Source organism: Rattus norvegicus, chromosome 14, assembly GCF_036323735.1.
Source record: "Rattus norvegicus strain BN/NHsdMcwi chromosome 14, GRCr8, whole genome shotgun sequence".
NCBI classification, from domain to species: domain Eukaryota; kingdom Metazoa; phylum Chordata; class Mammalia; order Rodentia; family Muridae; genus Rattus; species Rattus norvegicus.
The window spans coordinates 25,063,796-25,207,974 of record NC_086032.1 but is presented as its reverse complement, the minus strand read 5'-3'; the positions used below and the strand labels follow the sequence as shown (position 1 = coordinate 25,207,974).

Sequence of the window (144,179 nt, the reverse complement as noted above, 5' to 3'; positions counted from 1 at the left end):
GAGACAAGGAGCTGTAGATACAAGCTTCACCAACAGAATACAAGAGATGGAAGAGAGAATCTCAGAAGCAGAAGATTCCATAGAAATCATTGACTCAACTGTCAAAGATAATGTAAAGCAGAAAAAGCTACTGGTCCAAAACATACAGGAAATCCAGGACTCAATGAGAAGATCAAACCTAAGGATAATAGGTATAGAAGAGAGTGAAGACTCCCAGCTCAAAGGACCAGTAAATATCTTCAACAAAATCATAGAAGAAAACTTCCCTAACCTAAAAAAAGAGATACCCATAGACATCCAAGAAGCCTACAGAACTCCAAATAGATTGGACCAGAAAAGAAACACCTCCCGTCACATAATAGTCAAAACACCAAACGCACAAAATAAAGAAAGAATATTAAAAGCAGTAAGGGAAAAAGGTCAAGTAACATATAAAGCCAGACCTATCAGAATCACACCAGACTTCTCGCCAGAAACTATGAAGGCCAGAAGATCCTGGACTGATGTCATACAGACCCTAAGAGAACACAAATGCCAGCCCAGGTTACTGTATCGTGCAAAACTCTCAATTAACATTGATAGAGAAACCAAGATATTCCATGACAAAACCAAATTTACACAATATCTTTCTACAAATCCATCACTACAAAGGATAATAAATGGTAAAGCCCAACATAAGGAGGCAAGCTATACCCTAGAAGAAGCAAGAAACTAATCGTCTTGGCAACAAAACAAAGAGAATGAAAGCACACAAACATAACCTCACATCCAAATATGAATATAAAGGGAAGCAATAATCACTATTCCTTAATATCTCTCAATATCAATGGCCTCAACTCCCCAATATAAAGACATAGATTAACAAACTGGATACGCAACGAGGACCCTGCATTCTGCTGCCTACAGGAAACACACCTCAGAGACAAAGACAGACACTACCTCAGAGTGAAAGGCTGGAAAACAACTTTCCAAGCAAATGGTCAGAAGAAACAAGCTGGAGTAGCCATTCTAATATCAAATAAAATCAATTTCCAACTGAAAGTCATCAAAAAAGATAAGGAAGGACACTTCATACTCATCAAAGGAAAAATCCACCAAGATGAACTCTCAATCCTAAATATCTATGCCCCAAATACAAGGGCACCTACATACGTAAAAGAAACCTTACTAAAGCTCAAAACACACATTGCACCTCACACAATAATAGTGGGAGATTTCAACACCCCACTCTCATCAATGGACAGATCATGGAAACAGAAATTAAACAGAGACGTAGACAGACTAAGAGAAGTCATGAGCCAAATGGACTTAACAGATATTTATAGAACATTCTATCCTAAAGCAAAAGGATATACCTTCTTCTCAGCTCCTCATGGTACTTTCTCCAAAATTGACCATATAATTGGTCAAAAAACGGGCCTCAACAGGTACAGAAAGATAGAAATAATCCCATGCGTGCTATCGGACCACCACGGCCTAAAACTGGTCTTCAATAACAATAAGGGAAGAATGCCCACATATACGTGGAAATTGAACAATGCTCTACTCAATGATAACCTGGTCAAGGAAGAAATAAAGAAAGAAATTAAAAACTTTTTAGAATTTAATGAAAATGAAGATACAACATACCCAAACATATGGGATACAATGAAAGCTGTGCTAAGAGGAAAACTCATAGCGCTGAGTGCCTGCAGAAAGAAACAGGAAAGAGCATATGTCAGCAGCTTGACAGCACACCTAAAAGCTCTAGAACAAAAAGAAGCAAATACACTCAGGAGGAGTAGAAGGCAGGAAAAAATCAAACTCAGAGCTGAAATCAACCAAGTAGAAACAAAAAGGACAATAGAAAGAATCAACAGAACCAAAAGTTGGTTCTTTGAGAAAATCAACAAGATAGATAAACCCTTAGCCAGACTAACGAGAGGACACAGAGAGTGTGTCCAAATTAACAAAATCAGAAATGAAAATTGGAGACATAACTACAGATTCAGAGGAAATTCAAAAAATCATCAGATCTTACTATAAAAACCTATATTCAACAAAATTTGAAAATCTTCAGGAAATGGACAATTTCCTAGACAGATACCAGGTATCGAAGTTAAATCAGGAACAGATAAACCAGTTAAACAACCCCATAACTCCTAAGGAAATAGAAGCAGTCATTAAAGGTCTCCCAACCAAAAAGGGCCCAGGTCCAGACAGGTTTACTACAGAATTCTATCAGACCTTCATAGAAGACCTCATACCAATATTATCCAAACTATTCCACAAAATTGAAACAGATGGAGCACTACTGAATTCCTTCTATGAAGCCACAATTACTCTTATACCTAAACCACACAAAGACACAACAAAGAAAGAGAACTTCAGACCAATTTCCCTTATGAATATCGACGCAAAACTACTCAATAAAATTCTGGCAAACCGAATTCAAGAGCACATCAAAACAATCATCCACCATGATCAAGTAGGCTTCATCCCAGGCATGCAGGGATGGTTTAATATACGGAAAACCATCAACGTGATCCATTATATAAACAAATTGAAAGAACAAAACCACATGATCATTTCATTAGATGCTGAGAAAGCATTTGACAAAATTCAACACCCCTTCATGATAAAAGTCCTGGAAAGAATAGGAATTCAAGGCCCATACCTAAACATAGTAAAAGCCATATACAGCAAACCAGTTGCTAACATTAAAGTAAATGGAGAGAAACTTGAAGCAATCCCACTAAAATCAGGGACTAGACAAGGCTGCCCACTCTCTCCCTACTTATTCAATATAGTTCTTGAAGTTCTAGCCAGAGCAATCAGACAACAAAAGGAGATCAAGGGGATACAGATCGGAAAAGAAGAGGTCAAAATATCACTATTTGCAGATGACATGATAGTATATTTAAGTGATCCCAAAAGTTCCACCAGAGAACTACTAAAGCTGATAAACAACTTCAGCAAAGTGGCTGGGTATAAAATTAACTCAAATAAATCAGTTGCCTTCCTCTATACAAAAGAGAAACAAGCCGAGAAAGAAATTAGGGAAACGACACCCTTCATAATAGACCCAAATAATATAAAGTACCTCGGTGTGACTTTAACCAAGCAAGTAAAAGGTCTGTACAATAAGAACTTCAAGACACTGAGGAAAGAAATTGAAGAAGACCTCAGAAGATGGAAAGATCTCCCATGCTCATGGATTGGCAGGATTAATATAGTAAAAATGGCCATTTTACCAAAAGCAATCTACAGATTCAATGCAATCCCCATCAAAATACCAATCCAATTCTTCAAAGAGTTAGACAGAACAATTTGCAAATTCATCTGGAATAACAAAAAACCCAGGATAGCTAAAGCTATCCTCAACAATAAAAGGACTTCAGGGGGAATCACTATCCCTGAACTCAAGCAGTATTACAGAGCAATAGTGATAAAAACTGCATGGTATTGGTACAGAGACAGACAGATAGACCAATGGAATAGAATTGAACACCCAGAAATGAACCCACACACCTATGGTCACTTGATTTTTGACAAAGGAGCCAAAACGATCCAATGGAGAAAAGATAGCATTTTCAGCAAATGGTGCTGGTTCAACTGGAGGGCAACATGTAGAAGAATGCAGATCGATCCGTGCTTATCACCTTGTACAAAGCTTAAGTCCAAGTGGATCAAGGACCTCCACATCAAAAGAGACACACTCAAACTAATAGAAGAAAAACTAGGGAAGCATCTGGAACACATAGGCACTGGAAAAAATTTCTTAAACAGAACACCAATGGCTTATGCTCTAAGATCAAGAATCGACAAATGGGATCTCATAAAACTGCAAAGCTTCTGTAAGGCAAAGGACACTGTGGTTAGGACAAAAAGGCAACCAACAGATTGGGAAAAGATCTTTACCAATCCTACAACAGATAGAGGCCTTATATCCAAAATATACAAAGAACTCAAGAAGTTAGACCGCAGGGAAACAAATAACCCTATTAAAAAATGGGGTTCTGAGCTAAACAAAGAATTCACAGCTGAGGAATGCCGAATGGCTGAGAAACACCTAAAGAAATGTTCAACATTTTTAGTCATAAGGGAAATGCAAATCAAAACAACCCTGAGATTTCACCTCACACCAGTGAGAATGGCTAAGATCAAAAACTCAGGTGACAGCAGATGCTGGCGAGGATGTGGAGAAAGAGGAACTCCTCCAGTGTTGGTGGGATTGCAGACTGGTAAAACCATTCTGGAAATCAGTCTGGAGGTTGCTCAGAAAATTGGACATTGAACTGCCTGAGGATCCAGCTATACCTCTCTTGGGCATATACCCAAAAGATGCCTCAACATATAAAAGAGACACGTGCTCCACTATGTTCATCGCAGCCTTATTTATAATAGCCAGAAGCTGGAAAGAACCCAGATGCCCTTCAACAGAGGAATGGATACAGAAAATGTGCTACATCTACACAATGGAATATTACTCAGCTATCAAAAACAACGAGTTTATGAAATTCGTAGGCAAATGGTTGGAACTGGAAAATATCATCCTGAGTGAGCTAACCCAATCACAGAAAGACATACATGGTATGCACTCATTGATAAGTGGCTATTAGCCCAAATGCTTGAATTACCCTAGATCCCTAGAACAAACGAAACTCAAGACGGATGATCAAAATGTGAATGCTTCACTCCTTCTTTAAATGAGGAAAAAGAATACCCTTGGCAGGGAAGGGAGAGGCAAAGATTAAAACAGAGACTGAAGGAACACCCATTCAGAGCCTGCCCCACATGTGGCCCATACATATACAGCCACCCAATTAGACAAGATGGATGAAGCAAAGAAGTGCAGACCGACAGGAGCCGGATGTAGATCGCTCCTGAGAGACACAGCCAGAATACAGCAAATACAGAGGCGAATGCCAGCAGCAAACCACTGAACTGAGAATAGGTCCCCTGTTGAAGGAATCAGAGAAAGAACTGGAAGAGCTTGAAGGGGCTCGAGACCCCAAAAGTACAACAATGCCAAGCAACCAGAGCTTCCAGGGACTAAGCCACTACCTAAAGACTATACATGGACTGACCCTGGACTCTGACCCCATAGGTAGCAATGAACATCCTAGTAAGAGCACCAGTGGAAGGGGAAGCCCTGGGTCCTGCTAAGACTGAACCCCCAGTGAACTAGTCTATGGGGGGAGGGCGGCAATGTGGGGAGGGTTGGGAGGGGAACACATATAAGGAAGGGGAGGGGGGAGGGGGATGTTTGCCTTGAAACCGGGAAAGGGAATAACACTCGAAATGTATATAAGAAATACTCAAGTTAATAAAAAAAAAAAAAAAACCAAGGATGTACAACTTTCTCTGAGGTAAAATGCACAATCTTTTATGCACATGTCTTGGAGTAGAACAGTTGAGTATGTGATAGTTCTATTATTAGTTTAAAAAAATATCCACACTGATTCCCACAGTGGCTACATTTTATGATTTTACACTTTAGAGTTAAGGAAGACTAAAATTATGGTTATAGATATGTGCAACTATTACACAATAATATTTATAATTGCTTAAGTTCTATTTTATAAAAATTCCAATTATTTCTCTATCTTTACTTACATATACGTAATATAAAATGTAACTAGGAATAAGTAAATGGACCAAATATGGAAAAATATAAAAATTAAAAGCTTTACCTATTATCAATATGAAAGTCATTTTCCAATGGCTAAAATCATGTTTTTGGAAGTCAGTGTGGATAATAACGAAACTGATTAATCGTAAATATGATATGCTTGAAGGATGGTTATTCAAGAAAAAATAACAGAAGAACTACTAACATTTCTTTTGACATAAAATAGTTAATTTTTAATACTATGTTAAATGAATTTTAGTAATACTAAATTATTAAATTTTTTTATTAACTTGAGTATTTCTTATATACATTTCGAGTGTTATTCCCTTTCCCGGTTTACTTATGGGTGTTCCCCTCCCCACCCTCCCCCCATTGCCGCCCTCCCCCCAACAATCTAGTTCACTGGGGGTTCAGTCTTAGCAGGACCAAGGGCTTCCCCTTCCACTGGTGCTCTTACTGGAATATGCATTGCTACCTATGAGGTCAGAGTCCAGGGTCATTCCATGTATAGTCTTTAGGTAGTGGCTTAGTCCCTGGAAGCTCTGGTGGCTTGGCATTGTTGTACATATGGGGTCTCGGGCCCCTTCAAGCTCTTCCAGTTCTTTCTCTGATTCCTTCAACGGGGGTCCTATTCTCAGTTCAGTGGTTTGCTGCTGGCATTCGCCTCTGTATTTGCTGTATTCTGGCTGTGTCTCTCAGGAGCGATCTACATCTGGCTCCTGTTGGTCTGCACTTCTTTGCTTCATCCATCTTGTCTAATTGGATGGCTGTATATGTATGGGCCACATGTGGGGCAGGCTCTGAATGGGTGTTCCTTCAGTCTCTGTTTTAATCTTTGCCTCTCTATTCCCTGCCAAGGGTATTCTTGTTCCCCTTTTAAAGAAGGAGTGAAGCATTCACATTTTGATCATCCGTCTTAAGTTTCATGTGTTCTGTGCATCAAGGGTAATTCAAGCATTTGGGCTAATAGCCACTTATCAATGAGTGCATACCATGCATGTCTTTCTGTGATTGGGTTAGCTCACTCAGGATGATATTTTCCAGTTCAAACCATTTGCCCATGAATTTCATAAAATATCAAAAATATGTCATTGTTTTTGATAGCTGAGTAATATTCCATTGTGTAGATGTACCACACTTTCTGTATCCATTCCTCTGTTGAAGGGCATCTGGGTTCTTTCCAGCTTCTGGCTATTATAAATAAGGCTGCGATGAACATAGTGGAGCACATGTCTTTTTTATATGTTGGGGCATCTTTTGGGTATATACCCAAGAGAGGTATAGCTGGATGCTCAGGCAGTTAAATGTCCAATTTTCTGAGGAACCTCCAGACTGATTTCCAGATTGGTTTTACCAGTCTGCAATCCCACCAACAATGGAGGAGTGTTCCTCTTTCTCCGCATCCTCGCCAGCATTTGCTGTCACCTGAGCTTTTTATCTTAGCCATTCTCACTGGCATGAGGTGAAATCTCAGGGTTGTTTTGATTTGCATTTCCCTTATGACTAAAGATGCTGAACATTTCTTTAGGTGTTTCTCAGCCATTCGGCATACCTCAGCTGTGAATTCTTTGTTTAGCTCTGAACCCCATTTTTTAATAGGCTTATTAGTCTCCCTGCGGTCTAACTTCTTGAGTTCTTTGTATATTTTGGATATAAGGCCTCTATCTGTTGTAGGATTGGTAAAGATCTTTTCCCAATCTGTTGGTTGCCGTTTTGTCCTAACCACAGTGTCCTTTGCCTTACAGAAGCTTTGCAGTTTTATGAGATCCCATTTGTTGATTCTTGATCTTAGAGCATAAGCCATTGGTGTTTTGTTCAGGAAATTTTTTCCAGTGCCCATGTGTTCCAGATGCTTCCCTAGTTTTTCTTCTATTAGTTTGAGTGTGTCTGGTTTGATGTGGAGGTCCTTGATCCACTTGGACTTAAGCTTTGTACAGGGTGATAAGCATGGATTGATCTGCGTTCTTCTACATGTTGCCCTCCAGTTGAACCAGCACCATTTGCTGAAAATGCTATCTTTTCTCCATTGGATCGTTTTGGCTCCTTTGTCAAAAATCAAGTGACCATAGGTGTGTGGGTTCATTTCTGGGTCTTCAATTCTATCCCATTGGTCTATCTGTCTGTCTCTGTACCAATACCATGCAGTTTTTATCACTATTGCTCTGTAATACTGCTTGAGTTCAGGGATAGTCATTCCCCCTGAATTCCTTTTATTGTTGAGGATAGTTTTAGCTGTCCTGGGTTTTTTGTTATTCCAGATGAATTTGCAAATAATCTGTCTAACTCTTTGAAGAATTGGATTGGTATTTTGATGGGGATTACATTGAATCTGTAGATCGCTTTTGGTAAAATGTCCATTTTTACTATATTAATCCTGCCAATCCATGAGCATGGGAGATCTTTCCATCTTCTAAGGTCTTCTTCAATTTCTTTCTTCAGTGTCTTGAAGTTCTTATTGTACATATCTTTTACTTGCTTGGTTAAAGTCACACCGAGGTACTTTATATTATTTGGGTCTATTATGAAGGGTGTCGCTTCCCTAATTTCTTTCTCAGCTAGTTTTTCTTTTGTGTAGAGGAAAGCTACTGATTTATTTGAGTTAATTTTACACCCAGCCACTTTGCTGAAGTTGTTTATCAGCTTTAGTAGTTCTCTGGTGGAACTTTTGGGATCACTTAAATATACTATCATATCATCTGCAAATAGTGATATTTTGACTTCTTCTTTTCTGATCTGTTTCCCCTTGACCTCCTTTTGTTGTCTGATTGCTCTGGCTAGATCTTCAAGAACGATATTGAATAAGTAGGGAGAGAGTGGGCAGCCTTGTCTAGTCCCTGATTTTAGTGGGATTGCTTCAAGTTTCTCTCCATTTACTTTAATGTTAGCAACTGGTTTGCTGTATATGGCTTTTACTATGTTTAGGTACGGGCCTTGAATTCCTATTCTTTCCAGGACTTTTATCATGAAGGGGTATTGAATTTTGTCAAATGCTTTCTCAGCATCTAATGAAATGATCATGTGGTTTTGTTCTTTCAGTTTGTTTATACAATGGATCATGTTGATTGTTTTCCGTATATTAAACCATCCCTGCATGCCTGGGATGAAGCCTACTTGATCATGGTGGATGATTGTTTTGATGTGCCCTTGGATTCGGTTTGCCAAAATTTTATTGTGTATTTTTGCGTCGATATTCATAAGGGAAATTGGTTTGAAGTTCTCTTTCTTTGTTGTGTCTTTGTGTGGTTTAGGTATAAGAGTAATTGTGGCTTCATAGAAGGAATTCAGTAGTGCTCCATCTGTTTCAATTTTGTGGAATAGTTTGGATAATATTGGTATGAGGTCTTCTATGAAGGTCTGATAGAATTCTGCAGTAAACCTGTCTGGACCTGGGCCCTTTTTGGTTGGGAGACCTTTAATGACTGCTTCTATTTCCTTAGGAGTTATGGGGTTGTTTAACTGGTTTATCTATTTCTGATTTAACTTCGGTACCTGGTGTCTTTCTAGGAAATTGTCCATTTCCTGCAGATTTTCAAGTTTTGTTGAATATAGGCTTTTATAATAAGATCTGATGATTTTTTGAATTTCCTATGAATCTGTAGTTATGTCTCCCTTTTCATTTCTGATTTTGTTAATTTGGACGCACTCTCTGTTGTCCTCTTGTTAGTCTGGCTAAGGGTTTATCTATCTTGTTGATTTTCTCAAAAAAAAAACAACTTTTGGTTCTGTTGATTCTTTCTATGGTCCTTTTTGTTTCTACTTGGTTGATTTCAGCTCTGAGTTTGATTATTTCCTGCCTTCTACTCCTCCTGGGTGTATTTGCTTCTTTTTGTTCTAGAGCTTTTAGGTGTGCTGTCAAGCTGCTGACATATGCTCTTTCCTGTTTCTTTCTGCAGGCACTCAGCACTATGAGTTTTCCTCTTAGCACAGCTTTCATTGTGTCCCATAATTTTGGGTATTTTGTACCTTCATTTTCATTAAATTATAAAAAGTTTTTAATTTCTTTCTTTATTTCTTCCTTGACCAGGTTATCATTGAGAAGAGCATTGTTCAATTTCCACATATATGTGGGCATTCTTCCCTTATTGTTATTGAAGACCAGTTTTAGGCCGTGGTGGTCCGATAGCACGCATGGGATTATTTCTATCTTTCTGTACCTGCTGAGGCCCGTTTTTTGACCAATTATATGGTCAATTTTGGAGAAAGTACCATGAGGAGCTGAGAAGAAGGTATATCCTTTTGCTTTAGGATAGAATGTTCTATAAATATCTGTTAAGTCCATTTGGCTCATGACTTCTCTTAGTCTGTCTACGTCTCTGTTTAATTTCTGTTTCCATGATCTGTCCATTGATGAGAGTGGGGTGTTGAAATCTCCTACTATTATTGTGTGAGGTGCAATGTGTGTTTTGAGCTTTAGTAAGGTTTCTTTTACGTATGTAGGTGCCCTTGTATTTGGGGCATAGATATTTAGGATTGAGAGTTCATCTTGGTGGATTTTTCCTTTGATGAATATGAAGTGTCCTTCCTTATCTTTTTTGATGACTTTTAGTTGAAAATTGATTTTATTTGATATTAGAATGGCTACTCCAGCTTGCTTCTTCCAACCATTTGCTTGGAAAGTTTTTTTCCAGCCTTTCACTCTGAGGTAGTGTCTGTCTTTGACTCTGAGGTGTGTTTCCTGTAGGCAGCAGAATGCAGGGTCCTCGTTGCGTATCCAGTTTGTTAATCTATGTCTTTTTATTGGGGAGTTGAAGCCATTGGTGTTGAGAGATATTAAGGAATAGTGATTATTGCTTCCTGTTATATTCATATTTGGATGTGAGGTTATGTTTGTGTGCTTTTCTTCTCTTTGTTTTGTTGCCAAGACGATTAGTTTCTTGCTTCTTCTAGGGTATAGCTTGCCTCCTTATGTTGGGCTTTACCATTTATTATCCTTTATAGTGCTGGATTTGTAGAAAGATATTGTGTAAATTTGGTTTTGTCATGGAATATCTTGGTTTCTCCATCTATGTTAATTGAGAGTTTTGCAGGATACAGTAACCTGGGCTGGCATTTGTGTTCTCTTAGGGTCTGTATGACATCAGTCCAGGATCTTCTGGCTTTCATAGTTTCTGGCGAAAAGTCTGGTGTGATTCTGATAGGTCTGCCTTTATATGTTACTTGACCTTTTTCCCTTACTGCTTTTAATATTCTTTCTTTATTTTGTGCGTTTGGTGTTTTGACTATTATGTGACGGGAGGTGTTTCTTTTCTGGTCCAATCTATTTGGAGTTCTGTAGGCTTCTTGTATGCCTATCGGTATCTCTTTTTTTAGGTTAGGGAAGTTTTCTTCTATGATTTTGTTGAAGATATTTATCCTTAGGTTTGATCTTCTCATTGAGTCCTGTATTTCCTGTATGTTTTGGACCAGTAGCTTTTTCCGCTTTACATTATCTTTGACAGTTGAGTCAATGATTTCTATGGAATCTTCTGCTCCTGAGATTCTCTCTTCCATCTCTTGTATTCTGTTGGTGAAGCTTGTATCTACAGCTCCTTGTCTCTTCTTTTGGTTTTCTATATCCAGGGTTGTTTCCATGTGTTCTTTCTTGATTGCTTCTATTTCCTTTTTAATTCCTTCAACTGTTTGATTGTGTTTTCCTGGAATTCTTTCAGGCATTTTTGTGATTCCTCTCTGTAGGCTTCTGCTTGTTTATTAATGTTTTCCTGTGTTTCTCTAAGGGAGTTCTTCACGTCTTTCTTGAAGTCCTCCAGCATCATGATCAAATATGATTTTGAAACTAGATCTTGCTTTTCTGGTGTGTTTGGATGTTCCGTGTTTGTTTTGATGGGAGAATTGGGCTCCGATGGTGCCATGTAGTATTGGTTTCTGTTGCTTGGGTTCCTGCGCTTGCCTCTCGCCATCAGATTATCTCTAGTGTTGCTTTGTTCTGCTATTTCTGATAGTGGCTAGAGTGTGTCAGGAGTGCTGTAGACCTGTTTTCCTGTTTTCTTTCAGCCTGTTATGGGGACAGAGTGTTCTGCTTTCGGGTGTGTAGTTTTTCCTCTCTACAGGTCTTCAGCTGTTCCTGTGGGCCTGTGTCTTGAGTTCACCAGGCAGGTCACTTGCAGCAGAAAAGTTGGTCTTACCTGTGGTCCCAAGGCTCAAGTTTGCTCGCGGGGTGCTGCCCACGAGCTCTCTGTGGTGGCAGCAACCAGGAAGATCTGCGCCGCCATTTCCGGGAGCTTCAGTGCACCAGGGTTCCAGATGGTGTTTGGTGTTTTCCTCTGGAATCAGTAATGTGCGCAGCATGCAGTCTCTTCTGGTTTCCCAGGCATGTCTGCCTCTCTGAAGGTTTAGCTCTCCCTCCCACGGGATTTGTTTGCAGAGAACTGTTTATCCGGTCTCTATTAAATATTTTTAATGGCAATGAAATGTACTAAATTTCTCAAATGAGAGGAAGTACTAATATTGAATTTTGATTTTTCACATTTCTTAATAAAATATTCCAGTTTCTAATTTAGTTAATCAATACTATATTTAGTAGTTTACAGGAAAACTATTTTATCTAAAACTTAATTTTTTATTTTTTACAGACTCATACTGAACTATTCAACTAAAACAGGCTCCTAGAAGCATATGGTACTAAAATAGATATTTAAAGAGCAGAGGAGGGCTGGGGATTTAGCTCAGTGGTAGAGCGCTTATCTAGGAAGCGCAAGGCCCTGGGTTCGGTCCCCAGCTCCGAAAAAAAGAACCAAAAAAAAAAATAAAATAAAGAGCAGAGGAGTATTTTTAATTCTGCAATGTACTAAACAATTAAAATGGAATATAATGTTATCATGTCCTTAAATGCTCATATATAAAATGTGTAGAAGTGAATGTCCACACATGAGATACAATTTTATATTTTATTATGTATTTTTATATATATTTAAAAATAGAAGTCTTTTATTACTTATATTGCCAATATAAATATGTATCATTTACATGTCTTGTGTCCACAGTGGCCAATCACCTCACCCTCTGCAGAATAATAAGTGTCCTTACTCTTTGAGCCATCTCCTCATCCTCCAAGCCCTTAATTATATACAGCAAAAGGACAGGAAGTCTAGTCATATTTCTTTTTGAAATATTGAACTCATTGCATCTAAATTTTAATTAGGATGTGAAAAGTGAATGTAATTGTTTGTAGATCAATATTTTGAGGAAATTTACAGAGAGTGTCAATATATAGTCCAGTGAGGATCATTCAATTAAAAACATATTTTTATTCATACATAAGATAACTGAGCAAATTCTGATTTTCAGTATAACAGTTGCCTGGAAACCAATGCATAGGAAGCTCATGAAATTGCCACATCACAAAAATTAAATAAAGTAAATAAAAATTAAATTAAATAAATAAAAATAAAATAAAGAAATTGTCACATCACAATTTGATAAATGCTATTAGTTTCCCATAATAGAGGCTGACTTTATTACCAATGATATTTATTCATATGACTGAGGAAAGGCATATTTGTATTGTTACTAAGGAGTTTACCAGTGAAGAGGGGGGAATAGTGAAGGACTGGCTCAGCAGATAGCTGGACTAGAGTGTCACATGTAACAAACAGAACTAGGACCAACATACCAGGCTAAGTTCTCCAAAAGAATGAAACAAGGTGTTCCTTATACACATCTACACCTATTTGTATCTATTTTTATATCTATGCCTATCCATACATCTGACTTTATATCAATGACTCAGAAGATGAGTTTATATGACCAGGAATTAAATAACCTAAAAATGACCATCTGCTATCTGGAGCACTAAAGGAACATCTTAGAATAGGAAGCTAGAAGCCTTAGAGCAATACATACCGATAAGTCATTTCAGGCTTAATTTAAGGCCTGGTGACTGAAATCTGTGCCACCTTACTACACCTACTGATGAATGCACAATATAAAATGTCAGGAACCCCCAGTCCCAGGAACAATAGTATTAGCAAGTATCCCTGTTGCTACAGAAGAGTTGAGCACTTAGGAGGTTCTAGCTTTTTGGTTGCTTCATCTGTATCATCGAACTAATCATATTGTCCCACTCACTGCACTGAATTATGGGAATCAAATATTCCCTAACACTTCGGTACTAGGCTTAGTTGTGTCTTATCGGCAAGCCTCTGTGTAGAAGACTCATCACAGTTTCACTGAGGGCTTACTTCTCACTCAGGAGGACACAAGTGCACTCAGTTCCTAACCCAGTCATACTTAGATTTAGTTCATGCCTCTGAGCAGCTGAAACTTTCCACACTTACATAAACCTGAGCGAGTTGTGATAAGGAATTTTAAAAGACATGAAAACAACATGATTTATTTTGTACAGTACTAAGTTTTATGGTTGTTATGTGGTAAAAGCTGTCTGATACCGAAATGACATATGAATTCAACTCAGCCTATGACTACAGAGTAGCTACCTTAAGAGTTAGATGCATGGCTATAAACTTTAGCTCCAGCGAACTTGTCTATAAATATCATTTCTCAGTAAAGGACCCATTATACATTATAGATCACAGTAGGTCATCAAATATATGTTACTAGTAACTACATTTTAGTTATAACCGTCTGAATTAGCAATTGTAGACCTTGGTGAATGAGCCTTGCTCTCCAAAGTCGTGAGTCATCAAATAGTGGTATCCATATTGTTTTCAAGCATCAAAATCACCAGAACTTCAGAAAACTAGCATCATCCTATCAAGTCCTATCCATTGACTGTAACCAGAGAGGTATTCTCTGGTTTTGGATGAGAACTGAATGCTTTAACGGAAGAGTTTAGCTGATCCCTACAAACATGTTCTTTGGATTTGATTATTTGACAATAGAAAATGCATTGCTTAGAACATTATTCGTAGAGTCATACTGCTGGAACCATATCTAAATTGCTGCTTTGCTGAGCGAAATTTTCCCTTCCATATTTTCTTGGATATTAGAGATGTAATAGTTCAGTGAGCAGAAGAAGCAGCGAAGTCCCCCTACTTCAGTATGTAGCTATGCTTAGAGTCTTTGTAAATGAGACTTGGATGGGAAAGAGGTGCGTCCTCTATTTGCTTCTGCTAAATCGAGGACAAACCAATTTCCTTCCAGCAAACTATTCCACAATCAGTAAAATAGACATTAACTGTTTGGATTTGTTTTTAGTATTTTGCATCATGTGTCTTAAAGTACTCTAACCATCAATTCTTAATTTTAAGCTGAGATTCACCACCTGATTATCGCTTTCATTTCGGATTTTCTTCACAGTAAGTAGAGCAGCTACTAAAGTACAGACGATATATTCTGCTGGGTCTTAACATTCCTTCCAAGTATTCCATTTTATTCCAAACATACATCAGAGAAATGCATTGTTACCAGTCAAAGGTACTTAAAAGAATAAAAGCATTATACAGAAATATATTTTAACATTAAATTCTACACTTATTGTATAATGTGCATATTTCTGTTATTATACACAGTACTGAAGTTGTACACAATCTGTGGTAAGTTCCCTTCAATTGTAGCAGGTATCAAAGTATAACATAATAAGTAGAGTAAATTTCAGTAAACTATCAAATCTGAGAGGAGCTAAAGAAGAAGCACCAAATGAAAATAATGTGTTTTTCTGAATGGGATCCTGGAACTGAGAAAGAAAAAAGAAGTACCAGCCAATGATTTCTGGGTAAATTACAGGCTTTCATTAACAATAATGTTTAAGAAAGAGTCTTCCACTGTGCTATTCAAAAGGCTAATTAAGAAACACTGGGTGCAGAATATACAGGAAATATAAGTCATTGTAACAAAAATCTTATAATTATAACTTCTTTTCTAAATACTTTTAAATGAACAAGTTAGTTATTAATTATTATATTCCTGTAAAGGAAAAAAGTTAGGTTGATGTTACATTTGTCTGTGCTCCAACGAATTCCCTAACGCTGGAAGTTATCAACAAAGGTCACAACGTCATTCACTATTCTGGAAAAAGGTAAATGTAGCTGGAATGGTTGATATTGTCCACTTCATGGCATGTAGAGTCACTTAGAACATGTAATTATGACCATGCCTGTCAGGAAGATTCTGAATTATATTAATTGAGATATCAGAATTTATCCTGACTGTAAAAAACCATTCCATGGACTGGGTCTCAAACTGAATAAAAAGGGAGAAATGTCCAGCTGGCAGATCTGATTGCCCAGATGGGACTGCACCTTCAAACGGTGATTTAACACAAACCACTCTTTCTATACATTACTTCTTGTCAAATATTTGGGGACAGCAATAAAACAGTTGGTCTATTGGTATGGATATAAAGGGGCATTATGAAGGAGATAAGAGACTTCATATAGGCTTCTATTGTTTTGGTAAATAGTGGTGGTGGCAACATCATGGAAATTTAGTATGTAGAAATAAAACCAGTAAAGAAAAAAGATGAAAAATTTACTTTTCCACAGCTTCTCATTTTGCATACTCACACACAAGTTTATGTGTGTATTAGAAATATTAAACTAAACCATAGATGAATGCACTTGGCCAAGATCTTTACATGATTACAAGAGACCTACTATGAACAGAATCTCATATTATGCATGATTTTCAAAACTATTTTCTATTGTGGAAATGATTAATACAATTGTTCATTTTCCTAATAAAAATAACTTTTGACAGATGTAATTGTGATAATGCATGATGATGAAAGTGTATCTCCTAAATTCTATGAGTCTGGAAGTGTGGCTGGAAATTCAGCCAGAGTTAATAATAGACCCATGCAGCCAATGATGGCTTAAGACTGCTGCTGTCCTATTATGCACTTAGTCTGTTTAACCTGCCTTTAGGAGAGTCATGAAACCAACCCCCTTACTTGCCTTGAATTCCTATGGAATCATCTTTGACAACCTTGGCTAAAGCATACATATAATTATAACCATTCAATTCTTCAGGCTTACTGCAATTTTTCATGAATCCTTGAGACTCTGAATAACTTTTCTTGAGTCTATATGAAGCTAAGTCACAGGAATGAAATATTAAATGGTTTCTAACTTCCATCAGGTGCAGGGTTAGGTGCATAAAACTGAATAGAAAGGAAACAAACCCTTGGGCCAACTGCTAAAACAAGCTATGATATTGGCTACACAGTAAATTATCTGAGTGATTATTTTAGTTAACCTTATGATAAAAAAGACTAAAATCTCTTGAGATTTAAAATTATTTTCAAATAATACAGAGTCTATTTAATGATTTAAAATACTAATGAAAGATTATTGTGTTATGAAAACAAAGAATGGCAGTCAAACCTTAAATCTGAGTGAATTCTAACAACTTACCCTTCACCTAAAGTGGTGGAATATATTAAAACTAGGCCAAGGGGGGATCATAATATATTGACATCACATTAGAAAAGATATCAAGGACTTCCTATTAGCATAGCTCAAACAAACCCAAGAGTGAATACTCTACTTTTCATCCAATGTCTTATGTCTCAGTGTAACTCATGGTCTTGGGTTCGTCTGTAGCTGTCTGTTGTATACTTCTCTATGTGACTGCCTGAGGTCTCATTCTCTGTCCCGGATTCTACATTCCTAACAAAGGGCTTTTTCTGTTTATTTTTGACAACATAAAAGATAACACATGGAGTGGAAATGCACAATAGATTATACAATTATTGAACAGTATCTTACAGAATGTGGAATTTCATTGACTCCAATTTTCTGGGCGCTTTTGTGAAGCCCTCGAAAAAGTAAACATGACAAGAAAACCAGTGCATCAACCTTTGTTGATAGGAACTGCTATTAACAGTAGTTCCTACCATGTAGGATGGATATTTATTCAGATCCACTCCTTACCTGTTTGTGGCTTTCAGAAAATGAGTGCTGTAGCACACGAAACATACATACAGCTGTCTCGATAGATCATGAAAGAGTGGTAACTTAAGATGACAACTATACATTAACGTACATTGTAAAGTGGAATTTCATCAGATATCCAGGCAAGCAAGTCAAGCTGCTTATAATATTGTTCTCTACTAAAGGTTGGTTGAAAAATAGGCTGAGAATATGGGGGGGGTGGCGTAGGGAGGGGTAGAACATATGACCCTTAAATTTTAATGGCCATAAGATATATCATTAAATTCGTTCTGAAGTCCATCAAGCACTCCAGCGTCTTAGAGTATAAGATATTTTCACAGCAATGCATTACTATATTTGCCCTTAGGTATGCTGGCTTAGAAATTGTGAAAATGCGTTCCGCACTCTAAAGTAAAAGAAAAAAAAATACTCCAATTACAAAGTGTCATAAAACTGATGATACCGTTGAAAACACGTTTCTCATTTTCTGGGCTTTAAACTATTTTTTTTTAACTCTCTTAGTAAAATGGGGTAATCACCAACTATGCCACAGCCGTAATTTACATACCGCCTGGACAATAGCTGCACTTGCAGATGTGTTTCTTGGTAATATTACACTTTCCCTTTAGGAAGCTGCAAGTGCTCGGTTGTGAAGCTGATGTCAGCAGATTCCTCCATTTTGATCTTCATAAGGTTATGCCTTGAAAATTAATGGGACAGCTCTATTTGAAATCAAAATCAATTTACTGTTTTCTACAGTGGAGAATGAATGAATTATCCAATACAATATGGGAGCCTATAACGACTCCATCTCATCTCACTGCTCTGCTTTTTAATAAACTGTTCGTGCTTTTCTCTTGCCTTTTATGACATCAAAGGGACTCTTCTGTAAAATTACAGCAATAAATTCCACCTTATGCTGGACAGTTTTTAGTTCTTCTTTTCTGTCTGTCATCTTGTTTTGCAAATAATCAAGACATGACAAAATTGATTAAAGATTTATCTTCTCTCCGTGAAATACTATAACTGCTTTACTTAGCAAAAATGAGCCATTGGAAAGCATAGCTAAGTTCAGAGCGAGCCTCGGCTATTTAACACACATAGAGAGAGCAGGCAATACTATAGTGAACCAAAATATTGCCTATATTACTGCAGAATATTAATTTTTTGGTATTTTTAGATAAGGTGAATTTAATTATTACCATCTCTCATTTGATTAAGGTACCAAACAGTTATAAAAAAGCATTGCCTACTACCATCTGCTGTCATATCTTTTAGAAATATGCAGAAGCAAAGAGACTAGTTGTAGTTTCGATACATAGTATATAATTCCTGACATAACCATAAATGCTAAAGGCAGACCCATCTCACAACTGTCACTACCTGAAGGTTAACATTGTCACCACAACACCAGCCACATTTATTTCTGAAATGACAAACTCTACAAGGTTTTAAAATTAAGAATCAACATTGCCATTAAGTAATTCAAGATGATCCACTATTTGAAAAAGATTTCCTATAAAAATGGAGATTCATTCAAAATTAGATGTTAATTGTTCTGATTTATTTCCATTATAACGGTCATCAGGTAACCGAAGACTTTGGAATGCATATTCCTCATCCTGTGCTCTCAAATAGCCTTCACATCTTCCCTGTAAACAGCTGACATTTCTAAAACAAGCACATAGGTGTGAATGTATCAACACCATCTAGATTCAGTTTCGTTTCTGCCTTGCATTTTTTTAATTTGTATTAGTTTATCAACACTTGTTCAGCAAACTTAGACTAAAATTAAAAGGTGACCCAGCAGGACTGGGTGGTCAGCAGGTCTGTGGGGATGTTGTGCTCTCACTTAGGGCTTTTCATTGGCACTTGGGTTGCTGTCCTTTCCTTACAAGTTGGTCTGCTGCTATACAAGGCTATGTCTCCTTTTCAAGTGCTCTGAGACAGTGAGTACTGTGTGGTAATGTGTCCTGGTCTGCAACTTCTGCTTCAAAATGTTCCATAAAGAACCTGCCTTGCTTATTTAATGGGAGCTCTTGATTTCCAAGGGACTTCTCAATCTATCACCAAGGTAATAAACAACAAATGTATGCAGCAATGCAGCATAAACAGTCTCTCTCTCTCTCTCTCTCTCTCTCTCTCTCTCTCTCTCTCTCTGTGTGTGTGTGTGTGTGTGTGTGTGTGTGACTGCCTGTCTCTGTCCCTGTCTGTCTCTGTCTCTGTCTCTGTCTGTCTATGTCTCTGTCTCTATCTGTCTCGGTCTCTCTCTGTCTCTGTCTCTGTCTCACTCTCTTTCTCTCTCTCTCTCACACACACACACACACACACACACACACTCATACACACACATACATACTCACGGACATATATATACACACACACACACACACCTGTGTGTGTTTGGTAATTTTTCTTTTTCATAACAGCATTTAACTCTTTATAAATATGCCCACATTTTTGCACTCACTGCTACATTATCTCAAAAGTTACTTCACTGTAAATTTCCTACCACGTTTTACAATGTAGAACTAAATGACATGGAAATTTAGTCAGACAATCCCTATGTAATAATACCTATGTAAGTGTGTGTGATAGGAACCAGACATTTTCTTTAAAAAATAATAATTAAATAAAATTAAAATTACAAAAAAAGTGGCATTTGCCGCCATAGATAAAATGACACCACGCAAGCCATATATGTATTTTTATGATGAGACAGAGTGCCCACTGTAATTTTCTTGGCCATGAAAACAAGGATACTTATAAAGATAACTGATTTAAAAATTTACTATGCTGCCATTCATTTAATAAGACTTACTTTTTTAAAAAAATTTGTATTGTTGTCTTCTCACAATTTTCCTCCCTTTGAGACTTGGAATTGATATTAAACACTTAATTTACTTAAGTGCTTATTGTGAGATTCCTGTAAATTCTATAATTTTTGTGCTCAACCTTTTGGATTATGAGGCTCTAACCTTCTTTCTCAGTCACTTCACTCAATTTTGACAAATATAGAAATATTTGTCTCATAACTAATATTTGTCTAATGCCTACTACCATGCATGCCCTGTAGATTGCTGTCTGTAAGTAGGTGAGGCCAGGTGAAAAACAAGGCCAGAGCCTGTGATTGGACAGTGGGAAAGGAAGGATGGGCAGAGAGTTTTTGAGAGATGAAGAGATAGGAAAGAGAGGGATGGAGGAAGGAATATGGAGGAAGAGAAAGACGATCCAAATTCTGCGTGGCTTTAAATAGCCACAGGTAGTTATGAATATCTTATTTGGGATGGATAATTACGGGACAATTTGTTTTATCTAGGTGGGCAGTTGATACCAATATCAACTGGCTCTGAATTCTTTTTGTGGACATTTTGTGGGGTGAGAACTTACTGACATAAATCTGATAAAGAAAAAAAAACAAGCCTCTAGAGTTGTTTTCTTTTTTAATTTTATTTTTCTTGGGTATTTTATGTATTTACATATCAAATGCTATCCCCTTTCCCCTCTCTCATCTCCCCTCCCCCTCTCCCTACTTCTATGAAGATGCTCCCACTCCCATCCATCCACTCCCCCCTCAATGCCCTGGCATTCTCCTACACTGGGGAAATGAGCCTTCACAGGACCAAGGGCTAGGAGGCTATTGATACTGAACAATGACATCCTTTGCTTCATATGCAGCTGGAGCCATGGACCCCTCCATGTGTGTACTCATTGGTTGGATGTTTAGTCCCTAGGAGTTGTTTGGGTCTGGTTGGTTGATATTGTTGTTCTTCCTATGGGGTTGCCAATTTTACTTGGATTATGGAGATCTGTGACTATAATCACAGGGGAAGGATGGCTGGCAATATGACCAGAGGCCACAGCAACAAAGCCATGAAATGGGCGGTTGATATATGGGGCTAGCCACGAAGACGGTGAGATGGCCGGGGCTAAAGTAGCCAGCTCTGGCATAGGATACTGCATTTTTAAAATAGTTAATGCAGCAATCCCCACCCAAACAAACCTTTTACTTATTGCTCTTCTGGCTTCTCCTCTCTGCTGTCTCTCCTGTGAACACTCCTTTCTCGCTCAGAAGCTTCCAATATTGGATGCTTCTCTATGGCTCCCTATATAACAATTATATTTTGAATTTCAATAGATGCCATCTTTCCTACTCACTGCTCATTCCAACATCTTTCAGGCAAGGACTGATAGAAAGAAAAGAACAGTGTGCTGGCCTAAGCTTTCTTTTAAACATTGTATGAATGTCTCTGTGTTTTCAATTGTTAATTCTGTAGTGACAGAGAGTTAAGTGCTAGGGGGATGGTATTGTCCTTTCCATGGGCCGACACTGGGTTTTCTATTTTGTGAATATCCATCCTTCCTCAACTGCCTAAAGGTGCCTGGAATTGAATCAGAGTTTATCACATTGGTAATCGGTTGTAATATAGGCCTCCAGCGGAGCAGAGAAGTATAGAGGTATAGAAGCAGATATAGAGGCAGACATAGAGGTATAGAAATAGTCATGTGGCAACAAGGCAGGTCATTGGTTAGATAACCATGTTAAATTAGATGAGTTAGCTGGGGACTTCCTAAAAAGAAGACATAGCTTTAAACTGTACAGAAGACTCTGTGTAATTATTTATACTCCTGGCAGGTCTGAAAAAGCCCTGTTACTTGAATGTTTGAGATTTAAATATTAACATATAGTGTAAATTTTACGGTGGCACTGTCAATAAGTATTGTGTAAAATTATGTACAAATTATTATAAATTGGCTTTAACAAACTCTCATTTTCTTGTTTTCTTCTTTTATCTTCCTTTTTATGACAAAGTGTTGTGTATTTCAGATGGACCTGGAACTTGCTGTCCCTCTGCCTTAGGATTCTTGCCACAGATTAGAAGAGTGTTTCACCATGCTAGCCCTTATGGATATTGTTCAAGTAAAGCCAGGCATTCAGCCATATCATTCAGACACTCAACTAACAGAACTATAACTCAAGCCCCAGCAAATAGCCTTAAGAGTAAAAACAAGACCTTTGATTCTATAAGTCTACATACTGAGACAATTATATGTATTGGGACCTTCAATGTCTTAAGGATTATTGAAATTAGTTATTATGGACCTTAGTGACATTTGTGAATAGGTAATAATTATGGTAGAATCATGCTGTCTCCTCAAAATAAATACCAGATAATTTAAAATTCTAAAATCTCAAATCTCTAAAAATTAAAACAACTTCAAAATAGCTAGTTCTCTTGAAGACTGAGTAGTAAGCAGTTCTGATAAAATGCAGAATGTGAATTGTGACATAATAAATCAGATTTACATGTTTGTAAAAACTCATTAAAGCAATAGGCTTATAGCATTCCATTAAGACGCAGCACCTGCTTTTGTTCAAGTTTGAGTTTGCAAGACAGTAAATTTAATCTTTTGCAACTCTAATCTCGTATCACACAGTTGTATGAAATATAAAATACATAAAAAGTAATCATGAAAACTGTTGACTCTGAAATATTTTTCTCTATATAAGGCTTTGTTTTAACTTTAAATGGGTGTTTCCTCAGTATTAAAGCTATCAAAAATACTTATGTTTTATGTTTCATTTTAGATCTAGGTAAATTTTACATATATTATCTTTTCATTTTATTTTGAACAAAAATTACATTTCAAAGATAATGCTTTTCTGAAAAAAAAAGCTTGTGGCAAAATTATATCGTACAGTGAAGACACAGAGAGGAAAATGAACAAAATGGCAAGCCAGCATAGAATCTATCGTTCTTCCTGAGCTGAGGTAAGCATTCCTAGCCAAATATTCAGAAGCAGGACAGTACTGAAGTGGATTACTTTCATTTATTTTTATTTTTTTATTAATCCTTTTATTTGTTTACATTTCAAATGATATGCCTCATTCCAGCCGTTGACAATAATAGGACAGTAATGGAATTCCAGGAGATGCCAAGCCAGATGGGCTGGCCTTTTGAATGGAATTGCTGGCTCTTTAAAGAGAACTGGGAGAATAGTCTTTCTGTCCCCTGTAACTTCTGTTTTTGCCAGGAAAGAACTCAGCATGCCTTCTCTCCAGAGGGTTTAACACTAAATATGCCATTTGGGATAGGCAGACTTTATTCAAACTAATCATCCTTGTGGACATAATAGCTTCCAGATCCTTGAGAAATAAAACCAGAATATTATAAATCATTTAACATATAATATTTGAGGAGAGCAGCTGCAAATAAACTAAGACTTGGGTTTAGAAATTTTTCATCTAATACAACTCCATACCAGAAGATGAGTTCATAAAAGACAGAAATTGTAATAGAGTTTGGAACAGAATCAGAGCCAATGCAACGAACATATATTAAATGGGGATTATTCGAATGGCTAGTCCAGCAGTAACTGTCTGTTAAATGCTCCAGAATTCACTATCTTGCGATGAAGGTCGAGAAATTGCCCACCAAGCGTGGTCTACAGTTTAATTTGAGTGTCCGGAGGCTATGGATTCTGATGTCAGAAAAGTCTTCACCAACAGCAACCAAAGGGTAAGTGGACTCTTGAACAGAGTGGGTGAATTTGCTAAGACATGAAAGCAATCAGATAAAAAGTAGAGTTTTCCCCGGATCTGCTGTCACTGGAAGACGCTAACACATATTTGCACTGACTCTTACTACTGCAACTAACCTAATCTAGGAAATCTCTCACAGGTACATACAGAGACATGTTTTTTAGTTGACTCCAGACCCAGTCAAGTTAACAACACACAGACCATATTAATCATGTGGCATTTAGCACTTAAATATTTATGATTAATTAATTTTTAATTTTATTAATCTTTTTTTTATACTCTAGATTTTATCCCCCTCCCGACCCACCCTCTGACTGTTCCACATTCCATACCTCCTCACACACACCCCTGCTCCATATCCAGGAGGATGTTCCCACCTCTTCGCCCCCCACCCCACCAGACCTTCTCACTCCCTGGGGCCTCCAGTCTCTTGAGGGTTAGGGGGTTAGGTGCGTCTTCTTGATTGGGTCCATACCCAGCAGTCCTCTGCTCTCTATGTATTGTGGGCCTCCTATCAGCTGGCCTTTGCAGGCTAGTTGGTGGCCCAGTGTCTTTGAGATCTTGAGGTCCAGGTTAGTTGAGACTGCTGGTCCTCCAACAGGGTCGCCCTGTCCCTCATGAAAAGGTGTATCTTATACATTCTACTGAAACAATCATCTACGAAAAAGTGATGGCTGTTCAGTGCAAACTGGTTGCTTTCATTCATCAAAACCCTCCATCAAAATCATGGTAAAGTGGAGGTGTCTTGTTATTATGGTTGTGTGAGTATGCATTTATATTTGTTTTTCAAACTCAATAATTCTCTGATATCTAATTGCCTTACAATTGCCTCTCACATATGAACCTAATGGGTGAAAGAGATTGTATGATATAAGAGATGCTTTTGCAATTTCTATTAGAACTTTATTTAGAACGTTCAATGCTGACGACGATAAGAAAAGCTGTAAGTATGCATCATCACAAAAGACAGAAAGAAAAACAATCCCTTCTTATCTGAATATAAATAATGGCTGAGCCACTGTAGCCTACTATTGCTGATAACAGGAGAGGTCATTTGAGACATATTTTCTGACAGAATGAGGACATTCATTTTATCCATGATTAGGTGAATAATGTCCCATGGCATTTTCTCCATTGATGCGACTTAGCAGTGACAGCCTCATTTGCTGTTCATCCTGACCTTCCCTTCATCCTCTCAGGATATCCCTCTCATATCAGAAATATACTTACCTTCTCCTTTCAGAAGCATATTTAAAATTATAGGTATCTTTGTATCTGTAAAGATAAACCGTGATTGTTTTCTAACTTACAATACACAAAGTTAACTCTTAGGTATATGATGAATTTCATTTTCTACTCTCTTGTCACAAGCATTTATATTTAAAACAATTTCAAACATTCTTTTTTTATATCCTAGAGAGGTGACTCAGTTTGGGGGGGGGCTTGCGACACAAGAATGAGTAACTAAGTTTAGATTAGCATCTCCAAGTCAAAAGGACAATGCGTAACTGTAATCTCACTGTGGTATTGTTGGGACTGGGCAGGAGAATCTTCTGACCTCATTGACCAGCCATAATAGAGACAGTGTTAAAACTGACACTCAAGGTTAAATAAAGAAGCATAAGATAGGGGTTGAGAAACATCCAAATTTAATCTCTAGCCTCCACATGAAAACATACACAAGTTCATACAGATGTAAATACATCACAGACACACGCACAGAAACAGACACACACATGCACACACACTCCCTCACACACAAGGTCATGCTCGTCAACAGTATTCAGTAAAAGGTAAGGTTCTTAATGGGTGTGAGTTTGACTTCTGAATGTTAAAAAAGATACACAAGGGTTGTCTTCAGCAATATGGCCTTATCATTTAGGGAGAAAAGGCAATGGTCTTAACAATATTGCAAGTTATTTGGGATTTTCTATTGGGATTTTTAGCTGAAATGACACAATTAGATGAATGTTCACTAGGGTAAGGAAGATGTTTAGCTGGGGCTCTGTGTCTATATTTGATTGTCTATATGTCTTTCATAGATTTACTTGTTTTAAGAAATGTCCATACTGGTATGTTTCCATAGACCTCTTCACTAGCATTAAGTTCTGTGTATAGCCTACCTTATCACTTTCCTCAACACATCTTCCTACTCCTTCTTTTCCTTAGTCTTCTTCATGTCTCTTCATAACTTGATATTCAATTTTTCCTTCCTTGGGACATTCTTCTCATTCATTGTCCCTTAATTTGAACCTAACCTCTGTGGTTATACTGATTGTACTCACTGTGGTCATTGAATGTAGACTCAAAATTAGTTTGCATTGTATTTATGCAATTTAATACACATTAAAATCTTGAATTTGTGTTGATAAAAATCTATGTCAATATGAAACATATATCTTGATATTTGAATTTGTACCATTTAAAATTAATTATAACTAGAAGAGAAAACAAAGCAAATTTACAAATGCATTACAAAAGCAAATGCTTTCTAATTTCCAAAACACACACACACCTACACACACACATACACACACACACCTACACACCTACACACGCACACACACACAGAGAGAGAGAGAGAGAGAGAGAGAGAGAGAGAAAATCAACAATGTAAATAGTTTTAGTGTCCCTAATGTTAGCATGAATAGTAGGATAAATCTTCCATTTATGACTGCAAAACAGATCTTAGAATACCTATGCATCAAGCATAAGGAAAAACATGGGGTAAACTGTAGAGGTTATGTACAATGAGTGTCCAGTTAGCATGCATGTAGATATTCAGACCCAGAAACTCAAGTTTCCCTACGTAACAAACTAGTAAAAACTTTAGCAAATTCTGGGTAAGAGAATTTCAAAACTTTTAACATAATGTAATTAAATTGTACAAATTAAGTAGAAATATATAGAATATGGTGAAAATTCCTTCCTTTCTAATAGCATTGTGAGCTAAAAACATGGTGGTAATGGAGGTGTTTTGGGTTTTGGCTTCATTATATCCCCAGTGACCAGTCTCTGGTGACTTAAGTTGTTTCCTAAATCTTCAAGAGAAGATTTTTTTTCTAAAGTCAATTGTGTCTGTTCCTAGACCTGGCAAAGAACGGTAACAAATAACCACTCTTAAAACTATAGTTTTTAAAGGTAATTCTCTTTGAAAAATGAGTATGCTCATTTGGGAAGTTTTAAACTGGCAAATTTTAACATTTTAAACATTGTTGATGTTTTTATACATTATGTCTTAGTTAGAGTTTTATTGCTGTGAAGAGACAACACGACTACAGGAACTCTGTGAAAGGAAAGCAATAATGTGACGCTTGCTTACAGTTCAAAAGTTTATTTAGTCCATGATCATGCCAGGACTCAAGGTAGCATCTAGGCAGACATGCTCCTGAACAATTAACTAAGAGTTCTACATCTTGAGCCAAAGGCAGTCAGGAGGAGGCTGGTATTCCACACTGGGCTGAGCATGAGCTCAAGGAGACCTCAAAGCCCACAGAATGATATACTTCTTCCAACAAAACCATACCTATTCCAATATGGCGACACCTTTTAATAGTTCTGCTCCCCATGGGCTAATCATTGAAACATAGGAGTCTCAGGTAGTCAAACCTATTTAAACCATGAGAATTTCCTAGTTTCATTATTATTTATTTTAACCAGTCTTAAATAGATAAAAAGCACATATTATTCTATTAATTTTTTCCATACCAAATTTATGGCTGTTACAGAATTTATTTATTTATTTATTTATTTGATTCCATTTAGATATTTTCAATTGTACTTAATTGTGTCCTTAAAATATGTTTTATGCACATTTAAGCAAGTTGGGAATGTCCCTATATTGAGATCCCTTTTAAATCCATGGAGCACATAAATATTGATGATGACACTTATATGCATTTATCAATTGACATTTATTATGCAAGTTTCAAAGATTTATATTAAAATCTCAAAGCCAATATTGAACTTAACATTTCCCTAAATACCTCTTTCCATTTTTGTTATTTCGTATATATACTTTATGATTACTGAGGTTTTTATTGATTTAATCTTATCATATTTATATATAATTTTTAAACTGCTTGAAATATTTTTCTTAGTAAATTATTTGTTATTAACAAAGACACGCTCGTAGTTACAGCTTTCATAGTACATCACCTTAAGAATTTTACTTTATTTTTTCTTAAAATAATTGAGAATATGATACATCTCATTAGACTAAATTTCATATTTCATCTAGAATCTTCTTTTAAAATTGTTTTAAAAATTAAAGTTAAAATTTAAAAACTTTGAAATTGATTCATTTAAAATGATTTTCTCACTTTTATTTCAAAGAATAACCATCCATAGTAGTTTTACCTACAGCATATAAATCATTCCTTGTTTGTTGATTTCATGTATACTGATATGTAAATCTTAACAGCTTAATTTTGACTGCTCCTATTAAGATCTTACAGATATAATGAGTCTGGAGCAATAAAAAATCCCACTTTTTAATACACACGAAAAAATCACTAAAATGTTGTTCCAGTGAAGTGGGCTGCTGTTCTCCTTGTATATTTCAGACACAAATCTGCCAGATCTTTTGCTTACAAAACTGTTTTCCCAGTTTGTATGCTGCGTGTTCAAACTGCTAACATTTGCTCTGCAGAAGTATCTCATTTTATGTGGTCCAACCCGGTGGTATTTGGTATCTATTCCTGTACAAACTGAGTCCTATTCAAAAGGTCTTACGTATGTACCTTAATGTGTACTCTGTACTTTTCCCTTCTAAAAGTTTCAGAGTTTTGGATCTAACATTGAGATCAAAGATTCATACGAAACTAATCTGTGTGTGGCCTCGCCATCTTCTAACACCATCTCACTGACGCTAGATCTCCTCAGAAGACATGTATTGTGGGGTACACAAATAGTTGGTCTACAGCAAAAGTGGATTGTCTGATTTTATGCAGCACTGTATTGTGGGAAGATCAAGTGAATAAATATTCCTTATCTGTTATTATAAATAAAATATTTGAAATTCTGCAATCTTTTGAATGTGGCATGTGTAATTCATTGTTATTGATAAGGGTTATGCTACCAAATATGGTCTTCCATCTAATTGGAAAACATTCAACAGACATTTATCACTCATACACTCCGTTCTAACACTGATAACATGAAATTAATTTTATAAAAACTTATGTATGAGTATAATAGTACCTTGTCTATTTTATTTTGCTTAATGTCTTTTAGGTTTCTTGTCACAAATGATGTTCTCAATGTTTTAAAACCAAATAATAATCTTCTGCATATATTTCTTTAATCCACTAATCAGTGTTAGACATTGTAATGGCTATTCCTGGTTGTCAACTTGACTGTATTTGGAAAGAAATACAATCCAGAATCGGAGGGCTCACCTGGGATCCAGATCTTTAGTCTGGAAGACACAAGTTTCTGACCTGGATCTTGGCATGGAGATCTCGAGGCAGAGTGGCTATGAAAAGCATAGGCCCAGGCAGGGTAGCACAAGCCTTTAATCCTCAGTACAAAGTCAGCCTGGGACAAGTCCCAGATCCAGGCATGGTGGTTCATACCTTTAATCTGGGCCATACCTTCTGCTAGAAACCTACATGAGGACATTAGAAGAAGAAAGATTTTCTCTTCTTCACTGCTTGCACTTATTGCCAGCACATCCATTGGAATCTACTTCTGCAGAAGACCAGCTGAAATGACTATCCTTGTGGGACTAAGCAACTGCTGGATTCTTGGGCTTCCGGTTCACAACTGACCACTGTTGGGGAGTTGGGGATGACTATAGACTGTAACTCATCATAATAAATTCCCTCAGTATAGAGAGACATTCCAGATGTTCTGTGATGCTAGAGAACCCTGACTAATACAGAAGTTGGTACCGAGAATGAGATATGATGGCTAGTATATGCTTGACCCAAGGACTGGCACTATTAGAAGATATGGCATTGTTGGAGTAGGTGTGTCACTGTGGGTGTGGGGTTTAAGAGTCCACACCAAGCTGCCTGGAAGTGAGTCTTCTACTAGCAGCCTTCAGATGAAGATGTAGAACTCTCAGCTCCTCCTGCACCATGCCTGCCTAGATGCTGCCATGCTCCTGCTTTGATGATAATGGACTGAACCTCTGAACCTGTAAACCAGCTCCAATTAAATGTTGTCCATGTAAGAGTTGCCATGGTCATGGTGTCTGTTCACAACAGTAAAACGCTAACTAAGACAAAAGTTGGTACTGGGAGTGGTTCTAGAACAGCAGAAGTATAAGCATAAATGTTTTAAGACTCTGAAGTCAGTTTAAAAATTTGCTAGAACTGTCTATTTCATTAGCACCTCTAACTACTAAAACCTCTCCAGATAATCTCTCCTGAGAGCTCTGAGAATATTGAAGGCCCATGGTGGAAACTATATTTCAAACTTAAAGAAGCTAATGCCTTTGATTATCTTGATCCATCCATTGTAACTGGCAATGAATTAGGTGACCCAGTATACCAAATTTTCTACAACTTGGGGGAAAATTTAGAAAATTATTTGCTGGCTTATTAGTCTTAGTATCTCTGGAAAAGAAAGAGCTTATGATAATATTGAATGGTTCCAGTTGCAAATAAACAATATAAAGATTTCTAAATGTGACTGAAGAGAATCTTGTCTCCAAGAGCCATAGAGATCAAGTTGCAGAAAATCAAACTGAAGTTCTCATTATAAGGTTGGCTGAATTACAGTGAAAGTTCAAGTCTCAGCCTCAGAGGGTGTCAGCAATTAAAGTAAGGGCACTAATTGGCAAAGAATGGTATTCCCTAACTTGGGATGGCGATGTGTGGGAGGACTCTTTCGAAGCTGAGAACTTTGAAACTTCAGATTCTCAAGGATTTACCTTATCTGGTACCGTCAGCCCCACCTTTTGAAATAATGCCTTTTTTCCTATGAGGAAATTCATCCCTCAGAGTCTGATAAACCAGCAGTGACTTTTTCTAGTTTTTTTCTAGACCTATAATCAGACTCAAGGCAAAGCAGGCCCCTAGAGGGGAGATAGAAAGTATAGGCCATGAGGAAATGCACTACACCACTAAGGAACCTAATGAGTTCACTAATTCATTCAAGAAGAAGTCTGGAAAATATATGTGGGAATGGATTATAAGGGTGTGGGATAATGGTGGAACGAACATAAAATTAGTTCAGGCTGAGTTTATTGACATGGATCCTCTGAGTGGAAATGTTAGGTTTAATAAAGAAGCTCTCACAGTTTAAAAAAAAGTGTCAAAAGTTGGTTTGAATGACTGACTGAAGTGTTTATCAAAAGATGACCTACTGAAAGGAGTTGGAGATGCCTGATATCCCTTGGCTTAGTGTTGACAAAAAAAATTTAAGGCTCGGAGAAGTTGGAATGCTAGAGTGGATAAGTTGTGTAATAAAATCTAATCCTCTATGGTGGGAAGGCTAAGAAGATTGGCCCATCACGAATCCTGTAAGACACAAATTGGTATGAAGGGCACTAACACCTTTGAAGTGTTTTGCTTTTGCCCTTTTCCTGGTGTCAGATATTAGGGTTGGAGATGCTGCTACTCAATTGGATGAATTAGATGCAATGGGTTTAATTGGACCCTGAGGTAACAAGGGCCAGGTGGCAGCACTGAATCACTGAGACAAGGTGTTCGTAGTTATTGTAATGGGCAGATAGACAAAACAATGTTTATAATGACCTAGCCCATAATGGTCAGCACAGGAGAGGTGAAATTTATAAAGGCATGTCTCGTTTGGACCTTTAGTACTCGCTATAATCAATTGTAGTGTTTCCAGACATGAAATAGATAGGAACCCTACTGTATGTCTGTTTGATCTACACAAGCAGAAAATTTCTCAAACAAATGAAAGAAAGGCTACATTGGATGGTGGCAAAAGGCAATCTTGGCCTGTGAATCAATTTCAAGAAATGAGCCAGTTTGCAAACCCATAACCCCTTGAATGAAGGGATGGTCAGGTTTCTCTAAGGAAGGAACTTCGTAAGACACCCAAAAGTTTTGCTGTTAGCCTCTTTCCAGTTCTTCCTCAGAGGGACCTACAGTCTTTTGCAAGGGTAACTATACTGTGAGAAAGATATAATCAGTATCTATTGGATACTGGTTCTGAATTGACATTGATCCTAAGAGATCCCAAGAAACATTGTGGCTCTCCAGCTGTTAAAAAAAAAAGGCTTATGGATAACTGTTGATTAATGGAGTTGTGGCTGATGTCTGACGCACAGTAGGTCCAGTAGATTCTCAAACATATCCTATGATAATTTCCCCAGTTCCAGAATGTATAATTGAGATAGATTTAATTAGAAATTAGCAGAATTCTCACACTGGTTCCCTGACATGTGGAGTGAGGGCTATTATGGTTGGAATGGCTAAATGGAAGCCTTTAGAGTTACCTCTGCCTAGAAAATAGTGAATCAATAGTGAATAGTGAATAGTATTGTATTCCTGGAGGGATTGCAGAAGTTATTGCCACCATCAAGGACTTGAAAGATGCAGGGGTGGTGGTTCCACCACATCTCCCTTTATCTTCCTATCTAGAGTGCAGAAGACAGATGGATCATGGAAAATTGACAGTTAACTATTAAAACTAAATCAGGTAGGAACTCTGATTATAGCAGCTGTACCACATAGTTTCATTACTTGAGCAAATTAACAAATATTCTGGAACCTGTTGTACAGCTCTTGATCTAGTAAATGCCTTCTTCTCAGTACCTTTCTATAAGAACCTCCAGAAGCAATTTGCTATCAGTTGACAAGGCCAGCAGTATTTCTTTACAATTTCGTGTCAAGGATATAATATCTCTCCTGCCCTGTGTCATAACTTAGTCAAAAGGAATCTTGATCTTCTGTCTCTTCCACAAAATACCATAATGGTGCACTATATTGATGACATTATGCTGATTGGTCCAAGTGAGTAGGAAGTAGTAACCACTTTGGACTCATTGTTAATACATATACATACCAGAGGATGAGAAATAAATCCAACCAAAATTCAAGGATCATCTACGTCAGTGAAATTCAATAGGAGTCCAGTGATGTGGGACATGCAGAGATATTCCTTCTAAGGTGGAAGATAAGTTATTCCAACCGGCCCATCTCACCACCAGAAAAAGCACAACATTAGTGGGTCCATCTGGATTCTGGACACAGCACATTTTTCACTCGGGACTGTTACTCAGGCCCATTTACCAGGGGCCCCAGAAAGCTGCCAGCTTGTTTAGGGCCTGGGACAGGAGATGGCTCTTCAACAGGTCCAGGTTGCTATCCAGGTTGCTCTACCACTTAGAGCATGTGATCCAGCAGACCCAATGGTACTTAAGGTATCAGTAGATAAAGATGTTGTTTGAAGCCTCTAGCAGGCTCCTATAGGTAAATCACAGAAGAGACCTTTGGGATTTTAGAGAAAAGCTCTACTATCATCTGCAGACAGCTATTCTCCCTTTGAAAAACAGCTCTTGGCCTGCTATCGAGCCTTAGTGGAAACTGAATACTTGACAATAGCACAAGTTAGCATGCAACCTGAACTGCCATCATGAGCTGGGTGTTATCAGAACCCCCAAGCCATAAGGTAGAATGTGCACAGCAGCAGTCTATTATCAGATGTAGTGATATATGTGTGATCAGGTCCAAGCAGGTCCTGAAGGCACAAGCAAGTTACATGAAGAATTTGCTCAAATGCCTATGGTTTCTACTTCTGTTAAAATGCCATTTGTTGCCAAGCGTGCACCTGTAGCCTTATGGGGTTTTCTCTATGTTCAGCTGACTAAAGAAGAGAAGACTAGGATATGGTTTACTAATAGCTCGGCACATTATACAGGTACCACCCAGAAGTGTACAGCTTACAACTCCTTTTCCAGACAACCCTGAAAGATACAGGTGAAGGAAAATCTTCACAGTGGGAAGAACTTCAGGCAGTACTCATGGTATTACAGTTTGTTTGGAAGAAGAAATGGTCAGGTATATGATTGTTCACTGACACAAGGGCTCTAGCTAATGGATTGGTGAGAAAATTGGTGAGGAAGACATCTGGGGAAGAAGTATGTGGATAGATTTCTCCAAATGGGCAAAGGATGTGAAGATATTTGTGTCCCATGCAAATGCTGACCCATTCTGTGGACAGTCAGCCTCTTTCCCCAGCCATCCCTGTCACTAATCAATGGGCACATGAAAAAGTGTCTATAGTGGCCGAGATGGGGGTTATGTTTGAGCTCAACAACACTGACTTCCACTCATCAAGACTGACCTGGATACAGCTGCGGTTCAGTGTCAGATCCACCAACAGCAGAGACCAACACTGAGCACCAGATGTGACACCATTCCATGATGTGACCAGCCAGCCACCTAGTTGACTACATTGGACCACCTCTTCCATGGAAAGAACAACGTTTTGTTCTTATTGGAGTAGATATTTATTATGGTTATGGATTTGCTTTTCCTGCATGTAATGTTTCTGCCCAAACCACCTTAGGCACACGTACTTCAGAGAATACTCACCAGGGAGTTGAATTGTTTTATATGAATAGAAGGATTCAGAGGTTTGGAAGAGTTTGTGATCTTGTTGGGAAAGTGTATCACTAGGGATGGGCTTTGAGATTTCAAAAGCCTAAGCCATCCCAGTCTTGTCCTCTCTGCCTGCCGATCAGGATGTAGATCTCTTCTAATTCTCCAGCTCCATAACTAATATAAAAGTACTTTTTTTATTCACATGAACTAATTGTCTGCTCCCAACCTTCTTGCCAAATGAACTCATCCTCTCCAATACTTTCTGAACTCTGGCTGGCTGGTTCAACCCAACTGTTCTGACTCAAACTCCTCTTCAAGCTGACTCTAATTCAAACTGTCTTCTCTCAGCTCTTGACTGACTTAATTCCTCTAGTTGGCCTCAAACTAACTCCGTCAATCTGTTCTAATCTTCTAGCTCCTTCTTATTCTCTGGCTTCAGCTGCCTTTGCTGATCTGCACTGAACTGCAAGAACTCTGAAATGAACTCAACTCCTCTGCTCTGCACTCACTGCACTGATTGACTGACCGATCTCCACCAGCTGAACTGCCCTCCAATTGAGGCTTCTCCCTCCAATTAGAAGTCACTTCCCAACATGGTTTCTCCTTCTACAAACCCGAACTACATTCATTGTCTGGGAATAAAGGTATGTACTAAGGGTTTGTCTATATTCCAGCCTGAGGGATGAAAGATGCTTCTTTCCAGTTGGACCACATAGACCTAAAAGGTCTTAGGGTATGATCACTTGCCTAAGAAACTATGATGCTGGATTAAAATTCTACACAATTATTGTAATGGATTAAGCCTCTGAAACTGTAAACAAGTCCCCGACTAAATTATTACTTAAAAGAGTTGCCTTGGTCATGGTTATTTCTTCACAGTAATAGCAGTGAAGACATCACTCACTCCCCCTTTTTTGTAGTGCTAAGATCGGAGCCACAACACTTGGGATGCTAATTCTCACTCTTCAGCCATTTTATACATAGTAACTGATTTACCAGGGTGTGTTTTGGAACTGTGTCAAAAATATCTGAACATATTTTACACACACATACACCTTCATATTTATCCTCCTAGATTGATAGTAATTCAGCCTCCTAGGTTAGAGTAATATAGTTTATTCAGCAAATATAAACGCATTTTACTAAGGTATTATTGAAGGATTGCCAAATATAAAGAATAAAAAAAATTCCTAGTGTTCCAAGAGCCTTCAGAATTTGTTAATATTTGCATCTTGTGGAGTCCATCTCTTTTGGGTAATGGAATCTCCGATTTATTTCAGTGCTATTAGAGGAGAGCAAATTGCTCAGGCATTCCCAGAACATTTGTAATTCCATCCACAAGCAGACCAAGAGGTTCTCTTTCATTTAGGATTAGTATCCTATAGCAGTTCTTGTCTACTAAAGTTACAGTAAACAACATTGACAACCAGCTGTTCCCTTCATATACCAAATCCAAACTGCTTCAAGTACATCATGACTTGGCTTAAACCTTCTCACTAATGTGAGTTTAAATGATATGATACAGTTCTCCGAAAGGAAAATTACATTTACAGTTACGAAAACCCCTTTTGGTAATACATGAATGAAAATATTATTGAACATTTAACTTGCTAAGTCTGCACTCGAACAGTGACAGGATACAGTGAGCCATTTCTTTCTTTATGGGATTTGACAGCTTGAAAAATTGTGAAGCATTATCTGCCTCAGTTGTTACATGTCAAATACACTAAGCATAAAATTGACAGATAAAAGTGAGTGGAAGCTGTCTCAGCAGATGACCTTTCAACTTTTAGTTTAATCCAGAGTTTTAAAAAATCTAAGGTTTGCTAAGATGCCGTGATACACACTCAAATCCCCTGAAAGAAGGACAAAATCAAGACTGATTGTGTTTTCTTGTGAGGAATATTTACTAAAACATTTAACTGGGATACAGAAATGAACATTAATATAGGGGTGCCACTTTTGATACTAGGTTCACAATATGACAACCCTTCTTACCTAAAATAATAAAAGAAAAACATTATGAATAATTTTAGTACTGTTTTTTTATAATATAGACTCTAAAGATATTGATTCTTTAAGTCTTGGAAACCGGGAAAGGGAATAACATTTGAAATGTAAATAAGAAATACCCAATTTAATAAAAATGGGAAAAAAGAAATATAAAGAAAAAGAGCTAGACACTTTCTCTTTCAAAAGCTAAAAGGCAAAGGATAAACTAAAAGCAGATGATCAGCTATTTCTCTAGTGAAAGTATGGGTATTGTTGTGTGATAGAAAGTGTTTCAATTTGAAAGAAATTTCCATCACATTTCTTTTAAAGATGCCATAGCCCCTCATATTTTAGATAAGCTTGTGATAACATAACTTTTTCTCAAAGTGTATGCCAGTCCAACCACTTCCATCAGCACAGGGCCGATGTAAAAGTGCAAGTGATCTTTTGTTGAGTTCTAGATAGACTGTTCTTCAAGTGGCTTTCTCATCTGAAGTAGCTAAACGACAATTCAAGCATTTGAAACAAGTTCAACTACCAAACAGATTTGAGTTTCTAAAATTACTTACATTACAATTAATTAAAAATACTTAAAAAATGCAGATTTAGAAATGTGATTCAAAAGCCTTTAACCTACCTATATCATTTTTATTATTTGTGAACTACCTTTCAACATGGAAATGATTTCAGTTGCAAAAGAAACTGGACTGTGAACCATAATAGCCAATACTGCGATCATCAGGTCAATGACTTGAAGAAGATGTAAAATATCCTCATGAATTCTGCAAGTCACATTATTAACCACTGAAGGTCAATTTTAGCTGCCAGTTCTTTTTAGATATTTGTACGATAGCCACCCGTTCAATGTTTTTAACAGAAGCTCAGACCCTGTGCTACCATCAGTTGTTAAATAATTAACACTTTCAGATACGATGCTTCATTCTAATGAGGTGCATAGGCAAACTTTCACTATAACTACTTTTGATTGCTCCTATAATACTACATGATAAATGTTAAGACTGAAAGAATAATATGTTTGCTGATATAAAGCGAGACCAAAATTAGAAGCCACAAAATATGTCAATCATGAATTTTTCCAGTAGAAAATAGATTCACGAGTACAGATAGTATGTTATGAAGAAACTATAAAAAAGCATTATGCATACTTAATATAAAATGTGTACAATGTCACATATTCAAAATTTCATAGTGATGTTGCTAACACAATTCATAGTAGACTCACTCATCTTAATTAAAATTCAGAAATGATTATACATATTTGAAATAATGAATAGTTATAACTTTCACCATTTAAACTAATCCTAAGAATACCAATATAACACTTAAATATATAAATACACACACACACACACACACACACACACACACATTATTCTAACCATGGCTTTATCTCTTTTCAGATCCTCTCCACTGTCCCATTTACTTTGCCTTCTTTCTCTCTCTTTAGAAAACAATAAGGCAAAAAGAAAAAACAAAAAAAAAAAGCAAATCAGAGAAAATAGAATAAAATTAGCAGAGAGACAGACACAGAGAGAGAAAAAGTAAAGAAATTAAAGAAGATAACCCGATACACATGCAGAGTCACACACGCACATATAAACCCATAAAACACACAAGCATGGGAAAACATGCAAAAAACCAGTAAGTTGTTAAAAGGTGACCAGACAAAACTTTATTGGATTAAAAACAAAAAGGTGTCTAAAATAACCATTGCATTTCTTTTGCATTGGTATTTATTCCTGCCCTTAAGCAAGCTTTGAATACTCAGTGAGATACTCCATTGTAGGAAAATAGTTTTTTCCATTGTAAGCAGTTTTTAACCAAAGATAGCATGAATTGCCATTCTGACACCTAGTTTCTTTACTGCCCTTGTTAGGGAAATGGAAATTTAAATGGAATATTTTAAACACCTTGGGCAAGCATTTTAGATGTCTAATTTTAGACTTGCTTCTGATAGAAAACCAAAGAAAATTGTTACCATAATCACATAGATTGATGCAAATGACTAAGTATCACATATGGTTTTGTTTGAGGAAAATAAAGAAGGGAAGGATTTCCATCTTCAGAATACTGGTTTCATTTCAAATCCCACTTTATATCAGGAGAGAAACACAAAAATTTGTCTTTTGAAAAAACATTACTTTTGAACTTTCACAGATGTTTTGCCTTGTAGTTTAATATTTTGCACTAATTCCAGGATTACTAATAACTGTAAGATGATTAAGAGGTGATCTATACCAGAATGAGTAAATAATTATGATAATGCTAAAAGATACAAAAGTCAATTTCTCTTTGATTTTTCAGCTGAGCACATGTAATGTTAAATTAAATATACAACTTACATAAAGACTGTTAGATGTAAAATACATAAATACCTACAATATAGAATTTCATAAGCGTGTTTTTAATTCTAGTGAATGATATTTAAAAGAGAGCTAATTGAGAACATCTTTTTTTTACTTCTGCTCATTCAGTACACAATAATCAACTTCAGAGTTTTTAATGTTTTCTTCCTCATCGCTTCGAATGTTATGAAGTAAGTTTTTAATGCATATCTTTTGAAATAAATATTTTCCTTCTAAGATATTTGAAGCTTAATTTTAATTTGGTATTTCAGTGGCTTGAATATTATAGTTATTACTTTTCTGTTGTGACACAACAGCCTAGCAAAATTGAACTCTTTATTTTATTTACATTTCAAATATTATTTCCCTTCCCAGTTTCCCCTCCACAAGCACTCTATACCCTTTTCCCCTCCCCCTGCCTCTATGAGGGTGCTTCCATATCTGCCCACCCACTCCTGCCTCAGGGGCCAAGTATTCCCTTATCTTGGATCATCAAGCGTCTACAGCACCATGGGGTTCCCCTCCTAGTGATGTCAGATAAGGCCATCCTCTGCTACACATCCACTGGAGCCATGGGTACCCCCTGTGTACTCTTTGGTTGGTGGTTAGTACCTGGGAGCTTTGGAGTGGTGTTCTGGTTGGTTGATATTGTTGTTCTTCTTATGAAGTTGCAAACCCCTTCAGCTCCTTCAGTCGTTGTCCTAACTTCCCCAGTGGGGTCACTGTGCTCAGTCCAATGTTTGGCTGTGTACATCTGCATCTGTATTGGTTTCTCAGGGGACACCTCCTGTCAGAAAGCACTTCTTTGTATCAGCCATAGTGCTTGAGTTTGATGTCAGCAGATGGGATGGTTCCCTAGTTGGGGCAGTCTCCCTCCGGGTGGGCTTTCCTTCAGTTTCTGACTCACTCTTTGTCCCTGCATTTTTTTTTTGACAGGAGGAATTCTGGATTAATATTTTTGAGATGAGTGGGTGGCCCCACCCGTCCACTGGGGGCAATTGATCACTTAGGACACAAGCTTGAAGTAATGACTATGTGTGAGGAAAAACTGAAGTCAGGAAGCTGATCGATCAGATTTCATCACCACACAGAAAGTAGAAAGTACACACAGGGAATGGGCCTAGGCAGTAAATTTTCAAGCCCAACCCCAGCGACATGCTTCCTCTATCAAGGCTCCCTCTCCTAAAGCTTTCATAATCGTCTCATACAGCACAGCATCATAGTTCAGACGCATGATCTCATGCAGGACATTTCACATAACCACAATGGGTATGGATTGTTTCCGATATCAATCAGTTCATGTGTTGAATGCATGGTCCTCTTTTCAATAGCGTTAAGAGGTAATGGAGACGAAAGATGAAGGTTCTAGTGGGAAGTAACTAAGTGACTGAGAAATATTGGTCTCTTGAAGCTTGCTCCTGAGAGCCTGGGAAGCCAGACAAGAGAACGCTGGCTTCCTTATCTTCTCTTGCTTTCTGTATTACCATGTAGTTCTTTTCTACATGCATTCCTATTAATGTTTTTGAACCTGATGTGTGGGTGATAGATGACCCAAAGCTGTACTGAGAACATCTGAAATTGTGAGGCCTTATTCACAAATAAAAAATGTGATGATCATTTCCTCTTACTCTAACATTTCTCAGATGATATATTTTTATAGCCTTGAATACACAACACCATTTGCTTCCCTCAGCATTTCTCAACTGCCTGTTGTTCTTGTCCAGATTGAGTTTCTTGTATGAATGGAATCCAGGCAGATGGATGGGATCACGTCATCAGGATTCTATTAAAAGATAGTTCTATTTTAAATATTTTAAAGAAGAAGTTGTGAGAAAACAAGTACATTTGTTGCATAGTGGTATGTGTTAGGGTTCAAGAATAGCAGCATAAACCACATAGACTCTAATCTCAGTCAGTTAAAGATGGTTTATTGAGCACACATTCTAAGACTGATTAACCAGGGATGTTGCAGGAGGTCAGGATACAAAACTGCTAACTCCAGCAAATCCCAGGTTTTATCTGGGAGAAACAACACATAGGTGCATTGGCAACATTTACAACATTTGCAACATGTCTACACAAAGCAACTAGTCTTTAAACTAGTAGGCTCAGTCTAGAGACCAGGAGGCTAGGGGATCTTCAAAGACCACCGGGCTCTGTGATAAAGTACAACAAGACGTTATTTTGGTTAGGTTTTAATGTGTACCAGTATGCAACTGTAAGCCTATTTCTAGGAAATTTGCCAAAATTGTATAATGAGATATTTTAAAATGATAATAACAATAGTAATGGTAATAATGATAATAATCACTATGAATTATACGGTTATAGAACTGAAACTGATGTCTCATTGCAATTTTTAAATTCCACATTACCAGTACCAGAAACAGAAATGAACAAGATAATGAAACCTTGGATTTTCCTATGTATTGTGTTTGTAGGTGGGAGCCGTATCATTGTTCCTTAGTCACTGCTTTCAAAGTACATGAAAATTATTAAGGCTTAGTCCCTGTCTTTAAGAATCCTTTGGTTAGAATGTGTAGGACTGTAGGCAAATAAAAATTGCATTTGGAATACTATATGGTCATGAGCTTCTGTAGAGGAACATATGTGCTCAGCTTGAAGGCATGGGCCGCCATGGGAGGCTCCGTTATCAGTTCTTAAGAAGAGCCCAACTGGAGAAGGAGATGGGGGAATGGGGGAAGGTGGGTGGGAAGATGGTCCTGGGAGGAGAGAATAGAGTAGGGCTGCATCTGGAATGTTAAGTGAATACACACACGTACATACATACATACATACATACATACATACATACATACATACATACATAGAAACATACATAAGTAATTCAAAGAATAGCAGAACAGAGCCACAGAGTTGACTATTTTAGTCAGGTTAGCTGATGGGGCACATTCCAGACAGGAACAACCCCTCAGGGTTTACCAGCTAACAACAACTTTAAAAAATCTTTTCACCCTCAAAATCACATCAGTAAAGATTATGTGGGCACCAGTTGGAAACCACTAAATGTTTAAGGCATTAGAGATTATGTTTGAACCAATACAAGCTTGGGTGACTTTATTACTAGTGCATATTTTAAACTCAAACTCAGTAAGATAATTTATAATGTTCTAGAGAACAGACTGAGAGTTGTACAATTTTCAGGTATAGAAAAACTTTTCCTTCCTCAAGTTTATTTTTTGTTTGAATTTAAGTTGACCTCTACATGTGGTCAAATCATCATGGCTCTTTTATTCAGGTACTTTGTTACATTCTCAGAAAACTCACTTATATAAAAGCCAAAACAAAATTTCATGGTAATAAAACTGTAAAATATTATTTTATTTGAATATCAGCAATCACATTGATAGTATTTATGAATTGTTTCTTTTAGGGAATTTTGCAAGGAAAAAAATCATAACAGTAATATATTTTCCTCATGAAAATTTAAAAGAAACATTTATATGATTATGCATCAATAAGATTTCTATTATAAAATTATTAAAAATTTTCTATTTTATTTCATGCAGAATAAATAATTTCAGATATTCAAAGTAGTTTTCATTGTTTTGCATTTCTGAACGTTGTTGCATTAATTACAACCCATATTTGTGCCAATGATGTGGTTCCGTGTTAAAGGAGCTTGTCACAAAATATGAAATCATGGGATTAGCCCTGAAGCCCACATAGTAGGAGAAGAAACATGATGTGCACAACTTCTCTCATGTGTTCACACACATGCACACACACACACACACACACACACGGATGCGTTCATACATTAAATAAAAATTTTAATATATTTAAATTCCAAGCATACTAAATTATGGAGTAAAACCTAAGTTTAGTAAATTGTGCTGTTTGAAAGGGACTATTAAATATAAAAAAATACTACTGCGTACTAATTAATATGTGTAGAATATTATATTTGTACCTGAGTTTTCAAATATTGATTCATGCTGTATTTTTAAAGAATATATGAGTAGTATAGAAAAGTTAGGTATAAGAACAGAGGCAGAAGGAACACCCATTCATAGCCTGCCTCACATGTGGTCCATACATATACAGCCACCAAACTAGATAAGATGGATGAAGCAAAGAACTGCAGGCCGACAGGAACCGGATGTAGATCTCTCTCAAGAGACAAACCCAGAATACAGCAAATACATAGGCGAATGCCAACAGCAACCCACTGAACTGAGAACGGGACCCCCATTGAAGGAATCAGAGAAAGGACTGAAAGAGCTCGAAGGGGCTTGAGACCCCATATGAACAACAATGCCAAGCAACCAGAGCTTCCAGGGACTAAGCCACTGCACAAAGACTATACATGGACTGACCCTGGGCTCCAACCTCATAGGTAGCAATGAATAGCCTAGTAAGAGCACCAGTGGAAGGGGAAGCCCTTGGTCCTACCAAGACTGAACCCCCAGTGAACGTGATTGTTGCGGGGAGGGTGGTAATGCGGGGAGGATGGGGAGGGGAAGCCCATATAGAAGGGGAGGGGTAGGGGTAAGGGGGATGTTAGCCCGGAAACCGGGAAGGGGAATAACAATCGAAATGTAAATAAGAAATACTCAAGTTAATAAAGATAAAAAATTAGTGATAATTTGGTTACTAGGTTAAATTCTCATACCTCTTTTGCAGAAGATAGCAGTTAAAAACTAAGGAAAAGTGTATCTTAAGATGCAACCCTCACGGGGTTGGGGATTTAGCTCAGTGGTAGAGCGCTTGCCTAGCAAGCGCAAGGCCCTGGGTTCGGTCCTCAGCTCCGAAAAAAAGAAAAAAGAAAAAAAAAAAAAAGATGCAACCCTCACAAGTTTGAGACCAGTCTGGCATACATAGACAGAATCCGGTCTCGGTTTTGTGATGAGAAACCTCTCAAAGAAATCAATAATAACAACAATAACAACAACAGCAACAATAATAATAAAAACAAGTAAAGGCAAACTAGTCTACTTTTGTATGTGTTAAATGGGAACAACTAAGCTATTATTTTCAGTTCAGAGAGCTGTTGATATACTTGAATGAAATACATTCATATCTCTTTGTCCTATGTTTAATAGACTTTTCACAGAGTTGTTTAAACTGTCTTTTATCCCCTAAGACACATTCTTCTCTGGTATGCACATGCATGGATCCATCCATAAGTCGTAACAAAGTGAAATGTTTAAAATGTAGTTGAACCTTATTTTTATTTTGTTTTTAATGAGCTAATTCTTTAGAATTTTGACGTATAATAAAATTAAAATGGTCGAAATCTATGGGAGTAGTATACAGTTGTAGAATTAAAGTATAAACAGAGTATAAAACTTTATCCTTTGAAGGTCTGAGATACAAAAGTATTGTTAATATTTTTCTTTATATCACGTTGGAGATCAACATAAAAACATATGAAGCAAATAGATAGAAAGACTGAGAAACATTTTTATTTGTTATTTTATTACAAAAATAGGTGTTTTATTATTCCTTTATTATGCCAGAGTTTCTTTTCCTTGGTTAACATATTTGAAACTTAACTGTTAAGTTTTTATTTAGAGCATCCTTCATTCCTTCCCCGTGTAATGCTTTCTGATCTGATAATAAAATACAACAGAAACCTTTTGCTAAGTACAGAGTTACAGGGATAGATGATGGATTCTCAAACAAAACAGTCTTCAGGCAGGCTCTGATTCATACACGTACAGCAGGCACACATGAATGAGACTCAATCCACAGTCAGCAGACACAGCAAAGACACAGAAGTAAGAAGCACTTGAACCTTTGGCTTGAATGTGGCTTAACAACTTAAGTAGAAAATGCTTCGATTTCTTTCCTCATTGCAATGCCAATGTTTATTGGTGACTGAGTTTACGATGAATTCATTTATATAACTCATTATTGCAAATATTCGTATAATAAAAAAATAGTACTGTTTTTAAATATGGCAGTGTCAAATCAAGAGACAGTACAGGATGAGCAAAATAAACATATTTTAAGAGAGCAGTTGAGTCAGACTGTGAACCAGTATTGTATATGTGTTTGTATATATGTGTATGATATTTTTTAGAAAATGTACCTTCCTATTATCACAAATATAGTTATATTTGGCGTATAAGCTATTTTAAATAGCCGAGATTCTGAGTGTCACCACTGTGAACTTACTCAAATGGCTAGCTCCTCATTGTGTATGGGCACATCTACAACATTACAAGCTTTCTGATAGTGTCCCTCTCTTCTACATTATAGATGCCTATGGGGATACCTGAGACTTGTCTCTCTAAATGTTCACATATTTTAAGTCAATTATTGTGAAAATTATACCATGTGAAGCAGTTATAACAAGTAGAAGATTACTTATGAAGGAAAATCAAAATTTCAGCATTTTTCTAAGAAACAACACAGTTTTCCAAACTGGTAAAGAGATGTAATGACCGCAAGGAAAAGAGATCAATTTCATGATTAGCTTGATTCTTTTTAATATATTAGACAAATCTTAACTCTATTCTGGCACCATATTAGATGTCTTTGTTTATTAATCGATTCAGAAATAGATATTCCTTGTTCCCACAAAAGTAGTTCTAAGGTCCTTGTACATTGATTTTGCAAATAATTCTGAGCATCACTTCACATTTTTCAAGCATCATCACTGAACTGTATTTAAAATGGATGTGCCTGTTAGCAGGGACTGCTGGCTTTGGGAATGCTTCTACACCTTTCTACATGAAGCTCATTGAAACAAAGGATGATTATAAGGTTCAACACAAATCTGGACAGAAATTAACTTTTAAGCAGCTTTAAAACTTGATTTTTAATTTTTATTGTTATGCACAGTTGGTACAAGTCATCTAAGGTACGAGTAACTTTACTTGAACCTATAAATCAGCACTTGATATAGTCTCTTTGAATATCTTGAGAAAAACAGAGATTTTTGTTGCTTTTATGCTTTAACAAAAATGTAAATAAAAGAATTATCATTATTAATTCAAAGAAAATTTTCATTTCAGGAGCAAAACTGCTATAATTGACATAAACCAACAGCTGAATATTGAGCTACACGGAGACGATAATTTTAATTTGAGTTGAAACATCTTAAAAATTTGATCCATTCCTGACAAGATGTCAATATGAAAACAAAAATCAGAAATTTTATTCCTTGGCTTAGGATTTAGACACAGCATTTTAATAAAGATATAAGCTTTATGTAAACCCCTTTCCTCAAGACTTAGATATTGATGATGATGTAGATATGAAAAGATTGTAAGAGTACAGAAATGATAGAGAATTCCAAGGAAACAATGTCTTCAAACTCATCTGGCTGATAATGTGAGCTCACAGAAGTGAGAGAGAACCCACAAGTCAGCTGATCCGAGCCACATAAGTTTACAGCTCTGAGAGAAGGGTGAGAGAAAGAATAGGCAAAGAGTTGCAGGTACAAAGAGGTAGAGAGGTGGGGAGATCTGGGAGGAGTTTGGAGAGGAATATATTTAATAAAATTGTTTATCAATAAAAACAAAAGGAGAGCAAGCAAATGAACCCAAATATACTCTGAGAATAATTTGCGTATTATATGATATCTGGTTAGGTTGTAGAGTGAAGAATGAAGGTGAGAATGTCAGCTCATGCTTCAAGACCTTGGTTTTTATGTTTATCTTTTTCGCTACTTTACATAATTATATTTGACCTAAATTGTAGCACATTAAAACCATTACATTTTTGAAATTTCAGGATAACATCTTATTCTGAGAAAATATGGATAAAACCTAATGGTTCGATTAGATGAACTGTTCTGTTGCTTGTATGTGCATTAGAAATATTTTCCTATTTTATGATGTCTAATAAACTCAGTTGTCAAAAGTTTGAGTTCTAATCCATAGACAACCATTTTCAACAAACTTCAAACAGAATGTGAAAAGCTATGGTTAGTCAAGAGCAAATACTAAGCGTTTATGCTCAAGTTTATTTTCTACCTCTACTTGAGAATATGTCTGTTTTCCATTAAATTTTCCTATAAATGGACATTGATGAAATGAGGAAATAGCTTGTTTTGCTATGATATCAGGGACCAACCTGGTCTAGTCTCAAAGAGTATTTTTTCTTCATAAAAACAGACTAAATGAAATACAACTATAGAACAGCAAACTAAGAGATAAATTAGTCTGTGAAAGTGTCATTGGATATAAATATTCAACACATCTCTCTAAGTAGTCATTAATTTTAGTATTTTTGGTTTCATAAATTAAATCGCTTTTGTTCCATGAGGAGAACATGTATTCTACAAACTTATAAAAGAGAGAAGGCTCTGGAGAAGACCACTGTATTAGTTAGAATCATCACCATATTATGTGCTTGCAGATTGAGCAATATACTGGGTGTTGAAGATTGGATATTTATTCCATATGTCACATGGAGCGATAGGATAAAACAATGATATATGACATAAATTAGTGTTGTTTACACTACATGCATCAAATTGGTTTTTCATTAGTACCCTTACACTCTTTGTATTTCTATGACCTATGCCATATCTTCTTTATGTAAACCATGATGTGCCTGTCTATCAAGCTTTCATATTGATTTTTCAAAAATAAATGAATTTGAGATTTATCAATGCATATTAATATATGCATTTTTAGTAGTCTGGGGTCTTCAGTTTCCTGCAGTGATAGTATTTGATTGCTATTTTGAGGGTCAAACAATATAAAACTGGGAACATTTCAATGACAAAAAAAGTGTCACAAGGTCTAGGGACTAATAAAGGATGTTTCTGAGACTCAAATAGAAAATGGAAAGTTATCAAAACAAAAGTATTCTAAACACCGATCCAGGTGGCCAGCCCAGAAGCCTGATGGTTCAATTACCTTATGAAATAGTGCTATGAAATATTAAGGCAATAAGACTATTTTAAGATCAAGCTCTTGCAAATAATTCAGTGCTATTTTAATATTTATATTAATAATATCTGCTTTACCTCTCTCATTCTAATTGCACTATTGGATCTCCATCATAAACTTGAACGGATTCTCACTCATGGCAGTCCTCCTGACTCAACTCTCAGTATGCTGGTAATTAGCCATGAGTCGCCAAAGCTTAGATTAATTCTTGCTTTTTTCATTACCTCTAGTTCGCAACAGAAATTTAGTTAACTTGCATTAATAACATCTGTGTGTTATTAAAATATTTTTATTAATTAATTATAATATCTAATCACTATTTTCTAAGCCTTTTGAGTGAATTGATATGCTGTACCTCTTGCTCAGATGAGCATAGCTATATTTACTTATAATATGAATGGAATTATGGCTGATTTCCTATGAACGTATGAGTTGAATTTCTTCCGATATATCTTATGCTTCTTTCGTGCCCACAAAGACATCTGGATGGTCATTAACATTGTAAAAATACCAACTGGAAGAAAAACAGAACAATCACATTATTATAATTCTGTAGATATAAAAAATGTTATTTTAAACAATAAAAATAATTGTAATAGAAAATATTGTCTAAATGTTTCATGTTTTCCTATTAAAGTCCTTTATATCTGTGACTTAGAATATTAGGTGTACAAAATTTATTTGAAGAATAAATAAAAAGAAGTTCTATAAAAGCTACTTATATATTACCTTCTCAGATATTTCTGAAATAAAACATGTCTTAATAAACTTCTACGTGCATATAACCATTTAAATACATTATATATGTAATAAATACTAAATTAATGATAAGTTATAACTGTTAATTGGAACAAAAAATAACATTGGCACTACGTATATTTCTTTAAGTGTATCACTCAGGTGAACAACATTCTTCCTCGTGTTAAAATATCCAGTGTTAAATATTATAAAATCAGCATTACCGAGGCAAATTTTAAAAGATGTGCACACAAGATGTTGCTTCTAATTACATACACAATCAACAAATAACTTCAATTCTGTTTCCTACTTTGATTAACTTTTGGTTATATAGGTAAAAATGATAAAAAAAATTCAGTGATTTAATGTTAAAATTACTCTCAAAATAAAAATGTATACATACTACACTCTTGAAAATACTTCAACATTAGTGAGAGTAATTTGTTTTCAGAAACTATTTTCCTACAGATGTAATAATTTTGATTAATTATCAATAAGTATTGAGATTACCTGGAAGTGTCTGGGTCATGATAGTGAAACTAATCCAGGTTCCGATCTGTTAATATAAAACCCCAAAGTTAACAGACATCCCTCGTTCATCTGGATAGTTCCTCACTTGTGGTCTTACAAATGAAATTCAAAAGCTCTAAACTTTAGAAACGTTATGTTACAAAACACCTGCACAAAATAACTTTTAAAAGTGAAAGCTATCAAGACCAAAAAAGGAAAAGATATTATTTTAAGATATTTGCTAAACTTAAAATTTGAATTAGGTAAAATATTATCATATCTGCCAATATATTGAGAAAAGATATATCTATTGATTGTACATAATGTATTCAAAGGTTAAAGTTGTGGGTTCATTATGTATAGAATGCAGTTCATTATTTAGTGTGCAAATACCATACCTCATAGGTGTAGTTAGGACAGGAAACCAGGAAAAACATCCATGTGAAGGGGTTATAAGTTGGACTCGGGAAACAAGCATTGCTCCCTTTTGGAAAGAAAAAAAGTCATTTATGTTGCAAATGCACTTATTCTGTATTACTTCATTTTGAGTACAATCATGTAACACATGAAATGTCATCTCTCCATAGCAATTTATTCTATAGATTTCTCAGCAAAACCCGTTTCAAATGTTATGACCTTTTGTTTCAGAGGGAATAGCTGTCATTTTCTACTATTTCTACATCTCTGTTGCTGCAGAATGATGAGATGCATAAGTATATTTAGCTGTTTAAGAAATTAATTGATAATTTTAATTGTTTTGTACAAAGCAACAGCTGCAACAGTTTTCTCTTCTTGGAGTATAAGATATGATTTTCTAATTCCATAGCTTTTTTCATTCTCTCAGTGTCAAAGTATACGTGCTTGGCATTGTAAAACCCTCAAAACTATTAAGAAAGTAAAAATCCAAAGGGAATTATATAATGAAGTCATTTGTGTCAGATGAATCTGATAGCATCGTGAGGATTATCCTGAATCCGTACAGTTAATATTCAGAAATGCCACACAAGTTATTGCAGCTAAGGATTCAGAAAAATTATTTACAACTTTCATTATATTTCTCATATTATCCCTTGATTTTTTTTCATTAAATTTCTCCTAGTAAAATTCTTCTCAGGGAGCATTTTGGAAAATAAATTTATAATGATTTCAACTTGAACTTTGGGCTGTGACACTTGTAAAAGAAAATATGAATTACAAAATCACCATATTATATCTGTAGCAAAGTTTAATCAGAAAACAAATCACCTAATCTCATTTAGTTCCAAGTGTAATGTCATTGTAAAATGTCAATATGCTGTGTTCAATAATATATAACTATGGTTGAAATACCAAGTGAAATATATATGAAGTAGCATGCAGATTCCTTTCTGAGTCATATTATGACAAGGATAAGTGTGCTGCTGATTCTCTTAGAAGATGTATGTAAACACGTTGTCTAATGGACATAGAGTAGTGAAAAGAAAGTTTATTTTGGAAGCTAATTCAGTGAGAAAGCATTACATTTTAGAGGGGATAGATGCACACGAGACAATCTGAGATAAGTTTCTGGGTAATGAATATTTATTTCATAATCATGGGACATTGATCAAGTGTTCAAAAGCCTACCTTTGAATGTGTTGTTTTACATGGTGACTGTGTCTTATAAACTATACATAATTATATTGATAATGATGTTTCAATATACACAGTTTTTGTTCATTATAATAATATGTATGTGCAGGTGCTATTAATTAGATACATTCTCCATTATTGCTTTCTCAAGTTACAATTATTTCTACTAAAGGAATATGGCAAGTTTCCTGTGTTTTTGGTGTTGATATGTGTTTCTGTGTGATGATGAATTTATTCTTTTGCCAATTTTTGACATAAGTTCTTTCCCTGAGCTCAGAGACAGCCAATTTGAAATTTTTCTGCGGCCAAAAAAAAAAAAAAAAAAAAACTACCAGGAATTCTGTTTCAGTCTCACCAAGACTGAGATAACAAACATGCATCAAACATTTATGATATTTAATGTGGGTGCTAGGAATCAAAACTCATTCCCCATGCTTATGTAGTAAGCACATTACAGACTTAGTCTTTCTTCAGTCCCTGAATGTTAAATATTTTCTAAGATGAAATGGTATGCTGTACAGATCGAGCTCAAGACTTCAAGGCTTCTATTAACCAGTATTGCTGCCAGAACATTCAGCTCTCAACAAGCCTATTTAGGCTTTCTTGACCAAAAAGAGAGACCTAGGGCAAGGTTCTGTCTAGATATTAGTGCTCTTAACATAAAGTTTTATCATTTTAAATTCAGAATGTATTGCAGCTCAACATTTTATGCTCATCCTATATTTGAAATGGTCAATGGAGAAATTTATTAAGATATCTATTAATCTCTAATTTCACTGTCACTTTTTCCTCCACATGTATGACATCACTTCCTGAAAAAGAATGTCTGAGTGTTCCTCTCCTCAAATCTGTATCCCAAGAAACCTACTCAGAATCCCCCCCCCAGGAATTTCTTAAGAAAAAGATATCGGAATAATCTTTTAGTGTTGAAGAATTTTTCTGGAGAGCCTTCAGTAAATATAATATTAGACTTAGATAATATAGAGTATACTATTGCTTATGCAAGGCAGCAGTATCAATGGGCAGATATTCACTAGTGAAATGGTGATATGTAATAATGATGAGTGGGGCTCTTTGGCAACCTCAATACAGAGACTAGAACTAAGTTGAATCATGTAAATGTAATTAACAGTTTAAATATAGTAAAAAATGCAGATGATAATTGAAAATTAAAAGTAAAATATGCAGGCTTCTAAGGGCTTATTGATAGCAAGTGTGGTATGCCTATTTCCTCTCAATTGAAATCATCTTTGTTACATAGAGAAAGCTACTCATAAGACTTTGAAAGTATTCACACTCCCAAATCATCTTGTCAAGATAGCAGAAAAAGGGAAGATTCTTCAATTTTTTCAGTGAGACTCAGGATTGTAGGTTTTGTGAGTTCATACATGCTGGAGTGGATTTTTCATTGATTCATCTGCATGACTCTCACATGGTCCTATAAGACCCCTCATTCACGTGCCTGCTCATTACTCCAATAAATTCATTGTTTTCCCAAGATAGACTTATATGGAATGGTATCTTTGGTCTGTCGTGGTACTGTATCTAGGATAAACAAATGTCTATGATGTCTTCTAAGAAATGTCACAGAGACTGTGCAAAGAATGCTGATCACCTATTATGAAAAGACTGATAATACTCAAACTCTGGCCAGCATTAACTATGAAGTTCAATAAAGCCCTAAGACCACACTACTCCAGGCAAGCAGGGATAACTAAGTTGACTCACTGTTTAAATATTTTCCAAATTCTAGATTTCCTCAATGCTTGAGACTACAGAAGTGGCCCACTCATCCTTAATAAACGTTAATATCTTCTTTTCTAAAATGCAATCTAAAGAAAATTATCATGGAAAAAGCAGATACAATGAAAATTATAAATGAGGACATGTAGTTGGGAGGGAGATGTGATGTTGGATCCCGGAACTGATTGGAAGCATGGAGTGAAATATGATATGAAAAAATTCATGGTCTACAATATAAAAATTTCAAAGCATAAAAAATAAATTTTTAACGAACATATTCATCTTCCCTCCTATCTTTTGTCACCAGAAAGGATTCTATCAATTTGAAATCTATCTGACATATTTCTAGGTTTGCAGTGTGGGTACGTGAACTAACAAAGACCTTTATTAATATAAAATAATTAACCTGTGTGACTGGGATGAGCCAACACTGTATTGATGAAATGATTTCCAGCTTCACACATCTGCAAAATATATTAAATATTTTCAATGAGCAAAAGGGAATTTTACAAAAACATTGCATATCTAATCTACCAATAATTATTTACAGTAAGATAGAAGTTCCAAAGATATTCTTCACTACGTGGATAACGAGGTTCCAATGTCGTTATTATTCTGTCAACACTATCTGTGTTTAACATGTTTCCTGGGTACCCTAAACTTATTGTTTATGTAGCTAAAGATTGACTTAATAACAATATATGGTCTGAGTTCATTAACACTCAAGAGCAAATCTTTTAATGCGAAGATCACACCTTGATACCCTCTAGGTTTCAGCTCAGTTTCTAAGTTAATTGCAATACGAAGCAGCAGCATATAGACTGTGGCATGGTAATTCTTCATTGTCATTAGCCTGTTTCCAGTGTTTGAAAGCACAGCGATTGAGGCAGAAGCAGGTAAATGATGAACAGTTTGGTTGGGTAAGTAGCAGATAATGTAGCTAAAAATGAAGAATGGGTAAAAACATACGTGAAGGGAAGAGCAGCATCAGAAACAAACCATTTGTTATACGTTGTCATTGTGGTGACAGTGTCATTAGGAGTTTAAATTGTCTTGGAAAATAAAATACATTTTACTCTCCATATGAAGTCAGTGTGGCTATTACGAGTAGTAAGTGGGAATTAATCATTATTTTGTAAGTTAATAAAATTCTTACTAGGCAAATTAATTATTTGAAGTTAATGTTATGTTCATTATCCAGCGGAATATTATTTACTTAATAACCTATTATTTTGTTCAGTTACTATATGGATGAATATGCAATGAGAACTGACAATCACTTCTGTGTAACAGAATTGCTGAAGTGGTCATGCTCAATTTTTTTGCTGTTCAGTCTTATGCCTTTCTCATTAAATATTGTTGTCAATCAAATAAGAGACTTGGGAGAAGAAAAAGAAAGAAAAGAGGAGGAGGAAGAGATGTAGAAGTAAAATTAGGAAGAGGAAGAGAAGGAGGAGGAGGAGGAAGAGGAGGAGGATGAGGAGGAGGAGGAAGAGGAGGAGGAAGCGGAGGAGGAGCTCCAGTCAATAAATTTCAAAGGAAGACTTTTCACTTTTGTTTCTGGAATCTACCTCATTATCATAGTTTTACAATATGTCAATTGCTTCTAAATCCATAGAATTATTGCAAATTATTTTGTGAGCTTTGAACACCAGGGCACATTGAGTTTAGAGGAGTCAGAAGGTGGGGAACAGGCACTGGCATGAATGAAACTTGTGAGACTTGTTTCCCTCAGGAATTCTTTCTACACTTCTTTGGTATTATGTGGCTTAAATATTTAAATATTCATGTTCTCATAGTAGTTACTGATTTTAGTTTAAGTCACGACCATTTGAAGGGCCTGTTAAACAGTAATTTCTTTTAATTAAATCAAATATAATAAAAATTCTATATTAAATTTACTTTGCAGTTTTCCAACTTCAGATTATTTTAAAATTGCTTTATTTACACAGATCAGCTAAACTTAATTTTAACCACTGGTTTCTTGGTTATAGCCATATGGCTATACAATTGTTAGTTATATAAGTTGTTTCAGGTGATTTGAGATGGGATTAAAACAACAAATGACCTACTCTTGAATTTCAACTCAGTCCTTTATTAAAAAAATTGGTGCAAAATTATATGTATTGATTCTCATCATAGCCATGCTGAAAATGAAAGCACGGGCTTATTCTTCATTTTTGCTACATCAGTACATACAAAGTTTCCAAAAGCTGTTCTCTGGTTTTTCTAACTTATCACAGCAAGCCCCAGCTCTCTGCCTTTATTACAAGCTGTGATGTGTGATTCTATGCATCCTCCTGCCTAATCAAGTCCACCTTTTTCTGCTTGAGGCCCCTCCAAGCTCTTACAAGACAAACACCAGTAGTTACAGACAGCTGTCTTTTCCAAGAATACTTGCATTTTATCATAACAAGGAGAGAAAATTCAACTGAATAGATAACAAATGTTGATACTAGAGACAGAAAAGAAAACTCGAGTAAACAACCATTTGAACACTTAGCATACCTGCATGAAATTCCATTTCTTTCTGGTTTGTTAATAACTAAAGATGCTAAGAAAGGCAAGAGAACACCCATTGTCAGTAAAATGGTACCTATTCAAAAGATGGGCAAACCATGATTGCCTTTTCAAAATGAAAGCAAATGGAGTTGAAATGGAATTCAAAAATGTATTATTTATGCAAAGCAATCTGTTTTAGAATTTTTATTCTTTCCTTTTTGGTAGCTTTTGAAGCAGGTTGGTTTGGGAGAATGAAGTATGGACATATATACATGAAAACATTAATACGCAGTGTATTAAATTTAGAGCAGATAGAAAATACATATGAACTTCGAAGGAAAAGTAATTCTAAAATCTATATTGTTACCTGAATCTTATTTTTCCCGTTGTGTGATTCTTCTACATATTTTTTTATTAACTTGAGTATTTCTTATATACATTTCGAGTGTTATTCCCTTTCCCGGTATCCGGGCAAACATCCCCCTCCCCCTCCCCTTCCTTATGGGTGTTCCCCTCCCAACCCTCCCCCCATTGCCGCCCTCCCCCCATAGACTAGTTCACTGGGGGTTCAGTCTTAGCAGGACCCAGGGCTTCCCCTTCCACTGGTGCTCTTACTAGGATATTCATTGCTACCTATGGGGTCAGAGTCCAGGGTCAGTCCATGTATAGTCTTTAGGTAGTGGCTTAGTCCCTGGAAGCTCTGGTTGCTTGGCATTGTTGTACTTTTGGGGTCCGGAGCCCCTTCAAGCTCTTCCAGTTCTTTCTCTGATTCCTTCAATAGGGGACCTATTCTCAGTTCAGTGGTTTGATGCTGGCATTCGCCTCTGTATTTGCTGTATTCTGGCTGTGTTCTTCTACATATTTAAGAGGTCAACATGATATTTAAAGTTTGAAAAAGCACACAATAAAATACTTCTTAGACTGTAGCATTCATTTAGTAAGATCTCAATAAATATTTTATCAGTAGTCTCTGTCTTGACATTTAAATATATTTTATGACAATTTTGTGTAACTTGTGATAATTTTTCCTTAAGTATTATGTAACAAAATTGCAGTAGAAATGTGTGAAATGAAGCAGGAGGATTAATTATAGTTAATAGTTAATCAAAGGTCTATTCCTTCCTGAGGATGAAAGAAATCAAGCAAGTTGAGAAACAATTTTAATAGCATTCAATATGGTTTGAAATTTGTCTCAACAGGTAAAGCCTATTGTACATATCAATATCAATAAAAGCAAATATAACTTTTAAATGAATCTTAGCTTTCTTATATTCAATAGTATGTACAACAATAAAGAAAAATATAAAGTTTCACAACATAGCTTTTGTTCGAAAACGTGCAATTGAAGTATACATTTTCATTGAAATATACATTAATATATAAGTAACAATACATCTAATTATTTTCCTTTTCATCATTTTCATAATAACTTAGTACACTATGTACTGTTAGTTTAATTAAAGATAATTGACAAAACGAGTTAATGATTTTTTTACAAGTAAAATACACATACAGAATTCATATCATAATAAAAAACTTTTATACATGTTTGTTCATTTTATGAATGAATAAACCTTCTTTGAATTATCCAGTTATGTTTGCAATAATTTCAGATCTTCTGAATTTATATTTTATATCCATAATTGATCAGATCATTAAGTATTATGTTGTGTAATATTATCCATGACCTAAACTGAGTAAGAAATAATTACAAAATTTAAATCTGTCTGGCAAACATGTCTTATTATTTTTATTATATTTATTTATGTACATTCATTATTAAACCTATATATACATTTACACATTAAATAATATATTATATAATATGTACACAAATTAATAATGAACATTATTTTAAAATATTTATCACATATTAATAATATTATTGTAAGAATATCCTGAGCCAGCATTTCTCTCCACTTATTACCATGGTTTATATATTAAAGTGATTGAAAATTGACTTCTATTTACTAGTTTTGCTTTGTTGTTGACTAAAATTATATTATTTTCAACTATAAGGAAAAATATACAGTCATAAAATATAAATAAAATAAAAAATATAGAAATATAAAATATATAAAATTCTCTAATATCATCTCTATGTTCCTCTCCAGTACATTATAAATGAACTATATTTACTCTTACAAGCATTGAGTTAACGCACATTAGCTTGCTGGCCTTCACCAATTTTCCCAGCATTATCTCTAATATAGAATTGATAAATGTATATAAAAACAGGAATAGCTCAGCTGACAAGGAGAAAAACAAATTAGTTGCATGTTTCAAGTTTTTTAGAAGTTTGCTTATGTCTAATTATATATCAAGTACAATATGCTTTTAATATACATTTTGAAAAGCTATATTTATCTGTAAAATTTTATTTTTGCACTTGCCTTTCATATTTAACAGAAAAATTAATAAACTATAGCAAACTGGAGAAAATGCAATACATCAACATCACTGCATTAAGGAAATCATGTAAATAACAAAATACAGAAAATGAGATCATAAACTTGTTACAAACAGCAGAGGACTGAAGTATGACAAAGGATAAATTCAGAGCAACAACCAGAGGTGAACACTAGTACAAAACAGAGCCCAAAGTCAGCATGAGCTGAAACAGGTGGTTTTGCTTTTTTTTTTTTTTTTTTTTTTTTTTTTTGTGAACCTATTATTTCCAGGCCCAAACTTTTCTGAATACTTCATAGTTGAAAATTAGTTATAAAGACATTATAAAAAATGAAGCTATGAGCCTATTTTGTATGAACAATGTATAAGTATGAAGATTAAATATTTTAATGTCCTTAACATCATTTTGAAATTCTAAAATAAAAAATATGTCAAATTTACTGAATAAATATAGATAATAGTGTCCCACTATGTGCACATTTGTCCACTTATAAAATAACAGTGAACACATAGTAGGCACACTTAACAACCATGAAGTTAAGATAAACAGATAGATACTTTGTCTCTTGGAGTGATTTATTATAAGGGAAAAAATTTCATGTACTCAGGTCAAGTCTCATGAAATTCAATGATTAGCATGTGTACTTATATTAAATAGTGGGGAAGAAAATATATGGTGAGAACAATTTTAGAAAGAACCAGTTTTAGTACCACTAAATAAGTCAAACATATACTGACTTTTTCTACATACTGAATCAATAAAATGATAATGAATATTTTTGGATATTTATCTATTAAATTTGTGAAAATGTTTGTTATTAGAAGTTTGTGAATTCATAAAAGTGTGAATGATAAGAAGGATCATGGATCCTAATTTTTAACTGTTTACTATATTTCAAATAATTCTGGTTCTCTATTCTAAGAGACAGGTAAATTTTATTAAGAATAGTTAAATAATCAGTAAATTATATAAACTTATTTACACATTTTTCCATTTTATAAGTATATGTGCAAAATATATACAATATAAGATAGATGTTTATTTTTTAAGTTATTTATTTTTATTTTATGTGTAATAGTGTTTTGTCTGTTTCATGTCTGTGTCAGGGTGGCAGATCTTGGAGTTACCGACATTTGCGAGCTGCTACGCAGTTACTGGGTTTTGAAACCAGGTACTTTGAAAGAATATTCAGTGCTCCTAACTGCTGAGCCATCTTTCCAGTCCTGAAATAAATATTTTTTTTGCATAGCTAAATACATTTTCTTCATACATACTGTCCTCTATCTTAGGTATTTGTATTTTTATTCATGCTAAATTTAGAACATCAATTAGATTTACTGTAGAATACATACCAAAAAATTGATAGCAGACACTATTATTTGCCTGTTTCCAAATGCTGCAAAGAAGAAAACGGTAATGAGATGATGCAAGATAATATTCCTCTCAGGATCACAGTCCTAAAGAAAGACATAACGCGGCATATTTACAAGGTCCAAACATTCACTAACCAAAACAATTGCCATAGAAATTTGAATATTTAATATACGTTTGAATTTCAAAATGTTCAAATTAATTTTTGTTTAGTTATGTACTTTTCTTCTTATATTCTGCTAGTATCTAAAAAACAAATGGAATCTAAATTTATTTTGTGTAAGCTTTTGGAAAGCAGAGTGTGTCTTGCTAAGGTCCTGTTTTAACTACATATAGACAATGGCCCAGCAAAGAACAGCACATTTCAGTGTCCTTTTGTGTTTAATGATGTAATGAAAACGATCATATATTGTATTTTGTACCTTTCATATCTATTGTGTTAATTTTACAAATTTTGAGTGTGCTTTGCTATGTTATTGTTTGAAAAGCTTCCTAATTATCATGAGAAAAAGTAAAAGAGACATGACTTTTACATTTTTATTATATTTTATACCATTTGTAGACAGGTCTACACCTGTCCTATGCTGTGCATGTAGAGGTTATATATTAATATGTAATATATAATATAAATATACACACATATATACATATGTATAAAACATACATAAACACGATGCAAAATATATAAATATAGACATATAATATACATCATGTGTGGTATTTTGTGTATATTTACTCATATGCAAATATTATGTATTTATATATTGTATTATGATATAATAAATGCATTATAATTTTGTATATATAAAAATGTTTACGTATACACATGGACTAGAGTTCATTTAGTGCTGCTTGTGTGTACATGTTTTTCAGGCTGACCACTTAGGATTAGATGACGTCTCAAAGGTCTCATTTCTGGGGAAAACTGATTCTACCTTTCTTAACAATCATAATGAGGCAGTGGATAAGCTTTCTTTTAATATTTTTTAATCACTTCACTTTCTTTTTTCTGACGAATAACTAGCAATTTTCTTAGAATTTCTAGAGAAAATATCCATGTCAGTCAAATTTAGTTTTTCAAGACTACATGAAAATTTAAAGATTATGAAATAAAGCAGCTATGAACATAGTGGAGCATGTTTCTTTGTTGTATGTGGGGGCATCTTTTGGGTATATGCCCAGGAGAAGTATAGCTGGGTCCTCAGGTAGATCATTGTCCAATTTTTTGAGGAACCTCCAGACTGATTTCCAGAATGGTTGTACCAGTCTGCAATCCCACCAACAGTAGAGGAGTGTTCCTCTTTCTCCATATCCTGGCCAGCATCTGTTGTCACCTCAGTCTTTTATCTTAGCCATTCTGACTGGTGTGAGGTGGAATCTCAGGGTTGTTTTGATTTGAATTTCCCTGATGACTAAGGATGTTGAACATTTCTTTAGGTGCTTTTTGGCTATTCGAGATTCCTCAGCTGAGAATGTTTTGTTTAGCTCTGTATCCCATTTTTTAATAGGGTTATTTGGCTCTCTGGAGTCTGCATATGTAGCAGAGAATAGCCTTGTTGGGGGACCAGTGGAAAGGGAATCCCTTGGTCCTGCCAGGATTGGACCCCCAGTGCAGGGGAATACAGGGCGGGTTTAGTAAGGGGGATGGCAGTAAAGGGGATGTATAGGGGGAATATCCATATGGGGGAGGGGGATGGGATGGGATGAGGGCTTATGTACAGGAAACCGGAAAAGGGAATAACATTTGAAATTTAAGTAAAGAAATGTATCTAATAAAAATTTTAAAAAAGAAAAATGATTATGAAATATATGAAATTGAAAATTGGCATTTTCATTAATTTCTGTTAAGTATAAGACACACCCTTTTATGTAACTAAGAACTAAACTTGGATTTTAGCATGGCCTTAGTTAAAAAGAAATTGTACGTACATGGTGGCGTATATCTTGGGTGATTAATATAATAAGCCATCCAAGAAGTGAATCCCCAATAAAATGCACAACCCTACAAATTAAACAAGAGAAAATAAAAGTTATAAAAACAATATAATAAACAAAACGTTATTATCATTTAAATACCCGTGCATTTACATGGACACTGTCTTGTCTTAAAATTATTATTCTTGACTTTGTTATTTGAAAATTTATACTTATATTAAATGCATCTGATTACTGCAGCTTCTCATTTTCTTAATCTCTCTCCTTCCTCCTTTACAAACTTACTATTTGGCCTACATGCTCCCTTCCCTTCCCTTTCAATGTCTCTTGTGGGTTTTGTTGCTGTGGCTGTTGGCTTGTGTGTCTGTTCCTTCTATGAGACTCACAGAGTCTCAACAGGATCATCATCATACGTATGATCATCTCCTCAGTCAGCACAAATCTGAAGAAAATGAATGCCTTTCCCCAGAATCAATCAACAGTCATAGGAACTTATGCCTGATACTGTATTCCTGGTCAAAAACCAATGGCTGAGGCGGCTTTAAACTTTCCAGGTGAATTTACTATAGATGTTAAGGTAAAGTGACACTGTCTGAAGCTACCTTCTAAACATTTACATTTCTGCCCACAGACAAATGTTACCCCACCTTTAGTCAGAGAAATTTCTCCTTGACACTAGTGCTGGGCAATTCAAGGACATTGTTGGCTTTTCATTCCTGAACACGGTGTACATGCCCTCTGCCTCCTCTAAGTCTCAGGGTATTTTATTGAATTGACAGTATTTAGATTGTAAAAATGGGATGATACAAAGACTGTTTAATGCTGCTTTCTGTTCATGCTACAGACAATACAGAAATGTTTTCATAGACCATGGACTACCTACAATTGACTTAAACAATATTGTCACCTGTCCACCACATACCAGGGAGAGGCTCACAGGTTCTTGTTTACCCCCACTGAATTACTGGCTATTTCAGAACTTTTTTTTATAAAGTGGCCAAACTCAATACATGGAATGCTTCTGCCCAACAAAAAGCAGAATTTTACACTAAATTATGGTATCATTATGAAAATACATGACTTAGTTCAGGCTTTACAAATTTATAGGTATTTGAGACAAACGTTAATATTTTATAGTATATGATTATTTATTAAGAATGATTCTTTTCATCATGATAATAATAAACTGAAAGAAATGATCTATAGCAAAGTATTATCACTAAATAGAACAATCTCAACATAATCATCACCACTAATATACACTGATTAATTATAAAAGACAGTGTCAGACTTGATCACAGAAGCAAAAGCACTCACCTTGCACTATTACAAATTGAGAGTTCAGCAGTCTAGTTGTATAAGCATTCTAGAATTCACTGGGTTTTTTTTAGGTATTTGTATGAGAAAAATATTGTTAAGAGCATAAAATGTTAATAATAATTCAAATAAAAGATAAATTATATTAAATTTGAATTGAAAAATTGAGTTGTAGTGTTTCCTGATATGCATTTTCAATGTGGTGCTTGAAAACTTTCTTGAATTTTTTGGTAGTTTCTAGACCTTGGATATCTTTAGATTCTTACCTTTTGCTCGTGGCAGGTTCTAGCATCACATTGGATGCTATGATAATCATACAATACTATGCGGCTTTCTTCCACTTCAAATGGGTTTAAGGAATCAGATTCAATGCTAAAATGAATAAATTTCCATGCACGATCTACTTTATATCCTATGTTCCTGGATCATTTATTAACTAAGATTAAGTCACAAAAAAACACAAAAAAATAGTTGATATATGTGTACATATATACAGACATACATACATATGTCTGTATATGTGTGTGTGTGAATGTATGTACATACATGTCTGTTTATATATGTATATATATGGGTGTGCATATGAACATATGTACATATTTGTATATATTTGTATATAAAATGCATATCTAGACACATATGTGTATACATATATACATATATACACATATACACATATATACTCATATGTATACACACACACATATATACATATATATATATAATCACAACTAAAGAATGAAAGCCTAGTTTTGAGAAAAAGTGAATATTGAATAGATGATGATTCCTCTTCGTTCTTTGTTTTCTAACAAACATTAGATTAGAGGGAACCAAAGTTGGGAAAGTACCTCTCTAAGTTTTGAATGTAGGCAAGCCTTTGCGATAGTTCCTTGATTAATTACTGATGTGAAGGGGCTCAGGTCATTAAAGGTCTGGGCTCTCCGTGCAGGTGGTCCTGCTGTGCATAAGAAAGTCCTGCCTTGGCTTCCTTCAGTGAGTAACAGTAGAATAACTTTACAGTAGAAGGAAAAACCAATCCTTTATTTCCCTAGTTACTTGTGGTCACTGTGGGTTTTGTTTGTCTCTTTCTTTCTTTTGTCACAGCTACTGAAACCATAGCTAACACGATGATGCAACATAAACTGTGTTATATTTTGCAATATAAATCAAACCCACAAAGCATCTTAATGCTCACCTTTATCAAGTTTTTCATAGGACTATGTCCTGTAGAAACTTTGTGAACAAATAAAGTTTCCAGAAGGAGTCGGATGTAGTGGATACAGTGGCAGAAACAAGCCAAGCTAGAAAATGAACAAGTTAATAAATAATTAACTGCTTTCCCGGAACACACACTGCTGGATTGTTTGATTTTTAAAAAGGTCTTTTAGTTCTTAAGATTTTCTGACAGGCATAGATTATAAACTGTGCACATGGTTCCCTGTATCTTCTTGCCGTGGTCTGCCACAGTAAATTCTTGGACTCTACAGTCTTACTTCTGCTGTCATGTCATATACATATATATGTACATATGTATACATACATTATGCGTGTACATACATATTATGCCTGTATAATACAACTTTTGACAAATCATAGCAAATATTTTAATTTTTAAAGTATATCATAATGTCTCATTAGCAAGAAATCTTATTTAATGCTAATTAGGTATAAATATTTACTTGTTTTTTCTAAACAATTTAAAATTTTATTTAATAAATAAAATAACAAATAAAAATATATTGAAATCACTTCTGATATCAGAAATATTGCACAACCATGAATGTTTTCATAATCATATGCCCTAGGAAGTAGCCTAAATCTAATAATTAACAATGTGTTCATAAGAAATTGCCTAGAGATTGAAGCAGATAATGAACAAGTTTAAAAATAACCCATGCCTATGTTGAGAGTAGTTGACATTTTGCAATATTCAAAATTACTTTTTAATTGTTTGCTTGTCCTTGTGCAAGTCCTACAAGATTGAGAAAGTTTGAATTTCATATTCTATGCTGTCTTACTGCAGCCTGTCTTTGGTAGGTTTTGACTACCTGACACATTGCCACATTTGTGTCTTTATAGGCTTGCTTCCCTGTTTTTAAGGCTCCTCTTTTTGCCATTTTTATATAACTCCTATTTCAAAAGTAAATGCCAGATGCCTTTTAGCATGGCCAATTTTCTTAGACAGACTTTCTACTAACACATTTAACTATTTTTTGTAAGTGAAAGGTAAAATTTTTTTAATATCTGAATTTTCTTTAATGTATTTGACAGTGTCTTTTAAAAGCCTTAAAGAAGCTTTTCAGCTTCATGAGGTCCCATTTATCAATTGTTGATCTTAAAGCCTGAATCGCTGGTGTTCTGCTCAGGAAATTGTCCCCATGCCAATGAGTTCGAGGTTCTTTCTCACTTTCTCTTCTATTAGATTCAGTCTCCCTGATTTTCAGTTGAGGTCCTTGATCCACTAAGACATAACTTTGTGCAAGGTGATAAATCTGGATCTGTTTTCATTCTCCTACATGCAGACTACCAGTTTTACCAGTACCTTTTATTGAAGATGCTTTCTTTTTATCCACTTTATGTTTTTGCCTTCTTTGTCAAAGATCGAGTGTCTATAAGTGTGTGGTTTTACTTCTGGGTCTTTGATTATTTTCTATTGATCCACCTATCTGTCTCTCTACCATACCAATACCATGTTGTTTACATCACTATTGCTCTGGAGTATGGCTTGAGATCAGGGTTGGTGATTGCTCTATTGATCCACCTATCTGTCTCTCTACCATACCAATACCATGTTGTTTACATCACTATTGCTCTGGAGTATGGCTTGAGATCAGGGTTGGTGATTGCTCTATTGATCCACCTATCTGTCTCTCTACCATACCAATACCATGTTGTTTACATCACTATTGCTCTGGAGTATGGCTTGAGATCAGGGTTGGTGATTGCTCTATTGATCCACCTATCTGTCTCTCTACCATACCAATACCATGTTGTTTACATCACTATTGCTCTGGAGTATGGCTTGAGATCACGGTTGGTGATTGCTCTATTGATCCACCTATCTGTCTCTCTACCATACCAATACCATGTTGTTTACATCACTATTGCTCTGGAGTATGGCTTGAGATCACGGTTGGTGATTGCTCTTGAAGTTCTTTTGTGGTTGAGAATTGGTTTGGCTATCCTGAGTTTTTTGTTTTTCCACATGAAGTTGATAATTGCTCTTTCCAAGTCTGTGAATAATTGTATTGAAGTTTTGATGGGATTGCATTGAATCTATAGATTGCTTTAGGTAAGATGACCATCTTCACTATGTTAATCCTACCAATCTATGAGCATGGCAGATCTTCCCATTGTCTGAGGTCTTCTTTGATTTCTTTTTTCAGGGATTCGAATTTATTGTCTTACAGAACTTTCATTTGCTTGGTAAGAGTTACAAGATATTTTATACTATTTGTGGCATTTGTGAAGGGTTTTGTTTCCCTAATCTCTTTCTTAGCCTATTTGTCATTTGTATCAAAGAAGGATACTTGTTTGTTTGAGTTAATTTTATATCCTGCCACATTGCTAAAGTTGTTTATCAGCTATACGGATTCCTTGTGGTCACTTACGTATACTATCATATCATCTGGAAATAGTGATACTTTGACTTCCTCCTTTCCGATTTGTATTCCCTTGGTCTACTTTTGCTCTAGCTAGAGGGCTAGTACTCAAGTTATATAAGTAAATCAAGAAGTGAGCCTTCAAAAAGCCCAAATAAACCCCATTAAAAGTGGGGTACAGCTCTAAACAGAATTCACAACAGAAGAATCTCAAATGGCTAAGAAACACTTAAAGAAATATCCAGTGGCCTTAGTTATCAGAGAAATGCAGATGAAGACAACCCTGATATTTCACCTTACACCAATCAGAATGTACAGGATCAAAAACTGAAGTGAAAACAAATGCTGGCGAGGATGTGGAGAAAGAACAACACTGCTCCATAAGGAATTGCAAACTGGAACAGCCACTCTGGAAATCAATCTGGAAGTTTGTCAGAAAATGTGAAATAGTTCTACCTGAAGATCCAGCTGTACCATTCTTGGGCATAAACCCAAAAGATGCCTGACCATACCACAAGGACATGTGTCCCCTCTTTTTAATAGCAGCCTAATTTGTAATAGCCAGAAGCTGAAAACAACCCAGATGTCCCACAACTGAAGAATAGATACAGAAAATGTCTTTCATTTAGACAATGGAGTAGTGCTCAGCTATCAATAAAAAGGACATCATGAAATTTGCAGGCAAATGGATGGAAATAGAAAATATCCTGAGTGAGGCAACCCAGACCCAAATGGATATGCATGGCATGTATTTATTCACTGATAAGATATTAGCCAAAAAGTACAGAATACCTAGGATATAACCTATAGACCATAAGAAATGTAACAAACAGAAAGGCCCAAGTGAGGATCCTTCAATCCCACTTAGAAGGGAGAATTAAATAATCATAGGAGTCAGAAGGAGGGAGGGCTATGGCTGGGAAAGGGGAGGGAGAAGAAAAAAGGGGAACAGGATCAGGTACGGGGTGGGGGCGATTAGGAGAGAAGTCCATAGGGCCAGGAGAATGAATGGAAATAAGCAGCCTCAGGGGATGAGAGATGGGCGAAGCTTCTAGAAAGTCCCAGAAACCAGGGAGTTAAAAGTCTGTCAGAACTCAGTGGGAGTGATCTTAGCCAAAATGCCCAACACTGAGAAGAGGAAACTCAATGAGTCTACCACCAGTAGATAGTCATGGCCTCAAGTGGAAAGACAGGTTTACTAAACCACAGTCAAAATTTCTGACCCAGAATTGTTCCTATCTAAAAAACCTACAGGGATAAAATTTGAGAAGAGACTGAAGGTAATGCAGTTCCATGATTGGCCGCACTTGGGATCCATCTCACGTTGGGGCGGGAGGAAGGTACCAAGGCCTAACCCTATTACTGATGCTTTGATGCTTCTAAACGGTGCCCTGGCATAGCTGAGAGGCCCTACCAGCAGCTGACTTGAGACAGACATAGATACTTACACCCAAGTATTGGATTGATTTTGGGGACTTCTATGGTTGAGTTAGGGGCCAGACTGAAGAATCTGAATCGGAGAGCAACCCCATAGGAAGAGCAGCAGTCTCAACTAACCCAAACTCCAGGGAGCTCCCAGAGGCTGAGCCACCAATCAGGAACAGACATGGGCCAGTGCGGGGGGGCCCCTGGCACAAATACAGCAGAGATCCGCTTAGACAGGCATCAGTGGGAGAAGATTTATTTAATTTTGTATAGACTTTAGGCACCAGGGAAGCAGAAAGCCTGCAGTGGGTGGCATCCTCTAGGCAGCAAAATGGAGGAGGAATGGGATGAGAAACTGTGGGAGGGGTGAGTGAGAAGGGACAATGACTGAAATTAAAAAAAAACAGAACAATAATAAAATATATTTCAAATAAAATCAGTGATTATACTTTAAGCAGTTCAGTAGAGTAAAAATTTAAACTCTTCATTTATGTCATATAATATAAGCCATTTAATGTATCATAGCAAGGGCTTACTTTAGTTAAATAAAAATATTTGGAATAGTAGTAAGAGTAGAGATAATACATCAATAATCACCACATACTGCTAAGCACTGGTTTGCAATAGCAGGCAAAATTCCCTCCTTTCTGATGGGCCTTCAGTGGAATTAATGGTGTGTTGGCAATCACCAAGATGTAAATGCCACTATTCTACCTTTGACGATATTTTGCTAAGCTGATCTTTGAAGTGGTTTGTAAATTTTACGGTTAGATAGGCTATTGACTGCTTTTCTTAGGCTCCTTCTATCCTTCCTTACATTACTATGACATCTGGTCCTCAGGGAAAGTTTGCCAGGGAAGTTCCAACTGGACCTCTCAAAGGGGTGCGTCCAAAGTTTGTGGTGTATTCCGTAAAATGGCCTTCATTTGAGATCTTTGAAGTGTCCAAAAGTAATCACAACAGCCTATATTAATGCAGTTTTCTTACTTATTCTTATCAACAATTTGATATAAGCGTGTTCTTGGTCTTTACCAGTGCCATTTTGAGATCATTTGCCTTAGAATCTTGCAAAACATTTTCATAAATCTCTGACCGCTCAAGGTTATTTTTTTAAATAAAAGGACTCTTATGTTACTACAATGATATTAATTGTGGAAGCTTAACATATTTTGAGCTTTGGAAAACATGTAATACAGATGGAATTGTTACTAATATGTTATCAAACATGCTGCGTGTGTTTAAGAATAGTAATCACTATCAGTCAGTTCATTGGAAAATAAAATTATTCATCTTCCTAACTGTACCGAATATTCAAAATATGCTAGGATTCATTCTTAAAATACAAGAGTTATTGTGTTCTTCAGAGGTACTAAACTTATTCTCTAACTTAGACTTTTTCTTTAATCGAAGAAAAGTGAAGAGGTTTATAGTTCAAAGCTTCCTTGGCAAGTCTATCATTACTAAGAATCAGTTTCCTGTTGTCTCTTCTGAGGGGCTACAGCAGTCACCCTATTGTTCCTACAGTGTACTAAATGGCTTTAAAGCACACATCACTTTCATATGAACAATATCCAGATTTACCAATTGAAATCTAACCCACTAAATACCCAAAATGAAATAAATATTTATGCAATGAGTTTACCTATCAAATCATTCAAATTATTATAATGAATGTTTTGCATAAACTATGACATGTCAACAATTTATGGCACGTATTTTGGAAATTAAATTAAATTTAGAAAAAATATCAGAAATGATCATAGAAACATAGTTTAAAGATAAGAAACTGTTTACACACAGGTCAAAGTAGTAAGGTTTATGAAAGTAATTGGAATGGCTACTCTGAGTGAACAATATTGATGATATTGACATCGTCCCTGAAATGTAGTTAATAGAGGGGATGGTGCGAGAATTGGGAATGTCATGGTTGAACCACTTGTATAAAGAAATGCAGGGGGAGTCAGAAATGCATGGCTGAGTCTCAGTGTCTATAATGAGATAAAAATGTAAGGATGGAATTTGATGTCTTGTATAGCATCCACAGGATCTCAATGTTCTTTCTTAATTCCTTTGAGATACTTTTAAGTCACAGAATTTGAAGGTTGATTTTTTCTTAACCATATTTTTACAGTTCATCTTAGCCAAAGGCCTAGAAGAAATCCTTTGTACACGTTTTTAATGTTATGTTTTGAAGAAACACACCCCTTTTCTCTAACGTGCACATCTTCTCAGGCATGGACATAGATAGGGGGAAGAATAAAGGATGTTTTGTTTTCTCATCAGCCTATCTACCATAGTTACATAGCATGTCTTGCTAACTTTTCTATTTCTTAAATGAACCAGTCACATTCAAGTAACTACTACATTATTCTGGGTTTCAACTTATTAAAAGTATCCAATAAAATATCCTTTTCCACAGTTAAATTCTTTTTTATCTCCCTATGTAACACTGAAATCTTTTTAAACAATCTCAGCTTTAAGTATATCTTCTGGTTTTTAATTGCCTGACTTGTGTTGTTTATTGTTTGCTATTGCTTTCTATTCCTACTTGAGGTACAATGGACAAATGTAAAGTGGTTCGTATTTTATCATTCTCTAAAATGTATTGTTCTATATTAGATTCTACACCAGTGGTTTTTAGCTCAATATTTGTGAGGGGAATACTTGCTTGGTAAGGAAAGTCCTAATTTGAAGATGACATGATTTGAGATTATTCAACTTTATTATTTTTAACAGACTTAATTCATTTTGCTTTTTCTGTATAAAAGCCCTTATATGATAGTCACAGTTGGAGCTTGAGTCCTCTGAATGGAAATTTTGGTGAGGATTTTCACAGATGGTCAGTGAATTCCTGATAAGGAGGTTTGGTGTGCAGTCTGTGTCCATAGGTCTGAGGTAAAAGTCTTGCAGATGGCAACAAAGGTGGCCATGACAAAGTTGCAGTGGCAGTTCACCCTGTGGCTGATGAGTAACATCATTAATACTGGCCGTCAGCAACAGCATCTTGGGCACAGAAGCCGAGATGAAGGGAGTGCCTCTGGGAGCAGTGACGAGCACACAGACACAGCAGCTTGTCATTCTGCTTGGTTTAAGGTAGGGTTGCCCAGTCTTGTTTCTGAAGTAGCCTCTCCACACAGGGCTGATGGAAACTTTGACCAAGGCAGTAGCCCTGTAGTAATGACTATCTTTGATTCTTGGACCACTTATTACCAAGACTGGCATGGCTGTTGTAGTCCCCAGTAGCATCAAAAGCCTTGAAACTGCTCTTCTGGCCAGCCTAACCCAACTTCGTCACTGGCATGATTTTTAGAAACTAATTTTTAAGGATTCTTCCAGGAAAAAGTCAATAATCTTGGGTTCCTTAAGAGACATGTAGATCTCCTCTAAGGATTTGACTTTCATAATAAACACCTTGTCTTGATGTTCACCTCTAAGAGCCCCTCGGCTTTGTCCTCAGTGGTTAAGACTGCTACAGAATCCTCCAAGAGAGGCACAAAAACTCTTGAGTCCACTTGCCTTCGCAATGCAACACTGTTATCCAAAATGCTTTGTTTTTAAGGCAAGGTTCTCTGTGCTGCCTTGGCTGTGCTAATATTCATAGATCAGGCTGTCCTCAAACTCACAACACTGGAATTAAAGGTTTGCTCCTCTATGCTAGGCTCTTTAATTCCATTATATAAAATTTATATGGCTTAGTAATATTATACTATGAACCTAGAATGTTTTTTTCCTGTCCTATGCTGTACAGTTCCAATCTTCCTGATGTTTGGAGGCAGCTATGACTCAGCCATGCATGTGATGAGAAGGTGAATACCTGATCCCTTACAGTGTAATAAGAACTAAGATGCATTGGTCCAAATGTTAGATTTATTTTAACTTCTAGTGTGCCTTTAACTAATAATGCAATTATGGAGAATTATTATTAATAATTAATAATTAATAATAATTATTATTATTAAGTTATCTCATTATTAGGGCTACATTTGTCACCCTCGTGTTTCCCATGTGTCACTTACTGTACCACAGTGTGTCGGGGCCATCTAAAGCTCTCTTTGACATCATATATGTATGAGCTCCTCAAATAAAAAAGAAGGTATATTAACAGAGGTCCTGAGTATTCAGCCAAAAAGACCTGAAAATAGAAAATAGACTTAGATTAAAATTTTTTTATAAATATTTTAAGCTTCATGTGCATTCATGAGCATTGGTCAAATACATGATATAGTGAAATATAATAGCAGATACTGACTTGTAAAAACAAATAGGCTAGATATGGCTCCTCATAACTCTTCCTCAGAGGAATCCACTTAGAGATAAGAAGAATGGATAATGTAGACATTATTTTAAAAATGATTTTAAACAACCATTTTATTGTAATGAAACAGCAAATGAAAACATCCAAAGTTAGATTAATGTATCTACTTACACAATCATTTGCCCAGTACCAAAGTCCGTGCATCTGCATGAACTTTTAAATCATTGTAACAGTCACTGTAAGGCAGTAAGTTTCACTAAAGGTTTCATAGTATCACTATTCATTACACTTTTAGGCACTTATCCCTCACAAAACAAAATATTTGAAATAAGAAAAGCAATAGTGTTATATCCTCTGATGTTGACCTTCGTAACAAATAGTGCAAAAGCATCCTATCTGATTAAGGAAATGCATTAAATTGTGCTTTAATTCTGCCCTGCTCAATCTATATCCTCTATGAAGTGCTCCATTAACTGAAAAGAGCACATGAAAACATTTATGTTTCCTTTTTGTTGCCTTATTCTCCCTCCACATATTTCCTTTATGAAATCGACTAGCTTTACAATCATTAAAAACAAAATGATAAAACTTATCTATTAGAAACATTGCACTTTACAATATATAACTTTAGGTTTCAGTTATGCATAATCTGCATTTACTTGGGAAGAATCTGAATGACAGATTTTCTACATTATATTGTTCTATCGGCATGTCTGCCAGGATTGTTTTATTTAAGTTAATTGATCTAGAAAAGCCCAGCCTACAGTGTACAATACTTAATATGAGTCAAGGAGATCATGAGTCTCCTTGGCCAGTCTAGGTTATTGAATAATACTAAATACTTACACAAGTATATTATTACATAGGTGTGTAAATATGTATTATGTATACGTATATATTTTGGCTTAGATGATGGAATATGTAATATTATTATATACTTATGCATACATTTTTACGTTTTTAGTTATAATTCTGAATATCAAACAAGACAGATTAGCAATAAGAAAAACTGTAAAACTTGACTGTTTCTCTAAAATAAATTCCACATAAGAATTTATATTAATTTATGGCTTATGCAGTCCCTTCTTATTGCATTGTGAACAGATGATTCTGCTTACATGCTGGCTCTCGTCTGTCTGCCAGCATTCAGGAGGATGGGCCAGCAAAATTGCCATGAGTTTGAAACCAGATGAGATAAAATATGAGACACTATACCAGCAAGACAGAGGAGGGAGAGAGAGAGAGAGAGAGAAGAGAGAGACAGAGACAGAGTGAGACACACAGAGAAACAAAGAGACAGAAAGAGGAATGAATAGAGAAAGAGACAGTGAGGTTATTAATCATTGTGAATGTCCCATATGTTTCAGATAATGTTTTGTAGTAAAAAGGCTGTTTCCATTATATAAAAATGTTTAAATGTTTATTCCAATGCCATCTGATTTAACAAAATCAAATTTTAGCAAATTCTATATGATATATCAATATTAAAAATATTGTGGATAATAGTGAAATTTGATGAAAAGCCACTATATTTAAGCTAATAAAATTTTATCAGATATTATGAATAAAGTTCTTGGGAGTCAAAGGAAATTAAAATATGTTTTTTTTTCTCTTTGTCATCTCTTAAATAAAATTCAGGACTGTATGCTCACAGACATGAATACAATTTAAAAGCCAATATTTTATCACCAATACTTCGCATGCTGAAACATAGCAGTTCAAATGGGAACTCGATGTGAATTATAAATCTTGAATACACTAGAGAATGAAACCGACTTTTGGGCAATGTCTCAAAATATTCATTTGAGGGCAAATGAAAGAAAAGATAAAAGATACTTTATTAAACATAAAAAGTTATCAAAATTGTTTTATGATAAAAAAAGGACTGCATACATATATTACTGTGGTAGCTTACAAAATAGAATTCGTTTTCTGATGAAAAATAAAAAGAGCCCAGATGCTTACGCATGCAGAAGCCAAGCAAGTGATAAGTACTCACAAAGTCTGGAAACTCGACCATAAACAGTAAGGACTTGATGTTTATTTCAGATTCACAAATTCACAAAGAAATCCTAATTAATTGATTTTATATTGTGTTAATATGCTTTTCCCTCTTTTGTTTCTCCTCGTTAAACATATGAAATAGATTTTTTTGAATTTTTTGTTTGTTTGTTTTGTTTTGTTTTTGAAATTGTATTCCTTTAAGTAGACAATGGATGTCCTTTTGTGTCTTAGGGGCACCTTTGGAATCTTCATCTTGGTGAATTGTTTTCTTTTCTTATCTGTAGAATATTTACTATAGGGCCCCATCACACTAAAACCTGTATAGTTAAGTTCCGTATATAAAACTTCACAGTATTAGCATAGAAAGTAAATACTTTCTCCACTCTGGCATCTGGGTTATGTATATTAGTTGATACAATCTACATGTTGTCAGAATCCTGTGTCCTGTGTTCATTTAAACATGAGAAAAAACCACATTTGTATGTGTTCTTGTTAGATACCGCCATGTTCTTATTAGAGAGAAGAAGGTTGATAGATGTTTGAGTGTGTTGATTGAATACCATCAAGTATTCAATGACCATGTGAATTACCATAAAGAGACAGAAATGTTTCCATAAAAATAATTTTAAAAACATTAGTTACAAATTAGGTAATTTTGTGCTTAAACTTTCTTTAGTAAATTTATAATTTTTTGAAAATTATCTTTACTTTTATTATTATTATGCAGTTGATAGTTTGCTTTCTTATTTTATGTTTGACTTTACTTCTGAGAACAAATTAAATAGCATACCTCAGAATAATTGGAAATCAACAATAAAAACACTGTGGAATTAAACAGCTGTTAAACAAATGACAGCTGTGAATTAAATTGTTTGTAGTTTCCCAAGAGTAAGATCACTTTGCATTAGTAAGTGCCATCTACTATGGTATCATATTAGACAAGTATTACTTTCTTTTCTTTGTCTTTATTCCAACTCTCATGTGAATAATCCATTATGTAAATCATCCGTATGCACTAAGCAAATCCAACAAATCATAATAGTGAGTTAAAAGTAAAAATCTAATCAAAGCACTGTTTTAAGGTATTTCCAGGAATGAGAAGATGTTGAGTCATTACAAACCTAGATTAACTTGTTATGTTGCTGTTGTTATATTGTTGTTGTTATGTTGCTGTTGTTGTAGTTGTTGTTGTTATGTCGCTGTTGTTATAGTTGTTGTTGTTATAGTTGTTGTTATGTTGTTGTTATAGTGTTGTTGTTATGTTGTGATGTTATAGTTGTTGTGTTGTTGTTATGTTGCTGTGGTTATAGTTGTTGTTGTTATGTTGCTGTTGTTTTGTTGTTGTTATAGTTGTTGTTGTTATGTTGCTGTTGTTATAGTTGTTGTTATGTTGTTGTTATAGTGTTGTTGTTATGTTGTGATGTTATAGTTGTTGTGTTGTTGTTATGTTGCTGTGGTTATAGTTGTTGTTGTTATGTTGCTGTTGTTTTGTTGTTGTTATAGTTGTTGTTGTTATGTTGCTGTTGTTATAGTTGTTGTTATGTTGTTGTTATAGTGTTGTTGTTATGTTGTGATGTTATAGTTGTTGTGTTGTTGTTATGTTGCTGTGGTTATAGTTGTTGTTGTTATGTTGCTGTTGTTTTGTTGTTGTTATAGTTGTTGTTGTTATGTTGCTGTTGTTATAGTTGTTGTTATGTTGTTGTTGTTATAGTTGTAAAAATATTCTCTGGAGCCGTGATTGAGTATGACTACGAAGCTTTGAGGATCATAAAAAAAAAAACAGCAGCACACTTTTTCAACCTTTTTTATAAAGAAATATTTAAAACAATATATGCTATCTATCAAGACTAAAGGTGACCTTAAAAATAGTTGTCTCCACAAAAAATATCTAAATAAGCAATTGTTTCAGTCATGGGCTTCATAAAGAATTTCCAATGTCATTAATGCCACTATTTATCTGGAATAAGTTAAATTGTCTTAATGTTCAATTTCATCTTGATTTTGAGAATTCATTAATATTTTTATAGAAAAACCCTACATTTATCCTAAATTTATGTACATTAGAACTGGAGATATCATGATTCAAATCAAGAATAACATCATATCTTAAGACATAAACTTATTGGAGATTCAAATAACAGGATTAACATACTTGTGCTTACATGCATATAACTTTGTGCTCAAGGAAGAAAAGGGAAAGATAGAAAATGTAGATACTGAAAATTATCAAATGTAGTATCAGTGAATATTTTTTCCCAATCTGTAGGGTGCCAATTTGCCATATTGATGGTGTCCTTTGCCTTACAGAAGCTTCTAAGTCTCATCAGGCCCCATTTATCATATCTAGCATATATAAAGAACTCAAGAAATTAATCTCAAAAAAACCCAAAATAATTTCTCAAAGAATTTGGTATAAACGGACATTATAATTCTAGAAGTTAAAAGTAGTTGTTTTCACTTAAAATAAATATATCAAAATATTAAAAAAATAAATAAAAAGAGGTTAAACAGAATTCTCAACAAAGGAATCCCAAATGACTAAAAGCACTTAAAGAAACATTCACCATCTTTAGTCATCAGGGAAATGCAAATCAAAATGATCCTGAGATCACACCAATCAGAATAGCTAAGATCAAAACAAAAGTGACAACATATGTTGGTGAGGATGTGGAGAAAGAGGAACACTCCTGCCTTTCTGGTGGGATTGCAAACTGGTACAACCACTCTGGGAATCTGGTGGTTCCTCAGAAAATTGGAAATAGTTCTATCTGAAGACCCAGCTATACATTCCTGGGCATATACTTGAAAGTTGCTCCACCATGTTAATTACAACTTTCTTTATAATAGCCAGAAGCTGGAAACAACCCAGATGTCCCTCAACCAAAGAATGGATACAGAAAATATCATTCCTTTATACAATAAAATACTATTTAGCTATTAAAAACAAGGATATCATGATTTTTGCAGGCAAATTAATGGAACTAGAAAATATTATCCTGATCAAGGTAATCAAGACCCTAAAGGGCAAGCATCATTTGTACTCACTGATAAGTGGATATTAGCTAAAAAGTACAGAATATCCATGATAAGACCCAAAGATCATATGAAGTCAAACATGAAAGAAAGCCATAATGAGGATGCTTCAATCCCACTTAGAAGGGGGAAAATCATGGAAGGCAGAGGGAGGGAGGGAAGAGAGCAGAAGAGGGGAAGGAGAGGGGAGGGGGAAAGGAGAACAGGTATTGGGTGGGGGGAACAGAAGAGAAGCACAAAGGGACAGAGAATGAATGGAAATATATAGTTTCTGGGTGTGGGAGGTAGGGAGATGCTCTAGAAAATCCCAGAAAACTGAGATGTGGGAGACTTCCCAGAGTCAATGTGGTGTCCTGAGTCAAAATGCCCAACAATGGGGAGAGGAAACGTGAGGAGTCCTCCTCCACTAGATAGACAGGCCCCAAGTGCAGGAACTGGTTGCCAATCCACAGTCAAAATTTCTGACTCATAATTGTTCCTGTCTAAAAGAACTGCAGGGACAAAATGGAGAAGACACTGAATGAAAGGAGGTCTAGTGACAGGTCCAAATTGGCATCCATCTAATTGCTGGGGGTCACGGGTTGGGAGTGATGTGAGTACAAAGGCCTGACCCTCTTACTCACATTATGATGAGCTAATCCTATGTGTATGAATTAAACGTAGGAGTCAATATAAAACACTGAAATTATGTCTTCAAAAAATGTTGTTAAATCCCCTTGTACTCAAGCTCAACAATTTTTCCATGAGGAGAAATTAATTTCAAATCATATATCCAGGAAGTAACAGGGTGAATATTTTAGGAAGAGCACTAAAAATTCAAGAGGGCCCCAAACAATTAAGTACACATATAATAGCACCCAATAATAAATCATTGAAGACCATCACATTTCCAATGACCTGAATTATAGATATGTAAAATAAATTGATAACAATTAAATAAAATCTAATATTCATGAAACAGGGTTATTCCCAAGGAAACAAGACTTAGAGAAAAGTAAATATTTTTCCCAAACCTATGTGATCCCATGTGAAGCATTCTCTAAATATAAGAAATAAATTGCATAAGAAAAGATCAGTTGTTAATAATTAAGAAACAACTGACCACTCAGAAATAGTATGATAGATCAGCAACTTCTTGGTGATTAAATAAATTTGTATCTTGAATTACATAGCCCAAACTAGAGTATATGCTAGAGAAAAATAGCTTAGAGCTATTAATGCATACACACACAGTGATGAATGCAAAAATGATGAAAATTAGTATTGTTAGATAACAGGGTGTGGTGAAAATAGGTTTTGAGCAATCATCAAAGTCATTTAGTGAAGAAGAAATGTTTCATTATTTGTTGACCACAAATATTTCATATAAGGTGCATGTTAAACTACAATTTCATTTTGGTACATCTAACAATTTCTATTGACGCTACAAAATGAATTATTGTTGTTATGCATTGAATATTTTATAAATGTTATGTTGGAGAAAATATGTCCATTATACAATTTAGTGGACACAAAGTAGTTGTGGTTGCAATGTTTTATTTTTAGCACTTAGTAAATTGACCCATTTAGGGCCAAAGAGTATGTGAATCATAAGACTGATTTCAAAGTGCCAAAAAATTTCCTGAGCCTTCTTTGTTGTGTAGATAACTTCTCTCTCAAATAATTGTCCAGTGCAGTTATCAAAGAATTCTACTTTACTGCTTCTCTTCTTCATTGCTTAGGCTGCTAGTGAAGCTGGAAACTTCTAATGATTTTGGGCTGAAGCCTCTCACCTTGAGACAATCCCTATGAAGAAAATTTACTCTTCATCATAAGTTTGCTCAAAAAATCTTAGAATATTTGAATCTTTGTAGGTTATATCTACCTATCTGTAATATCATTAACTAAGCATGCTATAGCTCCATATTAAATATTATATTTTTAAAAACATATGCATCAGTAGTTTCAACTTAACATTCCTGTTTCCAAAGAATATTATTTTAAATTTAATTTTTAAATTTAATTACTGACAATTTAATTACCCAAAGGCTCCACAGTACTTGAACATTAAAAGAAATTTATAATGAGAAAGACCCCTCTATAATCAGACTTCTCACCAGAGACTATGAAAGCCAGAAGATCCTGGACAGGTGTCATACAGACACTAAAAGAACACAAATGCCAGCCCAAGTTACTGTATCCAGCAGAATTCTCAATTAACAGAGATGGAGAAACCAAGAAATTCCATGACAAAACCAAATTTACACAATATCTTTCTACAAATCCAGCCCTAAAAAGGATAATAAATGGTAAAGCCCAACACAAGGAGGAAAGCTACACCCTAGACAAAGCAAGAAACTAATTGTTTTGCAACAAACAGAAGATAAGCATAAACTTAATCTCACATCCAAGCATGAATATCAGAGTAGAAGGCAGGAAATAATCAAACTCAGGACTGAAATCAACCAAGTAGAAACGAAAAGGACTATACGATCAATCAACAAAACCAGGAGCTGGTCCTTTGAGAAAATCAGCAAGATAGTAGACCCTTAGCCAGACTAACCAGAGGTCACAGAGAGTGTATCCAAATTAACAAAGTCAGAAATGAAAAGGGAGACAGAACAACAGAATCTGAAGAAATTTAAAAAAATCATCAGATTCTACTACAAAAGCATATATTCAACAAAACTGGATAATCTGGAGGAAATGGACAATTTTCTGGACAGATACCAGGTACCAAAGTTAAATCAGGAACAAATAAATCATCTAAACCACCCTGTAACTCCTAAAGAAATAGAAGTAGTCATTAAAAGTCTCCGAACCAAAAAGAGTCCAGGTCCAGATGGTTTTAGTGCAGAATTCTATCAGACCTGCATAGAAGACCTCATATCAAGACTGTCCAAACTATTCCACAAAACAGAAACAGACGGAGCACTACCAAATTTCTTCTATGAAGCCACAATTACTCTTATACTGAAACCACACAAAGACCCAACACATGAATTTCAGACCAATTTCCATTATGAATATTGATGCAAAAACACTCAATAAAATTCTAGCAAATCAAATCCAAGAACACATCAAAACAATCATCCATCATGATCAAGTAGGCTTCATCCTACTGATGCAGACATGGTTTAATACACGAAAATTCATCAATATAATCCATTATATAAAGAAACTCAAAGATAAGAACCACATGATCATTTTATTAGATGCCGAGAAAGCATTAGATAAAATTCAACACCCCTTCGTTATAAAAATCCTGGAAAGATCAGGAATTCGAGGCCCATATCTAAACCCAGTAAAAGCAATATACAGCTAACCAGTAGCTAATATCAAATTAAATGGAGAGAAACTTGAAGCAATTCCACTAAAATCTGAGACTAGACAAGGCTACCCAATCTCTCCCTACTTATTCAATATAGTATTCGAAGTCCTAGCCAGAGCAATCAGAAAATGAAAGGAGGCCAAAGGGATACAAATTTGAAGGGAAGAAATCAAAATATCACTATTTGCAGATTATATGATAATATATTTAAGTGATCCCAAAAGTTCAATCAGAGAAATACTTATCCTGATAAACAACTTCACCAAAGTGTTGGGGTATAAAATTAACTCAAACAAATCAGTAGCCTTCCTCTACTCAAAGGATAAACAGGCTGAGAAAGAAATTGAAGAAATGACACCCTTCACAAGAGTCCCAAATAATATATCATACCTTGGTGTGACTTTAACAAAGCAAGTGAAAGATCTGTATGACTTCAAGTCTCTGAAGAAAGAAATTGAGGAAGATCTCAGAAGATGGAAAGATCTTTCATGCTCATGGATTGGCAGGATTAATATAGTAAAGATTGCCATTTTGCCAAAAACAATCTACAGATTCAAAGCAATCCCCATCAAAATTCCTACTCAATTCTTTATAGAGATAGAAAGAGTAATTTGCAAGTTCATTTGGAATAACAAAAAACACAGGATAGTAAAAACTATACTCAACAATAAAAGAACTTCTGGGGGAATCACCATCCCTGACTTCAAGCAGTATTACAGAGCAATAGTCGTAAAAACTGGTATTGGTACAGAGACAGGCAGATAGACCAGTGGAATAGAATTGAAGACTCAGAAAGGAACCCATACACCTATGATCACTTGATCTTTGACAAAGGAGCTAAAACTATCCAATGGAAGAAAGATGTAGAACAATGCAAATCTATCCATTCCTATCATGCTGTACAAGGCTTAAGTCCAAGTGGATCAAGGAACTCCACACCAAACCAGATACACTCAAACTAATAGAAGAAAAAGTGGGGAAGAGTCTCGAACACATGGGCACTAAGGAAACTTCCTGAAGAAAACACCAATGGCTTATATTCTAGGATCATGAATTGACAAATGGGACCTCATAAAACTGCAAAGCTTCTGTAAGGCAAAAGAAACTGTCATTAGGACAAAACGGCAACCAACAGAGTTGGAAAAAAATCTTTACCAATCCTACATCTGATAGAGGGCTAATATCCCAAATATACAAAGAACTCAAGAAGGTACACTCCAGAGAGCCAAATAACCCTATTAAAATGGGGTACAGGGCTAAACAAAATATTTTCAGCTGAGGGTTATTGAACGGTCAAAAAGCCCCTAAAAAATGTTCAACATGGTTAGTTATCAGGGAAATGCAATCAAAACAACTCTGAGGTTACACCTCACACCAGTCAGAATGGCAAAGATAAAAAACTCAGGTGACAGCAGATGCTGGCAAGGATGTGGAGAAAGAGGACCACTCCACAATGTTGTTGGGGTTGAAAACTGGTACAACCACTCTTGAAATTAGTCTGGAGGTTCCTAAGAAAATTGGACATTCCACTACTGGAGGACCCAGCTGTACCTATCTTGGGCATTTACCCAAAACATACTTCAACATACAACAGAGACACATGCTCCACTATATTCATAGCAGCCTTATTTATAATAGCAAGTAGTTGGAAGGAACCCAGATGCCCTTCAACAGAGGAATGGATACAGAAAATGTGGTACATCTGCACAATGGAGTTCTACTCAGCTATCAAAAATGACTTTATGAAATCCGTAGGCAAGTGGAATGAACTAGAAAATATCATCCTGAGTGAAGTAACTCAATGACAGAAAAACACACTTGGTACGCACTCATTGATAATGGATATTAGCCCAAAAGCTCAAACTACGCAAGATGCAATCCATAGACCACAGGAAGCTCAAGAAGGAGGATGACCAAAATATGGATGCTCCCACTCCTTCTTAAAAGGGGAAAAATATCTATAGGAGGGAATATGGAAGCAAAGTTTTGAGCAGCGACTGAAGGAATGGCCATTCAGAGCCTGCCCCACGTGTGGCTGATACATCTACAGCCACCAAAACTAGATAAGATAGATGAAAGCTAAAAAAATGTATGGTGAAAGGGACCGGATATAGATCTCTCCTGAGAGCCACATCCAGAGGATGTCCAATACAGAGGTCAATAGTAGCAGCAAACCACTGAACTGAGAACAGCACCCCCTTTGGAGGAATTAGAGGAAGGATTAAAAGAGTTGAAGGACCCTGGGTTTGATCCCCAGCTCCGAAAAAAAGAAAAAAAAAAGAGTTGAAGGAACTTGCAACCCCATAAGAACAACAATGCCAACCAATCAGAGCTTTCAGAGACTAAACCATTACAGAAAGACTATACATAGACTAACCCAGGGCTCCAACTGCATATGTAGCAGAGAACAGCCTTGTTGGGGCATAAGGGAAGGGGAAGCCCTTGGTCCTGCCAAGGTTGGACCCCCAGGACAGGAGAATATGGGGGGTGTGGTAAAGGGGATGTATTGGGGGAATACCTGTATGGGGGGAGGGTAGGGATAGTGGCTTATGGATAGGAACGTGGGAAAGGGAATGACATTTGAAATATAAGTAAAGAAATTATCAATTAAAAAAGAAAAGAATTAACTTGGAAAGGTAATAAATACAGCAACACTTTAATTAATAAATATAAACATAAATGTATGCTTAGAGAAAGTTTTTAACATATAACTGAGCATCCATGATTATTAGATTTTTTTACAATACTCATTTGTTTATTTAACATCTATGTCTTTATAGCATAGACATGCATTGCTTGTGAAAACCCCAAGAAGGTCATGGGCTGAGAATAATGAGAAGTGTGGTGGGTACAGAGAATTGAACCTGGAACCTTTGCCAGCTTTAAGTGCTGAGCTGTCTCTCCATTCCCCTATTTATCAATTTTAAAATTAAGTGTATTAAAAAACTACTCAAAACATTATGAATGATAAACCTAATTTTAGTGTCAATAAAACAAAATCTATCTGAATTATAAAAAAACTGGAAATAAAAAACTTTACAAATATATTACATTGTAATGCAAAACATAAGTGTTCATTTTTGAAGAGAATACATGAAAGATGCCTATTGTGAAATGAAAATGTTGACAGAGAAGGAAACACTCTCCGCATATCATTGTAAGAATTGCTTATCACCTTTGATTTTTCTTTGCACTAAGAGATCTATGGAGCTTACTTTGACTGCGGAAACTTTCTATTAATTGATTGCATTGATCATGAATCATTCAATCTCTTGGAGTGGTTTCAAGAACTTCCCCCTTTTATTTCCATTAATGTAGTCCTCCTGTTTCTAAATCATTACATTCAGAGGTAGCAATTTTAAGAACTACCTTCCAAAAAATAAAAAAATAAAATAAAGTAGGCAAGAGAATGTACCTATAAGTCCAAAGTTAGAACAACACCACTCAACAAAAAACAAAGTAAACAATGGACCCCTCTTTTTCAGTAGAATAATATGAAAAAAATTGCTTTCTTTCTTTATACCACAAAAATATAGTGTTTCGATAAAACTTTGTCCAGCGATTTTGGAATAACTATAGAAAAATGTTACAGATCTATGAGGAAGTTCTTTTGAAATATGGTGGTCTTCAATGATTTATTATTATGTATTATTATCTATGTACATAATTATTTAATTATTTTTGGATCCCCTTGAATTTTTTAGCTCTTCATAAAGTCTTCCCACAGTTTCTTCCTGAGTATATGATTTAATTAATTTCTCCTCAATATGCCAGAAATTCTTCAGTTTGAGTGCAGAGGAAATTAACATTTTCTTAAAGACACATTTGCAGTGTAGAATTTCAATATCAATGTATTTGACAGAAATGGTCAGAGATTAACTTAACTGAGTAGGGCACTGGGTTCAACTCCTGTCACTTAAATAAAACAAAGCCTAAAGAATAAACATAAAATTAAAAAAAACGAGATCATAGGTTCCAACGGACACTTACTGTGGTCCAACCAACTTGCTGACCCAAGTCTGTAAAATAGAGTGTGATAATTGAAGAAGCTGCAACACTTTGAATCGTGATATAATCCTTCAAGTACGGACCACCTAAAGTAAAAGCAATGAAGAAATAATATTTAAATATTATTTCATGACCCAGTCACAAAAAGTTTCTTAATATGAAACTGGTAACTACTTAGTTTTAACCAGTCTGTATTATATAGCAAATCTGAATATTATCAGACGAACCATTTTATTTGAGTAATTTATATACCAATGTTCCTGATACACAGTTTTCCAAAAGCATCAAAATGTACTGTCTTTAGCCTTAGTTAAAAGAAAGCAATGACCCTCAAGAATTTTCCTATGAAAGTTCAACTCAACCATTGCTTGAGTTAAGCTCTAGTGTATCTTAGAGAGAAAACCTAGATAATTTATATATTACTATGAATATATTGTGTTTTTATATAGAGAGAGTGAATGAAGATTGCTCTTACATTTCATTTTTTACTTATATAATAACAACAAGGAGTGAACATGACATAGAAAGCAATTTGAAATCAAAATAGTCAATATTACTATAACAATCAAACCTAAGATCATAGAATGTTTGTAAGATCAAATATTTGGATGTTTTTGTATCTTTTTTTGATTTGTATATTTATTGGGTTCTTTAAAAGAGAAATAAATTTGTATTGTTCTGTTTTCTTTGTAAACATAGGAATAAAGCATTGGAATATTTGTTTTTAATGTATTCTCAGCAATAGGACATTGTGAAAAGAAACTAGGTAAATAATCATGCCTCTCTCTCTCTCTCTCTCTCTCTCTCTCTCTCTCTCTCTCTCTCTCTCTCTCTCTTCCCCTCTCTTCCTGTGTGATTTATGTGTTTGTGCATTCTCTTAGACATGTGTGGGTGGAAGACAGAAACTGTTCTCAGTAATCTCCTTTAATTTTCCATCTACTTTTAAACTCCCAGGATCTTCCTGGTAATACCTCCCTTAGCCAGTACTCACTTGCCCCAAGTCTACATCTGCTGTGAGTACAGAGGATACACATTTGCATAACAAACCCTTTTCTCTCTGAGTCATTTTTCCCTCTAATGCCTAGTTCTACTCTCTAATTTAGGAGTAAGGAGTTCTGTCCTTTGCCTTCCCAGAAATTGTCACTATCTAAAGAAAAGTATACAGAGACAGTGTGCAAGCCAAGACAATGGACTTGCCACCCCTCATAGATCAAGCTTTATCTATTTAAGAGCCCATGATTTTCTTCCCAAGCAAGCTCAGGGCAAGCCTGTCTTCAGATAATTGCTCTAAACAATAGGCTCAATTCAGGAACACACCCTACATTTAGGTATTTGGCATGGATTTTGTATGCAAGGTGTGCACTACAATTTTCCATATTGGTAGTTATGAAATCAAAATCTGCTTATACCCATGTTTCAGTTTCTTAATATAGCATTTCAATGATATTAACTACTAGAAATTCAAGTCTACCAACTGGAACTCTGGGAAGCAGTAACACAGTAAAACAGTGTGGACAAAATTAATTTAATTCTGTGCCATTTTAAGTATGTCATGGGTATCTTCTTTCTGACTCTCAGAAGATGGATGGTCTCCTGATTGCTTTAGTCAACAGATTATCTGAGAAAGAGCTTGACAGTTCTAAAGCTAGGCCTCAAAATTCTTGACCGCCTCTTTTCTTATTCATATGGTCTGTTTGTTCTACTAAAGGGAAGGAAGCACATTGCTTGTCTCACAGTAGAGTTCTTGTGATTCTGTGCATACAAGATCAGTCATATGCTAATGGGTGATTTCAGCAGACTGTATGAGTCTAGCTATAGTCAACGAATTACAACCAGTTCAAAGAGCCACTGGGTAAATGTATGTTTGCTACTTAGTACACAAAAATTATATTAAGTTTGTTTTTTAACAGTATCTATTGGATGAGAAAATTAAGATTATAATTTCATGGGGCAATTGTTCATTATGCAAATTACACTATCAAATGCATTCAAGGAGCGCTTCTCAGTAGTCATGGTACCGATTTGCTCAGACTCACCGTTTCCTCTTTTATCGTAGTGCTTGAGGTTATTATATATTCATAAAAAAACGTTGATCGTAACTTTTAGCCTAATGGAACTGCGATGGTGGCTCTGCTCTTGCAAAAGTTGGCTGCTTTTCTAGAAGACCCAAGTACTGATGCCGCACTCATGCTGAGTAAAACTGTCTGTAATTTTAACTCTAGAAGATTCTACAATACACTGCTAACTTCAGTTAAATAATTCATTCTTTCCCTCAAAAAGGTAAATACTCAAATTTCTATCCAAACAGGTACTTAGAAGTTTTATTTTGCTCAATCCACTACCTGGTCCCAAAGTTTTAAGCCACCAGAAGATTTGTGCTAACACATAAATCCTTTAGTCCCATAGAGTATGCTTTAAATGGAAATTCTATTTGACACTGATGCCTGTGGCACTCTCACACAGACGTTTTTTGTGTTAGGAATTTGTTTGAATAATGCAAACATTCATTTAGTATAAGCCATACATTGTGGAGGACCATAAAAATAAGACATATATATGGTCATATATGTAGTGACAAAACAGTGTCTTTAAACTTTTTTTTTTTGAGAAATAGGAATTTGACTTAAACTCTAGTGAAATTTAAGAATGATGAATATTAGCAAAGGAAGAAAAAATTCAATGTGTGTGAGGTGGCAACTCCTTAATAGGTGCTACTATAAAACACAACTAAAATTTTAAAAATGCACTCTACACACCTTGCAAATATCTAATTCTATCCACAGCTCTCATATAAACATAATGTTTTAAATGCTAGGTTGAGATCAATATCAATATTGGTGCAATATCAATAGAATTAGATTTTAAGTAAGACTCATTTTTACATTTGTATATTTATCTGTTGAAATTACTTCTATGAGAGAATGTTGCATTTTTCCCAAGTTCATTAATTTTTTGCCCCCCTTTCTCATAGTATTCTATTTGTTAAATCAAAATGGAATTTTCAAAAACTAATGTTCAATGATAAAAGGGAGAAACACTGAAGTGTTGGATTCAAATGAAATAGTATTTACATGTACACATTAGGTAATAAATGAGTTGACTTCTGAGGACAGATTCTCAATTATGTAAATTGATTGGTTGAAATTGGTCTTACCATATTCTAGTTGTAGGCCAATTCGAGAAGGGTACCACTTTGGACCTGTACAGTGAAAAATAACATTTAATCAGTAAACACAGAGACTTAGCTTTAAAACTTAGAGGGAAGACACGATCTTTATGAGAAAGGAAATAAGGTAGGTACTCAGTATCAAACACTCAGAGTAGTGGGAGGGTACTGGATCAAATTCTGACCTGACTATGAAGATATGCTCAGGTTATGAGCATGAACCAATTCTTGTGGTCCCAGAGAGCCAAGGTAGATAGTGTAATTAATTCTTCAATAATAATTTTTACATATTTATTTCACTGGAAATTTCTCTAGCTTTGGCACCTGAAAATAATTCTTCATTTGGAGTAAGTGCTCTGTCAGCATAAGACCCACAGTCTTAGACTATCCCTCAGAATGTCTACAGAAGTGAAGAGCTCCGTTAAAATAATATGAATGATCGACTTGGAATGTTGTGACTATATCAATAATTACAGGAATATCAATTTAAAATTTCTTTTTCAGCAACCTATATGAACAGATAGAATAATACTTTCTTTTCAAGAAGTCCTTAACATTTTAATAACATATTTCCATATTGAAAAATGATTTTTAAATTCAAAGATAGCCTGTTTCTACTGAAAATAAATTTTATGCAATTCTATTTAATGTCTATTGAAGTAAATGTTGAACAATTTTATCTAATTTTTAATGATAGATTAAATAAGTGTATTTTCAAGGAAATTCTTCCATTATTTATTTCCCCAAAATACATTTTAACTATTATCAACAGTGGGAACAATTTGGGCACACAAGGACAGTACCATCATCCTGAAGGCTCAACCAGAATTAGGAGTGCAAGGTCAGCCTGAGCTACATAGCACCATCCCGAGTTGTTAAAGTAAATACGTTTAAAAAGCAAACGTTTTAATTTTTTTATTTTTTTCCATCTTTATTAACTTGAGTATTTCTTATTTACATTTCGATTGTTATTCCCCTCCCCCCCATAACTGCCCTCCCCCCAACAATCACGTTCTCTGGGGGTTCAGTCTTGGCAGGACCAAGGGCTTCCCCTTACACTGGTGCTCTTACTAGGCTATTCATTGCTACCTATGGGGTCAGAGTCCAGGGTCAGTCCATGTACAGTCTTTGGGTAGTGGCTTAGTCCCTGGAAGCTCTGGTTGGTTGGCATTGTTGTTCATATGGTGTCTCGAGTCCCTTCAAGTTCTTCCAGTCCTTTCTCTGATTCCTTCAACGGGGGTCTCGTTCTCAGTTCAGTGGTTTGCTGCTGGCATTCGCCTATGTATTTGCTGTATTCTGGCTGTGTCTCTCAAATGTTTTAATAATTAGAAGTGGTAAAGTTGTGCACTACTGAAATAAAAGAGTGAACTATTTCTGAGTTTACATCAAAAGGTACTTGTGTAAGGAGATTGTCATGGGAAAAATCTTAAATAATTTTTGATAAACTAAAGGGTACTTAGGTTTAATCATAAACAAAGTTAGGGGTGATGATTATGAAGTTTACACACAAATACTGCGACATCACTTTAGGATATGCTCCAGATAAAGCCATTGTTTTCTCACCCTTTGCACTATCTCACTACTTATGACTTATATATTCATTTGAAGTTTAATTTGTAAGCTACCACTATTTATTGAAAAAGTTTAAAAGGAGTTCTGCTACATTGTGATCTTCAGACAAGTAACATATGATGTAACAAAATGCCATAGAAAAGTCAACAGTTTTAATTTATCATGTGTGACAATTGATATTGAACCAAGTACAAGCCATTTGATTAGCATTTTAATGATAGTAATTGAGCTCCTATGTAATTTATACATAAGTAATCAGGTTCTGTTTATTTTAATAATATTCATTGAAAACATCACTTTCTTTTTTACATATTTTTAAATTTTATTTTTCTTGGATATTTTATGTATTTATATTTCAAATGTTTTCCGCTTAATATGTCACTTTCTATAACAACTTATAATGCCATCTTGGATGGAAATGCCAAAGCAAAAATAACTATTGTTCTAAATATTTACATATATTTGTGTGTCTATGTATATGTATACATGTATAGTATGAATAGACACATACACAGATACATATATACATGCACATGAACATACAAATATATAACATATAATAAAACACACAAACACATACACATATACATATATACACATATATATATATACATACACATAAACAAGTTGTATACATATATATGTGTGTGTGTATCTATATGTGTATGGAGTGTATTATATCAAGAAATCAATTTGCAATTTTTTCAACTTGTGTGTGTGTGTGTCTGTCTATCTGTATAAGGGACTTCAATTATGTAACAGATCTTAGCATGTTTAAATAGCTTGAAGATATAAACAACGCTGATATTGGGTTACGGTGTCACAGGTAAATTATCATTATAAGAGTCTCCCCAATAAAAATGAATAGTTGAAAGAGAAAACTTGCATAATAGCTATCGTATTCTGATCACACCTTAAAAATCATTCCTAGCATTATTCAATAACACTGTGAAAAATAATGGAGCTTTGCTACAAGTAAAATATATTTCATTACATTACTTATCGCTGATGATTCACTAGGCAAGTAAAGATAACAGAGTCAATGTACTTACAACATTGTAACATCTTTTGAAAAAGGCAATGCATATGAAAAATCAAACTGGATAGACAAATAGTATCCATTTTATTTTGAAATTGTATCAGAAATAATATAACTTAATGCAGCATGTGCCCAATAACACAGATTAATTCCCCATTCACTCCTAGGAAATGACCAAAGGCAGGAGAGCACCAGCAGGTCTTAAATGCTTTTTGATTACAAACACTTGAGCAAAACATTGTGTCATCACCCTAATGTATCTTTTATACTGTAAAAAGAATATAACATTAGAATTAAATAATGTGGGATACTTTTAAAATCGAATAGAAATATTTTTACATATCTTTTTGACCTGTGAAATAAACTTGACTTAATGTACAGTAACTTTCCAGATTGAATCAAAATAATTGGAAATCTCATTGAAAACTCACTGTGAACTTGATGGCTGCCAGGTGCGTCTCAAATGACATCCTATTCTAGGTAAACTTTCTAAGACGGCCAAGTAAATTGAGACCATAAAGCGAGTGTGTTAGCAGAGCATTGGCGTTATAAAGGAGAGAGAATTTTCTAAACACACGATATAATAGACACATTGTGATCATATTAAATAAAAATATACACGAGCTTCACACCTGTTTCATTTTTCAGAACGTACAGAACGGTAAAAATGAGATATTCATGGGAAGCATGAACATGATAAATAGTGGTGGTTTTTATGAGATTTTTCAGAAATTTAGCATGTGTTCATCTGAAAGAGGGATGTTCAGAAATGAAAGCGATGCCTAACCCACCCCTCAAAATGTTAAATAAACCAGCCACAGTTATTTAAGAGACTAGCTAGAGGCTTAATTGGAGGAAAATAGATTTTTATACGTGGTAAGCATGTCTTTATACTGAAAGGAGTGGCAATTGGATTCTTATCATTGATGTGTATCACACACATATGTTGGAATTAATGTACAGTAACTTTCTAGATTAAATCAAAATAATTGGAGGTCTGAATGAAAACCCATTGTGAACTTAACAGTTAACAGGCACATTTCAGATAACGCCCCATTCAAGATAATCTTTTGAAGACAACCAAGTAAACTGAGAGCATAAGCAAGGGTGTTAGAAAAGCTTCACCAGGCTAAAGGAAGATGCTTTCCTAAATATAAGTGAAAATAGTTACATTCTTCTCAAATTAAAGTGTATGTGTGCATCATACACATATATACATATATATACATATACATACATGTGTATATACATATCCATCATATCCATCATATGAACACATATATACACAAATATATGATTGGATATAAAACATAAAAATTAGGAAAAAGTTTGTTTTATCCACATTGTAGGATATCAATAAAATAAGTATGGAATTCAGTGAATATAGAGACTATGAAACCAAACAGTGTTTTCACTGCACTCACCAATTAGTTTTAGTGGATACTTTATTTTTATTTTGATTCTAAATATTTTATTCTCTCTGCTTTAAAATTTTAAAGTGTTGTTTCTATATAGAGTTTATATATACAATACATATAAATGATATATAAAATTATTTAGTATGTATATTATATATAACATTTGTATAGAAATATATATAAAGACTGATATTTAATTATAGAATTACATAATATTATATGTAATATATGTGACATATTTTAATTATATATTATAAATATATAATTATATATATGTAATACTCACAAAGTCTTTCCCTAATGACCATTGACATCTTTTGCAGGGTTACAAACACTATGAACAATTTTTCAACAAAGGTGTGTGCCTCCTTTTATTTTTTGGTGCTTGTGTTTCAGCAATTATATTTTCACATCGCCTCACATACATAAAAGTATTTTGTGTTCTTCATATTTTTCTGGTTGCTTTTATCTGTGTAGATTTCCGATTTATAGTTCACTCACTATTTTATAAGATCTTAAAAGATCATTAGACCATCTTTGAGTTTAAAAAATAATTTCTTCCTTTTAGAATTAAGACATCATAGAAAAGAATAACATCGAAAGAAGACACTGAGCAAATAAAGTATCATACACAATTATAACATAAAATTATAACAATATAACTATTCTAAATATAGAATAGTTTTTAATTTGCTTATGGAAGATAATATTGATAGTCATTATTATCCTTGTAATGAACAAAAAAATTTAAAAATAATAATGCAAATTCTGTGAATTATTCTCATTTTAACTTATAATTCCATGACTTATTTATGAAGGACCTTGAAATAGTGATCTTATATCTTAAAAAGGGAAGCTGTTTTATTTGAAAGTAGCATAAGTTCACAAAACTATCTTTCTATTTTTATAAATATTTCCCCAATAACTGCCGCTGTTTTCTCTTTCTGTTATTGGTAGCAGCCTAGAGTTTAGCTTTCCTGTAGCCGAAAGCCCCATTGCAATGTGAAATTTTTATTTTCACAAAATAAACTCGCTACACAGAGATAACAAAGCTATAAAGAAAGCACAAAGACAGGATGTCTTTTGTGTAATGCAATAATGCAGTTGCTACAGTATTTTATGAGTCAGTACCAACAGGGCATAACTTCTGGTGCTTTTTTTTGTCAAAACTAACATAACACATCACCTGAAATGACTCCTTGATGTGCTCCAACCTCTGGCTTCTTTGTTAGTTCTCTAAAATAATTGTTTCATTTGTTGGGAGTGATGCACTCACTACACAGTTTCAGTATAATTAGACATACATGTACTCATGGCAAACCATTGCCTCGCAGTTTTATAAATACCACAGACATAATGAGCTAATCAAGCTAAACTGGACTGTGATTCCAGGCAGGCACTTCGGGTTTAATATGAGATGTGGAACAGTGTTTATGAATCTGTAAGAAAGAAAGAAGTGTTTGCGTCCTCCTCCCCAACCACTGAAACTATTTCATGCAAATCAGCAACCATAAAATGGGAACACTTTTGCATACTAAAAAAGCAAAAAAAAAATGTAATGGCTAGAATGTAATGTAATGTTGATATTACAGTGCTTGGGTAAGAGAAACAGGATAGCATAGAAGTATATAATCAATATTGCAGAGCAAATGTCTTTTCAGGAAGATAGAGACATGGTTTAAATAAGAAAACTCAAATAAATAAAGAAAAATGAACCTGAATAAACAAAGACTCTGACCTATTAAGAAATAGGAGGATAACCTAAAATAATATAACGATCTCAAATCTCTGGCATGTTTCTTCTCTGCAAGGATTTCCAGAAGTTTGTGCTCAGAACGAATAAATGAAGTGCAGAACACCTAGGTCATTCACTCAGAGGGTAGCTATGACTACCAGCTCTTAACATTGGGTTAGAAAGAAAGAGGCAAACTAATCTTTAAAAAGTCATGTATCATGAAAATTTCTACAGTCAACTAACCTATATATAGACCCATAAATCTAAAAACAATTTATGTCAGAGATTTATTTTCTGTCACTTTTGTCTCTCTGTCTCTGTCTCTCTTTATACATATACATATATAGCTATATGATGTATATCACTATAACTTTTAGATGGTGGCTTGTTCTGGTTTTGAAATAAGAATATGAAACCTGAAATGAATTTTTCAATGTGAGAAACTCTGTACACATAAAATACTTCAGTGTATAATATCTTGTATCACTTAGAAACCCAACCAAAGAATAAAAGCAGTCCTGGTGAGATATGTTTGCAATCTTATCACTTGGGAGGTAGAGTCAGGAAGATCAGGAGTTCAAAATCACCCTGTGCTATATAGATAGTTTAAGTGCCACCTGGTATAAGGAAACCCATCTCAGTAAAACAATTGCGCGCGCGCGCACACACACACACACACACACACACACACACACACACACACACACACACACACACAGACACCAAAGAGAAAACAAGTAGCAAAAAGATTTCAGAAAAAGCCTGAGGTTAAAGAGAGCAAATTTATATAATACATAAACATTACTAGTCAGTGTTAAAAACAAGGTGCTTACAGTTACAAGTATATTTATCATAAGTGCATCCACTACTTAAAATCTGATGACTTTGAGGTTTGAATAAAGATATTAAAAACTAATACAAATAGCCCAGACCAAAGAGCAATTAGTCTGAGAAGCATGAGAAATCAGAGAAAAGAAGCATTAGGACTGAAAAATGCCCACTAAGAACTTCAAATTTTCATGTTCTTCATTGTCTCAAAAATGAACGGTTGATGATACCTACATGGAATCAATGTGCAACAAGCAACATTTAATTGGGTGAGATGAATATTACTTGAACCCAGCAAAAGTGAGATGACACTAATAAAGCCTACCATGATTCTCAAAGTAACCAGTAAATGGCAGCTGAGACCTATGGAATTTGAGCAATGAAGCTAGCTTACGTGTAGGCTGTCACGATTCACCCTGTGGAACATCTGGATAGAACAAAATGGCAGAGGAAAAGTAAGTTTGCTCTCTGCTTGACCTAGCACACCAATCTTCCTTTCTCACGTTAAGCACTTCTGGTTCTTGATCACCGAAGGATACATGTGGGGATCCAGTTGTTGACACTGATAGCCTCATAGATTGGTTTTGGTGTTTCAGTGGAAGGCAACAGATGTTGACATATTTCAATCACTGGAAGAAATCTCTTTAGATCAATTTCTTTATGTCAATTGTTCTCTCTCTTTCTCAGTAGTTATAAATATGTAGATATCTCCATGTAGTATTGGCCATGTGGTAAAGCAGGACTAATATACATATTACTTAGCTGTGTAAACTGCTGGGCACTAGTAGTGATGAAATCCGTACAAGTTAATGAAAGAGTGTCAAGGTTTCTGAAAGTCTACAACAAAGCTGATATTATTGGGAATCTTGCTAAGGTCGATGAGCTTCAACTTCAATTCATTTTTGGACTTTTCAAATGCAGGATTATTCTGTAATAAGAATAACTGCACTCATTCAGAAGACTGCACATTGTTGCCCCACAAAACCTTGTCACATATGAAATGGCTGGTGCTCAAGGTGCTTAGAGAAGAGCTCCCATGCTACCTGGACTCATAACACATCGGTGCATGCCTTGTTTGGAACAGCTTAACATGTGCAGTTTATTTTCTACTCTCTCTTTGATTTCAGTGGTTTTCCCCATGTAAAAGATCTCCACATGTGGCTGTTCCTCAATGATTATCTTTATACAAAATGTCCCTGAATAGTAGCACTTGCTTCTTTTACACAACCAGTCTCTAGGTAGAATAATAATCAAATATTCGCAATATTCAAAAATTATTACTCCACTATGTTCCTTTTGAGAGCTATCTCTCCTGAACAGATTCTCATGCTTGGCAAAGTTAATAGGACTTCAATCCGTTTCAGTCCACTCATTGCTGCTCATTTCTCTTTCTAGGAGTATATTCCTCGATACTCAATCAGCTGTAAAATATCTTTCAAGTTCAACACAAGAAAAGGCCTGTAAGTTCATGCATCAGTCTTTACAATCCTGCCTTACAAAATCTTCCTGTTCACAAAAATGTTAGCTCCGTAGTTATCCCTTTATTGCTACAATGTAGAGAGGCTACAGCAACCTGTTCCAGTGTCCAGAGATAGAACAGGAATCTGTGATGCATATCGAGTAACTCACACTTCTGTAAATAGCACTTGACTCTCTCCTCGAAGACTACTTAGCCTTTCCTAGAGTCCATAAGCTAGCGAGTGTGTCCAAATGCTCATACAGTATGTGTATCCAGGAGCACTGAGTCCTTAGAACTGTCTTTCTTGTGATTTAGCCACCTCCATTCTTTTGAAAATAAACTAGGAAACATGATACTACTAAAATAAAGCTACAGATCCAATCATATCTTCATATAATTCTAGTACATCATTCACAGAAGTAAAAAAAATCAGTCTTACAATTATGGAAATTTATGGATATTCACACTCAAATACACACACATGAACACACACACACACACACACACACACACACACACTGCGGGGCAGGGCTATGAGTATGCAAACAATTCCAAGCCTAAGGAAAGTCAGAGACATCACATTCCCTAAATGAAAATGATATTAACCATAGTGATAAAGATATCACGCTATCATGATACTGGCACAAACAGATGGATAAACCAATGGAGCATTATGAAGGCTCAGAGATAAATTTCTTTGACTATAGAAGCCTAAGCTTTAACAAAGGATGCCTGTGGAAAGATACCATCCTTTCAGGTAGTGGTGATGGCAACAAAGTGCATATGCAATCAAATGGATAAAATTAGATCCACTTCTCTTGTGCACAAAATATCAATTGAAACTGCATCAGAGAACTTAATTTAAGGCACGAAACAATACAATTGTTAAACAGAAAAAAAAAGTAAACAGTTAGGGACATAGTTGCAGGTGAAAAATTAGTGTGAATAGAATCACAATAGTAATGGATATAGCCACAAAGGTTGGCCAAATGAAATACATGGAATAAAGACATCCTTAGAGAAAAGAAACCATCAATGGCATAAGTGGACAGCCCAGAAAATGAGAGAAAATCATTACCTTTAGACAAAGAGGAAATATCTATAGTATTTGAAGAACAGAAAACATTAATCATCAAAGGAACAAAGCTGCCGATGCATAAATGGACCAATAGGAAAAAAGCAGGCAACTGTCAAAAAAGAGCTACAGGTAATTATTAGAAAAATATAAAAGTGTAGCCAGGTATGGCTTTAATATAGTACTCTGGAGGTAGAGGAAGGTGGGTCTGTGAAAGTTAGAGGCCAATCGGAATTTACAGTGAATTACAGCTTAGCCCGGACTATTAAAAAAAAAAAAGAACTTTTCTAAAAACAAATCTAAATTAAAGTGGTCAATCATGCTAGAAATCAGAGACTTGTGGATATGCAAATTTAAATTACTTTGAAATATCAACTCATGCTAGTGAAACCAGTCACTATCAGAAAAATAAGATTAAAACTATCACTGAAGAAAATATGAGGAAAGAAAAACCCGCATATAGTTGGAGGGAGACTAAAGCACAGCTTCTCTGTGAATTAACTGGGCAATTTCTAAAACATTGAAAATAGAATTATCTTATGGCCCTCCTATACCACTCTTGCTCACATAATCAAGGAAGGCCATGTCATGAGCTTAAGGCTATTCCTTATGGATGCCCAGAAAAACATAGTTCACCAGCTCATTTCAATTTTCTTTTAGAATTAGTGACAACGAAGCTAGGAAAGTTCCCCAAAACATGGAATAGCAATGATACACACACACACACACACACACACACACACACACACACACACACACACACACAGATGTTTAAAGATAAGAATATTTTTCTGAAATTTCTTTATTGGTACATTAAATATTTTTTAAATGAAAACCACTTTCCCTTGAAAATATTGGAAGCATTTTAATTTTGGTCACGTATTACCTAAAGATAAATGAAAATTTCCATACTTCTAAGTAGTACTAAATATTCAGAGGTATTTCTTCTGTAAAACTTGCATAAATTTTATTAACTTTTAAATGTCTTACTAACTATACCTTGAGCAAATTCCAGAAAAGAAATTCAAGAAATGTCAATGCTTTGTAGAGATAAGCAGTTTGTAGGTGTTCTTTAAGATTTTATAAGTTACTCAATTAAGGAGGATATCAGTTTTCTCGTTATTTCTTGAAATTTACTCAATAGTTTTTGGATTGCCTCCCTTCCGTGTCTTGAGTTATGCAAATTTTTGAGACTGTATACTGAATGACAGAAACAAAGTGTGAATAAAGGCAGAATTGAATAGATATTAACTTTAAGAAGTTTACTGATAAGATGTTACAGTCACTAACTCCCTTCCCCTCTTCTGTAAAGATCTGGAACTTAATGGGGACTGCTCCAGGTCACTTCCTAAACTTGGCTTTTTCTCCCTTTGTTCCCTTGGTAACTCAGAAACAGTAATAGCAGTAAAAATATTTGATTTTTTAAATGTTCTTTTTCAGTTATTAAAGAAAAGCATTAAAAGGAAATCAACCAGATGAATTAAATTCTGTGCCGAAAAATGTTGTACTCAAGAAAGTAAAAAAACAATGTGCACTTATTTCCAAATTCAGAAATTATCAAAAATTTTCTTTCTTAATTAAGAATCAGTAAACCTCAAAAGCAAAATTAAACTGTTCAGCATATTATAATTCTTCAGTAGAAATTCGTCCCATCTGTAAAAATGTATATATGACAGATACATTCAGGAGTCAGCATAAGAATTCAGCAGTTAAAATCTCTTTCAGCTAAGTCTGACAACAGGCATACAATCCACAGTGTTTACCTATTGTAGAAAAGAGTACTAATTCATAAAACATGTCCTATGACTTCCACTCTCATGCCATGGTACACATGTATGAATCCATATATTCATACACATACACACAAAAATAAATACCAAAATAAAATTTTAAAATCCATTCAGAACAACTATGTACAGGGTCTGTCTTAGACATGAGCATCATAAATTGTCTGCATGATGAATCATTGGTATAATAAAGAATTTAAAGAAAAGTCGGGAAAACATATTCCAAAACATTCATCTTAATAGATATAATAGAGTTTTCCGGAAATAAAACTATTTTCTTAAAATTATTTTTCATCAGTGATTAGCAAGCAAATGAAAGCAAGAGAGGGAGAGAGAGAGAGAGAGAGAGAGAGAGAGAGAGAGAGAGAGAGAATTTTCTAGTACAATTCATAAGTTCCAGTCCATTAGTCAAACATAAAGTACTTAAAAGTTGTAGACTGAAGCTTGCTTATTAGATGGTTGCAGAAAGAAGAGCATGTTTACAAAGTGATGGAAAGGCACAAACGACTGAGAAATGTCAGGCCAGCATCCTGGTATATCTGATCTAGGAAAGACTATATCTTGTTGAAGAACAGCAAAACATAACAATTGTTTCAGTGTTTTCACACAAGATGCTTCCACAAAACAAATGTATCAATATATTTTTCTTTGAGGATTCAAAAAAAAATAAGATTTTAAGAATTAAATTCTAAAAGCAACACAGTATGTCTAAAAAGCAGTTAAGAATTAAAGAGAAAATTTAATCCAACACTGTGATTGTTCTGGCAAGGGATAACATCTAAAGATCTTTTAGGTTAATGTGATCAGGCTAGAATGCAAATATGCTCTGAATTACAGTCATAACTTCCTAAAATCCAGATGTATGTTTAGTATATATCTTGTTTAGGATTAACCCTAACAATTATTAAGTAAGGCTAATTTATAGAAGAAAGTAGCCATCTTTGAAAGTGATTTCTAGATGCACCTAACCCTCAAGAGATTGTAGTCCCCAGAAAGTTTAGGTCTGGTGAGGTGGGGACATCCTTGTTGAGACATGGGGGGGGGCGCTGTTGGGGGTGTGTGGACTTGGAGGGGAATAAAATCTGGAATGTAAAATTAAATATATAAATAAAATAAAAAGAAAGAGAAAGTGAGAGGGGCAGAAAAAGTGATGAATCAGACAAAAATTGACAGAATGAGTCAGAGGTAGGATATGTTCAACTCTTATGAGAACAGCATAACAAAGAGAGGTTACTCTGAAGAAGATCTCAGAAGATGGAAAGACCTACCATGATCATGGATTGGCAAGATTACTCTAGTAAAAATGACCATTTTGCCAAAAGCAATCTACAGATTCAATGCAATCCCCATCAAAATTCCAGCAAAATTTTTTTATAGAGATAGAAAGAGCAATTTGAAAATTCATTTGGAATAACCAAAAACCCAGGATAGCAAAAACTGTACTCAACAATGAAAGAACTTCTGGGGGAATCACCATCCCTGACTTCAAGCAGTATTACAAAGCAATAGTGATAAAAAAAAACTGTATGGTATTGGTACAGAGAAAGGCAGATAGAGCAGTGGATTAGAATTGAAGACCCAGAAATGAACCCACTTATCTATGGTCAGTTGATCTTTGACCAAGTAGCTAAAGCCATCCAATGGAAAAAAAAAGATAGCATTTTCATCAAATGGTGCTGGTTCAACTGGAGGTCAGCATGTAGAAGAATGCAGATCGATCCATGCTTATCACCCTGTACAAAGCTTAAGTCCAAGTGGATCAAGGACCTCCACACCAAACCAGATACACTCAAACTAATAGAAGAAAAAGTGGGGAAGATTCTCGAACACATGGGCACTGGAGAAAATTTCCTGAACAAAACACCAATGGTTTATGCTGTAAGAATCGACAAATGGGACCTCATAAAACTGGACATGGTTGGGCACCATTGGAAGGAGAATCCTTTGGTCCTGCCAAGGTTGGACCCCAGTGTAAGGGAATGTTGGGGGTGGGGTAAGAAGGGGTGGATGAGGAGGGGAACACACTTATAGAAGAAGGGGAGGGAGAGGGATTAGGGGGCTTATGGACAGGAAACCGGGAAAGGGAATAACATTTGAAATGTAAATAAAGAAATATCCAATTACAAAAATTAAGGTTATGACAGGCAAAAAAAAAAAAAAAAGAAAAGAAAAGAAAGGAAGCATGCAATGAAAGATAACAAGCAGCAAGCAGCTGTGGTTTGTGATGAGTTCGCATTGGAATTTTACAGAAACAGTTTTACCTCCAGGTTGCAGAGAGAACAAATTCACACAATAAAGTCAGAATGAGCCAGAGAATAAGTAGTAGCCAGATGATTAGAATATTTGTCAAAGTTAGCAGGAAACTAGCCAGAGCAAGTCAGTCAGAAGCCGAAAGAAGCTGATTGAATCAGTCAGCTTGGAAGCTTCCTTGCCTAAGCCTAGGGATAGAGCAGAGAAGGAAATGCTATAGGAACAGCCCAGACCCTGCAGTCATATAGCTCGTGTGTGTCTCTCTTCTCACTTCATCTAAGGAAATGAAAGTGACAATTACAAAGAATTACAGTGACATAATGTGTATATTATCTTAGATAAGCTCATGCAGGCCATTGCTCTCACATTCAAAGACCCTCACCAAGCATGCTCATGTGTTTATGCATAGACCTAAGTATTAGAGGCAAACGTGGTTACTGTTCTCTGTGATGCTTATGACAAGGACAAATGACAGGATGATCTCAAGTAGCAGTAGAGTCTGTTTCAGTAGTTTTTTTGTAAATCATAAACTTTTATATATTGAAGTTGTAGTTTTGAAGAACAAGTTTGTGAAAAATACTATGAATAATGCATGACTTTTTTCAGGAACTGAATGTTAGTGTAAGGAATGTCAGTACATGCAGATATGATAGCCAAATATTGTAAGGTGTATTTGGAAAGTGTTGATTACTACAGCATTACAGTAAAAGTCAGAAAGGACAGCATTGGGATGTTTGTATCACAAAAACCAAGAAAATGATGCTGGAAATACACGGGAATGAACAATGCATAAATATAGCTAATGGAAGTGATCATATATATCATATATAGTGTTATGAATATTGGATATATTTGTCAGATGTGGAGTTATGAGCTATATCTGGATATACAAAAGGCTCAACATCAGTGAATACCCTGTAAATTTGACATAGAATATGAGAGAAAATTGTTTGTTATAATCCACAATATCAAGATTGAGTAACCGAATTTAGTTCCTAATTAAGTAGTTATTAAATGATAGATTATCAAATAAGCTAGAAATTGAGCATGCTAAACATAGCTTGCTACAGGATATGAAGATGGCATGCAAATATAGAGGTGAGGGTTTGATATGCAGCAGAAAATATGGAATGGAGCAAGGCACACTTCACCTTTTAATTATTTTAAGCCACGGTACAGTTTATACCTTGAAAGTGAAAAGCCCACTGGGACAAAAATCAGAAATAAGACAAAATCAGAAAGATCAAAAAGGATGAAGTCTTAAAATTAGGAAGGTAAGATTTATTGAATACCTAATTTTCATCAATAAGCACCAAGAAAATTCAAATCAAAGCTTCATTGAATGTCCTTCTCACTGTAGCCATGATTACGTTGACCAAGAAAAAGGAATCGCTGCCACTCTGTAAGCAGGGAAGAAAACTTTATATTCTATGTCTTGCAATCTAACTTGGTTCAGGCACTGTGAAAAATACCTATAAAGAAAAAAATAAAGAAAAAAAAGGAAGAAAACAAAGAAACAAACCCATTATCCATAACTCCCAGCTCTCCCATATGTAGCTACTGAGGCGGTTTGAATAAAAATGGCCCTCAAAGGCTAATATGGAGTGGTGTGGTATATTGGGAGGTGTGGCCACGTTACAGGAGGTGTGGCCTTTGGGAGGAGCTGTATCACTAGAGGGTGGGCTTTGAGGTCTCAGAAGTTCCATCCTGACCACTGTGTTACTGTCAGTTTCTGCTGCCTGCAGATCTGAGGGTAGAACTCTCACCTACCTCTCTAGCTCCACATCTGTCTGCATGCGCCCACGCTTCCTGCCATGAGAGAAAAAGGACTAAACGTCTAAAGCATAATCCGGGCCCAGTTAAATGTGTTTCTTGTAACATTTGCCTTGGTCACAGTGCCTCTTCACTGCCATAAAACACAAAACAGATAATTCCTCCAACACGTCAAGACCAGAGACACCTGAATATGTACATTTATGCAAACACTATTTTCAATAACCAAGGAATAGATTTATTCTAGGTTCCAATTTACCATTACAGTAATGAATAAAATGTGGTGTATACACAGTGAGATTTTTACATGGCCCTGAAGAAGAAAATATTCCATTTGTAGGAAAATATGGATAGAATTAAGGATCAATATATTCATAAATAAGTCAATCCCATAAACACAAAAGACTTGTCTCACATGTATTCATGTGTCTTATAAGGTATTTGTGTTTCTTATGTATAAACATACATATATATATGTATATATAGATATATATATATATGGGGGAGAGAGAGAAAGAGAGAGAGAAAGAGAGAGAGATTCTTAGAGATGAAAAGTGAAAGAGAAGATAGGAGAAAAGAAAAACTGAAATATATATACTAACAAAGAAATTATTATTAATATCACAATGAAAAGCTGCTGTACAGAAAACATGTCAATGAATTTAGTTAACAAAATATTTTTTTTCTTGTAAGAAACAAAGTCTGCTGTTTGGAATGGTTTCTTTATTCATTTAGTGTCTTAAGACATTAATAATTCTAATTTTAGACTCCAGGGCCTGAAGACAAATAGTATGAAAAAGACATGACATGATGTTAATTAAGAATCAGAAAAGAAAGGTTATAAGCCCTAAAATGTGTGGATTTTCATGGATAAAGTTATTTTCCCATAAATGTATATGTGGTACTTTGAATCATTATGGCCCCCATACACTAATGTGTTTTTTTAATAATTGTCCATTAGGTAGTTGCACTATTAAGAGGTTTGCCCTTGTTGGAATGCATAGCCTTGATGGAGGAAGTGTGTCACTTTGAAGGTGGACTTTGAGGTCTTACACACTTAAGCTATGACCAGTATATATCATAGTCTCCTTTTGCTGCTTGTAAATTAGTTTGGAGAACTCTCAGCTTCTTCTCCAGAACGGTTGCCTAAAACTGTCATGTTCCCCAAAATGAGGATAACGGACAAAACCTCTGCAACTGTAAGCCACCCCCAAACAAATGTTCTCGCCTATAAGTGTTTCCATGGTCAGGGTATCTCTTCACAGCAATGGAAATCATAATTAAGGCAGTATGTAATGAACTTGAAAACATTCCATATGCAGCCACCAAACCCAGACACCTGCCAAGAAGTGCTTGCTGACAGGAGTCTGATATAGATGTCTCCTGAGAGGCTCTGCCAGAGCCTTACTGATACAGATGGGGATGCTTGCAGCCAACCGTTGGACTGAGCACGGGGACCTCAATGGAGGAGTTAGGGGAAGGACTGAAGGAGCTGAAGGGGTTTGCAACCCCATAGGAAGAATAACACCAACCAACCAGACACTCTGCCCCCAAAGCTCCCAGGAACTAAACCACCAACCAAAGAATACACAAGGAGGAACCCATGGCTCCAGCTGCCTATGTAGCAGATGATGGGCCTTGTAGGGTATCAATGGCAGGGGAGCCCTTGGTCCTGTGATGGCTTGATGCTTCAGGGAATACTAGGGCAGAGTGTGTGGATGGGTGAGTGGGTGAACACCCATGTGGAGTAGGGGGAAATGGGTAGGATGAGGGAGGCATGGGAAGGGAAACAGAGAAGGAGGATAACTTTTATACCTCTCCTGGGCATATACCCAAATGATGCTCCAACATACAACAAAGGAACATGCTCCACTATGTTCATAGCAGCCTTATTTATAATAGCCAGAATCTGGAAAGAACTCAGATGTCCTTCAGCAGAGGAATGGATTCAAAAAAATGTGGTAAATCTACACGATGGAATACTACTCAGCAAACAAAAACAATTAGCTTGAAGGGGCTCGAGACCCCATATGAACAACAATGTCAACCAACCAGAGCTTCCAGGGACTAAGCCACTACCCAAAGACTATACATGCACTGACCCTGGACTCTGACCTCACAGGTAGCAATGAATAGCCTAGTAAGAGCACCAGTGGAAGGGGAAGGACTTGGTCCTGCCAAGACTGAACCCCCAGTGAACGTGATTGTTGGGGGGAAGGCGGTAATGGGGGAGGATGGGGAGGGGAACACCAATAAAGAAGTGGAGGGGGAGGGGTTAGGGGGATGTTGGCCAGGAAACAGGGGAAGGGAATAACAATCAAAATGTAAATAAGAAATACTCAAGTTAATAAAGATTAAAAAAAAGTTTTAATTGTGATTGGCTATCCATGCCTTGCTCACAAAAAAGTAATAATAATAATAATAATAATAATAATAAATATATATTTAATTCTGTATAGGCAACTTTCTTATAATATGAATGATGTTACTATTTGCACTGCACTGTGACTGAACTTGTCATAGCATGGGGATGGCTACATATAAACCTATATATCAATTAAAATTTTCTATTTTTTAAAGAAATAATTTAATTATTCATTGAGTTTAGCTTCAATTTTCATACAATGAATCAATATATGATTATGAATTAGAATATATTCTCCAAAATACAAGTTCTGTTCAATAAAACATGTTAAAATGCATCTTTAAAATTATATGATATAGGCCCTTCCAGCCAGTGCCATCTGCCAGGACAGAGTACCAGCTTGTCTGATTCTCTGAAGACACCACAGTCTCAAGGCCTCCAGAAGGTACTTCACTCTCAGGACAGTTTTTCCTCTACACACAGGACAACAGACCCCACAGTCTGAAGGCCTCCCAGGAGAACAGCTACAAGCAGGGCAGCATCTTGACTTCCTCTCTGAAGACCCAACAGTCTGAAGGCCTCACAGGAGGTCGGCTACAGCTAGGGCTACAGGCCTACCAGGAGACTGGCAGGAACCCAGGGTCACAGGAGGGAAGCTCCAGACAGAGACACCCAGACCAGCAAACACCAGGTATAACCAGATGGTGAGACACAAGTGCAAGAACATAAGAAACAGAAGCCATTATAAGAACAAAACCTGGTTCTCCCACCCCAGGAAGCCCTGGACACACCAACACAACTGAAAATCAGGAAACTGACCTAAAATTCTATCTCATGAAGAGAGTAGAGTCCTTTAAAAGAGATGTAAATAATTCATTGAAATAAATACAGGAAACACGAGTAAACAACTAGAAGCCCCTGAAGAGGAAACAAATAAATCTCTTAAAGAAATACAAGAAAACACAATCAAAAAGGTGAAGCAATTGAAGAAAGCATTCCAAGATCTAAAAGTACAAGTAGAAACAATAAAGAAAACACAAATGGAGGTAACCTTGAAATGGAAAAATTAGGAAAAAGGTCAGGAATTACAGATGTAAGCATCACCAGCTGAATATAAACATCAACTGACTCAATTCTCCAATAAAAAGTTGTAAACTAATAGACTGGATATGCACACAGGATCTAGCATTTTGCTGCATACAAGAAACACACTTCAATATCAAAGGCAGACGCTACCTTAGAATAAAAGGCTGGAAAAAAGTCTTCGAATCAAGTAGTCTGAAGTAACAACTAGAGTTGCCATCCTAATATCCAATGAAATGAATTTTCAACAGTTATCAAGCGATGAGGAAGGACACTTTATATTCATCAAAGGAAACTTTCACTAAGAGAAAGTCTCAATTATGAACATCTATGCCCCAAATGCAATGGCATCCACATTTGTTAAAGAAACTTTACTAAAGCTCAAAACTCACATTGAGCCCCACACAGTAATAATGGTAGACATCAACATCACACTCTCAATGATGGACAGGTCATTGAAACAGAAACTAAAGAGAGACACAGTGAAACTAATAGAGGTTTTGAACCAAATGGATTTAACAGACATCTTCAGAACATTTTACTCTAAAACAAAAGAATATACTGCCTTCTCAGTACATCACAGTACCTTCTCCGAAATTGACCATATAATTGGTCACAAAACTGCTGGGAAGGCCAGCAGTCTCAACTGACCTGGATCCCCCGAGATCTCTCAAACACTGAGCCAGCAACCAGGCAGCGTCCACCAGCTGATACGAAGCCCCGAAACATATAAAGCAGAGGGCTTCCTGGTTTGGATTCAGTGAGAGAAGATGCACCTAACTCTCTCTAGAGAGACTTGAGGCCCCGGGGAGTCGGGAGGTCAGGTGGGAGGAATGGAGGTGGGAGGGTAGGTTCATCCTCTTGGACACTGTGGGGGCGAGGTATGGAATAGGGAGTGGATGGAGCAGGCTGGGAAGAGTATGAAATCTGGACTGTAAATAAGGAGTAAAAAGTAAAAATAAATAAAATTTTAAAAATTATGAAAGTATGGAATCTAATGATATATCCTAATCCTCAAGGCAGTGGCCCATTATTATATATCAATACAAGTTTATAAATAATAAATGCACCTCACTGAAAAACTTTCATGACAGAAATGAGCTATGCATATAGGGAATCATCTATTTGGAAAACGTCTCTACCATTGACCTCTTTAAATAGTCAAATTTGTAATTTCCAGTAATTTTATTTTCATTTTTTGAGAATTAGAATGAATTCATTATAAAGGCTATATAGAGAGTATATATACATGTATGCAAAATGCAAATATTTTCAAGCAATTTATGGGGATATTTGTTTTCAAAACAAAGTTACCCATCAATAGGTTTAAGCACTGTAATTTATAGGTTTTTAAAAATAGTTTTTATGGAATAAGTTTGACTTATTTAAATAGTTGGAATAAAATCATTGTTTAACATTTTGTTCTATTATAAAAGAAATGATTTTACAGTTAATGTCTTTATATTTTAAAATGTCTTCATTACAAGGAACATTGAACTACACATTAAAACAATTTTGTATATACTTTAAATTAAGAAACTGAAGATTTTTCTTGGGGTATTGTTCACAAGATACGCACCTGGCTCATGAATAGTGGCATGAATTTTTATAACCAGTACTGAAAAAGCTGTTGAATATTAAACGTCAAAATGTGTATGAAATGTAAGGGTCATTCATTACATTTAATAATTACTAATTACTGAATTTCTTAGAGAAAATATTTGAGCCAATTTGAAAATATGTTAACACATGTTTTAATAAATAATAAAACTCACATGCTTTGTGAAACTTCTGTTTGACATCATAAATAGTTGACGTTTGTGTTACCTGAAAGAAGGAAAACAATTATAAGAAAAACATGATGATTGCTAAACAAATATTTAATAAGCTGACATTGGTAAAATGTCATTAAATTTAAATTTTAATAACTTTAAATTTTTTATTGGATATTTTTTATTTACATTTTAAATGTTATTCCCTTTCCCGGTTTCCCAGACATAAGCCCCCTCTTCCATCCCTCTCCCCTTCTTCTATAAGGGTGTTCCCCTTTTTAAATTCTACTTTAATACTACATTTGAAATTTTTATTTACATACACCAATAGTAGTTTAAGTACAATCAACATATTCCTCTAAAGCATATCTTTAAAATTTTCATCTTTTCAAAATATTGGGTTTCTGTTCTCAACAATAAGAAGAATATTGAGTAAAAAGTTTGACTGATTAAAACGAAGCAAAATGATTTATTGAGAGACAGGTGCTGTATGATGTGCATTTGACTCATACAGAAGATACATTAAAACTTTTATGATACATAGAACCGTTTTGAAACAAGTCGTTAACATGATCTCATTATTCAATTTATGGTATAATGTTCCACAACAATTCTCAACTGACTACAATAAAAGTACACTAAAACACATACATCATATAATAGGTTTACCGAATTTTTATCTCTATTTACTGAAAATAACTCATTTACAAATGCACCTGGGTTTTACTTATTTACATTTGGAAATTACTGATGCTAACAGTTTCATCCTAATACATCAAGCCATGATAGTGCTTCTTGACTTTCAGTTTACATCAATTTTCAGAGTTCAAAATTCTTTTTTACCACTCATTCCTTTCATTTACTAATGAATAGTCTTTGAAAGTACAAAATAATATCACTTATTATGACTTGATTTTTTTTTCTCCAGTGGTTTAGGAGATTGGTGAAATATATGGTTATCATGTAAGTAAACATGGTTAACAAGATTGGGTGATTGATTTCTATATATGGATATTTTAAAAATAATTCAAAAGATGCATGAGAGATCATGCACAATAATAGTTATCCAATTGCTTTGCAATGCATTACAGTCAAACTACAGTTAACAGTAGATATATTTAGTTTATGTTCCCTGCTTACTGAAATTATGACCAATATCTCAGTACTGTTAAGATGTTTATGTTATTGACAGCTACCACCCTTGGCACAGACCCAGGTAGGCTACCTGTACTTTCCTTCCCTTATTCCTTTCTGATGCCCAGTTTTTCTTATGCTTCTCACTGAAAATGCCTCACTCCATCCTCCTGACCCATGCCCATCTCTTTGGCACTGGGCTGCCAATCCTGGTACAGAAGCAGACTACTCATAGTTCTTCATCTTCTCACTGCCTCAGCTATTCACCCCATTCTTTTGTGACAACCCATCTAATCAGACTCACTGTCTTCTATGGAGCTCACAGCTATCACTATTGGTAGAGACCAGTGCACACTAACTATGCCCTCCTTTATTTATTCCATTCTGACTCCCTTAGGGTACCAATATTCTCGCCTTTGCTGCCCAATTCAGCCTGTCCTCCCAGATCACTCGATTCCCTTGAGACTCACTGCCTTCTGTGGTAGAACAAGGGTTACCTATTTCTCTGTTCTTTCAATTCTCCATGGAGCTGGATACCAAACACTCCTGTATAAACCTCACAACTCAGTCCAGTTTCACTACCACAAAGCACACAATTAATTTGGGTCTTCTCCGAGTACTAACCAAGATTTCCAGTCAGCACTTCAGATCTGTTTTCAGTTGGAATCTGAACACTAAAACTCAAGTGACGCCAACACTGAAAGATATCACTATGATACTGATACACAAGATTTCATACCGTATAATAGCAATCAAAGACCTGAACACCCACATGGCGTCAAGAAACATCATACACATTTTAACTCCAGATACAAAGATATACGCTCAAAAACACAGAAACATACAAGTGAGATAATATGCCTTTTCCAGAAACCAAAACTCCTATTTTAATATTCTCTTAAAAACTAGTTTGGCTAAAGTATAAGACAATGATTTCAAGATAGGAACTATGAATGAGGTCAAGGACTTCAAAGAGGTTATGAATAAATACCTCAAAGAAGACATTATAAAAATGAATTAAGGAAAACAATTCAAGATATGAAAATATAATCTCATAAAGAAACTGAATCATTAAATGAGAAATTGAAATATAAGTTTAAGTAAGACACTCAAGAAATAAAGCAAAATCTTAGGGGAAGTCTTACTAACAGATTGAATAAAGTGGGAGAAATAATTTCAGATTCTGAAGAGAAGGTAGAAGAAATCAATTGGAGGATCCATAAACAAAGTATGGAAAGTTTGTGACTGCTAAGTCAATGCCCCAGTAACTTTCTCTGAGTGGCCTTTCCCTTTCAGACAGTTTTCATGAATCTCCTACAGGATAACTGAATATCACATTAATTTAGTCATTGTCATAAGTCATTGTTATATATACAAATAAAGAAATACTTGTGTGTTTCTCTTCTTTTGCGTTTGTTGTGAGAAGATTCATGAGTGTGTTAATACACACACAAAAAAACATACATGATATGTATTCACTGATAAGTGTATATTAGTCCCAAAACTCACAATACCCTTGATTTACTACACAGACCATATGGCGCTTATGCAGAAGGAAGACGCGGGTGTGGATGCTTCAGTTCTACATTGAGTTGGGAATAGGATGAGAATGGGAAGTGGAGGAAAAGGAACCTGGGAGTGAGAGGGGACAGGGAGGAAATAAGGGGGCTGCATCAGGTACTGGAGAGGACCAGAAAGAGGCACAGAGGGTCAGAAAATTGAATACCAAAATTTAGCAGTGGGGGATGAAGAATTTGGGACAGCCACCAGGGAAATGTGAAGCTACCAAGACCCATTAGGGATGACTTTAACTGAAATGGACAGTAAAGGGGAGATAAAACCTGTAGAGACCACCTCCAGTAGATAGGCAAACCCCCATCCAATTGATGGGGCCACCCACCCATCTCAAAGTTTTTAATCTAGAAGTGTTCTCATTCAAAGGAAAGACAGATACAAAAATGGAGACAAGACTGAAGGAAGAGCCATCAGGACACTGCCCCACCTCGGGATCCATTCTTTCTGCAGATACCAAACCCAACAGTGCTGCTGTTACCAAGAGGTGCTTGCTGATAGGAACCCGGTGTGGCTGTTCCTTGGAAGGTTCTTCCAGTAACTGACCAATGCAGATGTGGATGCTTGGAGTCAACCATCTTCCTGAGCTCAGGGACCCCAGCAGGGATCTGGTGGAAGGACTGGAGGAACAGACAGGAATTGTAACCCCATAGAAAGAACAATGTCAGCTGGCCTGACCACCCAGTGCTCCCAGGGACTAGACTACCAACCAAAGAGTGTACAGGAAGGGATTCATATGGTTCCAGATACATATGTAGCAGAGGATGCCCTTGTCTGATGTCAACGGCAAGGGATGCCCTTGGTCCTGTGGAGATTTGATGCCCCAGCGTAGTTGGAGGCTGGAGGAGTGGGGAGAGAGAAGGTGGGTGGTTTATGGAGCACCCTCATAGAGGCAAAGTGGAGGAGCGAGAGCATGGATGTGGGATGGGAAATCATTTGAGATGTAAACGAATGGAATGATGAATTAATGAATGAATCAATGAATAAATCAATCAATGACTCAATGACTCAATGAATCAATGAAAGACAAACTCCCAAACTGGAAACTTTGAAATTATCATCATTAACATTTCTTATAAGAAATCAATCACAAACTAATAAGCGAGGAAGGTAAAGCTTTCTAATTGGACCAAGTATGTGCATATGAAATTTAGCAGATTGCAGTTGAGGCTTGACTCACTGCTCATTTACTAACATTTACGTTGATGAAAGCAAAATTTCCTGCAAAAAATTGAAAGTTGTGACTACATTTCCCATCTGTTGTTCTTTTTAAATAAACTATTCATACTATCTCTGCTTGCATAACTATATTTTTCTCATGTGTCCTAGAGCTACTAAAATTGAACAGACATCTCTGATGTACTGTCAACAGTATCTTTTTGAAAATGAAGTTGTTATAAAAAGAACAACAGCCATTTCAACCTGTTTTTTAAAAATTTGCAATTTTTGATCCAGAAATCATCTGTGAATATTGGGAAACTGTTCTCCCAAGTATAAAAGAAAACAGAATAAAGATAAGTTGATAACAAATGTTTAAATATTAAGATGTTATAACACTCCTCGGAGGAATGCATAATACACTCGAACAGGCTTCAGTGACTAGCAAGAACTGCCACTTAGTAGTTTTAAAACAGAAGGAAAAACATTGCCCCAAGAGTATCATACCAAGGATTAACCTAGAAAAGAACAGCAACATCTGTAAATTTCTATTATAAATTTTTAGTTTATAATATTGGATAATAAGCTGAAAAATTGCCTTAGAATTTATAAGAATTTCTTAAACGAGCAAGTAACATTTTAGTACTGAGATTAATAAAATCCCAGCTTATTTAAGATTTCATTTTCAATTAAGTTTTTACTTAAGAAATAGTGGAACAGATTCTTAGCTAAACAGTTCTCTAGACAGAAGATCTTATCTATTACTCTGTGGCTGTGGATGTAAATCATCTCCTGGGCTTGCTTTGAAGGCAGGAAAGCCTATGTTTGATCTCCAGCACCACATCAAACAGTAGGATGGGTGCTCCTTTCCTCCTAGCACTTATAAACCGAAGGTGGAGGATTCGAACATTCAGAGTCAGTTTCAGAAACACTGCAAGCCTGAAGCCAGTCTGAGTGATATAAAATTGTCTCACAAGGCAAGCTGCGTGAAACTCTACAGAAAACGTGTATAGATTATTACTATTAATTAATAAATTAAATAGGAATATAAGCTGTTCAGTATGAATTATCTGTTAAGTCAATATCTATTATCGATTACATATTCATTTGCAAGTATATGATTCTTCTATCATAAAACATTTATGTATCATAGTAATCCTTCCACAGATACCAAATATACCTTTCTGTCAAAAGTTGAGCACTAATATGTATGTTAACTTCTCTCAAACATGTACCCTAGAAATTTAAGAAATATAGGCATCTGCATAAATATGATTATAAACAATAACAAAATAGTTCTAGTAAGTTACATGAAACATTTACTAGAAGTGCAGCTTAAGACAGAAAACTAAAGAAAAATATTTTTAAAAAATAATTTTAAAGGTTTACAGTTTTCCCATGTTCAGAGTAGATTTAGCATCACATCTGTACTGACTTAGGTTTGATTTCTGATTAAATTAAGTTCAGATTGTAACTTTTATTCAGGGATGTTTATGACAAGCAGGTAATAAATCTGTATCCAGTGATGCATTAACCTGTACAGACAAATAAATAGCTCATCAAGAAAGCAATTTGTCAAATGCCTTTCTAGAAAAATTGCTAATTACGTAAGATTAGGAGTTTCACAATCAAATAATGGACAACTGCAAAGTTACAGGCCTTCAAAGAGGAAAAAAAATTTAAATGTTCATTTCAGAAGCTTTAAAAGCACATAATGACAAAGATAAACGGTCACAAGAGCACAATTCTTAATTAATTCCTGATTTATACAAATTGAAAAGAGAATGGAAACAGAAGTATAACATTCTTTTAACAAAAAGAAAGAACAATGCCAGATGCACAGACAATTCAAAACAAATCTCTTGAAAAGAAGATACCTGACTCTCAAACACATCACACTGTAACTGATGGGTCCATCAGGTCACTTCCTTAAATCTCAGCAGATTAACAGGGCTTATTTAGCATCAAAATACACCAATAAAGCATGATTCTAGTGGTTTGGAGCCTGAGAAATTTGCACATAGAAAAACCTTAAGGGGACAACTTTTTTATTTGCTTTCTTGGGTAAACTCGTCTAAGGCATCTTTATTGCATGATGGCTTTTGTTAAAACTTCAAAGGTCAACAGAGTAGAGCACTTAGAGGGCATAATTGTTCCTTTAGGAAATTGCCATGCTGTCATGATGACCTTCCCATGTGGTGAAGGCATTGGGCACATTAAATGGAAGAGTTTTCATTAGCTCTTCTAAATATCATAATATGTATACATATACATTTGCACATGGAGGCCATGGAGGAATGCTATTTACTGGCTTGCTTCCCCTGGCTTGGTGAGCTTGCTCTCTTATAGAACAAGACTACCAGCCCAGGGACGGCACCACACACAATGGGCTCGGTCCTCCTCGCTTGATCACTAGTTGAGAAAATGCCTTACAGGTAGATCTCATGAAGGCATTTCCACAAGTGAGGCTCCTTTTTCTGTAATAACTACGGCTTGTGTCAAGTTGACACACAAAACTAGCCAGTGCACGCGCACACACACACACACACACACACACACACACACACACACACACACACATACACACACACACACACACACATATATATATATATATGCAAAACAAAACAAAAAACATCATTAAAAAATACTGTAGTGGAACTCACCTAGAACCATGTTTATAGTTTATTTTTTAAAAAGTTTGTGTTATGTTTACTTGTGTCAGATGACACGTACATGCCATTTGAAATAATAGGAATATCTGGAGTGTGAAAAGACTTTGGTTCAGTGTGAGCTCAAGCTAGTGTCTGAGACAATGGCTCACTTCTGGAATATAATCAGTATGCAGCGTTTCCTTACTTGGTTTCTGGGAGTTCCTCACATATCAACAGGCATTGATGTTCAGGCTCTTATATCAAATGAGCATGACATTCACAAAGATTCCATGTACTTCCTCTCATTTACTTTGACCCATCCTTCAGTTACTTTAAGTATGTAATGTATGACAAACAAGATGCAAATAATCGCTTTGACTTTCAGAGAATGATGATGGCATCAAAGATTCGGCATGTGTACTCTGTACTGTAGAGAGGCTCTTTTTCTGTAAATCTTAATCTGTGGGTGATCAAATCTGCAACGAAGAGCTCATTAAAATAGAAGGAGGAATACTTGTTGAAGAAAGTGCATATAAGCAGCAGAGCAGAGAGTAAAAAGAAAATCTTAAAGAAAGGAGAAGATGAATATGAATAAAAGTTTTTTAAGATTAAAGGATTGCAAAATATTTTTGAGTTTATTTAACAATAGTCAATTCAACAAACTTTAATGAGTATACCTTCACATAACTGGCCATGCTGATTTGGGTAGGATTGTAGAAGGATTCAATGCCTTTGGCTCAAAAGGCTGATGAGTGTTGAGAGTTTAATGGACTATTCTGGGGAAACTTCGGAGATGGGATGGCTAGGGAAATGGAGCCATAGGAGACTTTGCATGTGAAGAGTTAGAGTGAAGTTTGGGATTCCTTCCAGACTTATCAGAGCCAATTGTATTTGAATGGAGAGACTGTGGAAGTGAAACCTTTACTTTCCTATGAAAATAGATGCAGGGTAGTTGGACTTATTAGGAAGAGACCAGTATCATAACGAAGAAACCTTCTGGTAAGTACTTCCTTGGGATAGCTCATAGGGGATATTATTTACAGATGGCGAACCTTGCCCCTCAATCTGTCAAACAAACTTACCATAGGTAAATTTCTCCCATGCAGTATTGGTTCTGATGGCATCAACGCAGCAGAAACAACAGAGTCGTGATGACAGAACATGACATGGACGATGGCTTAGTAATTAGGGAGCATATTACTCTTCTATGTGATCATGACTTTGTTCCCAATATCCGTGTAGTGTATTTTATAATTATATGTAACTCTACATCCACAATTCTGAAACTACTTCTCTGCACAGGCATTTGTACCTGCACCTATGTACACATACACACACATGCACACACACAGAGAAAGAGAGAAAGTACATACACACTAATTAAAATAAAATAAAATCAATACTGCTTATGAGAGCAGAGGTAGAGTTTGAGTTAGGACAAGTAATTTTTCAAAGAACTTCTATCTAAACAATAGACTTCTCCACAAAGCCTCTTCCCTATCGATTGTTAAATCAGTTCCGGACAGAATTTCCCTAAAACCAACAACTAACACACTCTGGTTGATTTGACAAAGAATATTTAATAAAAAGAATACTTATAGTATTTTCTATTTTAAAATGTATTATTATTACATATGGGCATGATGTATGTGTTAGTACGCATGCTAGCCTTTCTACTTGTCTGAGCCAAAAAAGGAAAGGAAGTAAATCATTATAATTTAAGCCAGTAAATTATATCTGTCCTCGGTCCGGAACTGTTCTAGGACATGAAGCAGCGTCTTCCCTGCACCCCCTCCATCTATGTCAACCAAACATACTTTGCAGATTATCATATCCCCTACTTTCTATGTATCCAGTTCGCTATCCACTGTTGATCAAATGCACATAAATATTATGTTTGCAAGGAGGGTCCCTTCTTCACAAATTGCTAAGCCCTCCATCTCACTCATTGTAGAGATTTCCATTGTATAGCCAACACATAGTTTAAACATAAAAAGTTTCTCTTACATAGCAATATATTTAAATGTAAATGTAGACTTAACTTGGTTAAATATACACAATAAAAAACTGTAATATAACAACTAAACTTATGAAGATGGTCCCTGTCACTAATGGGTTGATGGAGAGGGAAATATTTGTTGGCCAATTAGGTTTAAAATTGAATTTAAATAGTTGTTAAGATTAAAAAATTTTGGAGGTCTTTACAGAACAAGCAGAAAATGCTTATTAAAGCACCAGTAGTTAAAAATAACTAAAAGAAGATTTTTTACGTTTTCCATACAAAACTATGATGAGTATTTATTTTATTGTTCCTATATATCTAAATATACTACATGTATGTTTCTTATATAAATAGTGTGTTATCTATTGATATGACAATTAGCCTAATATCTTATTCCACAATGCATACATCTCTCATAGTAGCCCATAATACCCATAAGTACACACTAGTGTTATGTCAAATAAAAATGCTATGGAACTTAAAAAATGGAAATATGCTTTTCAATAATTTTGTGATTTCTTTTTTTAGTTTTGATATGAGGGCTTTTGCTTGTCTTATTGAATATCATTTATCTTGTCTGGTTGATGTCTCTTAGAGGCCTGCACTTTTCTGAAGTAAGCAGAGGGAGAGTGGATCTGGGGGAAACTGGAGATATGGGAGGGCTGGGAGGTACACATAGAGAGGAAAATGTAGGTCATCATGTAATATTTGAGAGAAAAATCTATTTTCAATAAAATAAATTAAAGGGATATTAAGTCATAATTTATTGTTTTACTAACATAAGGCTAATGTTTTATTCATTTTTACTATTTAACTAATGTAACTTTATTTCACATATGTAAAAACATAAACTATACAAAACCCTTCGGCTATATCAACTCGTTGGGAAAATACATAGTTTAGTGTTTCCTATGCTATAAAGAGTAAATGATAGTATTCCATTTTTAGAATTAAGATATATTGAGCAATTAAAGAAATCACTCAGCTTTCTAATAACATTCTGATATATCTGAATTACATATTCATAAGCTGCTCGCCATATTTTTCTATAGCACAGAAAATGCAGGAAAAAAAAACTAAGCAGAGAGGAATAATTGTGGAAGAAAGGGAGGATACTGGTGAGAGGTAGAAGAAAAGAAGTAAGACCTGTTATTGACATTAATGTAAAATTTTGGAAAAAATACCTAGAAATCTCTCGAAAAATACATAACCATTTTAGATCAGATAAAATTAACACACTGGCTAAAATTTGCAAAATATATTTAAAGTGGCACCACTTACAGTTTTAAATATTTTTCAGAATTTTGGATACAGTATTTAAAGACACTATTTAAGGCAGTCTAATTCTAACATTATCTCTACTGCTCTGTGGCAGTAGGTCATAGGTGGACAATTGGAGAGGTGTTCGTGCTTTGTTTTTATGAGTCATTTAAAAAGATTCTCTTGGACAGAAGGGTAAACAAAAATACAATAACCTCTGTCTCTTTTGAATAAAGATCAAGGAGAACAGAATGGGAAGACATTAGACTATCTATCACTCACATTGCTTTCTGCCCTTGCTCGTTCTTGAAAGAGTGACTTAGCAGCAGGCCAGCTTCTGGCATTTTTAGATATAGGAGCCAAAGATAAGAGCTGTGTTAATGATTCACCATTTCCTTAAAATTATTTTTATGCAGCATCTTCTATTTTGATGTTCCAACAATCTCTTAGCAATGACATTAAACAATGTATTTAAAATTCCTCATTGTATCATCGTTAATAATTTATATTGCTTTAGTCATTCATAAAAAACTTAATTAATAAACATCTAGATGACTCAAGAAAATTATGACATCCTTACCATCATATTAAAATTTTCTACTGATTAATGATACACTAATTTAAGGATAAATTTTATTCAACTATCTTTAGAGTAAATGCAGAGAAATCTTTCAATAATGGAATAATGTAAAAGAATGTCTTCCTGTGGGGATAGATTTATATTTGCCTTAATTACAGCTAGGAAATCACAAACCATTTTATACTGCTCCAACTTAAAACTATCATTCTAGAAGAATAGAACAATATCCAGACTCTTGAATGGGGGTCATCTACTAAATACATAACCATTAAAACTGTACCAAGCTCTTGATCTAAATGCAAAAGATGCCGAAGGGAAAGAAACAATAAAACCTGTGAGTTTGTAAATCCAACATACTGTAATCAGACCAAATTTGGAAGGAAAAATAATCTTCTATAGTAACACCTGAGGAGACTATGGAGGGAAGGCGTGTTGGAACATATTAAAGGCTCAGCCTCAGAAACAGCCTGAGGGAAAATGTGACAGGGAAATCCAAAAGGAAGGCATGGCCTAGTTACCAGGTGGAGTGTATTATCTGACACAATGTAACAGCTAGCTCTGGTTGCCATGTAGGGAACACACTGTAGGTGATAATGACATATGCAGGCTGCAGATTTGAGCACCCTGGCAGTGGAAGTGGCAGGGATTTGTCACAGCCTGGATATACTTTGAAGGTATTGTCAAGAAGATGGATTGTGTGTGGAGCATGAGATTAAGGGATGAGTCATGACTCCCACAAGTAGCTAAAGAGTTATTTGAAGGGTAGTTTCCGTTTATTTACTTGGAGATCTCTAGGGAAGCTAATTAGTGGAAGAGCTACACAGAGCTCACTCCTGGAATTTGGAAATACTATTTTAAACTAAATATATCAAATATCTTATCAAATCACAAATCTGTCATAGTAAAATAAATGTATTAGCCTTCATTTCTTTAAAGTTCATATGAAGAAATACTGTATGTCTAAATCACAAGTATAATTAAAATATAACTTTGTTCACACCATGTTTAAGGCACTGTCCTAAGATGTCCCACGTATTATCAGCTTCAGATATGCTAAACTATGCATGACTAGTAAAAGATACAGACACATAGGAGAGGATGGAGACCATGATGATGATAGACAGACAGATAGGTGGTAGGTTGGATCATAAATGCCTGATGAGTTGGATGACGATGAATCAACAGAGATCAAAAGTAAGTACATTAATTTTTAGAAAGTCAAAGAAGTACTGTTATAGTAAAATGGTTTTGGCGTTAAACACAAGTATCCTGAAAAGATTTCTATTTGGTTAATAATAGAAGATGCTGCAATCCCACTGTGACAGTGTGATTGTAAGGACTGGGATTCAGCAGTCTTTCCACTGCTGCTCTGGATTCTGTAAATTCCAGTTCTGAGAACTAAGGAAGATAAAGGCCTGGGTGAGTTGGACCTGGATAGAATAAGAGAAGAGAAGCACAGAGAGTAACAAGAAGAAGACTCGAAAACGTGACATTTCATATTTACTCTATACTTTTCATGAGAAAGATCAAAAAAAGTATAAAACTACCAATCAAAATCAGCTATTATAATTAAAACTTCAAATTATTTGAAATTATTAAAGGACAACCAAAACTGTACTTTTATCCATCTCTTTACTTTCATGCACCTTCATCATGATGGAACCCTCTTATGACACAAAACAAAACAAAACAAAACAAAACAATCGCAGAGTAACCACTCTTAACAGTGCAAAACCAGAGGTTTAATCTAATATGCCAAAATCTTATAACATGTGTAAATGGATGTGGCAGCTAGTAGTGCTTAGCTGGCTTAGTATCCACTGTGCTCTGGGTTGGCTTTTCCAAAAGGAAGGAAAACAAACAAACAAACAAACAAACAGTGGGGCAATGGGTATAAAGGAAGAGAAGAATGAAAGAAAATTGAAAGTAGGGTGGTGAGGAATCCAAAGTCAACTCTTTATTAGAATAGTTGTTTCTATAAAATTATACCACTTAGATGTGAGCCCCAGGATTTTACAGTTGAAGGGTGAGATTCCTAAGAGGGTAGTTTCCTATTATTTTATTTTATTTTTCTTTTCAGTTTAATTAATATCTATGAAAATGAAATTTACTCTTATTTCTTCAAGGATGATATCAGATATGAGAATGATAATTAACAAGTGTTTACCTTTCTTACTTTAAGGTAAAAATCCTTATACTCTCTGCCATTTGCTATTGTTTAACTCAATCATTTGAACGTTTTATCCATTCAGACATTTAATAGGAAAATGTTGCAAATGTCAGCTGTTTCTAGAGAAGACTTCGAGTTACAACAATTTTCTTATTCCTACAATAATGTTTCAAAAATCAAAGGAAATACTTTTATATCAAACAGAAACAGATTACATGAAGCCAATAGATAGAATTTTCTTTATCATAAAACATATTTCTCACTTACAGAAATATAGATGTATATGATTTGCAACTATGTACACGTAGATGATTGGAATCTCCTTAGTGTTACTTGTGACCTGTATTAAAATATACCAACTTATAGGTTTTTTTGTACCTAAAAGTAAGTCATTATGTACAAGTAGTAAATTACCGCTATTACCAGAGTTAGTAATTTCAAAGATATATAATGTTTTTGACAGTTATGAAGAGCAGTGAACAGTACTCTTATCTAGCAGTCCACCTGCAGCATGTGTAAATAGAATAAGTGATTGGATATTTTGTTTTGACAAACAACAACCAGTAGTGTTTCTATAAAACAAAATATATGAGTTTTTTGAAAATATCAGTGCTGTAATGAATTAAAGTTGCTGTCTTTTCAAATATATGAAAAACATTTTGATGTATGATACATGCCCTTAAATCTCCAATAAACATATGTTCTTACTCCATTTTTCTAATCTAAGCTATACAGATTACAGCATTCTTCTTGAAACATCTGTGCCTGCAGATGCAGAGAGAGAGGACACTTTAAAACCTGCATTCTTTAAGAATTTAAAGACTGCTCTTAAAAAGGTAAAATCTTTAGAAAAGTAAAGAAAATTAAACAGTATACTAAAATGTTTACAATTTGGACACATAGTAAATACTTTTAATTTTTTTTTTATTTTTGCTTCCTATTTTCTACAAATACTTCTGAAATGTTATAGGTTTTATTGCTATAACATCATGAAAAGAAAAAATTTTGTTGTGTTTTGTTCTGTTTTTACTTATGGATTATGGGCAGTAAGCAGAAATTAAAATGATTATTTATGGTAAATATGAAAATGATGCAAATGTTTCTTCTTGATACAGTATATAAGGCATCTTCTTTTTCACTCAAGAATTAAGTTTGATAATTAGAAATGCATTCAGCAAAGTCCTGTCTTTTAATTTTGAAGTCAGTAATTTTGAGTCTAATAAGAAACATTTAAGAAGAAAATAAAGCTTACCTTATCCACAATACATATCTGTTTTCTTGTATGAGCATCCAGTATTTCGATCTCAAAGTGAGTCGTTTTTGAATGTTTGACTGCTGTAGTAGTTTTTAGCGGGCCTGCTGAGAGTACAAGTTGTGACAAGGAGTGGAAATTTCTTGTATTATTCTTCATTGTGAACTGTGGAAGTCCCTGGAATAATAATTCCCTCTTGCGTTCCAGGGACTTGTGCCTTTTGAACATTTTGTGAACTAGCAGGGGAATCTGGCATGTAAACAGGAGACACTTGCACGAGTCCTCCCGTTGCGCCTGTTAAATACTGCTGTGGACGCCCTGGAGGTCAAGTGGCATGCCATTCCAGCGGTCTAGTTTTATTTAGCAGGCTAGAAAACAATGTCTGATCTGATTTCTATATATAACACTATTGAGAACTGCTGCAGTGGAGTGCATTGACTTCTGCATTTGAATTATTTCTTGCTTTCTCTCTTTATCTCTGCTACTTATGAGCACTCTTATCTGGAATTCCAAAGCAAAGAAGAACAGAGTGCTTTTATTATCTCTCAGTTCCCGATACAGTAATCTTCAAACCTATTACATCCTGGTTCGCATTCATCCAATATTATACTCTAGCAGGATAACACCATATACAGTCAATTATAAAGCTTGCAAAATATTATAGGATATATGTAAATTCAGTCTACAGTTAAGGTCATAACATATACATAAAGCCAATTATAGGATGAGTTTCACTTAGTGACAGAATTAGAAACATTGCTTAGAATGAAAAAAAAAAACTGGCAGGCATCATATATTGTAACCACATAAAAGACAAACTGAGATACAATTGAACAATACTCTTAAATATATATATATATACATACATATGTATATATGCATATATATGTTATTTATGAGCATATGTGTGTTTATATGGATATATTTATATATAAGATATATATCTTTATCTATATAAAAAGATATATAAAGAAACATACATATATATGTAAACACACATACATTTGTGTGCATATATATATTAGTCATGTGTGTGTGAGAGAGAAAGAAATAGAGAGGGAGAGAGAGAGAGAGAGAGAGAGAGAGAGAGAGAGAGAGAGAGAGACTCATGTTTGACAGATGTAAAGAGAAAATTCTGTGTATACCTGAACTATTGTTTGGACAAAAAACATTCAGAAAACTGAAGAACAGGCAGGACATGGCATATGATTAAGACAATTTATTAGGGATAATCATCAGTTTGAAAAGGGATTTAAATTAGAAGAAACTGCATGGACAGTAAATGTTAAAACTATTCATGATATACTCAAGCCAGAGAACTAGCTCTGTGAGTAAGGGACCTTACAACCAAGACTGAAGATCCGATGAGGGGCCTAGGATCCCCATGGTAGAATGAGAAAACTAAGTTATAAACTGCCCTCTGACACACATAGGCTTCTCAACACCCAACACAAATACTTACACACACACACACACACACACACACACACACACACACACACACACACTATAATTTAAAGATTAAAGATTACAAGATACAACACACTCATCTCAATTTGTTTAAAATGGTTAGGGGGCTGATGAACAGGAAACCAGGAAAGGGAATAACATTTGAAATGTAAATAATACCCAATTTAATAAAAATGGAAGGAAAATAAAGTAAGAAAAAATAAACTGTTCTCAAAATGTAAAGTATGACATAGAAATCCATCCAAAAATATTTGATAATAACAATAATCATTATAGAAAGGGAAAATGGTAGGGGAAGTCATAGCTTAAAGGTAGAAAATTATATATATATATATGTATAAATATTATATATATATATTTATGTATATATAAATCTGTAATTACTTGTTTAAAGTATGAGAAAATAAAAACAAATTTTGAATCTAGAAGTAATTTCGAATGTAAAGTGCAATCAGATTTTCTTAGTTGATTTATGTAATGCAGTTAACAATGACTTATCACATACATGACATCAGCAAATTAAAAAAATTTGTGGTCATTCTAAAAACTGATTAAATATCAGGGATAAAACACAATCTTCGTTTTAATGAAATGTGGTTATAATAAATTGTAAATGAGACTTCAAAAGGTACATCATTTTTCTGGTCTTATTATTTTGTCTTCTTTAACAAGAAAAATTAATTACTTCCTTATGTCAGAAACAAATTCATTTGGGGTCATTTTTTATTAACTTATGTTTATATTTTGAGTATGTGTGTGTGCCTGCTTGTTCACCACTATAAGTGCCCACAGATGTCTGAAGGTGGTTTGGATCTTCTGGGAGGAGAGGTTTTGGCACGTGTCAGTCATTTGAAATACTTAGAATCAAACTAAGGTCCTCTGCAAGAGCCGACAATGGTCTAAACTGCTGATCCATCTCCCCAGCACTTCATTGGTTCACTTCATAAAAAAATCGAACTTTGTAGAACAATGTTAATATATAGAAACAATTTAACATTATTTTTATAATTTTAGTTTAGTTTTTAATTATGACTATATCTATTTGCAAAGATTATAAATATGTCTGCGCACATAAGCAGAATACCACATAAGCCAGAATAAGAGACAGATCCTGAGAAGGCAGAGAGAGGTGAAGGAGTTGCGAACTGAGAACAGAACTCTAGTTCTCTGCAAAAACTTTAAGAACGGAAAGCCTTTCATGGGTGCTAACGTGCCCTGGCACATCAAGTCTCAGCAAGACTAGACATATTCCTTCCCCACTGAGGCCAAACAAGGGAGCCCAGCTAGGGGATAGGGACCCAAGGCGAGGCAAGGGAGTGAGAGTTAGGATTTGTTCAACTTCTTAGAAGACTCATATGGAGAGCAAGCTGCATATTGCTACATATGTGCAGGGACCAAGAGATCAACTCCAAGCCTTCTGTTTGGTATACTGTAATTGAAGAACCAATTGGAGGATTATTTTCAAGGTCAGGGCTTGAGTTTTAAATTCTGAGATGAGAACAATGAATGGTATCTTGTTCACCCAGGTATAGTATTACATAGAATAACATGGGATGCAAAGTGCCTTGTAATGTCCATAAATATTTCTCAATGGCTTGAGTCCTTGAGAACATTTTATTTTTTTATGCTCAACATATTGTTCATAAACAATACTTTAGAAAGTCACTTTCTAGTTGAAATTTCTTAGTATATTTTCTTTACAGATTAATTTTGGTCCTTTTGCTTGCCATACAAACATTGTGTCTTACTATGGTGTTTTTATCTTTGTGCTTTTCTCTCCCAATCCACCAGTCCTAATCTTCTGCCTCCAACTCCTGGCAGTCTCCTTCTATCGGCTTTCCTCCCATATACATCTGTTTGTTAAACCCTTACCTCCATTTTCAATACTACTTGGTCCCTTGTTGTGTAACTTAGACTTAACCTTACACCTTCAAAGTTGAAGTTACTTTAAGTTCATAATACTCCATGGTAAGGGTTAAATATGTGCTCTCTTGTATGAAGTTTTATGCTAGGACGGAGGACCTCCCCTTCCTTTGCTGTCAGGCAATGTCATTTGCCCCTGCATAGGGGGATGCTGGAGCAGTATGGTTGGAAAGTGTGGGTGGGTGGGGGAGCATTCCCATACAGGCAAAGGGGAAAGGGGAGGGCAGAGGTGGTGTGTGTGTTGGGGATTGGTGGAGAAGTAACCTGGAAGTAGGATATCATAGGTTGAGAAGTTGGTGTAGGGGTAACCAGGAAGTGGGATATCATTTGAGATGAGTTTCTATGCTGGCTTTTGCATACATTTGAATGGCAGGCTTAGTAGACAACAGAAAAAAATGTTAGGTAATCATAAATCTCCTGTAATGTATTTAAACTGCACCAACATTAAATGGCAGTTCATTTCATTCCACATTTTCCTTAACAATTTGCATTTGTTGAGATTATAGAATTCAGAAATAGTATTGTGAATTATGCTACCATAACTCATTGTTTGAGCAAAAAGATAATCTGAAGGTACTCATGTCACATTAGCATTTGCTAATGGGCTTGGTCTCATGCTTTTGTACATATATACTTTGTATGATTCCTAACTACTGAGTTTTAAGCCTAAAATCTCAGAAATATTGGCTATTTCTTAAATATGTTTTATAAATCTATACTTCTGGTTGGTAGGCTGTATTGGAATTGTATTAGAAACTTCTTTTTTTTTAATCTGAATCATATGTATAAAATTGAATACAGTGGATATCAGAACTGAGAAACACTGTATGTGACCAAATAGATAAGAGTGTTCAACTAGTTAATAAAACTGCAGACAGTCAGTCCTCAGGATTAATTAGCCAGAGAAGAATGAGAGAAAATGATGTATGGGCAGGCATATGATATCACAATTCTAAAGTTTTCTGAAGTAAATGTTAAAAAATAACTTGAAGCAAATTCCCCAGAGTTCCGCATCAGTAGGGCTGTGAAGCACATTTCTTTTTTCTTTTCTTTTTTTGTCTTTATTAACTTTAGTATTTCTTATTTACATTTCGATTGTTATTCCCCTTCCCGGTTTCTGGGCCAACATCCCCCTAATCCCTTCCCCTCCCCTTCTATATGGGCTTCCCCTCCCCATCCTTCCCCCATTACCACCCTCCCCACAACAATCACATTAACTGGTGGTTCAGTCTTGGCAGGACCAAGGGCTTCCCCTTCCACTGGTTCTCTTACTAGGCTATTCATTCCTACCTATGAGGTCAGAGTCCAGGGTCAGTCCATGTATAGTCTTTGGGTAGTGGCTTAGTCCCTGGAAGCTCTGGTTGGTTGGCATTGGTGTTCACATGGGGTCTCGAGCCCCTTCAAGCACTTCCAGTCCTTTCTCTGATTCCTTCAATAGGGGTCCCGTTCTCAGTTCAGTGGTTTGCTGCTGGCATTCACCTGTGTGTTTGCTGTATTCTGGCTGTGTCTCTCAGGAGAGATCTACATCCGGTTCCTGTCGGCCTGCACTTCTTTGCTTCATCCATCTTATCTAGTTTGGTGGCTGTATATGTATGGGCCACATGTGGGGCAGGCTCTGAATGGGTGTTTCTTCTGCTTCTGTTCTAAACTTTGCCTCCCTATTCCCTGCCAAGGGTATTCTTGTTCCCCTTTTAAAGAAGGAGTGAAGCATTCACATTTTGATCATCCGTCTTGAGATTCATTTGTTCTGTGCATCTAGGGAAATTCAAGCATTTGGGCTAATAGCCACTTATCAATGAGTGCATACCATGTGTGTTTTCCTGTGATTGGGTTACCTCACTCAGGATGATATTTTCCAGTTCCATCCATTTGCCTATGAATTTCATAAAGTCATTGTTTTTGATAGCTGAGTAATATTTCAAAATGACACTTTCCCTTAAATCAAATGCTCTGTATCCATTCTTCTGTTGAGAGACATCTAGGCTGCTTCCACTTTCTGCCTATTATGAAGAATGCTGCTGTGAACATAGTGGAATGCATGTCCTTGGGGTATGGTGGAGCATCTTCTGGGTATATGCCGAGATGTGGTCTAGCTGGGTCTTCAGGTAGAACTATTTCCAATTTTCTAAGAAACTGAAAGATTGATTTCCAGAGTACTGTACCAGCTTGCAATCCCAGCAGTTATGCAAAAGTGTTCCTCTTTCTCCACATCCTTGCCAGCATGTGCTATAACTTGAGTTTTTGATCTTACCATTCTGATTGGTGTCAGGTGGAATCTCAGGGATATTTTGATTTGCATTTACCTAGTGACTCCTTCCTTATTCTTCTGTGATAATTCTCTATTTAGATCTGTACCCCATTTTTAATTGGGTTATTTATTTTTGGAGTCTAACTTCTTGAATTGTTTATATATTTTGATATTATCCCTCTATTGGATGTAGGGTTAGTAAAGATCTTTTCCCAGTTTATGGGTTGCTGCTTTGTCCTATTAATGGTGTCTTTTGCCTTATAGAAGCTTTTCCATTTTAAGAGGTCCCATGTATCAATTGTTATTCCGCTATTAAAAGCAAGGACATCATGAAATTTACAGCCAAATCGGTGGAACTAGAAGATATCATACTGAGTGAGATATACATGGTATATATTCACTGATAAGTGAATATTAGCCAAAAAGTACAGAATACCCATGATACATCCCACAGACCTTAAGAAGTTAAATAAGAAGGAAGGCCCAAGTGAGGATGCTCCAATCCCACTTAGAAGAGGGAACAAAATAATCATGGGAGACAGAGGGAGAGAGGACATGAGTGGGAGATGGGATGGGGAAGGAGAAAAGATGACAGGGTCAGATACGATCAGAGACAGAATAGAAGCCCAGAGGGCCAAGAGAGTGAATGGAAATATACATCTTCTCTGGATGGGGGTGAGGGTGTGGAGGAAACCTCTAGAAAATCCTAGAGACTTGGGATATGAGATTCGCCCAGGACTCAATGTGGGTGACCTTAGACGGAATCCACTCATCCTAAAGTTATCATCCTGTCTACTTTGCATATGACTGCAATCCACATATCCCTGTCCTCTCCTGTTTCTCTTCCTTATCCTCCTCCTCATACCCTCCTATTCCACTTCCTCCTTCACTCCATTCTTCCCTTCCTCTTCTTCTTGACTTTCTACTTCCTAAGTGTTTCTTCTGTTTGACTGCACATCATTCTGACATAATTGCATTTGTAGAACACACCGTCTTTCCTGTCTCACTGTAGTTAGTCTTCCAGGCACAGTATCATTGGAGACTGTTATAACTGAAGAGAATATACTGATCTCTAAGGTCTGCGACATTTTGAGTAGTGTTCCTTCATCAACAGATTAATCATGGTGGGGGAAATAGTCTGGGTAGCCTTCTAATATATTTTTAAATTTTATTTGTTTAAATAAGTCATATAAAAGAATGTGCTCATCAGTCCAACTTGACCAGTTTATCTCTACAAATTTGTTCCCTTGTCCATCTTTATTACATCTTAAAAACAGACCGCCAACCTATAGGCATGGAGTTTGTCTACAGAAAGGACTAAAGGAAACTTGGAGTTAGTGACATTCTGGGTAAATGTGCATTTTGACATCTGGATGCCCTTCAACTATTGGCCTACTTTAAACTGGCAAAACCATAGTCTAGATGGGCCAGTCTCAAAAGGGATGGCAAAGATTTCTTTGGGAGTCCAGATATGATGACTTGTGGGTGATCGTTCAGTGTATGTAAAGACTAGCTGCTGCAGCTATGGCTCCAGGATACTCGCAGGCTGAGATGGCTCAACTGAAATTCTCCATTAAGAGTAGGAAGGTCCTGCCTTTTGCTTTGCCTAATAAATTTGCTGAGATTCTTGGCTGTGGTGGTTAGACAACCCTATCTACTCTAGCTTCATTTATATGCTTTTATATGCATTTATATGCATTTATATGTCTTTTCTTTGTTTGCTCCTATCCTTTAGCCAGGATTTTGGGACTCAAGCTAGGTGGGTCACATTAATCTATTCAACACATTATTTTTTCTAAGTGCTTAGCACACCATATTATCTAAGAAATTATTACAGATGTGTATTGATTTAGAGATGAAGAAAAGGACAGAGAACAGCAATTTTATCATCTATCTAAAACTTACTGTAGATGGATAGGATAGGTCTCAGTTTTGTCCCTAGCACTGGGGCTGAGGGATGAGAACTGCTCTGCCGTTCCAGGTCAGCCTTGGCTACAGTCTGAGGAGATGTATCTTCAAAACAGAGAACAGAGTCAAATTCGTAGCAAATGCAATCAGCAACTATTAAGTTTATAAAATATTTCTAAATTTTATAAAAGCATTTAGAAGTTATATTTATTTTAACAAAATTAGGAATACTCTAATGTACTCCCTCTCGTGGTCTCTCTCATTTTTAAATTCTAAATCCTAATTACACAGCAGTTCTTTTTCTAAATTTCTATGTACTGCTTCTCCTACCTAATTAAATGAACCTCAGACAGTGTCAGTATTTCATGTAAGCTACATTGTTGCTGAGTGTATGGAAAAATTATATGATTTATTCACACAGTATTTCTTGTAAAGAAAAATACTGAATAGAATATAAAAATGGAAGTCAGGATATATATATATATGTATATACATATATATATATATATATATATATATATATATATATCATGATATAATATAAAAATAGGGTGGGAAAATTCCTAAGCACTAAAAATTACTGTTTTTACTTAATATATTAATAATACTATATTTACAATTAAAATACCAGTAATAGTGACTGATCCAGAATAATAACCTTTGCAGTTTTCACTGTCAAGCTATTTTTGTTTACAAGTGTTTTTTTACTTAAGATTTCAATTTTAAAATATGCTAGTAAGAGCACCAGTGGAAGGGGAAGCCCTGGGTCCTGCTAAGACTGAACCCCCAGTGAACTAGTCTATGGGGGGAGGGCGGCAATGGTGGGAGGGTTGGGAGGGGAACACCCATAAGGAAGGGGAGGGGGGAGGGGGATGTTTGCCCGGAAACCGGGAAAGGGAATAACACTCGAAATGTATATAAGAAATACTCAAGTTAATAAAAAAAAAATATGCTTTTTATTTGAGTGCAGTGATCACTGGAAATTCATCTTAGTTTTCATCATATCGGACTTCCTGTGTGTGAAGAGAATTCTGGAATGACCTGGACTATCAAGAAATTGGTTCTTCTGATTCAAATGTTTTGACTAAGAAAAAGAGAACACTAAGTTTTTGTTCAGATAAAGTTATATAATAATTTTGATAATTTTATTCATAGGGGTTCTCTAAAGGAACAGCACTGAAAATGCATATTTTAATGAAAGATAATTTAAGAAAATATTTACAGGAATAGCAAACATAGTAGTAGAGCATATGCTGTCTAATAAGGATCATCTACATGTAGCTGATGCTTCAAATCAGGTAGCCACTAATCAATGATCTAAAGTCAATCCATGGAGCTGGTTTTCTTCAGAACACAATGGAAAACTGATTACTTTTGAGTTTAATGTCAGCAGGGGTTTTAAGGGCAGCAACTGTCCGTGATCCACTCATCTGCAAGAAGGAAAACAAAAATTTAAAACTATATTTTCTTGAAACTTTTACTATGTTTTTATTAAGTTACTCCATTTATTAATTAGTCTACCATCTATATATCTATTGAGCAATATATTCCCTCCCATATTGAAAGAACCTAATGGATCAATGCACCCTGATTGCTAAGAATTGAAATGAGTGAAAATCATAACCTACTTATGGGACACATAAACAAGTACTAAAGAATAATGTGTAAACAATGTCTCATGGCACAGAAATATTTGTAATTTGTATCCCTTTTGCCATTTTGAGTAAGAGAATAATGTTGGTACACTGGGTGATGACCTAGAACCCAGAGGCCTCTGTTGAAGAAGCACCCAACTTTCCTATAGACACCTACTCATATGACTTCATTGACATCAGTGCTACAGAAGTTCTAAGGAACAATCAATAGGGTCAGCAGGATGTGTTTATACATATGTGTGTTTGTATATAGTAAAAATCCAAAAACAGTCATGATTTTGAGAGATAAATTCATGGGAAGAGTTGGAGTGGGAAACAGAAGGTTAGATGTGATGAAAATTAAAACAAAGAAAGAAACCAACAATTATATATTGGACCTCTTTTTATGTGGACCAGAAATATAAAAGCTGCCACCCACTCTGAGAGAGGGTCCTGTCTTTTAAGTCAGCCATGTAAGGCAGTGCGCTACAGACTCACCTAGAAGTCTTTCTCTTAGTTAACTATACAACCTTTCGAGGAGACAGCCAGGTTAAACATCACATTCATATTTAGCTGTATATTCTATTTCTCTTTGTGTTTCTTTTTTCCTTTTTTCTCATTTTGGTCTAATTATATGGTTTTTGAAAAGGAACAACAGAAAAATTAAGGAAATAAGTTGAAATTTTAAGAAATTCTCCTTCACCAACTACCTTTAGCTATAATTTTAAAACAGTGTGTGTGTGCTACAATTGAAGTCTCTGCTCTGAAGTCTCTTGCTTTCAGAAATACATACATCATGTCTGTCTGGGTTGCACGGTAACTGTTTCTTTGCTGGGTTCCTTTGGGTTCCTAAGCCTTCAACTTCGTCTACTAAATAAGGTGGTACGTCTACAGTATTCTAAGGCTGAGGATATACAAACGTTGCAAAACTCTAGGGAAGTACAAATTTAGACAACCACTCATTCAGCTACCCATCTAAACTATGGACGTTGGCATTAGAAGTAAGGCAGTATGGCTTCCTTTTCTAAGTCAAGGTCATAGTTCAGACTCTAGAGCAGACCTGCAGATAGGGGACAAGCTTGTCGAAACTGTAACTTTTCAAGTATCTAGTATTGGTGGGCTCCAAACTGATAAGAGTTTTCTGAAACTTTCCCAGAAATTTATCTTTGAAGGAAATTCAGAGTCACATTTGTTGAACTCAAATACCAAGTAAACAAATTAATATCAAAGAGGCAACTTAATATAAACAAGCTAACATAAAGTCCCTCTTTTCTTTTGTGCCATGTCTGATCTCCAAATCATCCTTGGTTCCAGCATCTGTCTTACTACATATTTAGTAAGCCTCGAAAGCAAAGCAAGAGGTTCCCAGGAGTCAACAGGGATGACATTAGCTGAAACAGCCAACCAAGGAGAGATAGAACCAATAGGGACCCCAGTAGATAGTCAGGGCCCCTAGTTGACGGATAGGGTCACCCACCCATCTCAAAATTTTTAACCCAGAATTTTTTCTGTCTAACTGAAATGTAGGGACAAAAATGGAACAGAGACAGAATAAAAGGCGACCAAAGACCACCCCACCTAGGGATCTATCCCATCTGGAGACAAAAAGCTCGCACATTATTGTTGATGCCAAGACGTGCTTGTTGACAGGAGCATGGTAAGGCTGTTCCCTTGTATGGCTGTATTAGTACAGATGTAGATACAGCCAACCATGCTGAACCTGGGGACTCCAATGGAAGACTTAGCGGAAGAACTGAAGGAGCTGAAGCGTATGGTAACTCCATATGAAGAACAATATCAACTAACTGGACCACCCAGAGCTCCCAGGGACTAAACTACCAACCAGAGTATACATGGAGGGATCCATGGCTTTAGTTACATATGTAAAAGAGTATTGCATTATCTGGCATTAGTGGGAGAAGAGGTCTTTGGTCCTGTGGAGGCTTTATGCCTCCCCAGAGTAGGGGGATACTAGAGAGGTGAGGTAGGAGTGGAGGAGTTGGTGGGGGAGCTGCTCATAGAGGCAAAGGGGAGAAGGATGGGATGGGGGATTTTCCGAAGGCAAACCGGGAAGGGGAACAACATTTGAAATATAAATTTAAAAATAACCAATACATATATATATATATATATATATATAGATAGATAGATAGATAGATAGATAGATAGATAGATAGATAGATAGACAGACAGATAGACAGATAAAAAGGCAACATTTTCTGAACTGTTACTTCTATCTTTACTCAGGGTTCCTACAAGTGATCAGTTATGCTACAGATCTCACACACTTTGGCTGTACCTTTTAAAAATTGTACTTTATTTTCCTAGGTCTTTTCCTTGTAATTTATTTTATATAGAAATCCTCTGCCAGAACGAATCAAGCATGTTATTGTAGATCTGCAATTAATTTTATCCTGTTTTTCTTAAAAGAGAATCCCCCTGAGTATGCAGTCGTCAGGAAGCAGGTATCTGAAGAAGACGACACTTGGACATTATTGCTGTATTTGCCCCCATTAAGACAGCATCAACAACTTGCTGTTATTTTTTTTTTCAAAGTAATCTGTCTCCTTTCCTTTTCTTCCCCATTATATACCTGGTCTTGTTTTTCCTTTTGTTTTAAGCCTGCTTTCCATACCTTTTTATATCAGTGGAAAGAGAAGTTCATGTTTTATTTTGAACATTATTTTCAGATCATTCTGAACAACAGATGATGTTGACCATTCTTTAATTTTGTGGATTCACCTATAAGAATAACATTACTCTAAAAGCAATAAGCAGTTCATATCTAAAAATAATTTAGTTATATTATAGAATAATTTGGTTTATTAATTTAAGTAGTCTAACGTGTAAGTTCAAAGAGTATCATTGAATTATTTCATTATGTACAACTATATTATGGTGCATTTTAAGAGAAAGTTAATATAACACAATTTTAACCTAGTTTAAAAATTAAACGACTATCTTCTAGAACAAAATTTTGCAACTTGACTTTATTATATAAGAAAGTCAAAATAAAGAATATTTTTAAAGTACTGCTTACTAACTCTAAATTTTCAAAATTCACTATCAGGAAATGATTATGGCTTTCAAAGGCATAGTCCCCATCCTCATAGTCATTGTAATGTCAGCACTGCATATTAAGTTAATGTGTCATTCAATAACTAAAGAATCTTAAAATGAGCAAAGTATGAAATAATCATTAAGAATTGTTTTCCAAATATTGCCTATATTGTGAGAAAAAAATCCTGAGATGTTTTAATCTGGGGACATATTCAGAGTTGTCCTGAAGGGGCACAGGATCTTCAGGTTTCAGGAGAGCCAACAGCACGCTTCCAAGTATCACAAGGTGGAACCAACTTTCACAAAAACAGAGATGATTTGACCTTACATTTGGTTACGAGGTGACTGTCAATGTCCGAGTTTATAATATTATCTTAGGTAGGTGCTGAGTTGAAAATAGGGTGGAAAGCCATTTTTAGAAGAATAAGACCAATTAGATTTTACTTTAATTTTCTATGTAAGAATAACAAAGACCCTTCCTTACAAGGTGACAATGTTGAAGATGTGAAGTAAAGGTCTCTACAAACAGCAAATTGGAATCTCTGCTATGCTGTGTACAGAGAACTATGACTCCCGACAGGGAGAGTTTGCATTCCCAGAAAATCATGAGTCCAACATGTTACGTAAATATCGTGGGTCTTTCTCCTCATTAATGCCTTTTAATAGTGAATCACTGCATCAAAGATATGTATATTCACATTACATATCTGTAACTTCCCCATTCATAATTTACTAATTTATGTAATCCTTCATACTATGTATAACTTACAATCACATTCCGTTAAAATAGTTTGTTGTAATTTGCTATGAGAATTATGCATAAAAGTATGCCTCAAAGCTGGTTTAATACCTTCACCAATTTGATTAAATTTATGTAGCAAACTTAGTTTAAAATACTTTGTAAAATGTCACACAATTTGACCTCTGACTGTTTTAAATATAACTTGCCTTTGATTTTTTTTATTTCTGCAATAAATTATTATATGCCAATTTGTCGTTTCTTGTTTTTAGAACATTGAATCTTCTCATATTCTTAGAATTCTATTTTATATGGGATGAGCATGGAAATCTGATAGGAAAGTATCCTTACTATCAGAATTGTTTACCACAAAGAAATGAGTATCACATACTTTTCAAAATGGAGTATTTTGTAACATAATGGGGTGAGTTATGAAAGTGTCATATGTTTATAAAATTAGCTTTGTGTCCAATATTACATGAATCTAGCTTTCTGTATATCTCAGGCATTGTCTCTGACAGATTAGTCAAAATCAAAACTTTATCATATACTGCTTATTTTTAAACCAGACCATTTAAAATATTTAATAATAATAATATAAATCTATCATGGAGAAAATTTTATATTGCATTTTATAATATGAAAATTAATTAGTTTCACAAGAATGCAGCCATCTATGCATGGTTTGTTTTTAATTTTACTGAATTTCAAGAGGTTAGAGTTTATTCAGGGTTGAATTACTTATGTGTCTGCTTGAGCACCATCAGAACATTTTATCTGCCACAAAGTTTAACTTTTCTTTAATGCATTCCCTAAATATAATTTGTATCCATGGCCTTTGCAGGCTTCTAATAGTGTTCATCATTCCATTAAAACAAGTGTCCAAAGAATATATTGGTTCATTAAGATGTGTACCTAAATAAATTATGGAACCAGAAGAAATATACAAACAATATATACTCTTTATGTAAATAAGAATTTGTTGCTTGTAATATGATTGTTAGTCAGTGGTATAATATGTATATATATTCACCAAGCTAAACAATTAATTGCGTTTAGTTATTTTACTTTCTGAAAATTAAATTACCTAACAATGTAATGATTTAGTAATATTTGTATATAGCATATGTATATATAACCTATTTATGTGTTTTTCATTATATATGATATATATTTATTTATGCTTTGATAAATACTATGTGTTCAAAGGCACCTCAAATAAATATGTTTGACATTCAGCTACCAAAGTGTTTCTCAAATTTAAATATATAGTCAGCAGAACTGTTGCTTTGAACACTTATTTATGACACTAAATACTTTAATTTTTAATAATCCTTTAGCATAGCAATAAAAATTCAAATGCACCAAAAGTAAATAGAAACTATACTAAAGCATTTAGGTATCTCTAAAACAACTTTGCTTTAAATCGAAACCCAGTATACTTTCTAGTATTTTATATGGCCCTTTCATATAAGTAGCATGGTTGAACCAATTAAAAAGTCCATTCCTTATCCTCACTATACTGTACAGCATGAAAGCAATCTTGATGGGAAGTACACAGCATCTGGGAATTAACCATATGTTAAACACTATTTATATGGATATAATTCTATCATTGTTTATAATTAGCAATTATACTCTGTTCCACTAGAAATCAGTTCATAAGATGAAAGGGTATGATTCAATGAGGATAAATAACTACACCTCTCTTTCAACAAAGGCACTGTGGTTTTTATGGAGGATTCAGAATAGGGAAAAACATTTTTTTCTTCAGAAAGAGCAATCCAGTTGCATATTCCACAGAAATTCACTCTGCCTGTGTTAGGACTGCTCATAAATTTCTATTTAAATTTCCTCACCTCTCAATCCCTGTTTCAATTATCTGAACTTGAGTGGCCAGTATACCATTAGTCTGAGTCGGTGAAAGAGGGAATCAATATATACTACCAACATTTTAGATTAGTCAGTTAAAGTTTTTGTTTGTTTTTGTTTTTTTAATATTGATCTTAAACTTTTTCTAAATGACTTGTGGAAGTATTTAGTTAAATACTAAACAGAAAGAAAGCTTGACACCTTCAAAGAATTCACTTAAAAATAATGTCCAGACAGCAGATGCTGGCGAGGATGTGGAGAAAGAGGAACACTCCTCCATTGTTGGTGGGATTGCAGACTGGTAAAACCATTCTGGAAATCAGTCTGGAGGTTCCTCAGAAAATTGGACATTGAACTGCCTGAGGATCCAGCTATACCTCTCTTGGGCATATACCCAAAAGATGCCTCAACATATAAAAGAGACACGTGCTCCACTATGTTCATCGCAGCCTTATTTATAATAGCCAGAAGCTGGAAAGAACCCAGATGCCCTTCAACAGAGGAATGGATACAGAAAATGTGGTACATCTACACAATGGAATATTACTCAGCTATCAAAAACAACGAGTTTATGAAATTCGTAGGCAAATGGTTGGAACTGGAAAATATCATCCTGAGTGAGCTAACCCAATCACAGAAAGACATACATGGTATGCACTCATTGATAAGTGGCTATTAGCCCAAATGCTTGAATTACCCTAGATCCCTAGAACAAACGAAACTCAAGACCGATGATCAAAATGTGAATGCTTCACTCCTTCTTTAAATGAGGAAAAAGAATACCCTTGGCAGGGAAGGGAGAGGCAAAGATTAAAACAGAGACTGAAGGAACACCCATTCAGAGCCTGCCCCACATGTGGCCCATACATATACAGCCACCCTATTAGACAAGATGAATGACGCAAAGAAGTGTAGGCCGACAGGAGCCGGATGTAGATCGCTCCTGAGAGACACAGCCAGAATACAGCAAATACAGAGGCGAATGCCAGCAGCAAACCACTGAACTGAGAATAGGTCCCCTATTGAAGGAATCAGAGAAAGAACTGGAAGAGCTTGAAGGGGCTCGAGACCCCAAAAGTACAACAATGCCAAGCAACCAGAGCTTCCAGGGACTAAGCCATTACCTAAAGACTATACATGGACTGACCCTGGACTCTGACCCCATAGATAGCAATGAATATCCTAGTAAGAGCACCAGTGGAAGGGGAAGCCCTGGGTCCTGCTAAGACTGAACCCCCAGTGAACTAGTCTATGGGGGGAGGGCGGCAATGGGGGGAGGGTTGGGAGGGGAACACCCATAAGGAAGGGGAGGGGGGAGGGGGATGTTTGCCCGGAAACCGGGAAAGGGAATAACACTCGAAATGTATATAAGAAATACTCAAGTTAATAAAAAAAAAAATAATGTCCAGAGCTCCAAAAAAATCATTACCAACATTTTCCAATGTGAACTACAGTGAACCAGAAATGTATCTATATTTAAAATTAAAGATTAAGTCAATTTAATTATAATTTTTACTTCAGGGACACAGGAAGAGAATGGAAATATCAAAATAAAACAAATTTGCCTCATTTATTTAACAATTCTTAAAAACAAATGAACAAACAAGTATAACAAAACCTGTTATTGCTTCATTTTTTTATTATGAAACACACTAAACAAGAGTGACAATAAAATCCATACCTTGTCAGCTAGTCATTGTTTTGCAATCATCTCCTTTGCGATTAGACTATTTCCACCCAGCATGGAAGCTTCTTAATCAGGAAGCTATACAATCAACATAGTTCCAGGTAGTCCCTGAAACTGAACAGATGCACTAGGATGCTCCTTGTCAAAATAAAAGTTGAAATTTTCTCTCAGATGAAGTGGAGCCAAGATGCAAAGACTCTCAGATCAGAGAAGCTTGCCTGAAAGAGGCATGAAACAGCCAAAATGCTGGAAGATTACATCAACTAAACCACACAGAAGGGGCTTTCTCCCACCTTTTGATTGTTATGTAAATTGTGCAGTAAACTCAAGGTTCCTTGCTTTGTGACCTAAGAACCTGATGTTGGTGATAACTATGTCTTTGATTTTGCAGAGCGTATCAAAACTTGTAGCATAGCTTTGCCATCCATTACACACTTAGCTTTCCTCTTGGACCAACTACACTCCATGACTGCAGCTCAAATTGGTGGATTCCCCACAGTCCTGAGATCCCCAATATACTAGGATTCCATGGCAACCGAGGCTTCATCATCCCTAATGGCTTCTCAAGGACTCTTCAGATTTTCAGGAGTGACCTGGCTTTAGCCTTGCTCCATGATCACTTAAGTTTTAAAACCATTAACACTTAGATTACTCATGCATTAACTGAATATTGATGCAAACTAAAAATGCTGCCTGACTTACTTGGACCATTTCCTGCTTGCTTGAACTGGAGGAAACAATTTCCTCTCGACCCAATGGAGCATAGTAGAATTAAGAATGTTCCGGATTCTTATCAGTCACAGCTTATCCTTTGGTTTCAAATTGTTCGGTTTCCTGTTGTCTAGATGAAACACAAAAGGAACATAGTGGTTTCTTATGTCTTTGAAAATGACTGCTGGTTCTTCACTTCAGCATGATTACCACACACAGATTAACCAAGTATTACACAAACGGCACATACATCAAGTCTCAGTGCAGGCGTTACTTCCTCTGGAAAATTTAGACATCAGTGATTTTTATCTTTCAAGCAGTTTCTAAAATAACTCATTAAGCTCTGTGCACTCGATGACATTTCTAGCCAAAGTTCTAAAATCGTTCATATTTCAACCCCAAATCAACTCGGTCAATTTTGTCATAGCAAGGACCTTACTTCCCTGCCATCAATTTCTATTCTAACTTTCCTTCTGTTTCTATGATTAAATTTCTTGACCAAAGGCTTATTTGGCCTGTAATTACAGTTATTATCTGTATTTCTGTTTCAATTCTCTGTAATTTCTTCAAGTACCACCACTCCCTCCTCAGTTATATTTAACTTGAACAACCTTGTCATGTTCAACTTAGTGCTCAGTATATATCCTGTGCATTATTAGTCAGTCACCAGGTCTGTCATGCTGCATAATTCTATACTGTCCATAATTCTAGTAAAGTGAAACATTTGCCCATTAATCTCACATTCCCAAAGTTCTTCATCCTTTACATCTCCATCCTATACTCATAAAATTCTATGTACTGACTCAAGAGAAATAATTTCCCATTGTCCCAATGAAAGAATTCATCTCAAGTGTATGGACTTCTTATCAATCACTGATAACATTTGGCTACACAGTGATCAGCTCCTTATTATCCCAATGAAACACATAATCATCCCCATTGTCATGTTTTTGGGGTTCAAAATACTCTTAAATTGCTTAACATTATTTTCACCTTCCCTTTTAAACGTAATTGTTATTAAATTATATAGTAGAGAGTATCACTATAACACTTGATTACCTCCCAAGTTAAAAGGAAGGCTTTTCTAATAAAGACTTGGTGCTTGTAAACTTAGGACTTGGAGCTGGAAGCGACTTGAAAGCCTCCTCTCTGATTACAAGTATTCACGATAACGAGAGGTGATATGCAATAGTTCATTTCAGCCATAATGTCTATGCCCACAACAACAGACAAATATACCTACTGGTACAGTAATGATGCTTATACTAGTGCTAACAGCTGTTTGATTGAACTCACGATCTATTTGACAGAAAGAAATTCAATCCTGGTACTAAACTCTTAGCCAAATGCATGTGGATAGGGAGATCATGTATCATAGAGGACAACCACCGACTTGACACTTTAACAGTGTAATTCCTAACTGCTTTCTAACTCCTTATCCTTATTCCCACAGAGAAGTGTAGTGCTTATCTCTCATTAAAGAAGTTTCTTTTTGCAGTTGCAGGAGACCATTGTAAAAAGCCAGAAAGAGACAAAATGAGAAGAATTTCCAGCTCAGTGACTCTCAAACTGTACCCCACAACACTTAAAAGTTGAGGTTGCTGAATAACCCCTTCACAGAGATCACCTAAGACCATTGGAAAACACAGATATTCACATTACTACTCACAACAGAATCAAAATTACTTATGACATAGCATAAAAATAAACTTATGATTGCAGTTCACTACAGCATGAGGAACTGTTTTAAAGGGCAGAAGTATTAAGAAGGCTGGGAACCACTGATCTAGCTGACCACAGGGTACCCTGCCCAAACCGATGTACCACAGTGCAACTCCTAGACATTCGGCTCAGGAAACATTGAAGAAGAGATTGCAAGACCAAGAATATCAGGAATTCTTCTTAGAGATGGTGTATTATGTGACAGGAAAGCTGCTTCTATGAATCTGAACAAGATGGCTAACATAAACTCTCTTTATAATTCACAGTCCTACCAAGAAATGATTTAAACTACTATGAATATTCCTGGGATTTGATTCAGAAGTTACTATCCCTTGAGGAAAGCTCCAGGGATAGAGTAAGACTTCAGAGAAAAGTTGAGTTAGTATGCATTTCTAAAGAGAGATAGGTCTTATCACTGAATTATAAGTACCCATGCAGGAAAATAATTGAGTTTCAAGTGTCAGAGTAACAGAATTAGCAAAGAAGGTCAGAGAAAAGGAAGTGACCTTGGATACTGGTATGAGAGAAGTGTTGAGAATTTCATGGATGAGTGGGAATGATAGTTGTTTGAGTATGGAATGTTGACTGTGGTAGATATGTTGATATGATTAAATACAATTGAAGCAATATACCTTCAAGTTTTAGTACAGGAAAGATATTTTCCAAGATTCAATATGAATAACTAGTACCAGTATTGTATTACTGTCTGCTCTATCTAATAATGTATTTCATGATTCCATGGAGCATTCCCATAGAATTTATTTTAATTAATAATATTTTAAATTAACCTATATAAAGCTCTGAGATTGATCTATATACATATTTAATGCTTAAAATTATGGTACATTGAACAAAGAACATAATGGTCCTAACATTAAATTATTGTATGACAATATTTATTCCTTCTTCTGAGAATTTAGCTTTTAGTAATTTACTTAAGTATCATTATTTTTTTAATCGTTAAAATATCTGTTATTGCTATGTATCCACATGTGGAATAACAAATCTCTGGAGTACTCATAAATTAAAAGCTACATGTATGTGTGTGGTTGTGTAAATTAAATTAATAGACATTTGAAAGCATTCTGTGTAGAATGAGATACAGAATACCCGTAATATTCTAATGCAAGGTATCTAATCAAGTTAAACCAAAAAACAAAAACTGCATGCGGAAAAGTAGAAGAATATTGCATAATAATAAATGTATATATAACAAAAAAGAAAATAATTTTCTATTAACAAAACAGTAGCTTAATACAAATTTATTTACTGGATATGCAAACACAGCTAGACATTTTCATATGATTTTTCAACCTTATTTATTAAAAGGTAACAATGATCATTATGTTTAATCATAAGAGTTTGTCAATCATATTAAAACACAGTGCTAAGACGATTTAAAATGAATTTCAGGATGCTACTTATTCTTCAAGGATAATAACCTTTTCACCTTGAAAGCTAAACAAGGTTTTATCCTCTATGTTTTTATTGCATAATATCAGTATGAGCGAGAACAATTTAGGGACTATCAGACCAACTAAATGAGCTTTGTCATCTTCAAATCAATACGAAACTCTCAGCTTCTATCTGTCAAAAATTAAAATTGTGAACAGGATCCAGAAGGGCTATGATTATTTTTTTCATTGATTAATATATTTCCTTTTTTTTTTTTTGCCAGGAGATTGCTGCAGAATTGCAATCTACGTGAATAATTAATTGGCTAGTCTTGTTATTTTCCTGTCTCGTAGGAATGAGTATGTGACACCTATGTTTATGTAGGACAAATAGGCTTCTTTTATCATCTTGCTAACATTTTCCCCTATTTTCTTTTCAATTACCATGCAAATGAAAGTAGCCTTATTAATGCTGCCAACAGATTTTATTCCAAAAAAAAAAAAAAAATTGGAGTTAGCAACATTCTAGGGTATATGACAAGTGCTGCAAATTTTACAGCTTGCAGAAAATAAACTTAATTTGGTATAATTAATCCATAATCAAATACAAACACTTAATAAAAACTCCACAAGTCATATATATTTCCATATAAGAAGATTCTAATATAGATGTTCCAATGTAGATTGCTGCTGCTTCCTGAAACAAGCAGTTAGGAACCATTTGCAGTTTAGATAACAGGGGGGCATATCCCCGTCCTTGAGAATTAGATTTAGTCATAAATACAATGAATTTAGTTTATGTTTAATGTAAGCTAGCTTTTAAGTGTAAGATAGAGTCAGGCTAGTTTTTCAGTAAACATTTGTTTATTATTTGAGCCAAAATTCATTGTTTAATTTGGAGAGTTAAAATTTATTCAAATGAGTGAAAATTATAATAACCAATATAATGTTTAAATAAACATATTTACACTTAATGTTCTTTTTAAATGCTATGACTATTTGGTGAGGGTGCAGCCTCAATGTCAGGTGAAACCCCAGTCATACAGGTAAGTTGAGGCTTGACACCACAAAGAGAGACTATGAGAGGTTATTAGTGAAAGTGCAGTCCACTTTTAGCAGATGACCCCAGGGATCTAGAGATGACAGTACCATGGGATTACCACGCAGAACTTCAGCAGCAATGGATTGGAGCCATCCAGAGCCTAGAAGATAGGGTGTGTCAACAGAGTGTAGAACTAGAACAAACCTTTTGGAAGGGATGCAGAAAATTATGTGTGGATCCCAGACATTGGGCATTGTGTTATTAATACTGTTGGTGTTTGACTGTGAGTGATTCAGATTGTGACGTGCTTTAGTTCTTCCACCTGGGGGAAGGCATTTGGCTTAATTTTTCCTTTACAGTAGCCCACATCTTGAACTTTTAAAAGAAATCTGAGATTTTTAAAGAGATTGAATATTTTAAAGATACTGAAAATTTAATATGTTTTAATTCGTCAAGAATGCAGGACTTTTAAAGTTATTTGCATTACTAATGTGAGATCTTGCACATTGTGAGGTGAATGGAAATGTAAGAGTTGTGTTTGTTTCAGCTTAACCAGGGGTTAGTTGTACTGCCTGGTTTTGTGTGTCAACTTGACACAGCTTGATTTCAGTTAGGAAATGCTTCCAAGAAATGCAGTGTTGGGTACTTTCTCAACTAGGGATCAATGGAGGAGAGCCCAGCCCATTGGTACCATCCCTGGGCTGGAGATGCTGGACTCTACAAGAAGGCAAGCTGCAAAAGTCAGAGGAAGCAAGCCAGTAAGCAACATTCTTACATGGCCTCTGCATCAGCTCTGACCTCCAGGTGTTAGCCCTGCTTGAATTTCTGTCCTGACTTCCTTCAGGGATGGACTATGATTAAGTTAATCATTTGTTCCTCAACTTGCTTTTTGGTCAAGGTGTTTCATCACAGGAATAGAAATCTTAGGTAAGACCACCCTGGAGATCACCTACTTTGTCTAAGCTAAGCTTTGTTCTCTGTTCTTTGGGTCTTTTTCAAGTAAGCAAATCTGTAGTGACTCCATGGTAATTGTAATTATCTCATGTCTGGAAGACAGCATTTCACAGCTTGCTTCCTGGTTTGTCAATCTCTTGTATTCTTCCTTTATCCTACTGTATGTTCCTGCCTGGGTTTCACAAGTAGCATGGCTAATACTGATAACACATTTAGGGCTTCGAACTCTATTTATTAGTCTCTCTACTTTGAGCAGTTCCTATCAAGCCAACAGAAGGCAGAATCTCTGTGTTGACTGATGTCAACTTCAAAAAGAAACTCATCTGAACAAGATTTATAGCAACTGTGTCTATGAGTATAAACATAAATACTAAGAAATCAATTTGACGGCATGGCAGTTTAACTAACAATACAAAGACTATCTGAAATGCAAATCTGGATTACTGTATGATCTGGGTGGAATACAGACACGCCCATATCACACACCTTTAATCCCTAACAATGGGGGCAAGGTTAGTATGTAGAAGAAAGCAACCATGGTAAGGACTAGGCAAAGTGATAAATCAGAGGAATATTTGACCAAATGAGTCAGAAATAGGATAGGCCCAACTCTCAAGAGAACAGCACAGGGAAGAGTGAGTCACTGGGAGAGAAGTAGTCAATTGGTTGGGAGTCAGAGTGGTGAACACTGGTCAGTTGAGTTCAGGCAATGTAGTTAGTGTAGTTCAGTTGAGTTTAGTTATATCACACAGTGCAGGATGGAGTTCAGTTAAGTTCAGTTCAGAACAGCTGAGTTAGGAGTAGTTAAGTTTGTGAAGTTCAGAGGCTGTATTTCCAAGAAGAGAAATTCAGTAAGAAGCTCCCCTCTCCGCAAAAAAAGCCCGATTGAAACAGTCAAAATGAAGAGGAGTTTGAGCCAGAGCAGCTATGTCGAACCAGCCAAGAGAATTCAGAAATGAGTAAAAAGAGTGAACTCATACAACAGTAAGCCTCTGATTTAGGAATTAATCTGGGGAAGAAAAGTTACTTATATATTTCTTTAAAGAATATTCTGTACTTTGACCTTATTAATAATCTTTAACTCTCTCCTGTTACTGCTCCCATTAACAACCTTCCACCATGAAAAGAGTACAGTAATCTTTCTTTTTTCATCTCTCTCTGTCTCTCTCTCTCTGTCTCTCTCTCTCTCTCTCT

At 35.4% G+C, this 144,179-nt stretch overlaps 1 protein-coding gene across 1 annotated transcript; it reads right to left on the bottom strand.

Annotated features, from left to right (window-relative positions):
- Window positions 1-48,017: 48,017 nt before the first annotated feature.
- Window positions 48,018-121,045, bottom strand: Tecrl (trans-2,3-enoyl-CoA reductase-like). Its single transcript, NM_001108860.1, is given in 12 exon segments — window positions 48,018-48,257; window positions 48,992-49,037; window positions 49,390-49,475; window positions 52,752-52,809; window positions 58,610-58,653; window positions 60,558-60,630; window positions 63,076-63,181; window positions 70,924-71,039; window positions 83,500-83,603; window positions 86,672-86,716; window positions 106,843-106,894; window positions 120,622-121,045. Coding segments are annotated over 12 exon segments (1,086 nt in total). The 5' UTR covers window positions 120,850-121,045; the 3' UTR covers window positions 48,018-48,129.
- Window positions 121,046-144,179: the final 23,134 nt, after the last annotated feature.